We start from the raw sequence: 144,179 nt of genomic DNA on the forward strand, positions 1-144,179 counted from the left end.
TGGAGAGGGCAACTAGGCCTTTGCTATAGAATGTTTGTCCTGCCAGGAAAAGTATGACAGATAGCACCAGGACAAACACATACAGCAGGGGCTCACGATTGATAGACTTAGAAGAAAACAAACCAAAGCATCGATTTGTTTACCTGGCTATGATAGAACTTACTCCATTTAACTACGTTAAACACCAGGCATTTCAGTATCACAGATGATTATTTACCAAAATGTTTATTTCACAATCAGGAGTGAAAAGTGAAGGGCATCTGTGTAATGGGAGCAAGTGGAAGATTAAATTAACACCAAATAAAGATGTAAAGCCAATAACAACATATGCCTCTTCCTTCACCCCCCACTTTTTTCTCCCCTCAGTCAGGATGGATAAGTTTGAAATATCATTTGAGGATAAAAGAGATAGTCAGGGCTGCCTCTCATTGCACATGTTATGATAGTCATGATTCTTTTCAACTACACCAGAATAATATAACAATGGTCATTATGTAATTTGTGAATCATAAGGGACAATTTGTTCTGTAAGTATCAAAATCATGAACCCATTTTATAAAATGAAAATTTATGAAGTAGTTACACCTAACAGAAAGAGATTATCTTCCAACTTAATTGGTCTTTTGTTGTTTGCAGCTTGTATATGTTTGAAATGTTTTGACCAGGTTTGAAAAAGCAGGTGATTACGAAAGCTTTAGGAATCACAATGTGATGAAAGCGGCTATTTTTATATTTTCAGGTCTTTCAATTGACCGTTGTCATTGTTCCAATTTCGGCAAATAACCCAGGAACTTAACAAATTTTCATGTCAGTCACCAACTGGCCATCAAACATATAAACAGAAACCAGCTGATCCGTTTTTACAAGTGCTGACCAACCCCTGTTGATAGTGGATATTATGAAATGCTAATTCATAAGTCATATACATCACAAAGCACTTGTTTGCATATTAATAAGGCACTTGGCTATGCACCTTCACGAGTTAGTGTAAAGATGTTGAAAATCCAATCAGAAAATCTGTGCAAATGATGCCTGCTGCCATCATGTTGCATTTGTGGTTCCCAGAATTTCAGTTAATCACACTTTTAAACTCAAATACCGGAGTTTGAACACATAGTTCCTAAATCACAATATGAAAATATAACATTGTCACTATCACAACAAAAGAGAATTGTGACGGACCTCAATTCTGGTAAATAGGTCTGTGAATGGTGCTACAAGCAGCCATGCACAGCTTGAGCATAACTGCACCTGTGTAGTGCAAATAGCCTATAAAGAAAGAACATTTGCGAGATGGATGCTCATCTGTTGCTAAAAGTCTGAAGTGTATATTAGTATTATAGATTTTAATTTGAAGTGATGTCAGTCTTTTCTTCCCTGCATTGTGGTGCAAGAACCTGCCATCTGCTTATAGTAATGAGTCTGACAATCCAAGTAAATGTGATTTGCTGCTTCTTTTGCTAACATAATGACCAGGGTATTGATCTTAATAGTGGAACATTTGCTGTCATTATACTTTAAAAGAAAGATCGGGCATGGTGGAAAAGATTTGATCACTGAACAGGAGTTCGCAGATGGGACTTTGACAGGCTGTCTTCAAGAGCTGCTTCCTGACTTTGAAGAGATTTTCCTGGATTTTATTTACCTGAAATCTGACAGTCATTTCCAGGATAAGTTCTGCTTTCCATGGTAGAGCTTGTGTTGGCAAGAAATTATTTTATACATGCAGAGCAGTGATAATGTCTGTTTAAAATATAAACCTGCTGCAGTTAAAAATCAGGATAAAATGAAAATTTAACCTGGCAATGTGTATCTCTGGTATTTGAAAAATAAACATTTAGCCAAATGCAAAATGTAATGTATATGAACATTTTACACAATTGGATGAAAGTTCAAATAAGTTTTTTTTAAAAACTCAGCTGAAGAACAACTTTTGGCAAAGCTAATCAAAATGTTGGGTCAATCCTGCAAGTGAAGCAAATCTGCAAGCAAATTTATAAAAATATAAGGTTATGGGGGAGACTTTTAGACAGGCAATGAGCACACAGTGCCCACAGCACCTGTCCAATGTTGGCAATTGAGAGGGACACATTACTTTGAGGTTGGGACCACATTAAAATCTTTCAGTGAGCTATCAGCAGCAGCCTCACCACTTTGTTTAGGACAATACAGCAAGTAAATGACGTTAGGAGAGTGTGGTGATTGTCCTTTTAGGGGAAACACAGCAGAAGAGGCTCACCGAATTGAGGGACCAATTGGGACTGAGAGTGGATAATCACCCCAGGAGGTGGAGTCCTGGCTTAGGCAGAAGGCAGTCTGAAGACATGTAGAAGACATGTGGGGACTGAGACAGCTGGTGGGCTGCTGCAGGGCAGTTGGAGGGCAGCCAATCTCTGTACACTTTTTCCTTGTTAATAAGTACTCTGAGAGTTCCTGATGAAGTCTGTGAGTGTGCATCATTACAGAGAGCAAGAAGATTCTGCCTCCTCATGCTCTTCCTCCTCAGCTACTTGCTTTTCCTGATATATATTGTTCTAAATCTTGATGTGCAGGGGCTAATTTCAAAGTTTGCAAATAATACAAAAGTTGGAAGTATTGTAAACTGTGAAGAGGACAAGAGGACATTGTAAATAGAACTCTCAGTGACATAGACAGGTTGGTGGAGGGGCAGATAGATGGCAGATGAAGTTCAATGTGGAGAGTGTGAGATGATGCATTTTGGTAGGAAGAACATAGAGACAATATAAAATAAGGGATAAATTCTTAAAGGGCTGCTGGAGCAGAAGGGACATAGATGTACATGTGTATTGATCATTGAAGGTGGCAGGACAAGTGGAGAGAGCAGTTAATAAAGTGTAGAGTATTCTGGGCTTTATTAACATGTGGAGATGTGGAGATGCTGGTGTTGGACAGGGGTGGGCACAGTAAAAAGTCTCACAACACCAGGTTAAAGTCCAACAGGTTTATTTGTTAGCACGAGCTTTCGGAGCGCTGCTCCTTCATCACCCTTCATAACCCTTTATTAATAAGGACATAGAGTACAAGAGCAAGGAGGTTATACTGAACTTATACAAGACACTAGTTAGGCCACAGCTGGAGTATTGTGTACAGTTCTGGGTGCCACATTATTGGAGGGATGTGAATGCACTGGCGAGAGTGCAGAAGAGGTTTACAAGAATGGTTCCAGGAATGATAACTTAAGTTATGAGGATAGATTGGAGAGGTTGGGACCGTTCTCCTTGGAGAGAAGAGTGCTGAGAGGAGAATTGATAGAGATGTTCAAAATCATGAGGGGACTGGACTGAGTAGATAGAGAGAAACTGTTCCAGATCATGAAAGGATCAAGAACAAGAAGGCACAGATTTAAAGTGATTTTCTAAAAAAGCAAATGTGATGTGAGAAAAATAATTTCCACACAACGTGTGGTTCGGATCTGGAGTGCACTCCAATTGAAGCATTGAAGAGGGCATTAGATAATTGTTTGAACAAAAGCAATGGCTGGAGTTTTCTGGCTGTTCACACTGGTGGGTACCTTTGGTCCCACCGACAGTGCACCCCTCTGCTGGCTTCCCCGAAGCATGAGGTGCAGTCAATGGGAAATCCCATTGACAGCGACGGAACCAGAAAATGCTATCGCCGGTGAATGGCATGCCACCTCCTGCTGCGAGGAACACGCCATGGAGAGACCAAAAAATCTCCCCAATGTGCAGAGGTATGGGGAAATAGCAGGGGAATGGCATCAAGTCATGATGTTCATTTGGAGAGCTGGTGCAGACACAATGGGCCAAATGGCCTTTTTCTGTGCTGTAACAATTCTGTGACCCTGTAATAGGTAGTGATGAGGGCTGCTCCCTCATAATGGCAGCATGCAACTTCCCAGCATAAATCTTCAGACATGCTCAGCCAAGCACTGCACAGCTCCTCCAGAGGGGCACAGTCACAACACTGCCATTTCAGCATGCCAATTATCTGCTCTATTACATTTCATATTGTGGCATGGTTTTCACTATATGCATGCTGTGCATGTGTGTATGGGTTATGAACAGGAGTTATGAGACACATCATCCATAGACACCCTGTGTTGCCCAGTAGTCACCATTTGGTTTGTCATGGTGATTAAAGTACAGAGAGCTGCTACTGAATAACTGCATTGTGACTATTTCCAGGATACCGCGCCAGTGCTTGTGGTCACATTCCAGCTGCACATTGAGATGGTGCAATGGTTTGATTTTGATTTGATTATGTATCACATGTATTAATATACAGTGAAAAGCAGCATACCGTTCATAGCGAAGGAAACGAGAGAGGGCAGAATGTAGTATTACAGTCATAGCTAGGGTGTAGAGAAAGGTCAACTTAATGCAAGGTAGGTCCATTCAAAAGTCTAAAGGCAGCAGGGAAGAAGTTGTTCTTGAGTCATTTGGTACATGACCTCAGACTTTTGTATCTTTTTCCCAACAGAAGAATGTCCGGGGTGTGTGGGGTCCTTAATTATGCTGGCTGCTTTACTGAGGCAGCAGGAAGTGTAGACAGAGTCAATGGATTGGAGGCTGGTTTATGTGATGGACTGGACTTCGTTCATGACCTTTTGTCATTTCTTTGAATTGCCTTCAATCCAAGCAGATGACAATGTTGACATGCAGCACCCAAAAACCAAAATGCCTCTAACCAATGGCACCCTGCATCACGAGGAGACCTGCAAATCTTGCAAACCCTCATGCTCGCTCAACCTGCTTCCCACTGGCACAAGAGAATGAAACAAAGTTATCTCCCTTTATATAGAGAACCTCAGTGATTAAGCTGTGAAATCCTGCTCATAACTCCAGCACCACCCTGGAGGAAGTCAGCCACATAAAAGTTCAAAATCACAGCCACCTTCACAACACTGAAAATGCAATTCTTGTCCTGCTCTGCAGTTGGACTTGTGGTTGCAGCAGTTGCCAGATTTCAGTGAAGACCTCTCGAGCAAAGTATGGCATGTCAAACATCAATCATGACTGGTGTTCAAGTTGGAGAATTTGTCCCTTTTTTATTTCATTCATGGGATGTGGGCGTCACTTGCTGGGCCAACATTTATTGCCCATCCCTGAGAGGGTGTAGAGTCACATGTAGGCCAGACCAGGTAAGGACGACAGATTTCTTTCCCTAAAGGACATTAATGAACCAGATGGGTTTTTCCGACAATCAACAATGGCCATAATTAGACTTTTTTGAATTCCAGATTTTTCTTGAATTCACATTTCACCATCTGCCATGGTGGGATTCAAACCCAGGTCCACAGAACATTACCCTGAGTCTCTGGATTACTAGTGATTGACAATAACAAACAGCCCCTGAAAGCCCTGGACAGATTTAGGGCAGTATTTTCCCATCCCGCCCACCATGTGAATCATAGCAGGTGGGGGGTGGCTGGGGGCGGGGGGGGGGGGGGGGGGGGTGGGGGCGGGGGGTGGCTGGGAACCAAGCAAAGGTCTGTTGATCTTGGTGGGATTTTCTTGTCTTGGGGTGAGTGTGGCCAGAAAATCCCACTTATGGACTTTTGCCGAGAGCCCTTCTCCTTCTTTTCCTCCCTCTTCCAGCAGTATATTCTACTCTATGTAACCTGTGCTAATTTTCCTAGTCTTGCTTGATTTCAAGAAGGCCTGCAAGTACATTCATGTATTGGAACAACTAGACTTGAAATCAGCCAAATATACTTTAGTACCTGTAATGCCACCTCCCTGTAGACTTCTGATACTGGAAATAGTCAGGAAAGCACTAAAAATATGTAGAATTGTAGCAATAAACAGAAGAGATCAATGAGAGACTAACCTGTAAGTAGCTTTCAATCCCTTAAAATGAGGCTAATGGGGGATCCTTCATATTTCAAAATGTATGTTCAGCTATGGGAAGGCATTGACTAGACTGTGGAGGTCGAAAATGGCAGCACTAACATCAGAATGGAGCTGGGAATTCTACAGCAAGTAACTCATCTCCTGACTCCCCATAGCCTGTCCACCCGGGGAAGGGGGCGGGGGGGGCGGTCAGCGGGAGATCAGGGCTGGCTGGGAGGAAGGTTTGGGAGATTGAGGCAGACCGGGGTGAATGGGGAGAAGTGGCCTGCAGAGGTCCAGAGGCCAACAGTTGGGGGGGTTTGGGGGTTGTGGGGGGGGGGGGGGGGGGTCGGACGGGCAGCAATGGGGATTCATTGGCCAACAATCAGGCTGGTCAGCGATCGGGAGGCCGGCAGTGTGGGACCTGTGCGCATGCGCTGATCTCGGCGCTGATATATCGGTGCTGACATATCAACGCATGCGCAGTGGCCAACTCAGTGCTCTGCTGCCGGCCTCTTGGGCAGTAATAGGCCCCGCCCCCTGATGTTCAGAGGGAATCTCACTAGGGCACTCTGCAGTACTCAGAGTGTCAGAGATTCAATCTGTAAATCCCACTAAAAATATTGGCCTGAATCCCTGTAACCCCACATATTTACCCTGCTAATTTCCCTAACCTATACATCTTTCGACATTAAGGGGCAATTTAGCATGGCCACTCCACCTAACCTGCATACCTTTGGAATGTGGGAGGAAACTGGAGCACCTGGAGGAAACCCACGCAGACACAGGGAGAACATGCAAATTCACACAGTCACCCAATCGAACCCGTGTCCCTGGCTCTGTGAGGCAGCAATGCTAACTATCATGCTGCCCATGATCCCTCTGTGATCTTTGTAATTGTCAGTCCAGATTATGTGCTCAAACCTTTGGATTGGGGCTTGAACTCCTGACCTTCTGAGGTGAGAGTGCTGCTACTAAGCCAAAGCTGATACCTTAGGAGGCCTAAGTCTGAGCCTCTGTCAATATGACTCTTCAGCCTGAAAGCAGGTAATGAACCTATTATGATCTCTATCAGAGAGTGCTTAACTGAGATTGTCAAATTAGTGTCTAGGAAATCATGGGAATGGACCCAATCTTTTATTTGAATAAAGTTGCAACTGCGCTTAGAAAGGTAATAGGTAATAGAAATGATCACTTATTTTATTCCAGATAATGGTCATGATCCTTCCCCAGTGCGGATTTGAAAATAGCATCTTTGATAGATATTCGAGCCAAATTCTACATGGTTATGTCATTTACATGTAATTTTAATTGCTTTGCACCACATTCAAAACCTTTTCTGTCAAAACAATAATAAAACTTATGTAATGATTCCCCATATCTTCGAGCAATGCCCCGATTTTAATTTAACCTGCCTCTGGGAATGGGGTGGGTTCAGCTGGAACTTTGACTTACATCAGGCCTTATTTTATCTGGTCTCGGGAATCAAAAGAGTAATTGTCTGTAAATCCGACATGTCAGGAAGATTGGGTGCAAATCAGAGTTAAATTGAAACAGAAAAATGCACTGAAGCTCTGTATTTCTTTGTTAGCCTATTAACCATTACATTATTGATCAATTTATTGTGATAATTTTCTGTCAGTTAAAGCCAAGTTTAAAATGATTAAAAAGGGAGAGAAGTGTAATGAGTTATATAGTTGGAAAGTTCACAGTCTAAAGTTGTCGAACTCAGTGTTGAGTCCAGAAGGTTGTAACATGCCTAATTGGGAGATGAGGTGTTCTTCCAATTTATGTTAGGCATCACTGCTGGATTGCAGCAGGCTGAAGATGAACACGTAGGCATGAGAGCAAAAGGCTGAATTGAAATTGCAAGTGACTGGAAGGTCAGGGTCATGCTTGCAGATGGAGCAAATGTGTTCTGCAAAGAGGTCACCCAGTTTAGTCTCACCAATGTAGAGGAGGCGACATTGGGAGCAGTGAAGACAGTAGGCCAAATTGAAGGAGGTGCAAGTGAAATGCTGTTTCACCTGAGAGTAGTGATTGGGGCCTTGGACAGTGAGGAGGGAGGAGGTAAAAAGGCAGGTGTTGCATCTTCTGCCATTGCAGGGGAAGGTGCCGTGGGAAGGGAATGAAGATTTGGGGGTGATGAAGGAATAGACCAGGGTGTCACAGAGGGAATGGTCCCTGTGGAATGCTGACAGGGGGGTGAGGGGAAGATTGAATGTGGATTGAATTTGTTGGGCCTCTGGGCCAGGAGATGACTACTCTCCACTGCAAAATAAATGGGGCAGTGGCCTTGCCTACACTGCCTCTGCTGGTGCAATGGACAGTGTAGCCACTCCCGATGGCTTTAACACCCTGGGCAGGTATAGAAGGGGAGATTTCTGCAGGGCGGGAGAGTCAAGGAGCGGAAGTTTTGACAAGAGGAAGGATCATCGAGAGTGTGGGTTAGTGAGCAAGGCAGCCCCAAGCCCAGAGGGTCAGCAGCCAAAAGATGGGTTGGAGACCAGGAGAGGCCAAAATTCTGGAGATTGATGAGAGGGTGGGTCAGAGAATGACAGGAGCTGTAAATCCGAGCATCGGCAGCAAGAGGGTGCGTTAGGAAAGCAGAGAGACCGCAAGCCCAATGATCAATGTGGGGGTGAGTGAGGGAGCAGCAGGGGCTGCAAACCAGAAGGTTGGCAAGACGAAGGGCCTTCAGCAAGCAGGTGGGTCAGTAAGTGGGATTGACAGCAAACAGTAGGCACCGGAAATAGAAAGTTACCATATTTATTTTATATGTTTAAGTTTATTTCATTTTAAAAGTTATTTCATTTGCCAATATAGGAATTTAGCAATGTAAACTATTTTAACTTTGAGGGCATAATGTTTTTTTTTGATGAGGAATGTCTGACAGAACCTAATTAGAGCTTTACGTTGGTGTTAATGGGAAAATACGATTCATTTAAAGTCATTTCATTTGAAGTTACAATTCCCAGGAAGGCAACCACAACCTTATGTTTGACAATTTGAATTTCTATTTATCGCTAAATCGAGCATCACGGTCACATAGCTTCGCTGTGGCTTGAGAACATTTAAAAGAAAATGCCTTGTCTAAAATAATTGTCAAACAAAAGTGCAAAATCTAGTGAGCAAAACAATGGGAAGTAAAGTGGTTGAGCAGCAACTGCAGCAGTAGAACAGTAGGGCAGTTCAAAGAATCCAGGTTTTGGTGATTTTTCTAGCAGTAAATCAAGTTTGATTCTCTTTAAAGGATGTGTTCTGTCAGCTCCTAGTCAGATCCCTTCTTCACAGGGGCAACACAGCCATCATTGCCAAGTGGCCACGTGACATACATCAGTCAATCAGGAGTCAATGTTAATGGTGGATGTGGTAGAATTTATGGTCCTCCTAGCTAAAAGAGGAAATGTGGAAGTTGGAAGCAACAGTGGGGTTCTAATGGGTCTGGGGTGGTGGGGGGGAGGGAAATATAAGGAAAGTTGGAAGCAAGTTATAAGCAAGTTGGAAATATAGGGCAAAGAGAATTAAATGTTAAGATTGATACTCCATTAGTTTCAAAGTGGCGAGGCTAAGCAAGCTGAAGACAGGTCAATCTGCACAGAATTTCAGCACAAGTATTACTAACAGGGAGAACTTTGGACGTACGACTGACAAATTTTTAAATTTCTGATGAGGCTCTGAGGAAGTAAATTAGGAATTCTTGCAAAGTAAAATGCATTGTTAGTTCCTGAGCAGCTGGAGCAAACCATAGAGAGATTAACACTTCTTTATTTGACCATTACACAGCTTTAGGTAGTGCACAAAGACAAAAGGGGGAAAAAATGCTGTGACAAATTCAGGAATCAATTTAACACTAATAATTGAAGGATGCGCGGATAGCCTGCTATGTTTGCTGTGTGGTGAAAGGTATGTACTCCAGCTCCCCTGGAGTGTGATCTGGTTTGTTTTGCTGACTAAATGGTTAAAGAGATGTCTACTTACAGCTGTCAAAAGGTGTAGGAAATGGCAGGCAGGCCATTCCGCCTGACCTGTTTCTGACCTCTCCCACTCAAAGGTCAGAGTGTGGCCGTTACAAGAAGTGGAACCTGCCAGACATGGTGGTGAAGAGAGATTCTAATTTAGCCACATTCTGGAGCACTGAGGTCAACGACTTGATATACCATAACAATGAGGGAAAAAAAGACCTCATTCCAAAGGCCTTTTGGGCATTTCAGTGTCTATTGTTTTTCAGAATACAACAAGATTGTTTTCAATCTTTTCTTTCAACAGGAGTGTAAAATCTATAACTTTCCTATCATACATTTTTCACAAGATAATTATGTAAATCAATTTTTCTTCGAAATATGTCAAATATAATTGAGCAAATAATTGTCATTCAGCTGTGGCACCATTTAATTTTTTTGTATTTAAATATTTAGTAAAAAGTATTGGTCTAAGATTTGTGCAGTGATTCCTAAGTATGAGATGAAGGACGTAATTATATCAACCCCTGGATGGTGGGCTGGGGCAGGTGGTGGAGGGTGGGCAGTAAAATACTGGGGAACTGGGACAAAGCAGCTACCTACGCAGTTTTGGAATCACAGAATCCCTACATCGCAGAAGGAGGCCACTTGGTCCATTGAGCCTGTACTAACAACAATCTCACCCAGGTCCTATCCCCGTAATCCCGCGTATTTACCCTGCTAGTCTCCCTGGCACTAAGGGGCAATTTAGCATGGCCAATCAACTTAACTTTGGAGAGTGGGAGGAAACCGGAGCATCCGAAGGAAACCCATGCAGACAGGGGGAGAATGTGCAGACAGTCACCCGAGGCTGAAATTGAACTCAAGTCCCTGGCACTGTGAGGCAGCAGTGCTAACCACTGTGCCACCATGCCACCCTTTTCCCACTGCGGTGGCAGTTTCACAGTGATTGGATGCAAAGTGGAATCGCTGCCATCCCCAAGCAAATGGGCAGCCACCATAGAAACATTGGAGCATAGGAATTAGGAGCAGAAGTAGACAAATTCAGCCCTTTGAGCCTGCTCTGCCATTCAATCAGATCATGGCTGATCTCTCCCTGGTCACAAATCCACCCCACCCCCAACCCCTCCCCCCTCCCCCTCCACCTGCTCCCCATATCCCTTTATCGCTTTTTTAAAAATTAGAAATGTATCCATCTCCTTCTTGAAAGCTTGCAATGATTCAGAGTCCACCGTGCTATGGGACAGCGAATTCCACAAATTTGCCAATTTGTATGTTTAAGGACCACTGCATTGCCAGGCCACCAGCTTCATAGAGGCATCCTCCCTGTGGTACCTGCAGTGCTGTCAGAACTGGAGGCCAAAAGATTGGAGCATAGGCAGGGAAGGCATCCTCCGTGGTCCACTTAGTCTCCCCCCCCGCCCCCCCCCCGCCACCCGCCACCCCCACAATGATCCCCACTGGAGAGATTTCCCCTTTGAGCCTTGGCACACTGAATTTTTTATTTTAAATTAACATATACCGGGATGTGCCCTGAAGTTATCTCTTTTGGTAGCATTGCAGAGGATTGAGAGCTGTCCTCTGATTGGGCTGGCAACACCATGAGCTTTCCCACTTTCCTTAATTGGAGGACTTTCCTAGCCTGCAGGTGGCCAATTAGAAGACCACCTTCAGCAAGATGGCCCCTGCTGCCGAGGCTCACCTTTTGCCTCAATGTTGCCTCCCAATGGTGCTGTAAAATTGAGCTTGGAGCATCAAATGCCATTTACAATCCAATTTAGAAAGTTGGGATGCATCTAAGGAGCTACCCATTCCTTAAGCTAATACGAAAGAGAGCCTAAACTAACATTGTCTATCAGTGGTTAACTAACAAACAATCCTTCCTTTCCACTAACAAGAATTTGTTAATCAAACAAAATGGTAGCCTCAAGTCTGTGAATGTAGGGTTCCAGGATACATGAGGGAGCAGCCCAGGAAAATGTACACCTCGACAATTCCCTCAGGCTTGTCAAGAAAAAACGGCCTTGGCGTTGAAAGTGGATAATTACCCAGTTATATCCTGTGCACAAAAAAACAGGTTGAATCCATTCTGGCCAATTACCACTCCATCTGTCTGCCCTCAATCATCAAAAAAGTGATGGAAGTGTCATTGACAGAGCTATCAATTACCACTTATTCATCAATAACCTGTTCACTGATACTCAGATTGGGTTCCACCAGGACCACTTCACTCCAAACTTGTCAGATGCACTGCAAGAACTCACCAAGGTTCCTTCAACAGCCAAACCCATCTAGAAGGACAAGGGCAGCAGACACATTGGAACATCACCACTGGCAGGTTCCCCTCCAGTCATACACCATGTTGAATTGGAAATACATCCCTGTTCCTTCATTGTCACTGGGTCAAAATCCTCTAACGGTGTTGTGCATGTACCTGCACCACATGGACTGCAGCAGTTTCAGAAGGCAGCTCACCACCACCTTCTCAAGGGCAACCAGGGATGAACAATAAATTCCGGCGAGCCAGCGATGGCCACATCCCATGAATACATTTTTAAAAGTCATACCTGGAACAAAGCTAGATGGTTGTGGTTGTTGGAGGTCAATCAGCTCAGCCCCAGAATATTGCAAGAGGAGTAACTCAGGCAGTGTCCCCAGCCCACCCATCTTCAGCTGATTTCCTCCATCATAAAGTTGTGAGGATGCCAGCTGATGATTGCACAATGTTCAGTTCCATTCACAGCTCCTCAGATAATGAAGCAGTTCATGATCTGAGGAGCAATACCTGTAAAACATATGGCCTTAGGTTGCAAATAAGTGGCAAGTAACATTCATGCACATAAATGCTGGCCAAGGACTATTTCCCATCAAACAGAATGTAAACACTTACCCTTGACATTAAACAGATTTACTATCACCGAATTCCCCACCAACAATATCCTGGGGTTACCACTGACCAGAAATTTAACAAGACCATCCATATAAATACAGTGACTATAAGAGCAGGTCAAATGCTGAGAATTCATCTCCTGACTCCCCAAAGCCTGTCCACTGTCCCCAAATCACAAGTCAGGACTGCGATGAAATACTCTCCACTTGCCTGGATGAGTGCAGTTTGATCAACAATAAGAAGCTCAACACCATCCACCACAAAGCAACCACTTTCATTGACACCTCCTCTATCATCTTAAACATTCACTCACTCCACCACCAACACACATAGGCTGCAGTATGCAACATCTACAGGATGCACTGTCACACTTCGTCAAGCTTCCATCACCAGTACATTCCAAACCTACGACATCTACTGCCTGGAAGGACAAAGGGCAGCAGATGCATGGGAACATCACCCCACCTCTATATTCCCTTCCAAGCCGTACACCATCCTGACTTGGAAATACAATGTCCTTTCTTTATCACAGGGTCAAAATTCCAGAACTTCCTTCCTAACAGCGCTGTGGAAGTTCCTGTAGCACACAAAGGGCAGTATTTTTATCTTCTGGTCACTAAGGTGAATGGGAGTCAGTATGATTATAAAACAGAGAAAGCATAACACAGTGTTGATGTATCACACTGTCCCAAAATTCTACCATTGTTATTATCATTAAGAATTGATACAAGTGAAAATCCAACAAGAAATGCCCTGACTTACTTGAAAATATGTATTTCCCTCTCTAATTCTATGACGGCACATTCTGGACTGCTCTCAGTTCACAGGTTTCCTCGTCACAGAGGTGGTGTCCGTTTAGGGTCAATATTGCCATGGGCCATGATTAGCTGTGTTGTTGTTTTACAACATGTCCTCTATTGCATTACACTAAAATGAGGGAAGTTTTCATTAGTTAGTGAAGTGCAGACAAGGTGATCGATGGTCTTTGAAGGTGACCATCTGCCCTGAACTGTGGAGGTGCTAAACTGTAGAAACAGACACAGTCTCGGTAATCCCAGATGAACTTTGTAAAGGGGCCTCAAGACAAAGGTTTCCTGTGAGGAGAGAGGAAAATAGTCCAGAGGTAAAACTTTAATGTATGATGGATGAGGCTGTGAAGAAGGTCACAGAGTGATGAATAGGAGGAGATTGATCAAGAAAGGCAGTAAGCGAGGAGTTGTTTGAATCCTTGTATCAATAAAACCCGTTTCACTTTAAACCTCACTGATAATTAAGCACTTAACTAATAAGCTATAACTAGAACATTATAATCTAAAGTGAATTAATTTCAGATTCCTATTCCTTTCCTTGTTGATAAAAACAGGAGGTTTTTGTTATTTCTGAAGAAGGTTTTTATAAAATTTCAGATGTAATCTTTTCCTTTAGCTTTCCTTAAATGCAATAAATCTGCGGATAAAAATATCTGTCAGTATGCCATTCTTAAAAAAAAGTCAAATTACTTGAAAAGTATAGCTGGTTTTTCAAAGCGGCCACTGCCATTTACTAATGAAATAAGCACGTTACTTTCGGTAGGTTGCAGAATCTGCATTTGTAAAGAGATAAAATGGGTTCGTACTGCTCTTTTAGTGAACATTTTGAACACTTGTATTTCATCACAGAATGGCACAATCAGGTTAAAATAACCAAGGCTGCCCATGCCCTTTCTAAATTATGTTTGGTCACATCATCCATACTTCACCATCAGCTTTCACATTTCCTACTGAGAAGTCTTTTTTGTCTCAACTGGCAAGAGTCCAGAATAGGGTAATGGAAGACAGACCTTTGTGAAGGCAGAAGAGATGACAATAAGATCACAGAATTGACCTTTGACCTAGACACGATTCTTTCAGGTTACTGTTGTGGGCTTCTCTTTCTTCTTCACCAGCTTGAACTGTAGCCCGGGCCTATTATCTGTGTTTCCTTTGTTCAGGAAGTGGTCACAGCAATCTGGAAAAAAATGCTGATGTTACACAAAACAAGTTGGTTGGGAATAGCTCAGACTAGGGCAGGGTTTATCAAGCAGCGCAGAAGAAATAATAGTCTTTTCATCCCACTGACAACTGGCTGTGTTTGTGTGTTCGTAAAATCAATGTGTGGCTATTGTCTGTTGTTCCTTAATAGAAAAACTCTTCCTGAAATATCTGATACACTCACGTTAAGCAGTATTGCTTTGTGATAACAATGCACAGCCCAAAGGTTAATGGTTGTCTGCTCATTCTGTGCTCTTGAAAGAAATACCTGCATACTTGTTACAAACTGTGCAGGCAAAAAGCCTTCAACTTAAATGCATTTTATGCCGCTATTGTTATTATTATTAATCATCCTGATAAAGAGGTGTGCAGACGTAAGACTTATTCATTTAGGAAACATTACCTGTGTCTAAATCACTTTAAACTGTTAAGGTTTGTGGAACTTTAATAAAACCTGACATAATAAATGTGCGATGTACCATCATAGAAACAAAATGCAAAATGCTATGTTCAAGTAACTGTTTCCATAACTATGAATCATTTTCTGATTCTGTTTAACCCTCTGTGCACAATTTATTTTTTTCCTCATTCAAGTACTGTTTATTCTTGTACAATATAGGTTAACCAGAATGTCACAAGGGCTTCAAGGGTTAGATTATAAGGAGAAACTATATAAACTTCCTGGATTACAGAAAGTTAAGGAGTGATTTGATTCAGAGCTTTTTGTTTCGGATTTTGATTAGATTGATAGGGTAAGAATTTTTTTTCTCTCTTTCTACTGGGGTGGCACTCCTGAATAAGGGCATGAAACCTTAAAATCTGACCCAGTCAATTCAGGAGAGAAATTCAGTAAAGTACGATAGCTGCCCCACAAAGAGAAACAATGGATGCAAGCTCAATTGATTATTTTAATCCTGAGTTTGGTAAATTTCTGCTAGTTAGGATATAAAAGGAAGTACATAATAGCACATTTGGTGAAACAGACTCAAAAGGCAATAAATGGTCCCTTTCTATTCTTATTTGCCTAAATAATGATCCAAATACATTGCAATATTTTTGGTATTAATCCCGATGATAAATAAATCAAAATATTTAACCTCATATCTTTGTGCACTTGGATGAATTAGCCATTACTTGGGAAGTAAATTAAAAGAATGCTCATAAACGGCCTGTTTAGAGTTTTGATTATCAGTATTCTTGTATCAGCTGTTTGCACCTATGTCTGAGGGCATTCTCCTGTTAATGTATATCTTTTAGCAAAGAGATTGTCAATGGGTGGCATGATGGCACAGTGGTTAGCACTGCTGCCTCACAGCGCCAGGAGCCCGGGTTCAATTCCAGCCTCAGGTTATTGTCTGTGAGGAGTTTGCATTTCCTGCCTGTGTCAGCGTTGGTTTCCTCGGATGCTCCGGTTCCCTCCACAGTCCAAAGATGTGTGGGTTAGGCTGATTGACCATGCTAAATTGCTCCTAGTGTCAGAGGATTAGCAGGGTAAATGTGCGGAGTTTTGGGGAAAGGGCCTGCGTGGGATTGTGGTCGGTACGGACTCAATGGGCCGAATGGTCTCCTTCTGTACTGTAGGGATTCTATGAATTGCAGTTGGGTTGCACTTATCTTAAAAGATTGGGGAATTAAAAATCATTTGCACTCAAAGACATGAGTGGCTAACTTAATGCGAAAAGGAAAATCGATTATTTTTTTTCAATTTCACCAAAAATAAAATTTCATTTTCTTCTGTACACTTTTGACAATGCAGATACGATCTTAATTTAATGAATATTATCATTGTGTCTTTTTAATTTATCTGAGTTGTTGGAATATTTAACATGTATTCGTGATGTCTTTTTTCCACTAACTTCCACAAAAGACACTCCACTACCCTGATGGTGAACCACTGGAGTTATGCGAATGATACAGAAGCATGCATTCATCTTGTCTAAATCCATGATGTATGGAGATATGATAATCCGAGAATTGTAACTGGTATGTATTTCTGCTGTCGCGATGATGCAGAAAATACATGGAATTATGCATGAAATATTGACCTCTAAATAAGAACTGTGAGTTGTTTAAAATGGACACACAAGCCCAACGATGGCTGAAGGCGTACAGCCAATCCCTGAATGAATTGCTAGGGGGCTAGTCCAGAGACAATGAAGCTCCACCCTGTTTCCAGATAAAGATACTTCTAATGCATCCAGATACTAATTGCCATCTCTGGACACAATGGGACATAATGGGAGTAACCTACAAGGAATGCTGTGTGTGCATGTGTGCGTGTGTGTTTGTGTCTGTGTGTCCATCCGCCTGTCCGTGCTGGGATGTTGGAATATACATGGCAACAAAGAAGACACCAGCAGCAGCAGCAACTTGCAAAAGCCATTTATTTGTAGACATACATCTATCTCTCTCCGATAATGGAAATGAGTCAAATTAGCAAACACCACAGTTTCAAAGTGGATCTGAAAGCTTCTCCGCCAAACTGCAGAACAGTGGAATCTCAAAACTGACTATTTGTATGCAGAAATTAGTGTTACTGGAACCTTGAATTGCAATAGCCACAACACTTAATCATTTACTCTTCCTGGACAAGTCAAAGACTGTTTATTTAGACTCCATTCTCACTTCTAGTCTATATGAATTTATGCATGGGTTTTTAACATTTTCTTGCCTTTCGTAGCTAATAAACTCACTCGATTTTTAACTCGAGGAAGCCTGGTTAACTTTCCTCCTTTTAAAACAGAAATCTTGGGAGTGGGAAAAGGTATCCATGAATGGAGGGATCCTTTTCCTTTCGATTAATCTTGTTGCGACCAGCAGAGAGGGTTGAATAAAGAAAGGGAGCCAGTTCATCCCTCCTCACCCTGAGCATAACAATTTAGGGATATGCCAGCCGGATGATAACAAATTGAGGGATCTCGCCCAGGTTAACAAATTTGGGGAACCTCATGTAGGTGCACATCTTCATAACGAGCGTTGAAGTTCCAGTTGCCTAGGTATTACACACAAATCCATCTCCAAGAGGTAAACCTACAAGCCGTACAAGCAGATTGATGTAATTCCACCACTTACATCACTGGATTCTACTTTGAGAGCAATCAACCAATATGTTCAAATTGTGTTCAAAATTGAGCTGGTTTCAGCTTAAACTCATTCTCAAAATCATAAATGTAAAATCTTTCACAAACCAGCACTGGATGATTAATAATACGAAAGCTATGAACCCTGACAACGTTCTGGTTGTAATACTGAAGACTTGTGCTCAAGAACTAGTCTTGCCCCTAGCTAAGTTATTCGAGTACAGCTACACAACTGGAACCTAGCTGGGAGGAAACCGGAACACCCGGAGGAACCCCATGCAGACACGTGGAGAATGTGCAGACAGTGACCCGAGGCTGGAATCAAACTCGGGTCCCTGGTGCTGTGAGGCAGCAGTGCTAACCGACTGTGCCACCTAAAGTAAGTATTTTACAAAAACTGGCATCTGAATGGATACTCTTGGACAGTTGGTCCAAGATGAAGGAGTCCAGGATACCTGCTCACTGCCTCCTCCTCCTGCTTTCTTCATCCTCCCCTCCTCCAGCTGAAGTTGCAAAGCTGCTCTCTGATGATGCTGATGTGATGGAAGACACAGTAGACCATCACAAACTTTCAGGTGTGTTCTGTAGGTATCTCTGGTCATCCACCATCCCACATAATTACTTGCCCTTCCAAGCTCACCACCAGTGACCGCACAAGATTTTATCCACAAACTTTCTTCTCTCTCTTTGTAGATGCTGTCTGACCTGCTGTGTAATTCCAATTTCCTTGAATTTTATTTCACTAGCGATCCTGCAGCGTTATTCTCATGATCCGCCGAGCAGCTTCCGGGAAACCAAAGTCTTTGGGTTCCGGGGGGAGTATGGTTGCAAAGCTGAAACTTTTCCTTTTGTATATGGTTTGGATGTCGGTCCTAAAAATGGAAATGTAATTGCAGCAATGGAGGCCTGTAAGGAAAGACCACCAGAGGTGGGAACCTAGGTGGCTGAAGGCACAGCTACCAGTGGTGCAACAAAGGACACAAGAAATGCAAATGAGGATTGAGTCAGATGAGTGAGAAGTCAGGGAGGGTGTTGTAGAGCTGGAAAGGATAGCAGAGATAGAGCAAGGCAAGGCCATAGGGCAATCTAATGCAACTGATAAGAATTTTAAATTTGATACATTGGGGGTCATATAGTGAGGACTAGTGTGATGGAGCTAAATGCCTTTGTGTGGGACCTGTGGGATATAGACAGAAGAGTTTAGAATTAGCTGATGTGTATGGAGGATAAGAAGCCAGGCAGAATTAGTCTTTTAAAAACATATAAGGGTGTTAGTGGCAGATGGGCTGACATAGGAGTGAAGGTGATGGGTGAAGACTATGGGGGTGGTATTGAACAAAACCAAAAAATGGGCACGGAGATCATTGTATATTACTAACCAGCATCTGTTCATTGTTTTGTGAGCAGTACGTTACATTAAATTCATGCTTCCTAGATCTATACTTGATTGCTGTGTGCTGGACTGTTCCTTGGCTGTGCCCATCAGCGAGGTGGCCTGACGTAAGTGGTTAGAGCCACTTAGAGACAGACTGCAGCACTGAAAGCGAAACCTCATTATGTCTGAACAGAATGGTGGGAAATATTAAAGAAGCGGTTTGTGCTGTTGAACTTTGAGGAATAGATGAACATGTGAGAGAAGGTGCAACAGGATTTTCAAATGTTGGACTGGAATTCTTGGTGATAGAAATAGAGATTTCCTGTATTCGCAAGGAGCAGGACGTCCACCATAAAGAAACTCAGGAGGTGTGGACCTAAATTCTAGAAGCATGGCTCCAAGAACTTGGATGCAGTACAAGAAGAAGTTTAATCATCGGGCAAATGTTGTCAAGATGAGTGAGTTCAAATGACATCTTCTACAAACTATACCATTAGCCACCATTAAGAAGATCTATCAGAATACCCTTGTCTGGAAACAACCTGTTTCGGCACAAATTTTTAAATAACCATTCAAGCATTAGGCAAGTAAAGAAAAACTCCAAAACTGCATGCAATTGTACCATCTGCTATGATCATTGATCAAACAATTAACCTTTAACTAGTTCATAATCCCTTTAAATAGCACTGTTGCTGGGGTGGATTTTGTAAATTCTTTTACTGGACACCGGCCTCATTGGCTAAGCAATTTTATTGCCCATTCCTAATTGGCCTGAGAAGGTGATGGTGAGCCACCTTCTTAAACTATTGCAGTCCATTTGGTGTAGGTATTTCCAAAGTGCTGTGAGGTAGGATTTTGACCCAGGAACAGTAAAGGAATGGTGGCATATTTCCAAGTCAGATGGTGTTTGACTCGAAGGGAAACTTGCAGGTGGTGGTGTTCTGATGTACCTGCTGCCCTTATCTTTCTAGGTGTTAGAGGTCACAAGATTTGGAGGTGCTGGTGAAAGTGTATTGGTGAGTTGCAGTAGTGCATCGTGTAGACAGTACACACTGCTGCCATTGTGCATTGCTGGTGGAAGGAGTGGATGTTGGATGGGTTGCCAATCAAGCAGGTTGCTTTTTCCTGGATGGTGTCGAGCTGCACTCATCGGGCAAGTGGAGAGTATTCCACTACAATCCTTACTTGGTTTTTGTAAATGATGCGCTGGCGAGTCAGCAGGTGGGTTACTCTCTGCAGAATTCCCAGCCTCTGATCTGCTATTTGTAGCCATATATTTATATGGCTAGTGCAGTTCAGTTCCTGATCAGTGGTAACCCCAAGATGCTGATAGTCAAAGGGGACGGTTGTATTCTGTCTTGATGGGTCATTGCCTGGCACTTCTGCAGAGCAAATGTTCCTTGCGTCTTATCAGCCTGTGGTGATTGTCACTTTAAGATCACACTGTCTGAGTAAGGGTCACATGCTTTGAACAATCAATCAACACCTAGCATGTGGAATCTCTCTGGGGCAGAGTTTTCTGAATCAAAAGTAGTGCAGAATGGGCTAGCTTCCAGCATGTAGCCAATGAAGAAACCTTGCAAATTATGTTGTTTGTTCAACTTAAGAAAACTCCAGGAGTACATCTTTACATCTTGTGATGAGGATACAAAATCGTGGTGCTATCTCTAGCCCTATACCTGTAAGTATCATGTCTTAAGCAAGGACTAAAATTTGTACTCACCGGAATTAGTCTCTTTGGGCAAACAGACCCATTCAACTACTCCAAGAAGGAATAGAGTCAATACATTGTGCACCACCGGTTTTATTTCCAAACAAACAAAATAGGGGAGCAGGCAAAATGCAAACCAATTCTCCTGAACGTCTGTGTAAGTCAGCTCGACAGGGGATCATTTTCTGGCCTTGCCGTGCCTGGCGCAAATTGTGCTAATTTGGGAAAATTGCATGCGGACCTAAAAACAGATTTTGCGCCTGGATCCAAACGGTTTGCAATCATCCTGGTCCCTTGCTACTGGCTCAAATCAGGTTTCACCCAGAAAGGATGTGAGGTCAATTAGCATATTTAAAGCAGTATTTAAATATGTTTAAGCCTGATCAACGCCAGATTCTCCCAGCGCCCAGGATCTTCTGACCCTTGGGCGAAGACCAGGCATGATGGCCACGACGGGGGGCTCGGAGGCCATTGAAACCCCCAGGTGGTCAGGGACATGGCTGGGCGGTACCCATCTGGCAGCACCCCATCTGCTGTGTGGGAAAGCCCTTCCAGAGTGGCAATTGGCCTGGTGATCACCACTCTAAGGATGTTACAGGCCAAATTCATTTTTAAAACATTGCAAAACATCATTCTGGTGACCTTTTATATTTAACTTGAAAACAAGGTTAAATAAGTAGTTCTTTTCATCTCCCACCCTGGCCAAAGTGATGTTGAATTTGTTTAGTTTAAAGGCAAACAAGTGAATACATTGATTTGAGGTTCATCTCCAGCATTGAAAGTTCCTTGACATGAAGTGGAGTATAATGTCAAGCCCTTTTTCTTGAACAATCCCATTGAGTGGAAGTGAACTTATCACTAACATTGGTGAGGAATCTATGCAGTGGAGGTACTATTGATCTAAATATTTAGACCTCTCTAAGGAGCACAAACTTCTCTACCCACCAATTCTGACTTTGTACCATTTTGACAGAAATTGTATCCAATTTGTGCCAGTGTGAAAAGTAAAAAATCTGCAGTCTCAGAAGTGAAAACAATAGACCTCACATCCTTTAAATTCACTGGAAGGCTCCTTCAAAATTGTTGAAGATAACCCTGCCGAAGCCAACCAGTTCATTAATCAGCACTACTCCTGATACTTACTCCTCTGATTTAAGGTGGTCTTACAGATGTTTTTCCCCTTGCATTGACAATATGGACTGTAAAAGAAAGAGCAATATGAGCTGGAAGGCCCACATTTAATTTGACTGTTTTACTGCACCCTACTCGAGTGGCATTTGGGACAAATCAGATTTTTGCCTTTTGGGCACTTCTGGCTGCTAAACTATAAACTAGTAAAAATGCACAGTTCCGTGTATGAGTTGGCATTAGAAATGACAAGTTAATTGTAACTGTTAAATTGTACAAAGCACTAAAAGTTTCATAAGTTTCAGCCAAATAGGCACTTATACATAAGTCTGACCAGGCCAAGAGCTCATCATACTGATGAAATGAAGTTCGATCTTAGGAAATTCAGTGTGCTCATCCATTTCTCATTTATGGAAGTGCAATATTTATGATGTACTGAGGCCACTGCCAGACTGAAAAACTTATCCTTGCATGTCACAGCTGGACTTACTGGCCCAGATGTTCATCTACATCATCCCACCATGACTGCCCTCTCCATCTGAGCTGTCTCCCAGTCAAATCGAGTTGCAGATCGCAGCTGTTCTCACATTTGATGCTAATGATGGTTTGTCTATCATTGCCGACGATTATAGTCTGTGATTACAGCTATTGTTACCAAACCCATGACTGTCTCTTACTAAATATTAAACCTGCCCATTGCTTTAACTATATGATATATTGTATTGCTCGACTTCCATCTGAATATTCAGTGGGCCAAAACTCATGTTAGTTATCCAGCATGATTTCGGTATTGACAAATTAACATGATCAAGATGTAACTTTCGGATAGAGGATGAATTGAAGGCTTAAGCATTGAGAGAGGCTCTTTTTAAAGTCCTCTTCACAACTTAATTAAGTCTTTGGCATCATAATATTTTAATACTTTGTACATGGATGTTTTAGTTAACACATCATTCAGTGTTAATAAATGACACTCTGGAGGTTCCATAACACTGCTGCTTTCGAGAGTTCAGGCCTTCATTTATTATCAATTTCCAAGGAATATCAGGTATTATCAACTTAATCTATTGTGAAGTCTGATCAAAAAGTTAGAACATAGAACATAGAACAGTATAGCACAGAACAGGCCCTTCGGCCCACGATGTTGTGCCGAGCTTTATCTGAAACCAAGATCAAGCTATCCCACTCCCTATCATCCTGGTGTGCTCCATGTGCCTATCCAATAACCGCTTAAATGTTCCTAAAGTGTCTGACTCCACTATCACTGCAGGCAGTCCATTCCCTACCCCAACCACTCTCTGCGTAAAGAACCTACCTCTGATATCCTTCCTGTATCTCCCACCACGAACCCTATAGTTATGCCCCCTTGTAATAGCTCCATCCACCCGAGGAAATAGTCTTTGAACGTTCACTCTATCTATCCCCTTCATCATTTTATAAACCTCCATTAAGTCTCCCCTCAGCCTCCTCCGCTCCAGAGAGAACAGCCCTAGCTCCCTCAACCTTTCCTCATAAGACCTACCCTCCAAACCAGGCAGCATCCTGGTAAATCTCCTCTGCACTCTTTCCAGCGCTTCCACATCCTTCTTATAGTGAGGTGACCAGAACTGCACATTATTATTCAAAAAGTTTTTAAAGCACATTACCCTTCACTACCCTTTTTCTTCAAATATCATTGTAAAAACTTTTGTTAGTCTTAATATGTCCCACAAGTTTCTTTTTGCTTTTCCTTATTTGGAGCTCTTACTGTCTTTTCTTCCTTTCCTTGCTGTTCTTTGTATTTTTCCCAGTCTCCTGGATTCACATTTCTTTGCACTAGTTTTGTATACTCATTCTTTTTATGTTTCATGTCATCTTTCGCCTCTTTTGTTGACCAAGCCTGTTTTATTAGATAAGGCTCTTGCTCCTATAGAGTATATACTTGTGGTGGCATAGCCCCTTTAATGGGTGAGTCTTCGGAGACCATGCGACTGGACTGGAACCAATGGTTCTGATTTGCACGCTCATGCTCCAATCAGGAGTGAGGATATACATCCCCAGGACTGGAAGTCTTCAGTTGGAGTCAGGACATTGGTGGGTGTCTCAAGCAATGCATTTTTTAGTTTGTTACCAGCCACATAGAGTCCACCTTGAGTTACTACACTAGCAACGAGATCAAACCACATCAGTCTTTGAAGGCCTGTAGTGAAGAGTCAGAGGGGGAGGAGAATGATCACTCAAGTTCAAAGGAAAAAAGATACAGACTTCCTTTTAACTATGCCACTATTCAGGAAGATAGAGCCGTTCAGCCCTGAAGTCGAGAGTTTGAGGCAGTATATTGAGATGTTTGCAGCAAACAAAATAGCAGCCAAGGCGAAGCAGAAGGTGATGCTGCTCACAGTGTGAGGCCCAGAGATTTACAACCTTGATGAGAAGTTTGATGTCACCCAAAGCTCCAGACACAAAAACCTTTGAACAGTTAGTCAATTTAGTTAAGGAACACTATAACCACCGACTTCCCGTTACCAAGGTACAAATTCCACTCTGCTGTTAGAAAGCCAGGAGAGATGGTCTTCAGCTTTGTGGCCAGGCTTTGATGGCTGGCAGAGCACGAGTTTGGGCCTTCATTGGGAGACATGTTGAGTGATCATTTGGTTTTTGGGATCAACAACCTCAACATCCAAAAGAAACTGCTTGCTGAAACCAAGATTTCATGAGAGATGGCAAAAGCAACTATGTGCGCTGAGCAAGGCATATGTGAGCTGCAAGGCATGTGGATTGAGGTGAATCAGCTGTGACGGGAAATAGCTCCTGCTAGGAACAGCACCAGTGAGGGCACAGCAGGTCCCGAGAAGAGTAATTTAGCACCAGGTTCTGAGATGTGTTTTCAGCATGGGTGTGACCACCCCCAAGAGATGCCAGTGCAAGAATTTTATCTGCTTCAGATGCAGAAAGGCCTGCAAGCTAGGTATACAACGAAGCAGGTTGCATAGAATACTCCAGCAAAAATGAAATGATTCACTGCTGTGAATAATGGGGCAGCACGATGGCTAGCACTACTGCCTCCCACGCCAGGGACCCGGATTCGATCCCCGGCTTAGGTCACTGTCTGTACGGAGTCTGCACGTTCTCCCTGTCTACGTAGGTTTCCTCCCACAGTCTGAAAGACGTGCTAGTTAGGTGCATTGACCTGAACAAGCGCCGGAGTGTGACGACTAGGGGAATTTCACAGTAACTTCATTGCAGTGTTAATATAAGCCTTGTGACTAATAAGTAAACTTTAAAAACTTTTACTTTATTTTTAAGCTGGCAAAGGAACCAAAGGAGGGATCCGAGGCTTACACATTGAATCAGGTCCAACTTAGCAAGATATCCCCCATTGCAATTGTTTTAATGGTTAACGGCCACCCCCTGAAAATGGAGGTCAAAATGGGTGCTGCAGCCATTGTCATAGGAAAAAAACAGATACAGACATCTCTACAAGGGACTGCAAACCTCAAGTCTTCGCCATTCTGGGGCCACTTTGGTGATACACACTGGAGAGATACTTAAACTGTAGGAACAAGTCAGTCCAATTACCCATCATGGTGATTGAATGACAGAGGTCCAGTCTCATGGGATGGAACTGGTTAAAACAAATAAAACTGAACTGGCTGGAAGTATTTAACTTCCAGGATGTGGGATTCAAAGAGCTCCTATGTATATATTAGAAGGTATTCCAGAGAAAATTGGGTCGGATAAAATGGGTTATAGCTAAACCCTGAGGCTACACCTATGTTTTTCTGAGCTCAGTAACAGTTTTAACAACACCGGGTTAAAGTCCAACAGGTTTATTTGCTACCAAATAAACCTGTTGGACTTTAACCTGATGTTGTTAAAACTCTTACTGTGTTCACCCCAGTCCAACGCCGGCATCTCCACATCATTTCTGAGCTCACCCAGTGCCCTACATGTTACACCAGACTAGGGCACACAGTGGCACAATGGTTAGCACTGCTATCTCACAGTACCAGGGTTCGATTTCTGGCTTGGGTCACTGTCTGTGCGGAGTCTGCACATTCACCCCGTGTCATCATGGGTTTCCTCCAGGTGTTCTGGTTTCCTCTCACAGTCCAAAAGATGTGCTGGTTAAGTGCATTGGCCATGTTAAATTCTTCCTCTGTATACAGGCATGGACATTGTCCCCACTATTTTAAGTGTCTCTCCAGTATATGTCACCAAAGTAGCCCCAGAATGGCAAAGACTTGAGGTTTGCAGTCCCTTGTGGAAATGCCTGTACCCAAACAGACGCTGGAGTGTGGCGACTAAGGGATTTTCACAGTAACTTCATGTAAGCCTACATGTGACACTAATAAATTAACTTTAAAAAATAATTAAATTTAACATTCAACTTTAAAAACTTTAAACTTTAGAACTAAAAAGTTTGGAAGATCTGGGCATCCTCAAGCCCATTTCTGAATGGGCCACACTCATTGTCCCTGATTGTTACCCCATTCCAAGGATAGAGGACCTCAATGCTAAGTTAACAGGGTGCCTCAAATGCACTAAGCTAGACCTAAATCCTGATTATCAAGAACTGGAACTGGAAGAGGACTCCAGAAAGTTAATTAAAATAAATCCCCACAAGAGGTTGCATCAGTACACCTGACTGTCATTTGGTGTCTCACCAGCCTGTGTAATTTTTCAGTGCACTTTAGAGAGCCTGTGACAAGGAATCCCTAAAGTGATGGTATACTTGGATGATGTCTTGATTACGGTACATCTCTTGAAGGACATGGTGTAAACCAGGAAGAGATCCTTAAGAGGCTTAAAGAAGCTGGCATACATTTGAAATGTGAGAAATGTATCTGTCAAACCGATGACATTACGTTCCTCAGTTTCAAAGTGGATGCAAAGCGGTTGCATTCCCTCGAAGACAAGGTGAGAGCTATTAAGGGAGTGTTTGTGCTTAGGAATGTGACAGAACTGAAATCTTTGCCAGGAATGGTCAATTACTCTGGAAGGTTCCTTCTGGATGTACCAACAATTCTGGTCCCCCTACATCAGTTATTTTAAAAACCATCAGCGTTGGAAGTGGAGAGGGGGGGGTGGGTGCGCAGAGGCTGAGAAAAAAAGCTTTTGTCCAAGTCAAACAGGCTTCACAATTGTCAACATTGCTTGTTCACTTCGACCCGAGCAAGCCATTATATTTCATGCTTTAGTATTTAAACATTGATTGGGTCAAAATACGCTAACCGATCCTTCTACCCTGGTGCTGTCTTTGTTTGCCTTTGAAAACAATGGGAGTGCACCGATGAAAGTGGAGCAATGTGCAGTTAGATGCTACTTTTTCTTTTGTAATTAATCATATTTTGGTCAACAGGAGCATATTGGACAATATGCTAGAAATTGAATTATTAACTATGATCTAATGTTGCCTGATTTAACATAACTTTCCATTGGCCATTAAGTGCATACTTTGTATTTACTTACCATACTAAAAAAACGACTTGCATCTATCTATGTAACACCTTTCATGACCACAGGATGTTCCAAAGTGATTTACAATCAATGAAGTGCCAGGGATCCGGGTTGATTTCCGGCTTGGGTCACTGTGTGGAGTTTGCACATTCTCCCCATGTCTGTGTGGGTTTCCTCCAGGTGCTCCGGTTTCTTCCCACAGTCCAAAGGACGTGCTGGTTAGATGCATTGGCCATGCTAAATTCTCCCTCAGTGTACCACAACAGGCGCAGGAGTGTGGCGATGAGGAGATTTTCACAGTAACGTCATTGCAGTATTAATGCAAGCCTACTTGTGACACAAATAAATAAACTTTAAACTAACTCTGTTAATTTAAGAAGCTTGGAAGCCCATTTACACAGTCATGCTCCTAAAAAGAATATAACAGCCAGATACACTGGCCAGAATTCTCTGGCCATTCATGCCTGCTGCCACTGCTAGAGAGGTCGGGGAATTTGGCGCTCAGCAAAATCTCCATTCACTGCAGCGGGACAGGAAAATCCCTTTGGTGTAAACGGCCAGAGAATCCCACCCATGATTTATTAATGATGATGATTGAAGTAAATATAGCTATGATATTGGGGTAAGCTCACCTCTTTTCTGAATTAGTGCCATGGAATCTTTTATTTCCACCTCAGTTTAACATCTTATCCCAAAGAGAGCAACTCCAACAGGGCTGCATTCCATTAGGATTGCATTTGAGGTTGAGGCAAAATTTTGCACTCAAGTGGTTGAGTGACACCTTCAAACTCAGGAGTGAGAGCTCTACTTTTGAACCATGGCCGACACCAATGGTGAATATCACCTGTTTCAAGACAATTTGCTTTAATTATGTGCGATTGCAAATACTTTATTGTATAACTACAGCATGTTTCAGCTTTAACAGAGCTGCTAATATTAAAATAGACATCCGATGATCAATTTAATTCAGGAAACTAAGAAAGTACTCAAGTGCTACACATCCCTACTGTGTGACAAGCAGGCAGACAAACAGATGCACTGGCAGTGGCAAAGTCATTAATAAAAAGCAACGTTGGTTTCTTTAGCACTGTGGTGAAGCTGGAGCATCTGTCACCTCTCACCTGCAACTGTTCATCATCAGCATATCCTACCCACCTGTAATGACAGGATAAAATGCAATGGGTATGAACCCAACAATAGAAGATAATTAATGTGCTAGGTTAATCATGTGTCTCTGCCATCCTTCCTAGAGATTACCTGTCTTTGCCTGGGGGAAGCCGCTATCCGCTGTTAAATTGTCTGTTTGCAGACAAAGTAAAGCTTCCATTTGCTAGTTACTGTGCTTCCTCTGCTGCTTCCTAAAACTTGCAATAACTCTGAAGAAATGAAAAGAGTGAAAGTTAAAAATCTGGAATAAAAATAGAAAATAGTGGAAACTCACAACAGGTCAGTCGGCATTGGTGAAAACTGATAGCTAAATGGTTTTTTTGGGACTCTCTATTGTTACTGTGATGGTTGTGTTACATCCCATACATTACATCTTGCCACAAAACCAAATTCTGTTTAATATACTATTATCAAAGAATCCCTACAGTGCAGAAGGAGGCCATTTGGCCCATCAAGTCTGCGCCGACTACAGTTCCACCCAGACCCTATCCCCGTAATCCCTTGTATTTACCCTGTTAGTCCTCCTGACACTAAAGGGAAATTTACCATGGCCAGTCCACCTAACCTGCACATCTTTGGACATTAGGGAGGAAACCAGAGCACCCGGAGGAAACCCATATAGACATGGGGAGAATGTACAAACTCCACACAGACAGTGAGCCGAGGCCAGATTTGAACCCAGGTCCCTGGCATTGTGAGGCAGCAGTGCTAACCACTGTGCCACCATGCCATCCCTTAATATTGTAGTAGCATGCCCCTTTTGGGAGCAAAACTTTGGGGGTCGTATGACCCAATCAGCCAATTGGGCTGAAGCATGTGAATCCTGGGGCTGAGCGCGGACTTTCGCAGTCAGTCTGAGACTGAAGTGGAAGTAATCAGTAGCACATGACTTGCACTCTCTACAAGCAGGGCCAGCCCGGTGCTAGCAGAGTCAAGATTCCAGCTCCAGTGCACAGCATGGAGAGTAATTCTGAAGGAGGACCAAATGTATATATGTTGAATAATATTAAGGTGGACAAAGTAGTCCCTATCTCAATAACCGTAATGGTCAATGGTCGTCCACTCAACATAGAGGTAGGCACCAGGAGTCTCCGAAACAGTAGTGGGAGAGCAAATTTATGGATAACTACAGGGAGGGGTCCAACACTTGAGATCAAAAAATACTGCAGTCAAGCTGGCTATGCACTTGGGTGAGGCAATATGAATCTCGGGAACAACAACAACCCCTGTAAGTTACAGACAACTAACCTTAGCTATAGTTATGGGTTGAGATTGATGGGTTGAGATTGACTTCAGGAAATGAAACTGAATTGGCCAGAAATGTTTAAAATGAATGAAGGGGCGTACATGAAGTCCTCAGAAGATACCAGGAAGATATGTCAGGAAGAATTGGGCAAAATTCGAAGCTTGAAAGACAAAATTCATGTGGATCCGGAAGCTACACCAAAATTCTACAGAGCCAGAGCTGTGCTTTATTCGTTGCATGAGGAGGTGGAGACTGAACTTAACGGATCATCCCCGGGGGGGAGGAGAGGGGGGTGTGACGGATCATCCCCGGGGGGAGGAGGAGAGGGGGGTGTGACGGATCATCCCCGGGGGGAGGAGGAGAGGGGGGTGTGACGGATCATCCCGGGGGGGAGGAGAGGGGGCGTGACGGATCATTCACTGATACACTACCAGCCACAGCCATCTCTCCCGCTCTCTCACACTTGCAGGGAAGAGTAACCTGTGGCTGATAGTGAACCAGTGATGGTGCCAGGAGGGATCGGCCACAGACAGGCAGCGGAAACCCCCCGACCAGAGGATGAAATGTCACACCCCCTTCTACACCCCCGCCCCCCCCCGCCCCCCCCCCCAGGGAATGATCCGTCACACCCCCTCTTTCTCCTCCCCCCCCCCCCCCGCCCCCCCCCCCCCCCCCCCCCCACCCCAGGGAATGATAAGTCACACCCCCTCCCAGCCCAGCCCACCCCACCCTCCCTCCCCCTCCTCCCCCCCAGGGAATGATAAGTCACACCCACCACCCCCCTCCCAGCCCATCTCCACCCTCCCCCCCCCACCCCCCCACCCCCCACCGACCAAAGGATGAACGGCAGAGAGGCTCTGACCGCTCTCTGCTTTTTGTTTTGTGCCCGGGCGCGTTCTGTCAGATTCTTCCCATGTGCAGTTCGGCGCTCCGACAGATGCAAATGCGCTAGGCCCCGCCCACTAGACCCGCGCCGAAAAAAGGCGTATGGGGGCTCTGGAGCGCGGCTGCTGGGCGCGGGTCTGATTTATGGCCGCACCCGCCACTTAGTCCCGATTTGGTAAAATCGGCCCCATGGACACATATATCAAATGTGGTGTTTGCTACCAAATAAACCTGTTGGACTTTAACCTGGTGTTGTTAGACTCCTTACATATATCAAATGCAGATGCCTTGAGCCATCTCCCATTGCTGGAAAGTATGCTGCCCCAGCAGTGCCATAAGAAATTATTTCAGCCTTGAATTTTCTCAATGCATTACCTGTGTCTGTGCAGCAGATCAAATATTGGACTCCTAGAGATCTGATATTATCCATAATAAAACACATGATTCTTCATGGCTGATGTTATGGTAGATTACCAAAACAGCTAAAACTCTTTCAAACAACGAAGGATGAACTGAGCTGTGAAAATGGCGTCCTTCTGTGGGGAGTGAGGGTGGTCGTCCCATGGAAGCAGGAAGTTATCATTTGAGGAATTGTATAGCTCCTACCGAACTACGTCCGGTGGCCTGGAATAGATGCAGACATAGAGAGCATAGTTAAGCAGTGTGATCAATGCAAGCTGCAACACCCATCTGAAGCCCCGGAGCACCTTTGGAAATGGCCAGGTCAGCCATGGGTGAGATTTCACATGGATCTTTATCGGCCCATTTATGGATACAATGTTTCTACTTATAGTGTATGCGTGCTCAAAATGGCTGGATATTTATGCAATGATGTCCATAACTTCTTTTGCAACAGTGGAAAAGTTAAGGTAAAGTTTTACCTTCCATTGATTGCTGGAGGTCTTGGTTTCAGACAATGGAACAGCATTCACTCATGAGGAATTCCAACATTTTATATTATCAAATAGCATTAAACATATACCTACCAGACATTACCACCCCTCCTCAAATGGACTCACTGAACATGCTGTACAAACCTTTAAGGTAGCCGTGAAAAAACATCAGCATCATTGCAGACAAAATTAGCATGTTTTCTCATTAACTATAGGAGAACACCACATGAGGTGATGGGGAGGCATTGGCCTAGTGGTATTATTGCTAGGCTATTAATCCAGAAACTCAGCTAATGTTCTGGGGACCCAGGTTCAAATCCTGCCACGGCAGATGGTAGAATTTGAATTCAATTTTTTAAAAATCTGGAAATAAGAATTTACTGATGACCGTGAAACCATTGGCAATTGTCAGGAAAAGCCATCTGGTTCACTAAGGCCCTTTAGGGAAGGAAATCTGCCGGCCTTACCAGGTCTGGCCTACATGTGACTCCAGAGCCACAGTAATGCGGTTGACTGTCAACTGCCTCTGAAATGACCTAGCAAACCATTTAGTTCAAAGGCAACTAAGGATGGGCAATAAATGCCGGCCAGCCAGCGATGCCCATGACCAACAATGAATAATGAAAATCAAGACCACCAGAGTAACACCTGCCAAATTGCTGATGAGTAGGCGTATGAGTACCAGGTTGGGGCTGGTGTTTCCCAATTTGGCGGGGAGGGTGGAGGCAAAGCAAAGTGTTCAAAAGAAGAATCAAGAAGAATTGAGAGGACATTCAAAGTGGATGATAATGTCAAAAATTTGGGACTGCTCGGAGTTGGGTCCCTGGGGATGTTGTGGCCTGAATGGGCAGGGTATCCTATGAGGTGAAAGTTCATGATAAAATCCTGAAAAAGTATTTAGATCACTTGTGAAGAAGGGAGTCACGTAGTGAACCAGTTGGGCAATCTACTCCAATTATACCTGTCAGTAATGGTGATGTGAGTGAAAGAAGTACAGAAACAAAGTCAACTTGAGGAAGGGCCAAGTAGTGTTACACGGATATACTGTTACAAGTTGAGAGTCCAATTTCTGAAAGACAAACTGAAGCTACCTCTGCTCAGAGACACCACCTGCTAAACTACATCATTCTCAGAGGAAGAGAAAATCCCCTGACAGACTGAGTTTATGATGGACAGTATTAAAGAACTTGCTTATTGTTGTTTTATTGTAAATAATTTAACTTTTGTTTGCCTATGATAAGAGACTTAAGGGGGGAGGGATGTAGTAGTGAGCCTCTTAGGGCTGAGGGTGGCATGGTGACACAGTGGTTAGCACTGTGTGGTGAACCATCGTTGGTTCCCACTAGATAGTACTGAGCCAGGGTCTGGCCAGCACTACAAGTATGTATATATGTTGCTGTTGGGGTTAGGGATGGGTTGTTCTACTTGTTGCTGTTGAGGTTAGGGTTGGGCTGTTACACCTTGTATTATAGTTATTGTGGTACATCCCAGTCGGGCTCCGCCTCCTGGGAGAGGTATAAAGGTCACTGCTCTGTCTGGGACCCCTCAGTCTGGGATCGTGTATATAATTAGTAGCTTCGTTGTAACAGCAAATAAAAGCCTTTATTTCCTGAGCATCTCAAGCCTCGTGTGTGATAACGCGCATCAATTTTATTTGCTGTTAAGTAAACTCTCGTCGAAAGAAAACAAAACGATACAGAGAGTATGGAGCAGATATTGAAACCTGAACGTCTTACACTGGATCCACGTGCGGCGGGCGCCTCTAACACCTTTGACCACTGGTTGAAATGTTTTGAGGACTACCTGGCAGCCTCCGCAGCGGTCACCACAGATGATGACAGACTCCGGGTCCTCCATGCGAGGGTAAGCGACACCGTATACCTCGTGATCCGTGCGGCCACCGACTACACAAAGGCCCTCGAGCTTCTTAAGAAGCGTCACATTAAACCGCCAAACTAAATGCATGCTCGATACCTCTTAGCCACTCGACGACGGCAGCCCGGCGAAACGACGGAAGAATACGCGAACGAGCTCCTACAGCTAGCCAGGGGCTGTAACTGCAAAGCAGTGTCGGCAGATCAGAATATGAACGACCTCGCTCGAGATGCGTTTGTGGCGGGAATCGGATCATCTTACATCCGACTCAGACTACTGGAGAAAGGTAATCTTGACCTCACTAAGTCGATAGAACTAGCGGATACGTTGGAGACGGCCTCCAAAAGCCCAGTATTGTATCCTGAAGACCACGTGGAGACAACATGGCAGGAGCAGTCGCTGATCCCTCCTCGTCCCTCGAGTTCGAAAAGCTGCGTGATGGCGTGCCCACACTCGGGCCTGACGACGGCAGCAGCTCCAGGCGGCCCGCGGTGTTACTTCTGTGGGGGAGCGAAGCATACTCGGCAACGGTGTCCCGCTAAAGCTGTGTTGTGCTCCGCCTGCGGTAAGAAGGGGCACTGTTCGAAAGTATGCCAATCTAAACCTGCTTCTAGGAACAGCAGTGTGGCCTGCGATTCCTCGGAGCCCGGTTCTTCGTCGTCGGCATAGTCGAGGGTTTCGTCCACGTGCGAGGCCAGGACGACGCCATTACGGTCGACGGAGTCGGAGATGCGTGACCACCAGGGGTCGCTGAGTTTGGCGCCATCACCCACGTGCGACCTATGGGAGCGGCCATGTTGGTCGGCACCGACCGCGAACGACCAGCAGGGGTCATCCTTGTCAATCTCAGCTGCCTGCAGTGGCGCTCATGAACCAACGGTGGCGTCGATCATCCTGGACCAGGCCAAGCCTCATAGACTTGACAAGTCTATGATGGACATTCAAGTAAACGACCACTTGATTTATTGTCTGTTTGACAGCGGGAGCACTGAGAGTTTTATCCACCCAGACGCTGTGAAGCGGTGTGGACTCCGGATTCAACCTGTCAAACAGACAATTTCTATGGCCTCAAGGTCCCGGTCTGTCACCGTGCTAGGGAGTTGCGTGGTAACTTTAACGGTGCAAGGCACGGTTTACGAACGTTTCAAGTTCCTGGTGTTGCCGCACCTTTGCGCGCCAATACTTCTCGGACTAAACTTCATGGTCCACTTGAGGAGTGTAACCCTACAGTACGGTGGGCCACTCCCTCCGCTTTCAGTGGGAGAACGGCAGCCTCCAAATTGCCCAACGCCTGTAGCCTCTCGACGCTGAAGATTACCACACCCTCCCTGTTCCAGAATCTTGTGCCAGGCTGCAAGCCCATTGCGACTAAGAGTAGGCGTTACAGCGCTGAGGATCGGATCTTCATTCAATCTGAGGTTCAGCGGCTCCTCAAGGAAAGAATCATACAACCTAGCGCTAGTCCGTGGAGAGCGCAGGTCGTGGTGGTCAAGAGTGGGAACAAACCCCGGATGGTCATTGACTATAGTCAGACCATTAATAGATACACGCAGCTGGATGCGTATCCCCTCCCGCGCATATCTGACATGGTCAATCAGATTGCGCAGTACCGGGTGTTCTCCACCATAGACCTCAAGTCTGCCTACCACCAACTCCCTATTCGCCCAGAGGACCAACAATACACGGCTTTTGAGGCGGATGGTCGCTTGTATCACTTTCTCAGGGTTCCCTTTGGTGTCACCAATGGGGTCTCGGTCTTCCAGTGTGCTATGGACTGAATGGTGGACCAGAACGGGCTATGGGCTACCTTCCCGTACCTGCATAACGTCACCATCTGCGGCCTTGACCAGCAGGACCACGACACAAATCTCCTGAATTTCCTACGCACTGCATCTCGCCTGAATCTGACCTACAACAGGGAGAAGTGTGTATTTCGTACGCGCCGTTTAGCCATCCTCGGATACGTGGTGGAAAACGGGGTCATTGGCCCTGATCCAGACCGTATGCGTCGCCTCTTTGAACTTCCCCTGCCCACTAGTGCAAAAGCACTGAGAGGATGTTTAGGCTTCTTCTCTTATTATGCACAGTGGGTTCCCAATTACGCGGACAAAGCCCGTCCGCTCATCAAGTCCACTTCTTTTCCCCTAACACCAGAGGCTCGACTGGCCTTTGATAAACTAAAAGCCGACATCGCGAAAGCTACGATGCACGCTGTTGATGAGTCCATCCCCTTTCAGGTGGAGAGTGATGCATCTGATTTCGCCCTGGCCGCCACACTTAACCAGGCGGGCAGGCCTGTCGCCTTTTTTTCCCGCACCCTCCATGGCCCCGAAATTCGGCATTCAGTGGTGGAAAAGGAGGCCCAGGCCATTGTGGAGGTCGTCAGGCATTGGCGCCATTACTTGGCGGGAAAACGGTTCACCCTGATCACGGACCAGCGGTCCGTGGCGTTCATGTTCAATAACACGCTGTGGGGCAAGATCAAGAACGACAAGATCTTGCGGTGGAGAATTGAACTCTCCACCTATAATTATGACATCATGTATCGTCCAGGGAAACTCAATGAGCCCTCGGATGCCCTCTCGCGTGGAACATGCGCCAGTATACAAGAGGACCGTTTGCAGGCTCTCCATAATGACCTATGCCATCCTGGGGTCACTCGGCTCGACTACTTTGTAAAAGCCCGCAATCTGCCCTACTCGGTGGAGGATGTCAGGTCCATAACAAGAAGCTGTCGGGTATGCGCGGAATGCAAACCGCACTTTTACCGACCTGACCGGGCACAATTAGTCAAGGCCACTCGTCCCTTCGAAAGACTGAGTGTCGACTTTAAGGGCCCCCTTCCCTCAACAGATCGGAATGTGTACTTCCTCAACATCATTGATGAGTACTCGAGATTCCCTTTTGTTATTCCCTGCTCTGATACATCCGCTGCCACGGTTATCAGGGCATTCCGTGATCTTTTCACCCTGTTCGGGTACCCCAGCTACATTCACAGCGACAGGGGCTCGTCGTTCATGAGCGATGACTTGAGGCAATACCTGCTCTCATACGGGATTGCCTCTAGTAGAACCACGAGCTACAACCCTCGGGGTAACGGACAGGTGAAACGTGAGAATGCTACAGTCTGGAAGGCTGCCTTACTGGCGTTGAAGTCAAAAAGCCTTCCAGTCTCCCGTTGGCAAGAGGTTCTCCCTGATGCGCTCCATTCCATACGCTCACTCCTGTGTACGGCAACCAACGCTACTCCCCATGAGAGGCTGTTTTCATTCCCTCGGAGGTCTTCCACTGGGACCTCATTACCGTCTTGGTTGATATACTCAGGACCTGTCCTCCTGCGGCGACATGTTAGGGCCCGCAAGTCCGACCCGTTGGTCGAACAGGTCCATCTCCTCCACGCCAACCCTCAGTATGCCTATGTGGCATACCCTGACGGGCGAGAGGACACGGTCTTGATCCGAGACCTGGCGCCAGCAGGGGACGTAGAAACCCCTGTCGCTCCCATACCCCCTGTGAGAAACCCCCTAACAATTGTTTCCCCTCCGGACACGGCGCGGGCAGCATCGGGACCATTACTTAACCCTTTTACTCCCGTGTACAGCTTGCCTGAGTCCAGGGGATGGTCGCCACTTCAGGGCGTGTCGGAACTCAACGGATTGCCATCACCTCGGGGTCAACTGGCCCGTGAGACTGTGGAGGAACAGTTGGACATCGCCTTGGGGAGAACGCCACCGCGAGTGCCTACTCCGGTGTCATCGCCGGTATTGAGGAGGTCACAACGACGGTGCGGTCCCCCTGACCGTCTGAACTTATAGACTGATGACACATTATTCTGTTTTTTGTACCCCGCCGACCTTTGTCTTCAAAGGAGGGGTGAATGTGGTGAACCATCGTTGGTTCCCACTAGATAGTACTGAGCCAGGGTCTGGCCAGCATTACAAGTATGTATATATGTTGCTGTTGGGGTTAGGGATGGGTTGTTCTACTTGTTGCTGTTGGGGTTAGGGTTGGGCTGTTACACCTTGTATTATAGTTATTGTGGTACATCCCAGTCGGGCTCCGCCTCCTGGGAGAGGTATAAAGGTCACTGCTCTGTCTGGGACCCCTCAGTCTGGGATCGTGTATATAATTAGTAGCTTCGTTGTAACAGCAAATAAAAGCCTTTATTTCCTGAGCATCTCAAGCCTCGTGTGTGATAACGCGCATCACACTGCTGCCTCACAGCGCCAGGGATTCGGGTTTGATTCCTGGCTTGGGTCACTGTCTGTGCAGAGTTTGTATGTTCTTCCCGTGTCTGCGTGGGTTTCCTCCAGGTGCTCTGGTTTCCTCCCACAGTCTGAAAGATGTGTTGGTTAGCTGCATTGGCCATTCTAATTTTTTCCTCAATGTACCCGAACAGGCACTGGAGTGTGTCGACCAGGGGATTTTCATAGTAACTTCATTGTAGTGTTAATGTAAGCCTACTTGTGACTAATAAATAAACTTTAGGGTTCAAGGCTATGAATGGCTGTGACCCAATTGGGCCGAAGCATACGAATCCTGGGGCTGAGCCCAGACTTTCCCAGTCAGTCTGAATCTAAAGTTATCGATAGCACATTTCTTGCACTCTGTACATAATTTATTCATGACAACCCATTAGTTTAGTTACTAAACTTGGTTGTCATATGGGGGAAGGGGGGGTGAGGGTGGCACGGTGGCACAGTGGTTGGCACTGTTGCCTCACAGCTTGGGTCACTATCTGTGTGGAGTCTGCACATTCTCCCTGTGCCTGCGTGGGTTTCCTCAGGGTGCCCGGGTTTCCTGCCGCAGTCCAAAAGACATGCTGGCTAGGTGCATTGGCTATGCTAAGTTCTCCCTCAGTGTATCGGAACAGTACTAGGCGACTAGGGGATTTTCACAGTAACTTCATTGCAATGTTAACGTAACCTACTTGTGACACTAATACATAAACTTAAATTTCCAGATTCATAAATTTCATTTGATATCATTTTGTTTTTGATTCAATATTTAACAGAATAATGTAAGTGTTTATATTTTACTTTATTCTGTGGTAACACAGATATTCCAACTAACAGTTGCATTTGAAAGCTGACGTTTGGTTATGCCGTAGTGCATTGCTAAACAAGGTAAAGTACTTTTAATAACTTCACCTCTGCTTGTAAGTCCATCCCTGAAAGGATGCAACAGGTTCTTTATATTTGTAATTGTAGGTCTTTTATTATAAACATTAAAATTATTTAATATTGTTCACACTTCAGAAATACTTTTGCTGAAATAAAATATATAGCAGAGCTACCTTTAATATGCAACATTATCTTATTTACCTCTTCAATACAATATGACTATCACTATATTAATTATAGAAGATGGTTTTCTTGTATTTATTGATATTGCACACATTGGGGTTGAGTATAGAAATTGCCATTTAGTCTTGAACAAATGCCACGAGTGGAGAATCACAGTTTTATTATTTATCAGGGAAATTTGTTTAACGATAATTCCAAGTAAAATATGAAATTTGAGTGCTTCTATATTTTCATTGTAAGAGCAAAGATATATGCCATTGTATTTTAATAGAAAGGCTAACATCTATTTAATAAAGGCAAAATACCGCAGATGCTGAAATCTGAAACAAAATCAGAAAATGCTGGAAAACCTCAGCAGGTCTGACAGCGTCTGTGGAGAGAGAATAGAGCCAACATTTCGAGTCTGGACAACCATTTGCACGTACTCCCTGTATCTGCATGGGTATCTCCGGGTGCTCTGGTTACCTCCCATAGTCCAAAAGATGTGCTGGTTAGGTGCATTGGCCATGCTAAATTCTCCCTCAGTGTACCCGAACAGGCGCCGGAGTATAGCGACTGGGGATTTTCACAGTAACTTCATTGCAATGTTAATGTAAGCCTATTTGTGACACCAATAAATAAATAAACTTTAAACTATTCTCTCTCCGCAGATGCTGTCAGACCTGCTGAGATTTTCCAGCATTTTCTGTTTTTGTATCTATTTTAATTCGGTTAGTCATGTAGGACAATATCCCTACCACTGTGTCAGTTTTTAAAAACCGAATGGTCAAATATGTTGTCCAAGATAAATACATATAGACACACTGACTGCAATATGCTGCAAGACAGTTTACAAAATAGCACACTTGGAAACATGTTCCATGACTGCAACTTAGTGAGATTAACATCAAACTAAGCTAAATCCCAATTTTTATAATGGAATGGAAAGACTTTTAAAATTATTTTTATCAGGGCTTGAGAGGTTGTTCAGCAGAAATTGTGAATCAGTGTGCCTTTGAAAACTCAGTTACACCTCATTCAACAATATTTAACTGTTTCAATAGTTTTACAGTGATAATAACATGTAAAAGGGTGAAATTCATGTCAAATCATTGATTTTACGCTGATTAAACTGCAACAGCGCAGCCTGTGAAGGAGCAGGGTATTCCTGACAGAAACGTCTGGATTTCCACATTGAACTGAACTCGTGGAGAGGCCAATGTTTTATATCAGTTTTATACAGTAATTCATTGTCATCACAACACCAAATTCTGGGGCAATAAAATTTCTAGGAAACTTCAGCGCAAGTTGCCACTGGTAATACTCACTGTGATGAGTGTTCTCCTTGGCATGAATTGCAGGTTACTAGTTTCCCAGAATTCTATGACACAGTGTTAGAATGTTAAACAGCAGCAAATAATGTTGTAGCAAGAGGGAATGTATGTTTTGTCCCTTATGACTTTATTGCACAAGTTACCTTTAGCCCCTGACAGTTACAAAGTAAATGCCAGAACGTACTGTCAAGTATTGCTAAAGGACTGCTAGAGTTCTCAAGGGAGCAACTTTAGGCAGAGGCAAAAATGTAAGGAAAACCCCAAGCGAAAAAGCACTGGTTGTGACTTTGTAACAAAAGCATGAGTGGGTACAGGGTCAGAATTTCCAATACTGCACAGTGTACATAACAAATATTAGCTTAAACACAGCAAATAACATAAATGAGAAACAGCTAATTGCTCTGATTTATTATGCTGCCAAGTTGTAACTATCTTGAATTATCTGAGCAGTTGCCAGCTCATTCACATTGGAAATTTGCAAGTGCAATATTAACAGTTTTCCAATGTCATCTGGAAGTGACAAACATTCCTTGCCATTCACCCATTATCAGTACATTTCTCCTCTGCAGTTTCCGTAGAAGATGGTTTCTCTTCCCACATCACTTTGAAGGATTGCATGGCTCTATAGATCACTAATGAGAGCGTTAGGCAGCAGTTTGAAATAAAAGTCTAGTTTTTAGTTTATTTATTAGTATCATAAGTAGCTTATATTCACACTGCAATGAAATTACTCTAAAAATCCCCTAGACGCCACACTCTGGCACCTGTTCGGTTACACTAAGGTAGAATTTAGCATGATCAATGCACTAACCAGCACGTTTTTCAGACTGTGGGAGGAAACCGGATCATGCAGAGGAAACCCACACAGACATGGGGAGAACGTGCAGACTCCGCACAAACAGTGACCCAAGCCAGGAATCGAACCTGGATCCCTGGCGCTGTGAGGCAGCAGTGCGACTGTGCCACCCAAGGTGTGTGGTTAAATGATTTACGATCCACCCCTGTTCATTTAGTGATTTTTACATTAAAATAAATTAAGGTATTTAGTAATTTGGGTCACTGTGATTACATTTAGCCTGCTGGTTTACATGAACTGTGTACTTACTAAGAACTTTAGCGTATTAAGTATATTCTTTAACTTGTGTTATCCTCACAAATCTGTATATATTTATAAAGGTATAGCTGGGATCAAGGGAGAACAACGCCACGCCGTCGTCGCCATTTTAAGTCGGATCGCGTAAACATTGTTGTGTGTGTTGTGTTTTGACTTAAATTTTTCGTGTGTTTACCCTCGTAATCATGGCTCCAAAGCGTACATCTGATGCAAGTGATGGTGATGCATCGAAGAAAAGGAAAACGATCACGATTGAAACGAAAGTGGAAATGATAAAGCGATCGGAGAGAGGTGAAACGCCAACAAACATTGGAAAAGCGTTAGGCTACAGTCGGTCAACGATCGGGACAATTATAAAGGACAAGGGGAGAGTAATGGAGCATGTAAAAGGTTCTGTCCCGATGAAAGCGACAATTATCACTAAGCAATGCAGTGGTTTAATTATCGAAATGGAAAGGCTATTGGTAATTTGGTTAGAGGATCAAAATCAGCGTAATATTCCTATTAGCCTTGGCTTAGTACAAGAAAAGGCTCGAAGCCTTTTCAGTGATTTAAAAGCTGCACGTGCAGCAAGTGAAGATGCTTGTGATGAAGAATTTGTTGCGAGTAGGGGTTGGTTCAAGCGTTTCAGAGGGAGGGTAAATTTACACAATGTTAAAGCGTAAGGTGAAGCAGCGAGTGCCGATGTAAGTGCTGCGAGAGAGTTTCCTGAAACATTGAAAAAAAATATTGAGGAGGGAGGTTATGTGGCCTGAGCAAATATTTAATGTAGATGAGACTGGCTTATTTCGGAAAAAAATGCCTGAAAGGACATACATTTCAAAAGAGGAAAAAACTGCTCCAGGGCCTAAGGCATCCAAGGACAGGCTAACGTTATTGCTTGGTGGTAACGCATCCGGGGATTGCAAGCTTAAGCCTATGCTTGTGTATCGCTCCCTAAATCCGAGGGCACTTAGCTGAATCATCAAGACATCTTTTCCCATTATTTGGAAGTCAAACATAAAGGCTTGGGTAACAAAAGCTCTCTTCGAAGATTGGTTCCTGAACTATTTTGTTCCTGCTGCTGAATGTTATTGCTTGGCCAAGAAGATTCCTTTCAAAATTCTCCTTGTGCTTGACAACGCCCCCGGACATCGAAGCACTTTAATGACCTTCACCTCAATGTAAAGGTCGTCTTTTTACCACCCAACACCACATCACTACTTCAGCCAATGGATCAGGGGGTCATAGCCTCCTTTAAGGCTTACTATTTACGCCGGACCTTCTCACAAGCAGTCAGAGCTACCCAAGATGATGCAATGACCCTAAAGGAGTTCTGGAGGAATTACAACATCTACGATGGCATCAAAAACATTGCAGATTCTTGGGAGGAAGTGAAGACAACCAACATGAAAGGAGTGTGGAACAAATTGTGCCCCCAATTCGCACATGGTTTTAAGGGGTTTACAGCCGAAGCCAGGCAAGCTGTGGTTGATATTGGTAATAATCAACTGCAGTTAGACATCAATGAAGACGATGTCTTAGAGTTGCTTCAATCCCATGCCGAAGAACTGACCAATGAGGACCTTATGGAGCTGGAGCAGCAGATGATAGCATTTGAGGAAGAAGGCCGGGACCTAGAAACCCCAGAACCCAAGAAGTTTTGATGAAGGAGTTAGCTGAAGCCTTTCATCTCATTGAAGCAGGGATGGCAAAGTTAGAGGAGCAAGATCCTAATGCAGAGAGGTTCACCAAAGTTTACCGGATAGTTACCAACGGCCTCAGCTGCTACAAGGCCATTTATAATGAGAAAAAGAAAAGCTCTGTTCAAGCCTCCCTTGCTGTTTACTTTAAGAAATTACTTTAATGTTTTTTATACCTACACACACACACACAAATATATATATATAAATAATCCAAGTTTTGTGTCATTTCCATTTTTTATTATTACTGTATTATTAAGATGTTTTAGGTAAAATATATACTAAGACAAACATTTGACTAATTGACGCTAGATGTGAACCGTACGTAACTGTTCCGACTTACTTACAGACAGACTTAAAAACGGAACTCGTTCGTAACCCGGGGACTGCCTGTATTGTGAAATTCCCCTAGTCGCCACAGTCCGGCGCCTGTTCGGGTCAATGCACCTAACCAGCATGTCTTTCAAACTGTGGCAGGAAACCGGAGCACCCAGAGGAAACCCATGTAGACACGGGGAGAACATGAAAACTCCACATAGACAGTGACCCAAGCCAGGAATCGAACCTGGGTCCCTGGCACTGTGAGGCATCAGTGCTAACCACTGTGCCACAGTGCCGTCCAATCCTGTGACTCTTCATTCAACAAAAAGTAAAAGTGGGGGGGGGGGGCTATTCTCCCAAACAAATTCTAAGTGTCAAATTTGCGTAAAACTGGAGTAAATCAGTGGCACTTTCAAAATGAATCTCCCATGCTCTGTGCACTGCTGAGTGCCTCAGCGTGAATCACCCTGAAAAATCAGTGGGCATGGCCTATTCCCACTGGAAAGGCCAGCAGCGTAACCTTGAGTGGGCCATTGCTCTGATCTGTCAGCGCCAAGATCAGCACATGCACAGTGGCCCCGCACTGCCGGCCCTCCAATCACTGGCCAGCCCTGTGACTCCCGCATCGCTTTCCCCCTTGGGCATTGTCGGGGGCCCTGGCTGGCACTGCCAAGATGGCCATTCCCAGGAGGCACACCCAGGCACCCGACCTTCTGGGGCATCGATTGCCCCCTTTCACTTCAGCGGGTTCAGGCCGCCAGCTCCTCGCAAGTGGGGAGCCACAATAAACCCCGTTAGAGTGAAGCACTGCTGGTGGGGAGGTGGGAGGGGGGTTGGGGAAGAAGAGACTAGTGGGCCTGGAGATTTCAGCCCTAGGCCCACTAATAATATTTAAAACAGATTTATATGTGCATTTAAATAAATTATGCAGCTCCATGCCAGAAATCGGCGCAGAGCTGATGGCACTGGAAATCCGGCAGCTGGAGAGGTCGTGGCACCAAGTGGGGAGCCCGCAAAACGGCCTCTGCTTGATCTCCCGGCCCGCTGTACTACAAAAGCAGTGCCGCAGGCTAGGAGAATTGCCCCCTGAATTGAACTCCGGGATCGGACTATCCAGTAGTAAAACCAGCTAGAATGGTAACACAGCACAAAACAAAAATGGTCAGGGAAGCAGGAGCACTTGTTACAAATGTGTGCAAAACCATCATGTTGACAATGAAATCCTAGCAAGACCAAGAACGCCTCAACTCAACATGTTCTGGTGGGTAAGAGCTAAACTTGGATACAATTGGGAGCATAGAAACAAAGGAGCAGGAGTAGGGAATTCAGCCTCTTGAGCCTGCTTCACCCTTTAATTAGATCATGGCCAACCATTTACCTCAATGTCAGCTTTCTGACTTAAGAAATGTCTCATCTCAGTCCTAAATGGCCAACTTCTTATTCTGAGGCTGTGTTCTCTGAATCTAGACAACACCGCTCCCTTCATTTCTACCCCCCCCCCCTCCATCCCAGCCCAAATCAGAAGAAACATCCTTTCTGCATCTACTCTGTAAGAATTTTGTACACTTCAATGATATTGCCTCTCATTCTTCTAAGCTCTGGAGAATTCAAGCCCAATCTCCACAATCTTTCCTTAGAGGACAATCTTGCCATCTGCAGGATTAGTCTGGTGAACTTTTGTTGCACACCTCTATGGCCAGTATTTCCTTCCTTAGGTAAGGAGACCAAAACTGCACACAATACTCCAGGTACAGTTTCACCAAAGCTCTATACAACTACAGCAAGACTTCCCTATTCCTATACTCAAATCTCCTTACTATAAATGTTAAAATGCCATTTTCCTTCCTCCATAGTTAATTGCACCACCATGTTAGCTTCCAGTGGCTTATGAACAGTAACACTTAGATCTATTTGGAAATCAACATTTTCCAATCTCTCCCCATTTTTCCTACAAAAGGGGATAATTTCACATTCTTCCCCTTTACATGCCATGTTTTTGCCCACTCAGTCCATCTAAATTTCCTTGAATCCTCTTTGCATTCTCCTCATAACTCACATTCCCACCAACTTTTGTCTCATCAGTGATCCTGGAAATATTACATTTGATCCCATCATCCAAATCATTGATATCAATTGTGAATAGCTGAGGCCTAAGCGCTGAACCTTGCAGGAGCCCACTAGTCTCAGCCTGTCATCCTGAGAATCGTCCGTTTATCCTTACTTTTTATTTTCTATCTGTTAACCAATCCTCAATCCATGCCAGCATATTTCCCCCAATCCTGTAAACCTCCTGTGTGGCTCCTTGTCAAAAGACTTCTGAAAATCCAAATACACTGCATCCACTGGATCTCCCTTATCTCTTCTGCTCATAACACCTTCTAAAAACCCTAACAGCTTTGTCAAATATTGGCTGTGATTTTCAGGCTCCATCGTGGGGCAGCCCAGCCCAGCCAATAGTCCATTGACTTTCGGCTGAACCAGATGATGACAGGTGAGGCCATAAAATCCTGCCCATGATTTCCCTTTCATGAATCGTTGGTGTGGACAGCAATTGATGAGCACCAAATATAAAACTTGTGCAACACATTTGTTCAAGAGGGAAAATTTGAAGGGGTGTATGTGTGAATGCAGAATAGACTCTTCCTACAAATATGATTTTATTATTTGCAGTGAAGAACTGTTAAGCAGGCTGCTCAAGTCAATGATTAATTAACCCTTCAAGCAGCTAACAGTCACTTAGTCAGTATACATTTTCAAAAGTTTATCATTCTAACTGTGATGGTTGTGGTACACCACTAAGTAGATGCGGCTACAATCTCTGTATATCACAAGATAGGAAAAAATATGAGGTATCACATGATAGGTAGTCTGGAGTGTGCAGTCATCCAAGCAAAATGTTATCCAGCGCTCTTCAATGTTGTACGTGTGCTACTTAATCTTCATGAATAAAAAGCTCACATTTGAGTTTACCAATCTTATTTCAGTGGTTAATGAGCTTGTGTTCAGTAGTAAGAAAAGGAAACACAACAGTGATGAAAAACAAATTTGCTGAATGTGGAGAATGGATTGCCAAAGTGTGATAAAAGCTCATTGTTCTATGGCTGAGAGATTCGAGATGTTGTGTGAAAGGACAGATAGATAAGGTGGTTTGCAAGGCATACGGAATACTTGCCTTTATTAGCTGAGGCATAGAATATAAGATCAGGGAGGTTACGATGAGCTGTATAAAACGCTCGTTAGACCACAGCTAGAATACTGTGTGCAGTTCTGGTTGCCACACTATAAGAAGAATGTGATTGCATTAGAAAGGGTGCAAAGAAGATTCACCAGGATGTTGCCAATGCTGAAGCGTTTTAGCTGTAAAGAGAGGCTGGGGTTGTTTTCCTTGATGTGGAGATGCCGGCGTTGGACTGCGGTGAACACAGTAAGAGTTTTAACAACACCCTGGTGTTGTTAAAACTCTTACGTTGTTTTCCTTAGAGCAGAGAAGGCTGAAGGGGGGACATGATCAAGGTGTACAAAATTATGAGGGGCATAGATAGGGTAGATAGGAAGAAACTTTTCCCCTTTGTAGAGGGATCAGAAACCAGACAGCATAGATTTAAGGTAAGGAGCAAAAGGTTTAGAGGGGATTTGAGGAAAATCTTTTTCACTAGAGGGTGGTGGGAATCTGGAACTCACTGCCTGAGAGTATGGTAGAGGCAGGAGCCCTTACAATATTTAAGATGCATTTAGATGAGCACTTTAAAATGCCATAGCATTCAAGGCTGCAGACAGAGTGCTTGGAAAATGGGATTAGAATAGATAGGTGCTCGATGGCTGGTGCAGACATAATGAGCCAAAGGGCCTCTTTTCATGCTATAAAACTCTATGGGTGGAATTTTCCTGGTTCGCCCCACCCATCGATGCACGAGAGCTGAGAAATCAGGATCATGCCTGATTTCTTGGCTCACGCGATCCTTTCCGGGCCGGATCTCCGTGAGGCAGCCTCTCACCCATTTCCAAAAGATAACCAAATTGACTAAAGGTTGGAATAATTTTTGTGTATCTGGAAGAGTTCTGGCACATAAAAGTTAGGACTAGTGCTCTGTCAAAATGCTATATATTGAGGACCGCCGACTATCCTTATAGCTTACTATGAACAAGTGAGCTATCTTACTTGCATCCTACCTAGCACACCTAAATTTCTTTGGTTATTCTTCCTCCAATGTGTCTGGACAGCCGAACAGTAGGTTTGCAGCATGGATAGCACAGACAATGCCTTCTGTATATGTCTTCCATTTCAATATGCCATGACTGTTCAGGTGATATTTTGAATTATTTTTACATGGGATGATGTAGAAGATATGCTGCAAAAACAGGCCATTGGATACAATTAGTCCATGTGGCATTTGTGTGTCCCTCGAGCCTCCTCCCATCTTTGTCACCAAAATCTATCATCACAACCCTCTATTCCCTCTGTCCACATATGCTTGTTTAGCTTCCCCTCAATGCATCTATACTCTTCAACCACTCCAGGAATAATGAGTTCCACTACCCCAACTCTTTGAACAAAGAATTTTCTTCTGAATTCCTGCAAGTTTTGGCAACCAACTTATATTGATGACATCTAATTAGGCTGATCCCAGAGACCATGGTCGGAATTCTCTGACTCCGCCTGAGGTTGGGATTCTCCTGTCCCACTGCAGTGAATGAAGTTCTGGCTGAGTGCCAAATTCTCCGCTCTCGCTGGCAGTGGTGTCAGAGCGAAAGAGACCAGAGAATTCCAGCCCGTTTTTGTTTTGCTGCAGGCAGTATTCTGGCAGAGAGGATTGCCTAATCATTATAAAACCTACTTGATGTTGTAGCTATGGAGTGCTGCACAAATTTGTAATTAATTCTCCTTAACGAAGCATTAACATGTATAAAGTTCATACATGGGGATACTCTGCTTCTCCTGTGTTATCATAGGCACATAATACCAACATGCAAGTTAGGAGTGGGACTAGGCCACTCCGCCTTTTGAACTTGCTCAGTCATTCAACAAGATCATGGCTAATCGAATTGTAAACTCAACCCAACTTTTCTGCCTACCCCCGATTACCTTTCACCCTTTTATAATCAAGATTCTATCAAGCACTGCCTTAAAAATATTCAAAGATTCTGCTTCCACCACCTTTTTGAGGAAGAGAATTCCAGAGTCTCATGACCTTCTGAGAGAAAAAAATTCACATTTCTGTCTTAAATGAATGACACCTTATTTTTAAACAGCGACTCCCTATTTCTAGATTCTTCCACAAGAAGAAACATCCTCTCCATATCCATCCTGTCAAGACCCCTTAGGATCATAAAGGTTTTGATCAAGTCCCTTCTAATTCTTCTAAATTCCAGAGGATACAAACCTACCCTGTCTAACCTTTCCTTATAAGACAACCTGGTCACTCCTGCATGAGTCTTGGAAGCCTTCACTAAACTGCTTCTAATGTATTTATATATTTCTTCAAATAAGGAGACCAAATGGGTGGCATGGTAGCACAGTGGTTCGAATCTTGGCTTGGGTCACTGTCTGTGTGGGGTTTGCACATTCTCCCCGTGTCTACATGGGTTTCCTCCGGGTGCTCCGGTTTCCTTCCACATTCTGAAAGACGTGCTGGTTAGGTGTATTGACCCGAACAGGCGCCGGACTGTGGCAACTAGGGGAATTTCACAGTAACTCCATTGCAGTGTTAATGTAAACCTTACTTGTGACTAATAAATAAATTTAAAAATAAACAAATACTGTGCACAATACTCCAGGTGTGGTCTCACCAATGTCCTGTACAACCGAAGAATAACCTCCCTACTTTTTAAATCAATTCCCCTCACAATGAGCAATAATATTCTATTAACTTTCCTAATGACTTTCTGTACCTGCTTACTAGTCTTTTGTGATTCATGCACAAGGACACACAGGTCCCTCAGAATCTCAGAGCTCTGCAATCTCTCACCATTTAATAAGTTTCCTTTTGATTCTTCCTGCCAAAATGGAGTATTTTCCCACATTGTACTTCAGTGAGTGGCCAGATCTTTGCCCACTCACTTAACCTGTCTATATCCATTCGTAGCCTCCTTGCGTCTACTTCACAATTTACTTTCCTACCTATCTTTTTGTGTTATCAACAAATTGCACAACCGTACCTTAAGTCCCTTCGCCCAAGTCATTTATATAAATTGTAAAAGGTTGAGGCCCAGCACTTATCCCTGAGGCACACCACTTGTCACATCTTGCCAACCAGAAACAGACCCATTTATGCCAACTCTCTTTCCAGTTAGCCAACCATCTCAGCAATCCAAATACTCTGTTGGAGAACCAAGTGCAGGCTTGCTAGGATGCCCTGCAAGCCTCTTTGAGCAATTGGGTCTGTAGGCACTATGGGAACTGTCCGGGTTTATATATTATCAAGCTGAGCTTGCATGGACTCAACCTTACAGGGTAGCAAACTGCTCAGCAATGAGCTCAATCTGAATTTCGACTGCAGCACCCTTCTGGTATTGCACTTCAGTCATCAGACACTGCAAGCCTACAAGTAAAATAATGGAGCTGGGTCCACTTCCATGCTGGAAAGACAGGCTGCAAACTCTGCAAAGACACATGCAAAGTTGCGCCCAATGCTTCCAGTCTCCTTCACATTATGCATTGGCCTGACAACATATCAGGCATTTCATTGTGCATACCCACCAGCACTTTTCTCTAGCTCCATCAAGCTACTCATCTGGATCATCTGTCCATGGATTATCCCTGTCTACTGCCTTGACCACAGGAACTTTTGCCCAGTGCCTCACTGCTTGAACATCCCCCTTTTGTGCTATCCTTTAAATTACATGCAGTAATTGAGCTGGTGGCTCTGAATGTTAAATCAAGTGACTGGTGTTTCTTCATCATTGGTGTCTTGTTGCTTTTCCACCTGCTGTTCTTGGGTATCTGAAAGGAGAAAATCACAAAGGTAGGGTTGTGTGAGAGAAGATAGGATGAAAGCAAGAGGCAAACTCTTATTCCATCTGTAGCATGCAAATCAGAAGAGATTGTGGGATGATCTATGGTCCCACTGGCAGCACAACCCCTCCCAGTGGCTTTGCGCCAGCGTGAAGTGACATCAATGGAAAATCTCATTGACAGAGGCAGAATCCGAGAAACTCCCCACCAGTGAACAGTGTGCCACCTCCCGTCACCGAGAAACATGCAGCTGGGAAGTCGGAGAAATCCCCCCTTTGTGTCTGGAGCATTAGGCGATGTTAAACTTCTGATTGAACTATAAGCCTGTGGACCACAAACTGAGCAGAATAACCTTCCACTTTTCCATAGTTATGTCATTTACTACAAAAAAGTAACATTGAAACATAGAAAATAGGTGCAGGAGTAGGCCATTCAGCCCTTTGGGCCTGCACCACCATTCAGTCCTGTTTTCTCCTGCTTTCTCTCCATACCCCTTGATCCCTTTAGCTGCAAGGGCCACATCCAGCTCCCTCTTGAACATATCTAATGAACTGGCCCCAACAACTTTCTGTGGTAGGGAATTCCACAGGTTCACAACTCTGAGTGAAAAAGTTCTTCCTCATCTCAGTCCTGAATGGCTTATGCCTTATTCTTAGGCTGTGACCCCTGGTTTTTGTCTTCCCCACCATCAGGAACATTCTTCCCACATCTAGCCTGTCCAGTCCCATCAGGAGTTTTATATTTCTATGAGATCCCCTCTCATTCTAAGTTCCAGTGAGTACAAGTCTAGTCGATCCAGTCTTTCTTCATATGTCAGTCCTACCATTCCAGGGATCAGTCTGGTGAATCTTCCACTTGACTCCCTAAACTTCGCTGGGCTTTCAATACACTGGCCCCCAGTTTCCTACTTTGAGGTCAAATTGTTCTAATTTCCTGTTCCAAGGCATTTTAACACTGTGCCTTGTTTCTTCTTATTTTCAACACTCCAGTCTCTTCCCTCTCTACCTGTACACTGTTATCCCCAAGAACCTGAAACGTTTATCTTTGTCGCCTGTGTAATAAATTGAGGGCAACTCAATGAGGCTTAAGAACAAAAGGCTTTATTGCCAATAAACAAATAACCATATCTACAAAAAGGGTCAGACAGAATAAATATGTGGCCATACTCCCTGGCTCCAACTGATGATCCTCCTGCAACATTATTCTAAGTTGAGAGGGTAATACCAGGGTCCTTAGAATCAAAATCCTTTAAAGAATAAACCAGGAAATCTAGACATTACAACGTATCATGCCAGAGCATGAAATTCTGTTTGGTGGTCAGGAATTTCCAAGCTATTAGAGGACATGATTTTGAGCTGCATTGCCTGTGCAATTCATTGTGAAGAGCAGAAGGAACCTTTGATCATATCATCATTTCCATCCAGATGCTGGGAACATCTTGGAATAGAACTGTTCAAGTTTAAGGGAAGAGAGTCTTCATGGGTGTTGAATATTACTCCAGATGAATTGAGCTTCAACGTCTTCATGGAACAACCTCAGAAGCAATCATCAGTTCACTAAATTTTTGCCACACATGGCATTCCAGATCTTGTCATTTCAGACAATGGCTTGCAGTTTGTAAGTGATGGTTTATGAAATTTACAGAAGATCATGGGTTTGTCCACACTTATTCTTCCAGGTACCCAGAAGCAAATGGTGACACTGAGTGAGGAATAAGAACAGTCTAAGCTTTGTTGTAAAAAGAATGATGCTGTCCGCTACGACTCTCGCCAACTTCTACAATGCACCATAGAAAGCATTCTTTCTGGTTATATCATAGCTTGGTATGGCTCCTGCACTGTCCAAGATTGCAAGAAACTACAAAGGGTCGTGAATGATGCCCAATCCATCACACAAACCAGCCTCCCATCCATTGACTCTGTCTACACTTCCCGCTGCCTCGGCAAAGCAGCCGGCATAATCAAGGACCCCATGCACTCCAGACATTCTCTCTTCCACCTTCTTCCATCAGGAAAAAAATACAAAAGTCTGAGATCATGTACCAACCGACTCAAGAGCAGCTTCTTCCCTGCTGCCATCAGACTTTCGAATGGACCTATCTTGCATTAAGTTGATCTTTCTCTACACCCTAGCTATGACTGTAACACCACATCCTACACTCATAGAATCATAGAATGCTTACAGTGCAGAAGGAGCCCATTCGGCCAATCGAGACTGCACTGACAACAATCCTACCAAGGCCCTATCCCCATAACCCCACATATTTACCCCACTAATCCCTCTAACCTACGCATCCCGGGACACGAAAGGGCAATTTAACATGGCCAATCAACCTAACCCGCACATCTTTGGACTGTGGAAGGAAACTGGAGCACCCTGAGGAAACCCATGCAGACACGGGAGAATGTGCAAACTCCACACAGACAGTGACCCAAGCCGGGAATCGAACCCAGGTCCCTGGAGCTGTGAGGCAGCAGTGCTAACCACTGTGCCACCGTGCCACCCTACATTCTCTCCTTTCTTCCCTATGTATGATATGCTTTGTCTGTATAGCATGCAAAAAACAATAATTTTCACTGTATAGTAGTAATACATGTAACAATAATAAATTAAATCAAATCAAATCCGTGTGTTGAGCTATTACTCCACACCAATACAGAATGGACTAGCTCCTTCAGGATTACTGATAGGAAGAAGATTATGCAGTTAACTTCCTGTTCTTCTATATACACTCATACTATGCCCAAAAACCTTTGACACCAGAGAGTAAGGGACAAAGAGTGTGAGTATTGTGCAAATCAGACAAAGGATTATAATCAATGCCATTGAGCGTATGAGTTCCCAGAACTCCGAACAGGTCAATCCATCTGGATTAGACCCAGGATAGAGAAGGCAAAGTAGTGGGAAAGATATGGGGCGGGATTGTATGCCCTTACTCACCCCAAAACCGTAAAATTCTGCCCAAGGTCAACAGACCTTTCCAAGTTCTGCCCCTCACCTGCTCAGACTCCCGTGGTGGGCAGGGCCGTAAAATTCCAGCAATGAAGTCTGAGATCTTAACCAGTTGAAACAGACGGTGGGATTTTCCGGCCCTGCCAGTGGTGGGCATCATTGCAGGTACAATGGGAAAACTTGGTGAGCACCCAAAAGGCAACAAACTTATTTTCAGAATAATGCACATTGTTAAAGGAACTGGAAGGCTGTAATCTAGAATGTAAAGATTCTGGCAATGTCATAAATGTCAGGAGTACAGCCTGAAGTACTTTCTGGACATCACTAGAATCTCCAAACCATGTCTGCCATCTATAATGTGCATGCTACCTACATTTTCAAAATAATAACCCGCAATGTATTACTTCTAGATCAGTAATTATTAGATGTGTTGTTTCGAAGCAAAATAATGTTGCTGCTTCTTGAGTCTGAGGAACAGACAGAACTCAACACGAAGAAAATAACATGAGAATTTAAATTCAAAAACAGTGGCTTAAGTGTTTCTGTAGATTACAGGAAATGTTTATTGTTAAGAACTGGAACATGTTACAACAGGGAAGTTAGTATTCAGAGTTAAACCTGCGGTTATGGTGTACATGATTAATTAACTGAAGTAAATGAACAAAAGTGTGGAGTTGAGTCCAAATTTTCAGCCAGGAACCTTTTGGTATATTCTAGCTCGTATGCTATCTCCCTGACTCCCCGGGTCAAAGTAGATACAAACGCATAATGAAAATGTCGCTATTTTGCTTTAAATTAGTACTTCAATTGCTATTTAAATATACCTTAATTAGCAACAGTCTGCAAGAGATATTACCTGGGGGAATAACTGTCTGTTTTTTTTCTCTCTTATTGTGAAATTTTAGTATAATTTAAAAAGAATGACTGATTGATCCTGGCCCTCACCTGAAACCTCATGTTGCCGACTGCATATCCTGCAGCAAGTAGATATTGTTAGTCTGTGCTGCCATTTCTATTAAGCTGCCTGAACAGGTGGTGATAGATGAGGGAGCTGACAGGCAGCCCCCTCCATTGAAGATGGAATATTCAGTTACATGTGATTCTACCGGCTGGTCATGATCTGAATTACTGCAATTGTGTCTAAGGTGACCCCTGACTCAAGCAGCAATCTTTTTTACAAACCATGACATTTCTTTAAAAAGAAAAATTAAATTGCTATTCCTGTCTTTAAAATTCACCTGTGTGTTTTCCACAGAATAATTTGTCTGTCATTGTGAACGGTTACAAAAGGAGATACCCAAGATTCATTTTATGAATTTTTCTGCTTGCAAAGTACAGCGGTATCATTTTTTTGGCAATATTTGGCAAATAATTTCCACATTGTGACCTCCTGTGCTGATTAGTGAAGGTCATTGTGTACCTGTCGCCATACTGACGCCACCAAAAATTCACATTCACTTCAGGAAGTGGATCGTGTTCTCTCTTTCTTTCCATTTTTCCCTTGTGTGCTTTTCAATAGTAAATGACAGCCAGCCCAGTGTGTCTGGAATGTGCAACAGTGAATAAAAGAGGAGCAATCTGTTTAAAAATTGCAAGCACATCGTGATATTGCAGACCAGAAAGATCTTGTTAGAAACAATTCAGATCCTACAGCTTGCGTCATTATAACTCTGATGCAAGCAATCAACTCCCTGTGTGCTTGCAATGATTATTAGAAATTAAAATCGGACCAATTTGTTCAGAAGAGTAGTTCAAAATATATTTTACTTCTACTACTCGTGTTTAACAGACGATGTGATTATTGGTGCCAATGGCATCAAAATGCACTTTATATTTTGTTTGATCGCATTAAGCATGAACATAATTGTGTTAAACAGGCTCAATTTCTTCAGATTAATTATCTTAATGGTTCAGAAAATCTAAATATATATTCTAGAATGCAATTAAGCATAAGCGATCTTATTAAAAAAGTATCGATTCCGTGTCGTCATGTTTTAAAAGATTAAATAAGGTTAAAAAATCTGATTTAAGCTTTCAAACAAGACACTGATTGCCAAGACTGTTCTATCTTCAGAATAAAACACTTGGATTTCGAAGATTCCTACCTTGCAACTCCCTTGACATTTTTCTTCTCCTTCCTGATGATGTGGAGGGTTGTCTAGCTGGATACACTATCTACAAGAGAATAATGTCCTCCCTTCAACTTCAACTGAGAGAAATGGTCAAGCACTACTATCTAAGAGTAATTATTCTTGAGTCAATTAATTAGAACCAGATAAATATCTCAGACCTGGTTAATAAATACAATCGGGAAGCTAATCTAACCATTGGTGTGATCACTAAATCAGAACTCAGAACGAGAGGCTGGGAGTTTTCCTGGTGATAAAGAGCCACATTTATCAGGACTAGATTTGTTGCCAAATCCAAAAGTGCAGGTGGAGGAGGTGAGGGGGAGAGCACAACTTAAATCAAAACATTTGGAGAAGGTTTATATTGAAAATAAGATGGAGGCCAACATAAGGTACTAATTAGGAAGCAGCATGACTTCACTATTCAAACAGATGATAACAAAATTATTTTAACCAGTTTGCTGTTTGTTTAAACTACAATCACAACATACAATTAACAAAATGTTCCCCACACCCAAGACATTACAACCCCGTTTCCATATTCAAGAAGATTCTTCCAGCACCTCACAAAAACTTGGATAAATGAGAAGGAAAACTTAACACTTAATAGATAAACTTATGCTCCAACCTCAATCAACTATTTTCAGCTCAAACATGTTGGGCACAATTCTCCCAAAACATTTGTGTGTGTGTGTGCTCTCCGGCGGGAAATGTGGTGCGATTCCTGCTGGGTGGGTCAGCTGGACCACAATCGCAATCCACCCACACTTAGACATTCTTTTGGAGGTTGATATGATTTGCATCGCTAAAGAGATGTGCGGAACCTAAAGAAGACAGCAAGGCCATTTTAAAGATGTAATTTTTAAAGGGCGCCTTGATCTCAGGAAGTAACACAATCCAAATAAAGTGACAGGACTGTCTCCCACCCTCCACGGGCATCGCAGTCCTCCACAGACAAGGGTAACACCCCCAACCCTTGACTGCAGAGTAGCAACTTTCCCCCCACCACTAAATGTTCAGGTCACCATCCGCTATACACACACACCATGCAGCCATCAGGGTGACTCGACCCTGTAACCTCACAGATCTTTGAAATTGCCATGCTGAGCTATATAGTTCAAAGCTTTTAAATGCTACAGAGAGAAGACTAGCCATGTGATCCGATCTGAACCCCTCTAGCCCAGCCTGAGCCCTCCCAACCCCTAGCTCCCTTAAAGGACCCTCCCTTTGCACCCTGACTGCAGATGGTTTGCCCATGAGAACCCTGGTGGTGAGTGTTGAGCGATTCCTCATCTTTATTCCTGTGAGGTCTTATTCCCTGTTTGAAGTAGTGGAATAGGATTTTTTTCTGTCCAGTATGACATTAATGCCAGGCAGAATAAGAAGGCCCAATCAAATATTGCCAGTCAGACCTGATTAATCTAGATGCATTAGGAAAGCACAATTTAAGGAGAATAAAAATAATCGGATTAATTGTGTCATTTTTAATCGACTAATTATGTTGCAACATTTAACAATAATGATAATCAATGCTAAGTTAATCAAATTGCCTGGCAACATTAGCCTATTACAATAACCTGGTAAATAATTAATTAACCTGATCTGACCATCTCAATAGGACTGGATTTTCCACATCTTTAACTGGGGCACATTCTTCAGTACATGGGTATTATTTTTATCACTAACATCACTCTTTCCTTTTGATTCACAATAGCTTGGTTTTATTCTCCTGCTGTATTTTTGATTGGAAAGAAAGGTTCCTATTTGGATCTTCGTCACCAGAGTGGCAATTTTCCCTGCTGGAATGTGGGGAGGGCATTCCATATCTTCTCTTGGTACTGTCAGGTCTCACTTGCAGTTGCTTCCCTCTCTCCTTTAACACTCAGCACCCGGTGCAGCTCCAGCTGTAGTATCCAGTTTATTTTAAACAGTAACACACTGCTCTCACCCACGGAGTGTACTATAGCTGGCTGGACTTCAACAATGCAGAATTCTTTCACTAGATCAGTATTAACCATTAAACATCACTAAAACATCACTAGTTAGAGATTAATTTCATTGTATGAACTCCTACCAAGTGAAAGTGTTAGTTAATTGTAAGATTAAAGCAATTAAAATTAATGGGATGTTACTTGTTTTATTATGGGTGCTATTAATTCTTTAAGGGAAATTGGGTGAGGTGTGCAATGAGCAGTAGGTCCAAATCTGCCACTTTTATGCCCCTCTTGAAGGTGAAAATGAACTCAAAGAATTAAAGAGTTGATTTTTATTTTAAAAATGCGACCTGCACCAATTTCCTGCCTACCTTTGACCTGTCTCAGTGGTGGGTTCCTGGAATGTGCTGCCAGAGGACATGGTAGAAGCAGGCACATTAACAACATTTAAGAGGCATCTGGATGGGTACATGAATAGAGAGATATGGGCCAAATAAGGCCAGAAGGTTTTTTTTTAAGTTTAGTTGAGGCATCGTGATCAGCACAGGCTTGGAGGGCCGAAGGGCCTGTTCCTGTGCTGTACTTTTCTTTGTTCTTTTGTCTCCCATTTACAGTGGTGGGCAGGTCAGGAGGTCTTGTGGCACACTGGTAGCACCCCTACTGATGGAGCAAAGCTCTGGGTTCAAACCCAATGCTAGGATGGTTGGCCATGGAGGACTGTTCATAATAGTTCGATAATCGGCTTGGGAATCCTTCCACCACTTCCCCCAAAGGGGAAAAGACAGAATTTGAAGATATGCAAAAAGAAAAACTGGGTAGGTAAAACATCAGGCATCCTACCTACCTTTGGTCTAATTAATGACCAATTAAAGGTCTCAATCTGTCTCCGCTGCTATAACATGTGCGGCAGAGGGAAGCAGAAGCAAGATGTGCAGTCCAGCAGCTTTCATTTTGTGTGCTGTTGTCAGGCAGGAACCCAACCTTTAAGTGGGTTCACTGTGTCCATCAGAAGTCCCAACCTTCAGATTGTGCTCCACCTTTAAACCTCCCCCATCATCTCTAAAACATGCCTACCCCCTTTTCTCACGGTAGGCCCATATAAAATCCTTGGACTTATCTAAAATAATGGGGTTGAGAAACATATCAGCCATGATTGAATGGTGGAGAAGACTCGACGGGCCAAATGGCCTAATTCTGCTCCTATATCTTATGGTCGCAAAGTCCAGGATTTATAACACTTCTCCGGGAATTGCTTGTAGTTCCAGCAGTGGCCAGTACTTGATCCTGGCACTGCTGAAACTACAAAGCTGTCAGTCAGTCAGCTTGGTTGGAGCTCTCTCGGGTGGGACCTTTGCCCGGATGCGAGTCCCATTCTGACTCAATTAAGGCTGTCCCTCCAGTGGGTGGGTAGATGGACTGACAATGAACATTTGGGTCAGCCTCACCCCTCTGCCTCTAAAAATCCATCCCACTGAAACATGGGTTAAAGGGGGTACAAATTCATCATGTGCACTAGTGCATCAGCTGCCTTATGCAATTTAGATCTGGGCAGGACATATAATCAGCAGCCAATATACAAATTAGGACCAGGAGTAGGCCACTTGGTGCTTTGAGCCTGCTCCTCCATTCCATAAGATCATGGTTGATCTGATTGTAACGCGACTCCATATTTCTATCCACTCCCAATAACCTTTCACCCCCTTGCTGATAACGATAAGGGCTGCAGTCTTACCTGCCGTCCACGACACGCTCCCGCTGCAGTGAGATCAGAGAATTTGGCAGCCAGCCAAATCTCCGAGTGAATGGGTGGTAAGATTCCAGTCAAGATATACGACATCACCATTTTGAACTGCCACCTTTGCTGAACTTCGACCAGGAATGGGCGGGTTGGCATACGAGGAAAGGTTGGAGAGGTTTCATTAGTATCTACTAGAGTTTAGGAGAGCAAGAGGTGACTTGATCAAAATCTTTAAGATCATAAGGAGTCTTGACAGGGTGGATGCGAGGAGGGTGTTTCTCCGTGTCTGAGAATCTAGAAGTAGGGGTGACTGTTTAAAAATAAGGGGTCACTCATTTATGACCAAGATGAGAGTTTTTTTCTTTCCGAGGGTCGTGAGTCTCTGGAACTCTTTTCCTGAAAAGGCAGTGGATGCAGAATCTTTAAATATTTTTTAAGGCAGAGCCAGATAGATTCATGATTAACATGGGGTGAAAGGTTATCAGTAGATGGGAATGTGGCATTGAAGTTAAAAGCAGATCAGCCATGATCTAATTGAATGGTGGAGCAAGCTCGAGGGGCTGAGTGGCCTACTCCTGCTTCCAATTTGTACATTCATATGTTTCAATGATCTCAAGAAACATTTTTGATTGGCTTACGGTTTTTAATAATGTCTTATAACTTACAAAGCACCAGGCTCATTATTGCAAATACTCAACTATAAAAATGTAGATGAGTTTAAAAGCTTGAGTTGGATTTTAGTGAAAAGTTTACTTCTGAACTCAAATTAAAATATATAATATAATATTATAAAATATATTCACGATCCTTAGACTTGCCGCATCTAAAGTTAGGCTAAGAACCCATTCCACTTATTATCATGAGATATAAAATAGCCTCATTCAGCCAATTCAAATGATGAGTGAGAGTTCACAGAACAGCTACTCTGTCTTCACCTCAGCAGCTCAATGAGAGATAAGGAAGTTAGGTCACAGGAAATATACTTGAGAAGTCAGTTAAGGTCAAAGGGTCACTCCTCAGGATAAGTATTTCTCATTGTCACAATGATACTGCACACTTTTGATTCTGCAGTACTGCAACCCATTAAAAAAGATTAGTTTCTACTTTAAAGATTTTATTCTAGGGGTTGGGGCTTTGGGAATGTGTTAAATAGTCTCCTTATATACCAATGATATTGAAATCAGAGGTCTTCTCTATGTGGATTTAATTTGAAAACAGTGCATCTCAGGCTTCATGTTGTGTTAGAAAATGCAAACATATTATAGGCAGAGTCTCTCAAAACTGGTAGCCTCAGAACTAAAGGCATGCCAAATTTCAAATCTTGGTTGGTTTTTGGAAAAGCATTCGGAACCTCTTAATTCAATGAATAGAGGACACATGAAAAACAAAGCTTCGAATAGAATCCCTACCGTGCAGAAAGAGGCCATTCGGCCTGTTGAGTCTGCACCAACAACAATGCCACGTGGGCCCCATCCCCATAACCTCACATATTCACCCCACTAACCCTTCTAACCTACGCATCCCGGGACACTAAGGGATGATTTAGTATGGTTAATGCACCTAACCTGCACATCTTTGGACTGTGGGAGGAAACCGGAGCACCCAGAGAAAACCCACGCAGACATGGTTTGTCTCTGGAGCTGTGAGGCAGCAGTGCTAACCACTGTGCCACCGTGCCACCCGTGATATGATATGATATGAATCCAAAGCACTATAGGATATTGACCATGTCTCTGCTGATATTAACTCACCTCACGCATTGGATTTCATAACTTTTTCATGTCTCCATCACTTGCCGATATCAGTGCACCCTGTTTAATATGAGAAAAGATCAATCAAATGGAAATGATGTTAAAAACAGTTGTAACTGAGATATATTTCAGCAACTCCCCGAACTTTTCTCAGCTGGGTCAGGTGGGGTCAAGGATGGCTAAGCCACTCAAAATGTCATGTGCGCAACGCAGATAACAACTCAGCAAGCCACTGCACCGATACAGCAACATCTGAAGAAACCAATAGGTTGTCTCACTCGTTTAAAATTCTTTTATGGCCTGCTTGATTTTTAGTCATCACTGGTTTTCAGCGAGCTGGATTTGAGATAGTGTACCTGTATCGGGCTGTGAAGCAGAGTCGGCTGGATCTGCACAAAATGTCTGCTGAGAGGGCAGACCCTTATTTATGTGACTTTCTGTTATTCAGAGTAACAATAGGGATGCTGCACCTTGTCTCAGCACAGTTGAATTGAACAAATCAGCCAGTCTTCCTGTTCCTGACTGCCAGCCCATTAATAGCCATGCCACAAATATGTACATAGATTTGTGGATGTCTAGTGAAGACATGGGAAAGCTAGACTGTGATGCCTTCCACAGTGGAACAGCCTGCCAACACTCACTCTCAAAGGTTACAAGTGAGGTATTGGAAAGTGACCATTACAGTAGAACCATGCTCCAGCAAAAAATGAATGAGCTGAGAAGGATGACTGCCCTGGTGTTGTTAGTCTGTGGAATTCTCTTCCCCAGAGGACATTGGAGTCAGGCCATTGAATATTTTTAAGGCTGAGTTAGATACATTCTTGATTGACAAGGGAGTTAATGGTTGTAGGAGGTAGACAGGAGAATAAAGGCTAAAATCAGATCAGTCTTGTCTTATCAAATGGCAGAGCAGGTTAGAGGGGCTGAATGGCCTACTCCTGTTCCAAATGGTCGTACATATATATGAACCTGATGTATGAAAGAAAGATTGATATTAGTGATTAAAAAGTAGTCAAATAAAATTCTTCAGCATTATTATCAGAACTCCAAAGGGTGGCACGGTGGTTAGCACAGCTGCCTCACAGCGCCAGGGACCCGGGTTCAATTCCAGCCTGAGATGATTGTCTGTGTAAAGTTTTGCATTCTCCTCCGGGCACCCCAGTTTCCTGCCACACTCCAAAGATGTGCGTATTAGGTGGATTGGCCATGCTAAATTGTCCCTTAGTGTCAGGGAGAATAGCAGGGTAAATATGTGGGGTTACGGGGATAGCACCTGAGTGGGATTGTTGTCATTGCAGGCTTAATGGGCCAAATGGCCTCCTCCTGTGCTGTAAGGATTCTATGATCTGACCAACAAATGAAACATCACAGAAAGGCCATAATTTTAGCACGTACATGGCTGACTGCACTAACTTGTGGAGATACAACAGGTAACTTTGACTTTGGACAGTAATATATTCAAGTACAGAGTGGAAAAAAAATTAGTTCAATTTTCCCTCTGCATTTCACATGCTTAATTTTTTTCAGTGGAAAGATGGGAAAGGAAACTATCTCTACAAAAACGGGAGAATGGCAAACAAAAAGGTAATGGGGCAAATGATAATATGGGAAGGGTAGGCAGAGCTGCAACTGGAGCCATTCTTGTGGCCAAGATTTGCACTCCCCCCGCCCCCCCCCCCCCCCCCCCCCCCAGCCCCAATTAGAACTGGGTAAAATGGTGGATTCCTCCAGGATACTAGCTCTCTCATTCAGTCCGGAATAAAACCAATATTCCACCACCCCTACCCCCTCAATCTGCAACTGTTATAAGTTCTGTGGGAAAGTAACCTGCGATCATATCACCCCTATAATTATTTAATTATAGCCTGGTTAAAGTGAAATCATGCAGAGAAAGTGTATCGAAAGTGTGAACAGGTGTCTGTATCTGAGTGATGAAATGCAGACAGTTTGCAATCAGCAATTTTTGATTTTCATTAGTTTGCTTTGATGCTTAGACTATACCCACTCTAATATTTCATTTTCTTCATATAACACAATGATTGTTTGAAAGCCTTTGGACTCAAGTTATTTATTTAGTGACCTCCCTTCTCTTGACTGGCATTCAGTCATTTCCTTCGGTTGTTTTTGTTCAGATTTTCACCCGTTTTAACCATATACTTTTGGAAAAGCAAAAGCATCATCTATTTTCAGTAATGTAATGAAATATATAATGTGGTGCTCCCACATTGACAGGGCAATAATATTCATAAATATGGTTAAATCAGCCTTACCTAAATAAACTATTAAAAACAAATTATTTTCCATTAATTCTGGGGCAAGAGACATCACTGGCAAAGTTGGCATTTATTGCCCTTTCCCAATATCCCTTGACAAGATGATGATGAACCTTCTTGTTCTTGAGCTGCAGCAGTTCATGGTGTGTCACTCCCACAGTGCTTTTAGGTAGGGAGGTTCAGCATTTTGAATCAGTGACCATGAAGAGAGAGAAATACGTGCCCACGTTGGGATCATGGCTTGGAAGGGAAAATAGAGGGATGGCATTCCTGAGCCGATGCTGCTCTTATCCTTTTGGATGATGGGTTTGAGAGATCATTTTGAAGAAATCTTAATGAGTTACTTCAGCACATCCTATTGATAGGACACATTGGAACCATTGTATGTTGGTGCTGGAGCGAGTGTATATATGTATATATTCAGTTTCCTTTTGAAATTAACTATTGAATCTGCATCCACCATCCTTCCAGGAAAAGCTTTGAGATCATAACAACTTGCTGCATTAAAAACAAAATCCCCTTTTCTCTTCTCAGGTTTCTGCCAATTGTCTTAAATCACTGTTCTCTGGTTACTGTTCCTTCCATCAGTGGAAACAGTTTGTCCCCATCTAATCTATGAAAATTCTTCATTATGTTGATGTGGAGATGCCGGTGTTGGACTGGGGTGGGCAGAAGTCTCACAACACCAGGTTTATTTGGAATCACGAGCTTTCGGAGCGTTCCTTCATCAGGCGATTATGTTGAACACCTCTATTATATCTCTCTATAACTTCTATGCTTTAAGGAGAATAACCCCAGATTCTCTGTTCTCTCCACGTGACTGAAGTCCCTTATCACTATTAACATTCCAGTAGATCCCTTCTGCATCATCACCAAGGTCTTAACATCCTCCCAAAAGTGTGGTGCCCAGAAATGGACACAATGTTTTAGCCACAGTGATTTATAAAGGGTTAACATGGAATTAAATTGGATAGCTTCTTTAACAGACTGACCATCACTCTGCCATTTATCTCACTGTTTTATACCAGTGGAAACACATTTGTAGAGAGAAGATAAATAGGCATTGAATTAATGGATATTTTATGCCCTGAATTTAGCAGCTGCACATTTTCCATGCTAACCTCACCTGAATCTAAAGTATTTTGCCTTCAGGACGTCTGTGAGAATATTTGAGATCTCACTGCACTGTAAGTCTTAGCTGTTCACGTGAATAATTATAGCTGGTCTTCAATCATTTGCAACTGCATTATTTGACCTGTTGTTCTAGTTCACAACCATGTGGTGTATTTGCAGAATTCTTTGCATGAATGCAGACCAAGCATACTAAGGCATTGATTTGGCACATATAACTAACTTTTGTTGCCATTAATGATTATCTAAATACATAGCAGCAGCCTTCATATTTGACAAACTATATTTATTTATGCTCATCGGCATTTTTCACATTTATACTTTTTCAGAGGTCTGAGGGATCATTCATTCACTGAATGTGCTGCTATGTGGCCGCATGCTTCAGCAAGGGACCCAACTCCATGTATGGTGAGCACCATTTAAAACTAAGATTAAAACAAAAACCTTTGGATATTTGAAATCTGAAATAAAAAAGTAAACTCAAAATACTCAGTAGATCTGGTAGCATCTGTAGAGAAAGAAACATAGTCAACACGATGTGAAATGTTGGCTGGGATTTTCCGGGAACAGAGTGGTTCTGACTTTGGCATCATATGGGGGACCTGAAACCTGGAGGTGAGCAGAGGGACCACAGCAACAATCTTCTCGGCAGTGGACAATGAAGATTCTGCCGCCACTCGGCCTATCGTGCAATTGAGGGTTGACTCTCAATGTTGCTTGTCCAATCAGAGGCCTGGCAGCTCTGCAGTCTCATTGCTGAGACTGGCTGCTAAGACTGTATGGAGAAGGGTCATGTAGGCAGGTCCCAGCAATTGAGAGGAAAATCATCCAAGGGCATCACTGGGACAGCGGGCGCAGCCTTTGTAACCAGGGGCCCCCTCCTTGGGCCATGGAGCCCCCAGATGCAATACGTTCTCTCCTAAGGAAATTTGGCATGTTAGCTACAACTCTCACCAACTTTTACAGATGCACCATAGAAAGTATTCTTTCTGGTTGTATCACAGCTTGGTATAGCTCCTGCCCTGCCCAAGACCACAAGAAACTACAAAAAGTCGTGAATGTAGCCCAATCCATCACGCAAACCAGCCTCCCATCCATTGACTCTGTCTACACTTCCCGCTGTCTTGGAAAAGCAGCCAGCATATTTAAGGACCCCACGCACCCCGGACATTCTCTCTTCCACCTTCTTCCATCAGGGAAACGATACTAAACTCTGAGGTCAGGTACCAACCGACTCAAGAATATCTTCTTCCCTGTTGCCATCAGACTTTTGAATGGACCTACCTTGCATTAAGTTGCTGTTTCTCTACACCCTACCTATAACTGTAACACTACATTCTGCACTCTCTCATTTCCTTCTCTAGGAACTGTATGCTTTGTCTGTATAGCACGCAAGAAACAATACTTTTCACTGTATACTACTACATGTGATAATAATAAATCAAATCAAATCCTCACAAGAAGGCTGCCTGCATCAGCTGGCAACCTCCACATGTGAGCTGAAGGAGGAGACATGAATGCCTCCAGCAGCCAGAAAGATGGCCCTTTATTAAACTTTTTGAGTAGTTTAATTGGCCACCCTCCTTTGGTCATCATGCAGTTGAGTTGTTGTCCTTCCCAGCACCAGTAAAATTATCCAGTGGCAGGAATACATCAGGGAGCCCTCCTATTATGACTGTCCAGCCTTTTACTGGCCTCTCACCTCCTATCCCACCACCTGGGGCTGGTAAAATCCTAATCCTTAACTCTCCACAGATACTGCCAGACTTGCTGCATATTTCTAACATTTTCTGTTTTTTGAAACACTTACAGCTAGTCTGCACCCCTTGAAGATGATGTGCCTCCTGTCTATATTAGAGGTTGAAAGTGGCTGAACAATAGTTGAACATCTTCAGGAAGGACTCACAAGTGACTGAGATGAAATGTTCCTTACCCCCAAGAGGCCTTTCAGACCAGTTCTTAAAACCTTCGGCAGGCAGGAGGCCATGGCAACTCAATAAAATATCTGGAATTAAAAGTCTAATGATGACCATGAAACCATTGTTGATTGTTGTAAAAATCCATCTGGTTCACGAACGTCCTTAAGGGAAGGAAACCTGCCGTCCTTACCTGGTCTGGCCTACATGTGACTCCAGACCCAAAGCAATGTGGTTGACATTTAAATACCCTCTGAAATGGCCCAGCAAGCCATTCAGTTGTATTCAACTGCTACAAATGGAACAAAATGGAATGAAACAGGATGGACCACCCGGCATCAACTTAGGCACCGGGAATGACAACAACAAACCCAGCCCTGTCGATCCTGAAAATGATATTTTACTTTTCTGCTCTACCAGAGTCACTATGTTACTCAATATTGAACTTGATTTATGAATTTAATTTCATAAATTAATGTCGTCAGTGACGACATTTCAAAAGTACTTCACTGCTGTAAAATGTTTTAGGATGTCTAGAGATCATGAAAACTGTGATAGAAATAGAAGTCTTTTGTGTTTAGGTTCACACGTCAAATAATGTGGGATGAGGGAATATGAGTATTAGGGAGAGAGGTACAAAACACCTAACATGACATCTGGACAAAGGAAGCAGCTGATCTCTAAATCACCATAAGTGTTTGCTAGCTGATTAGATCAGGCATCAGCCTTAGGTTTCTTAATGGAAAGTTTAGGTAAAAAGGAGGTGCATTGATAATGTCCCTGCTTCCAGGCCAGAAGCTCTGGGTTCAAGTTCCAATTCAGGACTTCATGGCGACAGAAAATGGGTTCATAATGTGGCCAGATAGGTTGACTATCAACATGTAATCCTTCCTGATAGTAAGTGTGAGAGTTTCCTGTCAGATGTACTACAGAAGACAATGGAAAACCGCGACAGTATTTGGTCAAGCATAGTCATGGACCAATGAAAGTCTGTGGTCATCAAATCCCCCGTCTGGCATGGTATCTTAAGCAGGAAGTTTAACAAACAGGGCCATTATTTTCAGTGTTCAGCATGAGTTAGTATCTGGAAAAAGAGAAAACCTTACCACAAATTAAAAAGTTATAAGAAAACAAATAATATAGACTGAGATATAGCAAAGCAGGTCGTGTGACTGGACTGCAGTACCTGGGAGTTTGTGAACAGTGAGGCTCTCCAGAATAAACACATCTGGAGTAGATGTCTCTCACTTGAATCTTTCCAACTCATTGATCTGAAGTATGAGCTGGAGACACAAACAAGGCAGAGCAGTACCTAGACAGTTTGTTTCAGGCTTTGGTCACATCTCGGGGAGAAGTCCAGGATCAGGCTGGGGTCTGTGGGACTTTAATGCATGGAGTAAGAGGAACTCAGGTGGGAAAAAGAATGAGGATTCACAAAAACTGATCCTATTCGTCAGTCCAATGTACTCGTTGTCTGGGAGAATAAGGATACAGGTAACAGCCAGAGCACAAACCATAGTACATTGGAGCAGAAGGAATAGGAGGAGGAAGGCTTAATGTGGTAGCTGTAGGTGATTTGATAATCTGGAGGACAGACAGAGTATGTTGCCTACCTGGTGCCAAAGTGAGTTGTCTTGGAAGGATTATTGAGAGGGAGAGAAAGGGTCCTGTCATTGTGATCCATTGGAATGAGGATTCAAGAGATCCTGTTTGGAGAAGACTAGGAACCAGGAGCGAAATTAAAGAACAGAATTTCCTGGATTATTGCTCGAACCTTGTGCAGACTGACAGGTGGGCACTTGGCTGAAGGAGTGCGAAAGAGTGGTTTCATTGTTTGGGACACTGGCATTAGTGTTGGGGTAGGAAGGAACTGTACCACTGGGGTGGACTCCACCTGCACTAGGCTGGGACCAGGGCCCTAGCCAAAAGGATATATTGGACAGTCACAGCTGTTGTGTTTCCTTCTGTCCTTCAAACACAAGCTCACCAAGCACTTGAGTAAGACAGTAAACTATGAGTTCTTTTTCAAAGATTACAGTGGTACATATACATTGCTGGAGAGCTGTTACTAGTAGATCTTGCTGTTCAACTAGCACATTCCAATGACTTACAGATTATGGACATATCCACTTAAAGGTGGAGTACAACATTCCCCTTTTTTATAAAATTAAGATTACACACTTGTAGTAAATAAACATATAATAGTAAGGATATCATAACACTATTTACATTACAGCAAATGCTTGTGCATTGTGAGTTCACAACTTTTATGAGTTTACAAGTTTCTGAAGCATAAAGGTAGTTCGTTATTACAACCTGATCTGGTCACAGTGAAATGTCTTTAACTGTTATCAAAGTGATCTTGATTTGAATGTGTGCTGCTTTCTTGCGCAACAACATTGCACTGGATTCGTGAAGGGCAAGTCGTGCCTCACAAATTTGATTGAATTTTTTGAGGAGGTAACTAAGTGTGTTGATGAAGGTAGGGCAGTTGATGTCATATACATGGATTTTAGTAAGGCGTTTGATAAGGTCCCCCATGGTCGGCTTATGATGAAAGTGAGGAGGTGTGGGATAGAGGGAAAGTTGGCCGATTGGATAGGTAACTGGCTGTCTGATCGAAGACAGAGGGTGGTGGTGGATGGAAAATTTTCGGATTGGAGGCAGGTTGCTAGCGGAGTGCCGCAGGGATCAGTACTTGGTCCTCTGCTCTTTGTGATTTTTATTAATGACTTAGAGGAGGGGGCTGAAGGGTGGATCAGTAAATTTGCTGATGACACCAAGATTGGTGGAGTAGTGGATGAGGTGGAGGGCTGCTGTAGGCTGCAAAGAGACATAGATAGGATGCAAAGCTGGGCTGAAAAATGGCAAATGGAGTTTAACCCTGATAAATGTGAGGTGATTCATTTTGGTAGGACTAATTTAAATGTGGATTACAGGGTCAAAGGTAGGGTTCTGAAGACTGTGGAGGAACAGAGAGATCTTGGGGTTCATATCCACAGATCTCTAAAGGTTGCCACTCAAGTGGATAGAGCTGTGAAGAAGGCCTATAGTGTATTAGCTTTTATTAACAGGGGGTTGGAGTTTAAGAGCCGTGGGGTTATGCTGCAACTGTACAGGACCTTGGTGAGACCACATTTGGAATATTGTGTGCAGTTCTGGTCACCTCACTATAAGAAGGATGTGGAAGCGCTGGAAAGAGTGCAGAGGAGATTTACCAGGATGCTGGTTTGGAGGGTAGGTCTCATGAGGAAAGGTTGAGGGAGCTAGGGCTGTTCTCTCTGGAGCAGAGGAGGCTGAGGGGAGACTTAATAGAGGTTTATAAAATGATGAAGGGGATAGATAGAGTGAACGTTCAAAGACTATTTCCTCGGGTGGATGGAGCTATTACAAGGGGGCATAACTATAGGGTTCGTGGTGGGAGATACAGGAAGGATATCAGAGGTAGGTTCTTTACGCAGAGAGTGGTTGGGGTGTGGAATGGACTGCCTGCAGTGATAGTGGAGTCAGACACTTTAGGAACATTTAAGCGGTTATTGGATAGGCACATGGAGCACACCAGGATGATAGGGAGTGGGATAGCTTGATCTTGGTTTCAGAGAAAGCTTGGCACAACATCTTGGGCCGAAGGGCCTGTTCTGTGCTGTACTGTTCTATGTTCTATGTTCTATGACTGTCTTAATCATGACATTTCACAATGATTTGTTCAGATCTCGATGTGGAGATGCCAGGGTTGGACTGGGTGGGCACAGTAAGAAGTCTCACAACACCAGATTAAAGCCCAACAGGTTTATTTAGTAGCACGAGCTTTCGGAGCACTGCTCCTTCATCAGATGTTCAGATCTCAGCTTTGAACATGTTGGGGGTGATTCTCCCAGCTCGAGCAGCGCAGCAGGCCGGGAGACATCAGCAGACCCAAAAACCTCTTAACTTTATGTGGCCTACCGTTACATCTAAGAGCACCCCCAGGATGCATGTCATGGTTGGAATTCTCCAAAAAAATTCTAAGTGTCAAATTTGTATAAAAACTGGAGTAATTCACATTGGTTTTTTCAGTGGGAGTTCAGAGAAGAATCTCCTGATCCCCTGGGGGACCCACAATAGCCTCCCCTTCACTCCAGCGAGGTGGGGCCGCCATATCCCCAAAAGTGGGGATCTACTGTAAACGCCGCTGGAGTGAAACTCTCCTGGCGGGGTGGGGAGAGGCTTCAGCCCCGGGCCCGCAAATTGCATTTAAAATATATTTAAATTTCTATATGTATTATGCAGCTCCATGCCTATTTTTGGGCAAGTGCAAGGGCGGGATGATCATCTATGCAGCTTTTAACGTACTTGAGTACGGTCTAAATGGATCAAAGTTTTGTTTTTCCCCACTTCTGTGGCACACCCCAACATCGCTCACAGCCCTCTCAGCCGGCTCCCCTATCAGCTCCATGGCAACTTCTTCAAAGGGGGTCAGGATGCACAGTTCGGTGGTTCCACCATCCATCTTCTCCCATTCTCTGCGGTTATGCGCCATCTTCTCTTTGAGAGCTTGATGGCTGGCAGGTCCAGGGTGGGGGACGGGGAATGGGTGGCGTAGCTCAGCACTGTGCGTTGCCAGGCAGAGGTTGTGACGGGGTTGCCAGAGGAATTTGAGGAGTGCTAGATGGCCGCGGGTTGTCAGGGAGAGGGTTGAGGTGGACATTCCAGGTGTGATGGGCAGGATTGATGCCAGGATGAGACGGATGGACACTTACACGTATAGCTGAATGAGGTCGTTCATTTTCTTCCAGCGTTGGCCTCCGGTCCTGCGTGACAGTTCATGGGCACTGACTACTGCGACCACCCTGTCTCATGCTGCATTGGAGTCCTTGCTCCTGGGTTGTCTCCCTTCCCAGGGGTATAGTAAGGCCTGCCTTTCCATCACGGCATCCAGCATCTGCCCAAGATTTCCCTCCGTAAACCGGGGGGGCTGGTCTCCGTGGTGCTACGTTCCTGGTGTGAGTGACTAAGAGTGCAGCAGAAGCAGCTGCCCCTTGTAAAGGACGCACAGCATGTGGCTATTTCAGGTGAATCACACACCTGGAGACTCCATAATGGCATGATTCACATGGCAGCTCCTTCAGAGCTCCAAGTGTCAGTGAATTGCCATGTGGAGCATGCCTGAAAGACCGGCACAGATTACTCCATTAATTCTTGCCGTTTTGAAACTTAGAAATTTTTTGTGAGAATTCTTCCCCACATTTTTCTGCCTCTCCAGCGAGGCATTAACTTGGAGTACATTCTAGTCCCATTTTGCACCATAGTTCAGGCTTCTTCCTGCTAACACTGCCTTCCACAAACGTTTCTTGCACCTGCTCCAGCCAGAATAAAACTTTAATCTGGCTTTAGGTAATGCAGACTCTGCATTAGCTTTCAGTTGTGCAAACGTCTCATACACTTGAGCCCCTTACTGAGGCTTGCAAGGACTCAACAGCATGTTTTGTGCTGGCTGCAGGCAGTAATCATTCAAATTAGCAGACAGCTTGAAGCTGGCACACTGCCTGCGTGGAAATCAGCTGGTGCAGGGTAATCACAACCCTCAATCTCATTTTCAGGGACTATCGAGGTTTCTCCCCTCACTTTTACAGTACTTTCATTAGCACAGAGGAAACAGCAGAAAATTATAAAGATAATAGACATAAGGTACTCCTCGCAACAATAACTTTATTTATTAGTGTCAAAAGTAGGCTTACATTAACACCGCAATGAAGTTACTGTGAAAATCCCCTAATCGCCACACTCCGGCGCCTGTTCGGCTGCACTGAGGGAGAATTTAGCATGACCAATGCACCTAACCAGCACATCTTATAAACTGGAAGGAAACCAGACCAATCGGAGGAAATGCACGCAGAAACAGGGAGAACGTGCAGACTTTGCACACACAGTGACCCAAGCCGGGAATTGAACATGGGTCCCTGGTGCTGTGAGGCAGCAGTGCGAACAACTGTGCTGCTCCAATAACCCAGATTTAAGCATACAATCACCTCATTTTTTCCTTGAATTAATTATCAGGTCTGCAATTTCCAATGCAAATGGAGAGAGATGCGTGTACACTTTTCAACAGAAAAGTGTTTCCTTGGTGAAATGCACAGCAGCAGGGTCATGTGACTCTCCCGGCGTACTCTCCTTAAAGGCGCCAGCAACTTACTACACATGGCAACTCTTGTTGAATTTCCGTGCTTGAGGATTGTTATTGTTCTTTTATCAGAATGTGATTCATTTATGTATTCCATTAATTAAATATTGCTGCAGCATGATTTTGTGAAAGGTTTTGAATTGTTTCTGCTTTAAATCTTATTTTTAAATTGTCAGAGCATTGGGGAAATTTTTCAAAATACATTCACAATACCAGTGAAAGGTATTGATCCCCATGTTGGCAGTGCTTTCCACTGAGTCTCTTCGATGTGTTGGAACTGGAGCATGGAACAATGTCTCAGGGACGTGCACTCGACATGGAGGTAATGTGCCATTAAAGAAGTAAAGACAGCTCAAATTGTGCAGAGCATTCTGCAGTTGTTTGTAGTGATTAGGAAAGCTGTCCTTGCTCACTAATTGATTACAGTAGTAATTTAATATATCTTATTGCTCATTAATTATTGAAACATGTGGCACCAGATTTTGATTAACCTTGCAACATCTTTAATTCTTTAACAACCATCTGATGTGATAGTGATAAATTTTGCTGGTTTACGTTCCCGGTATACCTAAGAACTATTCCATTTTTTAAGGAAACCCTATGAAATATCTTTTAAGATGTAAAGTTTATTTATTAGTGTCACAAGAAGGCTTACATTAACACTGCAATGAAGTTACTGTGAAAATCCCCTAGTCGCCACACTCCGTCACCTGTTCAGCTACACTGAAGGAGAATTTAGCATGGCCAATACACCTAACCAGCACATCTTTCGAACTGTAGGAGGAAACCGGAGCACCCAAAGGAAACCCACGCAGACACTGCAGAACATGCAGACTCCGCACAGATAGTGACCGGAGCCGGGATTGAACCTGGGTCCCTGGTGCTGTGAGGCAGCAGTGCTACACACTGTGCCACCATAGGCGGGGTTTACAAATCTACTTCTCTGAGGTTTCAAAAAAAATGGAACACTGTAATCGGCAGAGAACTGGAAAAGTTCTGCACGTCAGAAATGATAAATAACTGGGTTTTGATGATAATGTGTACTAAAATTATATTAGCTAATATAAAACCATTAAGTGCATTTCTGAAATTAAATTAAAAATTTAGATTCAAAATATTTCGGAGAATTCTTTTTGCTGTCAACGCAATCTCTACATCTCTGGAATGAGAAAAAAGTAATGAGTCCCATTGCAGGTGCCGTGATAACCCTGGAGCTATTGCATGCAGTTTGTCAGATGCTGCTCATGTGAAATCAGCTGCAAGATGAAATTCTTTCAGGTTCACTCATCAAGTAACCCGCGTGTGTCAGGAGTCGGGTCAACTTCCCTCTTAACCCTTTCATAGACCTTACAGATTTCTGCCAGAATCTTCAGGGAGAATTGTCACATATGGGTCTGCAATGCAAGGAGCATGTAAACTCCATAAAATGTATGTACAGTAGATACACAGATAGCCCTGAAGGTCACAAGGCTAAGTAAGTTCTGTCAGTTACACTGCTAAGTGATACAGACTCCAACAAAGGGGCCTCTGGTGAATATAGGCTAGCAAGCAACACGCGTTCGTTCCAAATGACTGTTTGAGGCAAAATATGCTATCTTTCAGACACTGGAGGATACATGCAAAATTGGGCTACTGTTCAAATATTTTGGAAGGTTTGTGACCTGAGGAATTTGTCAAATATATAATTGACCATTGTCGCCATGTGCTCTGTAAATATTGTTCATAGAAATGTTATAGAAGCTGATTGACATTAGGGTGCTGTTATCTCACATCTAATCTGGAGCAAATCCATCTTCCTTTATGTAACATTAGTGAGCTCACTGCTTTCTGAGGGAATAGTGATCTGTGATTATACTTACCACTATTCATTTGTTCAATTTGGCGGCACGGCAGCACAGTGGTTAGCACTGCTGCCTCACAGCAACAGGGACCCTGATTCAATTCCAGCCTCAGGTCACTGTCTGTCTCCCCGTGTCTGCATGGATTTTCTCCGTGTTCTCCAGTTTCCTCCCTCACTCCAAAGATGTGCGAGTTAGGTAGGCTGACCATGCTAAATTGATCCTTAGTGTCAGGGGGATTAACAGGGTAAATACGTGAGGGATAGGACTTAGGTGGGATTGTTGTCGCTGCAAACTTGATGGGCCAAATGGCTTCCTTCTGCATTGTAGGGATTCTATGATTCTAATTTTGTCTTTTTTCCTTCCTCGTTTGGTGAAGGTGCTGCCTCATGCTGCAGTCAGCTTCCATAGGTGCTAGCTTCCTTCACCACCTCACCCTGGAGACTATTTCTGATGTATCAGACAGTCAGTATTCTGAAGGTATTGCAACACTTTGTATTTTCCACTGGGGGCCAGTCTAAAATAATCATATAATTGGTTACTTTTTTCTCAATCTAAGATGGATAATTTCTGGGGTTAGCCAAAGAATGTTCCCATACATGCCTCCAAAGCATGGGCATCTAGCTGATGCAGTACTTCCACCACCCCTCCCTCCCTCTCCTCCTGCAGCAGAATATCCCGTGGAAGTTGTGAGGAGAGGTGAAGTTTTGTGGTGCAGTGCATAGTGTCCTTACCTCTGAGCCAGAAACTCTGGGTTTGAGTCCCAGACAGGACTTGATGGCCAAGGAAGGTTCATTCATAACGCGGTCAAACAGGCTAAGAGTGTCAACCTACAAATCCTTCCAAACACGCCAATGGCTGGCAATTAGGTAAAAGAATATGCTTGAAATACAGGTCAACAAATATGTGAAATAAAAGGATGGGTTTAATGTTTTAGTCGGGACCCTTTATCAAAAACTAGTCATTTAGATAAAAAGTCTCAGTGAAACAGTAACCTTTCTTTATCTTTTGAAATCTAACCGAACATATCGCTATTATTTTTATTTCAGATTTTAAATGTCTGGCATATTTGTCTTCTTATCAAATTTATTTTCATACCTGTATGAGAAATAAATGAATGAGCCTGTACTTTTGTTGGGAACCTGGTCTCCATTGTTGGCTTACATTTGCTAAAATATTCTTCTATGGGACAACAATTTTCCAAAAAAAAGCTATTTCCTTTCATTCTTTTTATTATAGCTCCCCATTTTTCATTAGCTTTTCATACCGTCTATATTTATTGACTTCCTCTAACTCAACGTAGAGACAGACACAAATCCAGATCGATTAATAAATGATGTTTGCGTACAAAACTGTTACATTATTGGCCAATCAGTACCTCAAAATGTGTGCACACTCTAACAGCTTCAGTGAACACTCCAGATTCCCTTCCCTGACGCCATCCATTGCACAATACTGTGCAAAGGCGTGTGCTGCATAATTAATAACTAGAATATAGGATACAACTGCAGACAGAACAAGTCATTTTTAACAGTAATGTGTCACTGAAGTGAAAAATGTTAACCATGTCATAAGCACCTGTACAGAGAAGAGAAATTCTCCTTCATAACTCACCCCTGGTTACCCACGGTTATGGTTACCCATAAATCCTTAACAGATGAACCGAGACACATTGTCCATAAATTATTCATACTGTATCAAAGGACTTTTTCCACAGAATAAATCGAGCTTTAGACTGTAACAATTTAAGGTAAATATATGTTAGCATAGCATAATATTTTGGCATTGACAAACTCATTGTAAATAATAACTGCATTTCTTTCAGTTTAACCCAATATTAATTATTAACTTTTATCAAAGACCGTGATCCCAAGCAAAGTTTTCCTTGAAGAAAACGCTCAGCAATGCTACAATCCTACTGGAAAAGCGGGTGTCTCTATGTTACTGTATTGTTTTGGTAACAGAAAGAATGTCCATAATGTTGTTCTGCCAATTCCAGGGCGTAACTAACATCCAATGATGATACTGCAACGATGCTCTCCACAATGAAATATCACACTTCCCAGGGACCAGTTGATGATAATATATCAACAGATTGCCTTCATCCCAGAGGCTCCAGCCTGGACTACCATAATGAAAGTCTTTTCTCCTTGCAAACGGCAGCAGGTCCATATGAAAGACCAGAAGAAAATCTTGGTCCACTTTGTAGCCATTTGAAGATCATAACCAGTGTAATGATTCTAACTTTTCACTAATGTCATTTACCCAGAAATTTGCTTGTCCAACATGACCATCATGTATGTGCTATGAGACATTTTACACTGATGCCATTAGAGATGTTTTTAATATTGAAACAAGGTTTGAAATATATCAATGGAGCACAAGAGAGGGAGTAGTACTTTGCATCTGACCATGATTTTACTTGTGCATTAAGGTCACCACACTTTTGGCAATCGGCATCTAAGAATAGTTTTAGTGGACACTTTATATTCCTTCAGAAACAATCGGGCAGGTATTGGAAATAAAAAACAGGAAATGCAGGTCTGGCAACACGTGTGGAGATAGAAAGAAAGTTAATATTTTAGACCATAACCTTGTATCAGAACTGGAAAAGGTTAAAAATGTAATAACTTATAAGTAGGTGAAATGGGGAAGGGTGGAAAAGAACAAAAGGGAAGGTCTGTGATAGGGTGGGAAGATAGGAGACATTGGGTGGGATTTCCTCACCTTGCTCACCCCGAAATCAGAAAATCCTGCCCGAGGTCAATGGACCTTTCCATGGTCTGCCCTCACCCGCTCCAATTCCCACGACGGGTGAGATGGTAAAATTAGCCCCATTAACACCAGCAGCATTTGACCTTGTCCGCGGCTGGGACTCTCCAGACCCGCTGCAGTGAATGGAGTTTTGGCTGAGCACCAAATTCTCCATTCTCGCTGGCAGTGGTATCGGGTCAACAAGATCAGAGAATCTCACCCATAATGACAAAAGGGATGGTGGAGCAGAGCCAAAGGGAGTGGTTATGGGAGAAGTAAAGAACCATTATTTAATGGGTCCAATCCCGCAAAACAATGAACGTCTGTCATCCACAAACTGAAATGAGGAAAACAAGATTCAGGCCGACACATGCAAGGGAAACAAAATAGGGGAGAACAGAGATTATGGTTTGAAATTGTTGAGCTCAAAGTTTAATTAAAAGATGAGGTGCTGTCTCTCGAGCTTGCATTGGGCTTCACTTGAAAGCCAAGGATAGAGGTGTCAGCATGGGAACAAGATGGAGAATGAAAATGTCAGGCCATTGGAAGCTCGTGGCCATGTTCGTGGACTGAATGGAGTTGTTCATAGAATAGTCACTCAGTGTCAAGGGGAATGTGAGCTTGTTCATTTTGACAGTTTTTAAAAAGTTTTAAGAGTCTGTTATTTTTTTCAAGTAGATTTCAAGTTTATTTTTATAAATTTATTGGCTAGTAAGAGGATGATGATCATTTACATGGATATAGAAGTAATGTCTGTTCATTTTATAAGGCTAATGATTGCTGTTTATAACGGATATTGTGTGTGGGTTGGGCGGGGGCGGGGGGGGGGGCGTTATGGAGTGAAGGGGGATAGGATTTGGGGGCCCCACACTCATCTCCAAAACTGAGATGGGTCTTTTAACCTCAGCAGCAACCTGTTTCCATCGCTGCCTTTGGTAGCAGGCCTGGCTCTGTGCCAATCCCGCAACCCTACGATGAAAATAGTGTTGGTGGGCATGTCTCCAGCCAGGTAAGCAATGGGAACATGATGCCAGGAAGTCTCCCGACTCCCAATTCCCACCTCAAGGATAAAAATCCAGACCATTAACTCTGTTTTTCCATTCACAGATGCTGCCTGACCTGCTGAGTATTTCTTGCATTTTCAGCTTTTAATTCTGTTTTCCAGCATTTGCAGTGTTTTGCTTTTGAATTTCCATCCTGTTTTTCAAAGCAAAGTAATAGAAAGTATGACATGGCTGTACAAGATGAAAACAATGGACGGGATTTCCTGGCCACACTCCCCACAAATCCGGAAAATCCTGCCTGAAGTCAACGGACTTTTGCATGGTCCGCCCCATGCCAACTACGATTCCGGTGGGGGCAGGATGGGAAAACTGCCCCCACTATGAGTGACTTTCCAATTCATTGATTCAGATTTGAGATTGGTTGTTAAATCTCACAACTTTAATAGCACAGTCTTGTGCTAACTTTGCTTCTGGAGAATAGTCCAGTTGTACAGTTCCTCATGGGTCATTTATTGAAAACAAGCCAGTTCTTCATATAGGCTCATTCATGATACCCATGCTCATTTAATGGGACTATTGAGGCAGTGTTTGCAAAGTATCAAAACATTCACTTCATATACATTTCCAACTATTTATTAGTCCTGTATGCTGTTTCATTGAAAAATAAATATCTTTTATTACAACTATGGTATTCCCCTAGATCATTAAAAAAGATTGAGCATATGATTATCATAGTGCTGTCTACCTTCCAAAAACTAGTTTAAAACTTTATCAATCTACACTAAGGTAAATTAAAAATGGCACAGATCTTACTTTTATTGCCTTCAATACCCAGTCTCTGTAGGCCTATCTATCTAAGTATATGTGTTTACTGCAAGAACTATGACAAACTTCATTACTGCTCAAGAATAGAATAACATTACTGAGCCAGAGTAATGCGAGAATGAGGATTTATTGGGGGGATGACTTCACCTACTGTGATATGGAAAACATATTTTGCTTTGAATACTAATGACCAATAGGTGTACATTTATCATACAGCTATTGTCTTAATTAAATTGAGTTGATTTGATTGCTTATAAATCAAATTACAGAAAGCCATTGCTGCCATAAAAAATAGATTGTGCCTACATATGTAATGTCATGTGAGTCTGTTCCTTTCGGGGAAATGAGTTTTTGCACCACAGCAATAAATAACAATAAACTAAGTACAGAATATAAAGACAAACACATCAGCGATAAAGAAAATAGCTATTTACATTCAAATACTCAGGATATGTAGACTTCTAGATTTTCAGCTCTCTAACACAATAACAGCTTTTAAAATTTGATGAATTGTTTCTCATCCTTTTCTCACTTGTATGCCACTCATCACTGTCCTTCTTCCTTCAGGTAGGAGCACAGAACATTTCAGACTACAAGTTCTCCACTTCCCTCAGAACCTGAGGGAATTGGAGAATTTCTTCCCCAACACTGCATCCCAATGAAAGGTCATCAAAGTGAAATATTCACTGTTTCTCTCTCACACAGATGCTGCCCAACCTGCTGAGTACTTTGTAGCATTTTTTGCTTTTGTTTTGGATTGCCAGCTTCTTCAGTATTTTGCATTTGTCATTTCTCACAATTGAGGCCTTGTTACTCCTTGAGCAGTCAGCAAAACATAGGGTGAGATTTTCCGGCCACGCTCGCTCTAAGGCTGGAAAATCCTGCCCAAGGTCAACATGATGCATGGTCCTGTCCTGCCCGCTACGATTCTTGTGGAGGGCTGTTCAAGGCAGAGGCCAAATGTGACTAAGTGAGTTTGTCTTTTTCTTCTTCCTCAAATGGACACTGAAAACTCTGTGATCACACCATTATAATCATTCCTCAGTCAGTCACAACCAACATGCAACAAACACGCTGCTGGAAAGGGCCTGCCTGCCCAGCTGGCCCTGGCACAGGAATAAATCTTTCAACACCCTGTAAAGACACCTCAAGATGGAGACACCCTCTCATTCTCCTCAACATTCACCTCCCTCAATCGTTCTGCCAAGACTACAGAGCAGATGGCAGTCTGATTGCGTTGGCAGCTTGGAGAGTTAGCCCACCATCCTTAATTGGACAGTGGGCTCAGCGATAGCCTCTTCAGTGGTTCTGATGTGGCATTCACCTCTTGCTAGTAAAATTCCAACCAAGCATTGACTTCCTTAACCAGCACATTGCATATTTTACACCCCCCTCCCCCCCACCCCACTCCACCCCTCCCACCTCCCATAGCTTCCCCAGCGGTGGAGAGAGAACAACAGGAAAACCCATTGATAGTGGCAGGGCTGGAAAATCCCGCCACAAGCCAATGGCAGCCACCTTCGCTGCCATAAAACATCCCACGGTAGGATGGGGGGTGGTGGGGGGACATGAAAAGTCCCACTCTGTGTTCTTAAAATTGTGGAAGCAATGTTGATATCAAAAATATGGCTATAATCATTTTTATTTTGCCATCATTTTATATAAATAAAAACGGTTGGTTAAGAATTATATAAAAAAACTTAAAATGTGGAAAACTGAATGTTTTTTCACACTATTCCACTTCTGTCCCAAAAACAGATGATTTAACCATCCAGCATACTATCAAAAAGAGCATTTCATAGATTTCCACTGTGCAGAGGGAGACCAGTCGGCCCATCAAATCTGTACCAACAACAATTCCACCCTATCCCCCATAACCCTACATATTTATCCTGTTAATCCCCCTGACACTAAGGGACAATTTAGTATAGCCAATCCACCTAACCTGCACATCTTTGGATTGTGCAAGGAAACCCACGCAGACACTGGGAGAACATGCAAACTCCACACACAGTCCCCCGAGGCTGGAATTGAACCAGGTCCCTGGTGCTGTGAGGCAGCAGTGCTAACCACTGTGCCATCGTGCCACCCCTTTGTATATTGATGTTTTCAGGCTATCCGACCATAAAGAACAGGACAGTCCAGTCTGATTCTGTTCTCACTTGACACTCGAACATACACAATTCACAGCAGAAGTCACTAGATAGAAATCAGGAGTAGAAACCCAGGTTAATTTTGATGTGTTGTTCTTAATGTTAGTGCTTGTTACAATGTTCCAATACCTCTGGCCGGAGACCAGTGGAACATTCAAGGGAATGGCAAAATACGGTGAAATTTCAGTCTTCAGCTGTAACTTTGCTAGTAGAGTGACAGAACTTTCAGAAAATATGGTGCATATGGCTGATCATTGCCAAATGCACCGCTTCTAGAAACATTGAAACTCGAAGCAGGAGTAGGCCATTCCACCCTTCAAGCCTAGTCCCCCATTCATTTTGATCATGGCTGGTCATCAAATTCAATATCCTGATAGAGCTATATCTAATTTCTTCTTGAAATCAAACATTTTGGCCTCAACAACTTTCTGCAGCAATGAATTCCACAGATTCACCACTCTGGGTGAAGAAATTTCTCCTCACCTCAGTCCTAAAAGGTTTACTTAAAGGTTACCCCTTCTCCTCAAACCATGACCTTATCCTCAGCATTGAGATCATTCTTTCTGAATCTACCTTGTCTAACCCTGTTAGAATTTTATAAGTTTCTATGAGATCCCCTCTTACTCTTCTAAACTCAAGTGAATATAATCCTAACCGACTTAGTCTCTCCTCATATGACAGACCTGCCATCCCAGGAATCAGCCTGGTAAACCTTCACTGTATTCCCCCTGTAGCAAGGACATCCTTCCTCAGATAAGGACACCAAAACTGCACACAATACTCCAGGTGTGGTCTCACCAACACCCTATACAATTGCAGTAAAACATCCTAGGATCTCTGGGACTTCTACAGATATCTCACTGTAGCCACAGCAAGAGCACCCAGAGAAAACCCATGCAGACACGGGGAGCATGTGCAAACTCCACACAGACAGTGACCTGAGGCCGGAATTGAACCTGGGTTGCTGGCACCATGAGGCAGCAATGCTAACCACTGTGCCAACGTGCCAACTGATATCAAGAAGTCCTCTACATGGAGATCAATCAACGTGCAGAATAGATTTTCGGATACAGTGGGGGCAAAATCTGTAGAATCAATTGAGAAACAATTGGATACCGCAATGGGGTGGGCGAATGTGGGAAAATTAAAATATCTCCGAATGGATGAATTCAGAGGGTCCAAATGGTCCTGCTCATCTGTAATTAACTTGTAATCTTGTGATTCCTTATTTTCAATAAATACAACTTTTCACAAGTTTGTGGTCCTTCACATAAGAGATCAAATGGATTACATAGGAACAGATCAAAATTTGAAACTTAACCCCATTAGCCCTATATTTAAAAAATAATTCAGAATCTGTTACCATTGCCAGCAGTCTCAAGTGCTTCAGCCTTGAGACTCACTGTTAACGTAATGTCTACATTGTTTCACAAATTATCACTAGATGACATAAAATACTAAAACAGAGTTGGATAATCATTTTCAAACCCTGATAAGAATCAGGGAGAGACCCGTGAAGTGAATTAAATACCCGAGGAAAGTTTGCCTTGAATACTGAACACAGGAATAGGAAAGACAGCCAATTTTTTGGGCAGAGTTTTCAGACAAGACAGACCACACCACAGGTACAATTCGTGCTTGACTGAAATATCCACGGTGCATTATCCATCATTTTTTACACCATTAATATAGATGTCAAAATAATTACAGGTAGCAAAACCTTCAAATTCTGATAAGCGCAGGGATTCTCTGGCCTTCCCGAAGCATTTTACTAGGCGGTGGGAGGTGGCGCGTCATTGGCCGGTCATGGGATCTTCTGGTCCCACTGTTATCAATGGGATTTCCCATTGATCCCACATTATGCCGCCAGGAAACAAGCAGTGGTGGGGGGGGAGCCTCATCAGTGAAACCAAATCATGTTGGCATGAAGATCACACCCCTCGTATCACTGCATGGGAGTTTTTGTTAATGGAATGCAGCCTTGAGAAAATTGTATCCATCCTGCGTATCTGTCAACACGAAGAAAAATAATTTTGACAATATATGAAGCCCAGATTTTAATTTAACCAATCCAGCGAAAGTGGGTTCAGTTTGGGGCAAGTGTCCGATTTAAACCCTGCCCAATTTCAGACTCCATGAGCGGGAATTTACGACCTCAGTCATCCCAAAACCGTAAAATCCCGCCCGAGGTCAACGGACCTTTCCATGGTCCGCTCCTCGCCAGCTCTGATTCCCGTGGTAAAGTTTATTTATCAATCACAAGTAGGCTTACATTAACACTGCAATGAAATTACTGTGAAAAACCCCTAGCCGCCACACTCCGGCACATTGAGGGTGAATTTTGCATGACCAATGAACCTAACCAGCACACCTTTTGGACTGTGGGAGGAATCCGGAGCACCCGGAAGAAACCCACGCAGACACGGAGAGAATGTGCAGATTCCGCGCAGACAGTGACCCAAGCCAGGAATCAAACCCAGGTCCCTGGAGTTGTGAGGCAGCAGTGCCACCGTGCCATGGTGGGTGGGATGGTAAAATTCCGGCGTATGTGAGTAATTTTAACCTTCGTTGTCGGGCAAGAGACAAGTGAATTGACAATCTCAACAAATTTTCTTCTCCAGTGACATCAAAGCCCAGTGACAAAAGTTAAAATTACCCCCACTCACCTCCATGGAGCATAAAATCAGGTGTGCGAACTGATGGGCGGCACGGTGGCACAGTGGTTAGCACTGCTGCCTCACAGGGCCAGGGACCGGGTTCAATTCCTGGCTTGGGTCACTGTCTGCGTGGAGTTTGCACATTCTCCCTGTGTCTGCATGGGTTTCCTCCGGGTGCTCCGGTTTCCTCACACAGTCCAAAAACTGTGCTGGTTAGGTGCATTGACCCGAACAGGCGCCGGAATGTGGCGACTCGGGGAATTTCACAGTAACTTCATTGCAGTGTTAATGTAAGCCTTACTTGTGACTAATAAATAAACTTATAAACTTAAACTATTTTTGCTAGGCAAGTTAGGTTAAAATTGTGGCTTTTGTTTCTATTAGTTACTTTAGCATTATTAATTCTTTGCATCACATTTGTCCCTTAGATGAACTTTGTGATTTCATGCTGGCAGATGCAGAAGTAAAAGAGACAGGGGTTAAATACACCAAGTGCTCATTTCCATTGCATTGGCTCAAGTATTCTAGATAGGTGATATTGAGTCTACACATGGGCACTAGGCCAGTTTACTTATTCCTTGGAAGTATGAGGAAAGCTAGTTGCTTTCTGTTACCTACCTAAGTATCCATGATTTATGTTTAACCTTGACAGTAAATATAGGATGACTAAATGATCATTAAAGGATAACAATCCAATCCTCATCCAATATCCCAGCACATATATTTCCTGCGAAAGACACTACAAAAAGATTCAGAGCTGGAAACCTGGAAATGCTTCCCTCCCAAATTGCGAGCCCCTGAGGCAAATTATAGCAGTCCCAGCACACCCGCAGTGCAAGGTGCCATGCCAGAAGCAGGTGTACCTAAAAATGAGGTGTCAACCTGGTGACAATACTACACAGGGCTACTTGCATGCCAAACAGCATCAGCAGCAAGTAATAGATAAAACTAAGCAATCCCTCAATGATTGGACCAGATCCAAGTTCTGCAAAACCGCCACATCGAGTCAAGAATGGTGGACAATTAAATAACTAACCAGAGGAGGAGACTCCACAAATAGTTCCATCCTCAATGATGGAGTAGCCCAGCATCAGTACAAAATCAAGGCTGAAGCATTTGCAACCATCTTCAGTCAGAATTGGATGATCCATCTCGGTATTCTAAGGTCCCCATCATCACAGATGTTAGTCTTCAGCCAATTCTTCAGCTCCACGTGACATTTAAAAATGCCTGAAGCCATTGAAACTGCAAAGACTATGGGCCTTGACAACATTATGACAGCAGTATTGAAAACTTGTGGTCCAGAACTAGCTGCAGTCCTAGCCCTGCTGCTACAGTATAGCTACAACAGTTGCATCTACCCAGCAATGTGGACAATTGCACAGGCCATTCCTGTCCACAAGTCCAACCAGACCAGTTCCCACCCCATCAGTCCACTCTCAACCATCAGCAAAGTGATGGAAAGTGTCGTTGACAATGCTATCAAGCAGCAATTACAAAGCAATGATCAGCTCACTGCTGCTCGGTTTGCATCCCACCAGGGCAACTCAGCTCCAGCCCTCATTACAGACTTGGAGCTGAACTCAGGAAATGAGATGAAAGTGACTGTCCTTGACATCAAGGCAGCATTTGACCGAATGTAGCATCTAGGAGCCCAAGCATAACGGATGTCAAAAGGAATGAGGTGGAAATCTAGTTGAAGTCATAGCTGGCGCAGTGGAGGTCACTGAATCATAGAATCCTTAGGGTGCAGAAAAAGGACATTCAGCCCATCAAGTCTGCATTGACTCTCTGAAAGAGCATTGAACCCAGGCCCTCCCCTCTGCCCTATCTCCGTAACCCCACACATTTATCATGGTTAATCCAACTGACCTACATCTTTGGACGCTAAGGGGTAATTTACTGTTACCAATTCACCTAACCTGCACACCTTTGGAGTGTGGGAGGAAACCGGAGCACCCAGGAGGAAACCCACGCAGACACGGGGAGAATGTGCAAACTCCACACAGTCACCCAATCGAACATGGGTCCCTGGTGCCGTGAGGCAGCAGTGTTAACCACTGTGCCACTTATAACTATCTTGCCACTGTGGCCACTCATTCAATCAATCCAACCCAAGGATATTGCTGCCGTAGTTCCTCAGGGTAGTGTCCTCGGCTCAAACATCTTCACTGGTTTCATCAATGACCTTCCTGATGCGCTATCAATCAGGCGAAAGACTACTTGTGTGCAATACAACTGTAGGCTTTTATTCATAACAGAATCAGGAGCACATCCCAACAGATAACCAACCTGGACTAAACAAGGGGGAGGAGACAGCTACCTTTATACTAGGTGACGAGGGGAGGAACCGAACCGGCAAGGGATGTGTCCAGGCATGACAAACACACAACGGTGGTCCATATAGGACAAAGGCACAACTGAAGTCCACCACACTTCCCACCCTCATAAGGTCAGAAATAGGGATGCTTGCTGATGATTAAACAATGTTTATTACCATTTATGACTAGTAGCAAATAACTCACACTGCACAAGTGCCAGGAAAGGATCAGTTTCAACAAGATAAAACCTTCTCTTAACATTCAATAGAATCATAGAACCATAGAATCCCTACAGTGCAGAAAGAGGCCTTCTGGTCCATCTGCACCATCTCTCCAGAAGAGCATCTTATCCAAGTCCACTCCTTGCCCTATTCCCGTAACTTCACACAGATTTTACAATGTTAATCCACCAAATCTACACAATTTTTGGACACTAAAGGGCAATTTACTGTGGTCAATCCACCTAACCTGCACTTCTTTGTGGGAGGAAGCTGGAGCAGCCAGAGGAAACCTATGCAGACACAGGAAGAATGTGCAAACTCCACACAGATAGTCACCCAAGGCCGAAATTGAACCCTAGGTCCTGGTGCTGTGAGGCAGCACTGTGCCACTGTGCCACTGTGCCACCAAGTGCCATCGCTGAATCCCCCACTATTATATCCTGGGGGTTACCACCAACCAGAAACTTAACTGGACAAGCTATATAAATAATATGGCTGCAAGTGCAAGTCAGAGGCTGAGAATTTTCTCCAAAACCTGTCCACCATCTAGAAGTTAAGAATGTGATAAAACACTTGCACTTACCTGGATGAGTCCATCTCCAACAACACTCAAGAAGCTTGACACCACCCAGAACAAAGTAGCCCACTTGATTGGCTCCCCATCCATTACTTCCAACATCCAATCCCTCCATTGCACAGTGACTGCAATATACACAAATCTTCAAGATGCTCTGCAGCAACTCGACAAAACTCCTTTGACAGCACGTTCCAAACCTCTACCACCTGAAAGGACAAGGGCAGCAGATGCAGGGGGACACCACCCCCATCTACCATCTTGACTTGGAACTTTATTCCCATTCCTTCATGTTCACGACGGCACAATCCTGAAACATCCCCCTTAACAGGACCTTCGATGTACCTACACCACATAGACTGCAGCAGTTGCAGAAGGCAGCTTACCATCACCTTTTCAAGTGCAGCTAGAGATGGGCAACAATTGCTGGCCCAGTGAGCACCATCCACATGCTGTGAAAGAAAAATATGCTCTGAGGAAGGGGTGGGGACATTACCTGGTATGAATGACTGTAATTTAGAGACTACAAGAATATTGGAGAATTTGATATTAACCACTACTCCAGCACATTATGCTGAATTCGATAGCAGAGTCTGCCTCATGTTTTAATTTACTTAAGGTAGTTATTCTTGCCAGTTATTAATGTAAGTGTGATGTGCCTGTTGAGCTCTGCTATTTAAGCACAGTCGAACAAATTTGGCTTTTACCAGACATTAATTCCTCCCATACCAAAGAGAACTTAATAGTTTAGGCAGATTTACAAAGCGTGCACACATTTTGTTTGATATAAAAACAGAAAGTGTTGGAAAGACTCAGCAGGTTTGGAAGCATTTGTGGTGAGGGAATCAAAGTTAAAGTTTCAAGTCCAATATGAGTCTTCTTTTGAACTGAGGCAAAGTGGAAATATGATTGGTTTTCTGCAGTTGAAAGCGGGGAGGGAACAATCAGAAAAGCTTGGGATAGATTACAGTATGTCACTGTGGGGTGTTTGAGACAGTAAGGAAAGAGATGAAAAAACAGATGTTACATGTTTTAAAATTCATTTTACATGAGTGTTGCTGGCTGGGCCAGCATTTAACTGCCCTCCTTTTTCAGAAGGCATTTGAAAGTCAACCACATTGCTGTGGCTCTGGGGTCACATGTAGGCCAACAAGCTAAGGACAGCAGATTGCCTCCCCTAAGGGACCAGTCGACAATTCTCCGGCTACTCACGCCCTGCCGCTGCTGCCAGCTAGGTTAGGGAATCCGGCCAAATGGTTAGACTTTTAATTCCAGATTTTCTTGAATTCAAATTTCATCATCTGCTGTGATGGGATTTGAAACCAGATCTCCAGATCCTTCTCTGAGGTCTCTGGATTACTAGTCCAGTGAAAATACCACTGCAGCCCTTATGGGTTGTGTGGGAATTGCATGGGAAGGTGCTTTGAGAAGGGGATGAACTATTGGGGATGATAGAGGAGGGGATCAGAGTCTCATGAAGGGAAGAGTGTCAATATTGGTGCCAGTACCCACCCCAGATAAATAGACAGCATTAGCAGCAGGAAGAGCAAGTCAGCTGTTGTCAGATTGGGAACCTGGCTGCTATTGAATTTGAAAAGAATATTATCCAATACATTTTTTAAAAGGGAGGTTTTTTTCTTTACAGGATATGGGTGTCATTGGCTAGGCCAGCTTTTATTGCTAATTACCTCCAAGTTTATGCAAATATCTAGGATACCTAAGTGGAGTAAAATAAATTATCTTGTTCTGTTTGTGGCAAATCTTGAGACGATATTGTGGCAAAGGTAATAATTGCCAAGAGAACCAGAGACAAGGTGGGGAGAATCTTTTTATTCAGCAAGTTATTATCAACCAGCTTGCAAAACCCAAAATGTCTATTGTTAGATGTGAGTCTGTGATTGGGCAGCAGTTGCTGTATAATCCTGAGTCTGCTAAAAGCTACACTAACAACCAACTTAAGGCAATCAATTGAACTTACAACATGACTCATTTATGTTTGGTAGAAGTGACATACATTCTTACATAGGGACCCATTCTCTGCAAACAAAGGAAATATGTTCAAGTCTTGCACCTGTTTTAGAATTACCTAGAAATTTGGAAAGTCTCTCGTTCCCCATTATTTTCTGCATTACGCTGCTTTGGCCAATCAGAGTTGACTTGCCAACCAATCTAACTCTTCTTCCGTAGTATAATTGATGTGATTGTTTGAAATTTGGCATTTTTTGTATTTGTCTTCTGGAGTACAGGACAAAATACTTCGACAACATCGCTCTCTTTGCAACAATACCCAAGTTATTATTATTCCATAATAATTTTCAAAAGGAAATTTCATAAATAACTGAAGGGAAAAAGTTGCAAGAATATGGGGAAAGACGGGAAAATTTCAGATCTGATTTAATTGAAAATTGTAGAAATAACAAATTGTGCACAGTTCCAGGGAACCTATGATATTTATTAGAGCTGATATCCTTTAGAAATGTCCCAATGAAACTTTAAAGGTAACTCATATAAGTATTCCAGTGTTTCATGGGATTTGCTTTCGACATTTGGCAATATTATACAGAACATAAGAAATAGGAGCAGGAGTACTGCATTCAGCCCTTTGAGCCTGCCCCACTATACAATACAATCATGGATGAACCTTAACTCCATTTTCCCACACTATTGCCATTTACTTTAATTTCCTTAATTTTCAAATATATATTGATCTCTCTCAATTATACTCAACAACTGACCATCCAAAGGCTCCTGGGGAAGAGAATTAAAAGATTCATGACATTTTCAGTGAAAAAATGTCTCCTCAGTTTGAAATGGCTCTGATGTAGGGGGGGTGCGAATTGGGCTAATAAACACATAACCATAGATTTAGGAACACTAACATGACGCTAACTTTAGAATGAATTATCTTGGACTATGGGAACGTAAGCCAGCCAGGGCTGTTGTCATAGAAGACAGCTCTGCATAATTAACAAATATTTCTCATTTAAAACATGTATTTTGAATTTACAAGATGGATGTGTTTTGCTTTTGGTTACATTTTGCGAAACTTCAGTCAGTGACAAAATACAGGGAGAGGGAAGGAACAATAGTTCCACTGAAAGCAGTAATGCTATCAGCAATGGTCGGGAACAAGATGGCTACCAATGCTAACCTTGTCAATAGGGTCATACAACTCCGAGAGATAAACAGGTGAGGAGCAGACATGAAGAATTTCTCAGGGTCGGACGAGAGTCACGTGGGTTCAATTCGGTGGGAATCATTTCACTGTCCAGCGTCCCATTTTGCTGGGCAACAGAAGGGAAGTAATGTCCGTATTTTAATAACAAATGAAATCCCATTAGGCCATGATGTGTACTGTTAGTGGCTGGAGTTAATGACAGGATGATTATTGACTGATTTGTATTAATGTTTACTGGATAGAGCCCACCGGAAAGGTAGACAATATGATTTTGGGAATGTATAATTGCTTTCATAGGGGCATTGTTCTTCAGGCTGATATCCGGCTGCCCACATTCTATATCTTGAGTGCAGGGATTCCTCATATCATTCTCCCATTCGATCATTTGGTTAAATAAAATCACATCTTCAACATCAGTACTCTGTATTTTGAGACTTTGTATTAGCTTTTGTAGCTATACATAGCCTTGAGAGGAAGCCCCTGTATACAGGCTTATTCCTTGTTCTAAGACTGTGACTTTGAGTTCTGGACTCCTCAGCCATAGGAAACACCCTCCCAACATCTATGCTATCAAGTCCCTTAAGAACCTGATGTTTCAATGAGGTCCCTCTCTTTTTAAATTCCAAGGAACAGAGGCCTAATCTAATGAATCTCTCTTTGTAACACAATCCTCTTATCCTGCGAATCAGTCTAGTGAACCTTTGTTGCACCTCCTCCCAAGCAATGATATCCTTCCTTTGGTAAGGAGACCAAACAGTACATCATACTCCATGTGTGGTCTCACCAAGGCCCCCATTGATGCTAGCTCAGGTGACCAGCCACTTGCTCAAAGAGGTAGGCTTTAAGGAACATGTTAAAGAAGTAGAGTGGCTTAGAAAAGGAATTCCAGAAATTTGGGCCTGGTTGGCACAGTCATCTTATTTACATAATCATATTTATATAAGATAATCATGTCTTATCCATTATTGCACTGTCTGATTCTTTAAGAAGTATAAAGAGACACTACAGAGATTGGTCACTGTTAAAACTGTTATAACCAATTACTTTTCCAGAAGTGTAGTTCCCTTATGCATTAACTGTAGTTTCAATTACATGAGACAAACCAAAAATGACATGTAGATGATTACAGATTTGAAATATAAACACCTACCCATTTGAATTTAATTGAACTTATTAAGAGCCTACCGGTACCTCAGAGACAAAATGGAATATTCCCTTTCACCATTGCTGTCTGCGTCTGCAATGTTGACTATCACTAATACACACCAGCGTGCGCTATATTCTTCAGACTGTAGAGATAAATATGTTATTGTCAGAGAATGTGTTGTAGTGCCCAATACAGCACTGACCTAGTTTAAATGTCAAGCTCTTGCGTTATAACTCTTGCTGCAATAAAGTAAATAATTGAATCCTTCTGTACGATGACAAGAGGTCGAGCAATAAATTATGAACATAATCGTTATGAAAATATTTCACAATAAAACTGACTTGAAGGGGGTTAGACACAGTGTCAGGCAACATTTTATCACACTCATCAATTACTCTTCATGAGAACAGAATTTGAAGTTAATTCTTACATATTAAGCAAGCAACATTATCTGATATTTGTTTTATCGAAAACTAGTTCAAGTTTTAAATTGGCTGTTTTGAGGAAATATGCTTCAGTTGAACTGAATAAAAACTTAATAAAATTTGAAACCCAACTCAGGCAAATAAGCAGTCTTTCTATAGGCCGGGGTTCTTTATAATCTTCCAAAGTCTGCAATAATATTTCTGCACTGAAATCCAAACTGCAGTTGGATTACATTATTTTTTCACTCCATGAATACAGTACTATTTCTATCATACAGCATTAGGAAAGAGGTTTATATTCAAAGCTCTCTGTTAACGTTACAGCCAATTTCAGTTGAGCCCTGTGTTTTGGGTGGCGGTGGGGGGAGGGTGGGTGGGAGGGGATGGACTAATAGGGGTGAATTTTAACTTGTGGGAGTGTGTGAGCTTAAGATTTGCTGGGAGTTTAAAAATGTGGAAACTGACAGTGCATCGGGAAACTATCTCCAACTCATTGACCTCCACTTTCAACTGCAGCATGTTAGGTTGCGTATGAGCCATTCCCTCGGGAGAGGCAGGTTGTCAATTTGGATATATTAACTGCTCATTTACAGTGATATTAACGGGACTACTGGAATTTAAATGTGGGTGCACAGGTTTCCCAGAACTTGTGAGTGAAAGCAAGACAAGAACACAGAGGCAATGGAGAAGACTGAAGACATGGTGGGAAATTTGTCAAGAAGTACTGCCTGGTTGTTTGAAAGGCTCTATTCACATTATTTGTGCTGAGAGGTTATTTTCACAAGCTTGGAGCTTTGTCTGACAATCTCCACTCTGGAACTGTGCTCCATCAGATCAGCTTGGATGCTGTTTTGCTTTAGAGCTTAGATTAAGGCAAAAATGACAACCAACAGCAGCAATGCCAGGAGCAGCAGGAAGAACACTATGTGTCCAGCAGCAGGGGACACATATGAAATGCAGGAGCAACAACAGCCTGCTCTTCACACAACTGCTACTCCTCACAAGAGAAGGAATCAGCACAGAGGTGCAGCTTGCAAGAAGCCTTGTCAATAACAGAATGTACAAGGTGAGGTTAAACTCCCTGGGCATGTCAGAACATAAGTGTCTGAGGAGGCTCAGGGTGTGGCATCAGTTGATGGCAGATGTTTGCAGCGAACTGGAATAAGACCTGTTGCCAAGTGGACATATAGGCCAATCTTTACCAATGGCTGTCAAAGTCACAATCTTCCTCAATTTCTCTGTCTTTGGATCCTTCCAAGGCTCTCACAGTTGCCAGTCCACAAATGGGTGGCATGGTGGCACAGTGGTTAGCACTGCTGCCTCACAGTGCCAGGGAACTGGGTTCGATTCCTGGCTTGGGTCACTGTTTGTGCAGAGTCTGCATGGATTTCCCTCGGGTGCTCCAGTTTCCTCCCACAGTCCAAAAGACTTGCTGGTTAGGTGCATTGGCCATGTCAAATTTCTCCCTCAGTGTACCTGAACAGTCACCTGAGTGTGACGACTAGGGTATTTTCACAGTAACTTCATTGCAGTGTTAATGTAAGCCTACTTCTGACAAACCAAGCATTTTCAGATCATCTAGGTGTTTTAATCGACTGCATGGCCTTGCACTGCATCCATGCACTGCTAAGATCAAACACAGAACGATGTTTGTGTAGGTACGTGCAAGAGTTCCACTCAGCTGCCGTCAGGTTTTTGCCCTACAGTAGCCCACCCTCCCTGAGCAGCTCCAATTGAAGCAGACTTAAAGCTGGGCTGCTTGGAAACTGGGATATCCTCTTAAAACATCACAGATGGCACCCATACGAAACTTCACCAATGAGGCCCTGGAGTGAGGCAGGAAAACTATGATAAACAAATATGTCATTCAGCAAGCCATCAACATGCCAACAATACACCTCGGATACTTTCAGCATACACTGGCCAGAACTTTCAGAATGTGGCGTCCTGTTTGCTACACACCATGCAGAGTCTAACCACTTCCAACTGACATCCAGCAACTATACTGGCCAGAATTTTACACAGAGCTCATGGCCCCATTTCTTCTGGATGATTGGCAACTCGCAGCCAGCAGGACTTTCATCCCTGGGGTCCTTGATCCTGGGGAAAGGCACAGGACCAAGATTAAGTGCTCGATGTAACAGACCTTCCTGAAGGAAAAGGGGGGAGCATGTGGCTGAAACCCCCATCACATGCAGAAGATTCCACCCACAGAGATGATATGTGCACCTATTGGTTAGCTGGTGTGTTGGAGTGGATTTGAGAAGACAAATACACATATTAGGAGGTAAGAAAACGGTCCACTATGCGCACCTTTCCTGCAATCTTCCATTAAACTGCTTTTGATATTCAATCCAAGAATGGGCAACCACACTCCTGTTACTCAGTTTCTCCACCGCCTCCAATGATGCCACCTTGGTTTCACTTCCCATCATCTGTCAGGGCACTTAAAGCACCAACATCACCTCCAGGGAGGGTGGGATTGGGGGATTGCGGGAGTGGGGGGTGCGGGATCACAAAAACAAGAAGCAACATTGGTGTGTGTGCACTCCATGCTGTCACTTCCTTGAATTTTGCACCCAATTCCTGAATCTATCAAATTCAGATTTGGAATTAAACATGAGTTGAAATTGTCTCATGCAGGTTGCCATCAGACTTACTCAATCTACTTGACATGGAAACCCAATATAAAAGCTTGAATTTTCAAAATATGCCCGAGATCCCACCGAGCACCTTAGTCTTATTTTCTGAGCACCTATGGTTTCTTGGGTTGACCTATGACTTTCTTTCCTGCACCTGTCCTTGAGTTCCTCACAAGTGTAAGTCAGCCATTGTTGGCCATAATCTAACCTTGAACACATGGGATGAGTAAATTGCTCTGGTACCAGGAAGTGCCTGAATATGTTGACATTGTGGCTGCTCCCTGGGTACCAAGTACCCACCCATGGGAACTGTTGGCAACAGTTGCAACCAGTTGGATGGACATTGTTGGAATGGAGGCCTTTTCTGTTACTGAAGGCCTCGGGCTGGATCTGTGGGTACCTTGATGGCCACTTTCATGCAGTTTACCACCCTAGGCCTGGGGGAATCCAGTGATAGCTTTGAATGCTCTGGGTCTCTTGGATTGAGTGTCCAGATCATTGCAATAATGAATGACCCTCTTAAAGAGAGCATCAGTCACAAGCTTGATGCAATGATGTACTGCAGAGTGTCAGATCCCACTCATATCTTACTGGGTCCCTGCAAAAAACCGCTTTGTTATACATGCAGGGGCTCTCATGCTCTTGGACTTGGACCTTGGACTTCCCATAAAATTCAAACAAGCCTCTAAAAATAGCATTCTGTTGGCACGTGAACTTTGTCAGTTACCTGTTTGTCAGTTCAAGGCACTCTTGCAAAATCCAGAGCTGACATTTTAACGTTGGAGTTTTGTTCCGATGCTTCCCAACTTGATACTATGCCCACGTCAGCCTCTGAGCCCGTCTTCAAAAAGGTCTGGAAAATTCCAGCCAATATGTTAACGATGTGACTGGGTTAAAGCATCACTAACAGCATTTACTTCTGGGTTCGCAGTGTGCCACAGGAAGCCCTTTCCCATTGTGTGTGAGCACTATAAAATCAAGCCCACAGTGTTCAAAACCTATTTAAACCTGCTTCCTCCGAGCAGCAGGTTTAAATATTATTTAGCAGAACCCTCGAAACTGCACACCCAATTCGTCTCCTCAATCAGGTACCAATGTGCTTTTAATTCAAAGGTCTGCCAGTTTGTTCCAGAGCTTCCTGAATCCTGGAGCTGGCTGACAGAGCAACACCTAACATTCTGACAAGCCTCCTGACTGTACAACTTAATTGTACTCTCTGAGGCGAGGTAGTTGGGAGATCAAAAAGCACAATACTGCAGATGCTAGAAAAATGAAGGTAAAACAGAAAATGTTGGAAATACTCAGCAGGTTAGAGAGCATCCACAAAGAGAGAAACAGAGGTATGTTTCAGGTCTGTGACCTTTTATCAGAACTGGGAAAAGTTAAGAGATGTTTCAAGCAAGGGGTGGATGGGGCAAGGATAAAAGGAAGGTCTGTGGTGGGGTGGAAAAAAGGAGAGATTGAATCACAGAAGAGGGCCAAGGAGAATGCTGACAGGTCAAGGAAAGAAACAAGAGTCGGGCGACCTGGGAGTTGCAGGGAATCAGAATTTCCACCCAAGGAATTTAATTTTATATACTTCCATTTCTCGAATTTTACTGTACTACAAATTAGAATTCCAAAACACAATTTTGCTGGTTCTGACCGAAGACGTATAAATTTTAAGAGATTCAAAGATACTTTATGATTTAATTAGTGTTCGGTTGCCATTAATGCTTACAACAAGTGGCCCTTGTGTTTGTATCAGAATAATCCAAGCCTAAGTTTAAGTTTAAATGTATTTATTATTGTCACAAGTAGGTTTACATTAACACTGCAATGAAGTTGCTGTGAAAATCCTCTAGTCACCACACTCCAGCGCCAGTTCAGGTACACTGAGGGAGAATTTAGCATTGCCAATGCACCTAACCAGCCCATCTTTTGGACTGTGGGAAGAAACCGGAGCACCCGGAGGAAACCCACGCAGACACAAGGAGAACGTGCAGACTCCACACTGAAAGTAACCCAAGACGGGAATCAAACCCGGGTCCATGGCACTGTGAGGCAACAGTGCCAACCACTGTGCCACCATGCCGCCTAATTCTAATTGCCTGCTATCTACCCATTGTCAAGTATCTTCTATTTCAAATACATATCCACTTCTTGACCAGTTATGTGTTTGCAGAATGCAACAGCAAAACACTGTAATATCTTGCCAAGCATAATCAGGGATTAGGAAGTCCATGGTTACCAGCACTCTCTCAGGGCATGGTACCTGAAGAAGCACATTAGGAATGTCATGGAATAAAATATAAGTGCTGGATGGAGTACAGCACGGAAGGCCCAGGCAGTGATGTGAGAACACCAGGCAGGGGAAGTGGAATACTGCATAGCTTCGAGGACTGGCTATAAAAGAACAGAGGGTGTGGGTAGGGGTATACAGAATATGGAAATTAAACCATTGGGCTTTGAGCAAGCATATAGCTGTTTAAAGGTTTAGCAAACTGTTAAGGCAGCTGTTCAGGAATTTTTTTTATTCATTCATGGGACGTGGGCATCGCTGGCTGGCCAGCATTTACTGCCCATCCCTAGCTATCCTTGGAGGGCAGTTGAGAGTCAACCACATTGCTGTGGCTCTGGAGTCACATGTAGGCCAGACCATGTAGGACAGCAGATTTCTTTCCCTAAAGGACATTAGTGAACCAGATGGGTTTTTCCAACAATCGACAATGGTTTCATGGTCATCAGTAGATTCTTAATTCCAGATATTTTTTATTGAATTCAAATGCCACCAACTGCCGTGGCAGGATTCAAACCTGGGTTCCCAGAACATTAGCTGAGTTCCTGGATTAATAGTCTAACGATAATACCACGAGGCCATTGCCTCCCCTTTTGTTCTTCCACTGGATCTGCTTTCCAATCAGAAGCCTGTTTGTGGAAAGATTTTAGTTCCACTACCTTACTCCATCAGTTAAAATGTGTCTTTAAAGGACCATTTTTGTTTTTAAATACGAGAATGAGCCATTATTCCCTATTTACTGTTTCCATCTATACCCGTCTAAACTACATTAGACTGAAGAAAAATGGACAGCTTTAACTGAATTCTGTGAATCTTAATCCATGATAATGACATGAAAATTGACACTGAAACATTCCAAGAGCTGTAATTGATCAGTATAATGGGGAAAGAGTAATATAGTCTGGGAGTCTGCTACATTATTGCAGTTTTTCACTTTAGAACCTAGGAATTCAGAAAAACTGGATTGCCAGGTTCCTGATACAGTTAGGCCTCAAAATACAAATGTTCAAGTATGTTAAAGCCTAGGCACAGAATTAGGCTGGTATGTACATTGGTGGTCAACATCCAATTCCACTATAGGTCTCAACATTTATGAGGCAAAGTCTTGTGCATCAGCTAACCTCATTGAACACAACAAAATTATGTGAATTAAAAATTAGTTCTGGCTATTGGCAACAATTTTTGTTGCAGCTTTGCAGCCTTTGTTTAGCTGAACACTTTGATAAGAGTAGTGCTAGCTACTGATGAGGATAAAGCTCGGTTGTTATATTTGCTTCCTGATGGGAGCTTTTGTTTTGATGAATGCGATTTAAAAAAAATTTGTTCATAGGATATGGGTGTCGTTGGCTAGACCAGTATTTATTGCTGTTGAGAAGGTGGTGGTGAGTTGACTTCTTGAACAGCTGCCGTCCACGTAGTGTAGGAATGCCCATGTAGGAATACCCACAGTGCTGTCCAATAAAAATTGCTCAGCCACAGGTGTGTCCAAAGCAACACCACTTCAATTACCTGCACTAATGTTTGTAGAAAAGTGCTTCATGTACATGCACACATTTCAGGCAAGATCTACTTCACAAATTTCTTTCACCATTCAGTAACAAAGGAAGCAAACAACTCATAAACATCAAAAAATATTCTCACACTCTGCTTGCCTTCCTATCATTACACCAACAAACACATAAAGTTAAACTATACATGTGATTATACCTTGCAAATAAGGATACTAAGATCACATTCCTAACAACCGTTACTAATTGTTGTAATATACCTTTGAGGGATAGCAACATGACATCACTGGAAGGGAAATACGTCCTGTGATCCTGTGGTAGTTTCACTTATGCTTTGAGCAAAGCATACATTCAGCTCTGATTGCTTCAAGCTTCAGACCTATGTATAACTTTTTTCATGTGCCTAACAATGAATATGACTAGTAATAATTGAACCCACAACGTGTTTATTAAATCCCTTATGAGTGATTGGTGATTGGCTTGTTATAATAACAGTATGGTGATCAGTGGCAGTAAGACAGCTGGCAGCAAGATTAAGTACAGGTACAACATGGTGAACAGACTTAGATCATGCTATATGGCATGAGACAACATGTGGCATTTAAATCAGACTGCAATGGCATCATAGAATCAGAGAATGTTCAAAATGCAGCGTAGTGATTGCAAAGAAAAGCTTTGAAGACACAGCTGAGATAGTGCTCAAGTGAAGAGCTAGTTAGGAGACGGATCCCTCATGGTGAGATTGTAGTGCATGGCCTGTTAGTTCCGTGAGTGGGACAGCATATTGAGAGGACCAGAACTTGGTTAGCTCGGTCAGTAACGGCAAGTGACCAGGATGTGGGATGAATCAATAACGAACAAATGAGAGTCAACCAAGAGAAAAAATGAAGCAAAAGAACCATCATAAAAATCTGGCCAAAGAAGGTTGCAATTATAATGAATGGCTTCATGAGTTGCTGTACAATAGAATGGATAAGCAAAGGTACCATTACTCGATGGTGCATTCCCACCACAACTTGTCTTTGTGTGCGGAGCTTCTGAAAAGCACTCAAAAGCGACTAGTGATATTCATCCCTGTAACTTTAGACGAGGGAAGGTCAAAAAGATCTTGTGAGAATGTCCACGAAATTCTCCAGTTGGAATTGGGCTGCAGCTGACCTACTATCCAAATGTTTAAACAGTGCGCAGAGCCATGGGCTCTTGATTCAGGTGTGTGTGTGAACCAGACAAGTAAGCCATATAGATTTGCCTAGTAATCGGGAATGAAGGTCTACACCGGTTGAATATACCAGGATTAAAAGAAGAGCAAAATGATGCTCAAAATGTAGGACTACATTAGAAGAATCAGGTTAAACTTCTGTCTTCATTGATGAGAGTTCATGTCATTTTCACAACACTTCATCCACTTCATCAGCAGAAGTGGAGAAAATGGTGCGTTCTGTGATTTTTCAAATACAGAGCTAGCAGACAGATTTATAGGGGGGGAAATTTCCAATCCCGTCTGCCACAGGAATCATAGAGGGTGGGAATCAACCATTGACCTCGGGCGGGATTTTCCAATTTTGGGGCGAATGCAGCTGGAAAATCCCACCCATAAAGTTGGTAATCCCGTTCACTTCCATAGAAACATTCCAGAAAGCTCTGCTATCAATACCAAAATGTATGACATCAAAGAGCTGCGCAAGGATAGACAAAGGACAAAGCAATCACTGCAAGTCGATAAAGCTTACAGGTCCCAAGTACAACCCAATTATTGACACACTTGCTAGAACAGCCAAACCTAGCCAGCCATGTGAAAGGTGTGGCTTTCTGCATGCACCAAAAGAGTGCCCAATTTTTCATGAATTCTTCAAGGCATGTGGAAGAAAGGGCCTTTGGCAGCAGCAGTGTGCTAGAGCAAAGACTGATGCAGCTACAAAGAGCCATACACAGATCCAAACAGACCAAGCACAATGGTTACATCCAAACAACAAGAATTCCCATCCAGCATCCCGGCGAAAACATAAACTTGAGGTTACTGACAAACCAGAAAGTGATGATGACGCACAATGAGACAAGAAGCAGTGAACAAATGTTTCACACTGTCAATCTAATGGAAAACATAGATGCCATCACACCATCCAGTGTTTTGAATTATCTGCCCTAAGAAAGTTGATCACGATTCTTTATTGGCCAAGATTGACACAAGGACAAGGGCCAAAATATTACCCCTGCTAAAAGACATCTATCCAAAGTCAGGGAAGAACATGCCAAAACCTACTGCTGTGAAACTTTCAGTACAGAACGGTTCACTAATTCCATATGCAGAATTCTGGAGTACAAGTACAATCTATCACCCTAAGTGTCATAAATGTTCTATATCATGGAAACTAAAGGTCCAGTGTCAGCATGTCGTGACCTCACATTAGTAACAATGCATGGAATCAGTCAGACATCAGAAGGCAGATCAACCTCAGAAACTATTCCTATCACCTCAGTTCATGATCTAACATTGAAATATCCAGAATGTTTTGACAAAATTGGCAGCTTCAAGGAAGCTTGCAGGAGAATGCAAGTACATTGATTGATGCATCAGATGCACTGGGCATCTCCCAGGGCATAATCTTTAAAGGCAGGCAAGTTATCATACCAGAATCTTTTCAACTGATATTCTACAACTATTTCACCACTCACACGAGCATAGAATGGATAGAAAGAATCAGAAGAGAGACAGTCGATTGACTGGGTGTAAACAATGACATTGAAGTCTTCATCAAGAAATGGGAATCATGTCAGGAACATATTCCAAGTCATTGATTTCACACGAAGCCCCGATTGATCCTTGATCCAAAATTGCATCTGACTTCTTTTATATCAATGGTGCTGACTTCATCATTGTCGACTACCTTAGCAAGTATCCCATTATTTGACAATTTCATAATACATCAAGCACAACTGTCACAGACATGCTAAGTGCCATTTTTTGTTTATTTGGTGTGCCCAGAGAGATATGGGTAATAGTCCATAATTTACTTGGACGCCATTTCAGATTTGTGTGAGAAGTGGAATATCGATCACACTGCTTCTTCTCCTCATTTCCCTAGATCTAACAGCCCAGCTGAACAAAAAAAATTGCATGATGAAATCCCTAATTCTCAAATGTAGACAGACCAAGCAAGATCTACACATTGTAATGTGATATCTGTGAGCGATGCCTTTAAGTGCAACTATTCCAGCACTGGTAGAGCCCATGTCTGGCAAAGCAGTGCATACAAATTTACCCTATTCTTGGCCATTATACGCTCTCAGAAACTAGAGAGCAACTTTTGAAATTATGACCAACATATGTACTAAACACGCAGACACAGAATTGTCAAGTTTACAGTTGGGACAACACATTTGCATCCAGAATCCCACAGAAGGCAATTGGCAACCAGCTGAGGTGACAAGGTTTTGTTCAGAATCAAGGTTCTATGAAGTCATTACACACAAAAGTGCAATGGTGAGGCATAACTGAGGATAAATCAGATCCATTCCAACTTCTCAACAGCACAGTCATATTACTTCTAGGACAAGGTTCCAAATACAAGCAGGAACAACATCAAAGAACGACAATTTCACAGATCACTGTGACCAATCAAATAAGCCTCAAGACAAGGTTATCATCACAAGATGTGTGTGGACCAGCAGATTACCCTTACAGTTTAGAGACTCATAGCTTCTATGCCTTTATGTAATAGTAACTAAGCATAAACATGTATTGTAAATAGTTATACATCTTCAGAAGGGGGAAAGCATATTTAAAAAGAAAGGGGGAATATGGTAAAATGCCTTAAAGGGATAGCAGCATGACATCACCAGAAGGGAAATGTGTCCCATGATCCAGTTTTAGTTTCACTTTTGCTCTGAGCGAACAAACACAATCACAGTTCTGAAATCTTCAAGCTTTACACATATGTATAACAGCTCTCATACGCCTAGTGTTAATAAATGAAGCACAATATATACGTAATCCCATATGAGAGATTGATGATGATGTCATCACAATAACATGACACCATTGAGTTACAAAAATGTAGTTAGTCACATATCTGGATTCCCAATTAGCCACAAGAAAACAATAGCCAATGGACAATATTGGATTGACAGAACATAAGTTTTTGAAATGATTTTAGTCTGCTATTTGCTGCTGTTTTCCTTCCATTCAGCATACAGTTGGGGCATAGCTACATAAGGAGAATTCAAAAATCAGCAACTGTGGATGCTGGAAATCGGAAATAAAAACAGAAAATGTTCAAAATACTTAGAAGGCCAGCATTTTTTGTTTCCATTTTACATAAGCAGTTAAAGCAAAGTTTTCTATGTTCGTCCCATCCCTGCAGCTCTGCAATCCCCCGAGGAGTTATCCCTCTAATCTTCAGTCTGCCTCTCAATGACAACCTCGTTAGACATAATGCCAGCTTCCATATGCACACTAAAGACACCCAGCACAATTTCACCACTACTTTTCTTGATTCCTCTTCTGTCTCTTTACAATCAGGCAGCCTGTCCAACTCCAAACCGTCCAAAGATGTGTAGGTTAGGTGGATTGGCCATGGTAAATGCAGGGTTACAGGGTTACAGGGGGTGAGCCAGGGTCAGATGATCTTTCGGAAATTTGGTGCAGAATTGATGGGCTGAATGGCCTTTGTCTTCACTGTAGGGATAGTATGGATCCAGTTTCGATATAATCAAAATGCCCCCAATTAAGCATGGGAATCGGGCCCATTATGTATTGGGAAAGATGAGATACCAGCCAGGAGGCAATGTCCATGGCAGAGTTAATAAACATCATGATGAGGATTTCATCACAGCAGTCAAACTGAGGAAGAGGGTGTTGGACAAGCAGATGAGAGTAGGCAGCCTTTGTGCTACAACTGAGTGTGGGGCTGGAAGCTCTCCTCAAGATCAACATTGTGTAGTTTGGTGGAACCTGGGAGAATAAGCCAACCAATATCATCACAATAACATGACACCATTGAGTTACAAAAATGTAGTTAGTCACATATCTGGATTCCCAATTAGCCACAAGAAAACAACAGCCAATGGACAATATTGGATTGACAGAACATCAGTGCTCACTTGTCTTCCCCTCAATGCTAATAAGCAAACTGCATGGAACTTGCTGGAATGCTCTGTCAAACTGCCTGCAGCTGATCTGCCCTAACGAAAGGCAGCTCCATAAAAAACTCCAGAATGGACAGGCAGGCAGTACAGGACAATGTGCGCATGACCAGCCCCCCCGATTTTCTGAGGGCGACTTGGGGAGACTGCTGGATGCAGTTGAGGCGAGGCGGGCCACCCTCTTCCTCCCAGCAGGATGCGGACCCATGGGGGCTAGTGGCCTTGGGAGGCAGTTGCCGCCTCGGTCAGTGCCAGGGCACTAGCCCCCCGAACTGACCTCATCCGTGCAGCGAGGGTGATGAGTGCTGCATCCCATTCAGCATGCTCCCCCATATCTCCCCCAGATCCTCCTATTCCCAGCACCCTGCATGCTTCCAGCTTCTGACCCCCAAGCACCTCCTTCCTTTCCCCCCAATGAGCCTCACTGTGTTTGCCCTCTAAGGGTCACCACCTGATTCTCTCCATGAGTAACGCCACCATTTATTTCATGGTTCCTTCTGTCTCCACAGAGGAAGACCGAGCACAACACTCGTGAGAGGGCGAAGACAGGGGGTGGTGAGCCAGACCTCTGGGTCCTCACCCCGTCCGAGGAGCGGGCGCTGGAGCTCACCAGAGAAGGGGAGACGCGGGCTGTCAGCGACAGCATGGTCGGTCTGCCGTCCAGACGTGAGCCCCTGTCATTCCTACACTTACTTTGAGGCAACTTCTTGGGGGCATGAGTTTCGGTTGCAAGGGGCAAGGTGTAAAGGAGATGTATGAGGCATTTTATTTGCATTGAGAGGATAGTGGGTGCCTGGAACACGCTGCCCAGGGAGGTCGTGGAAGCGGAAACTATAGGGACATTTAAGGGGCATCTCGACAGCTATCTGAATGGGATGGGAACAGAGGCATATGGGGGCAACCAAATCAGATGGGCAGCCTAGTCGCTACAGGGTTGGATGTCCGAAGGGCCTGCTCCTGTGATGTAATTGCCTGGGTTCAGTGTTCTATGTTCAAGGGAGCCATGTGATTCATGCGTTTGGCATCCCGGATTCCTCTCCCTCCCTTGCACTTAACCTTGTGTCCTGTGTTTCAGGGACAGATCCTGACACCCCAGGGCCTTCTGGACCGCAGGCCCCGGCTACAGCTCCCATCCATCATGAGAACGATAGCTCGGACGAGTCCCCGGAGGATATGGGTGAAGGGACCTCCGAGGGTGGCACCGTTTATCTGTCAGCTTCTACCTCACAAATCATCATCGCAGAAACAGACACGTCAGTGGGTCCAGTTAGTGTTGAGGCTTCTGGGTCACAATCTGGTAAGCACGACACATCTGCTGATGTACATCGGGTGGAGGAGGAAACGTCCGAGGCCTCTGGCATGCGGGGGCTTGCTGGAGGTGAGGACACAGCTGGCTCCAGGCTACATGCTGGGCCTCTGAGATCACTTCTCCCTCAGCTGCTGGAGATGCAGCAACAGAGCCAGGGAATACAGGAGGGGCTGACGGCCACACTGGATCAACTGCGAGGCTGCTGGGAGGAGCTCCAAAGCTTTCAGGCGGACCAGCTATTGCTTGTCATGCGTGCTTCCAATGCCAACACTGCAAGAGTGGCGTCTGCAGTGGAAAGCCTGGGGCAGGGGATCCTCACCATGGGTGGCAGGCTCCAAGCAATGGCCGAGTCACAGCAGGCCACAGCGGAGGGACTGGGCAGGCTTCTTGAGATTCTGCGGGCCATGGCTGAGAGGCTTGAGAGCTTGCAGGAGACCCAGAGGGACAGCACTGAGGCAATGGCAGCAACCCTTGAGAAGGTGGCCCAGTCACAGAGGGCCACGGCTGAGGGCTTGCAGAGCATGGCCCAGTCTCACAGGGCACTTGCTGCGGCCATTGAGAGATGGCCCACGACTCAAGTGGCCATCGCGGAGGGTTCGACCACCATGGGTAGGACGCAGGTGGTCCTCCAGGACTGGCAGTGCCAGGTGACACCGGAGCTTCTGGAGCTCACTGCAGAAGCACCAGTGTCCCATGGAGTGACCCAGGGGCCAAAAGGGACCCCAAGGGAGGAGAAACGCCGGGGCCTTCCAGCCAGGAGACTGTAGCTATGGCAACACCTTCCGACTCCCCCCTTCCTGATACTGGGGCATCTCAGGGGCAGCGGGATGAAGTGGGTGTCATGAAAACATCCCAGACACCTGGAAGCCGGCCAGGGCCCTCAAGGTCCAGGCCCTCCAGAGGACGCCCACCACGCGCATCACAGGCCACGGGGCAAGGTCGGCAGCTGGCCCCCTCCACCTCCGATGTACATTCTGGGGAGTCACTGAGGCGTAGAGCGAGGTAGCGTAAGGTTAGGAAGTTGTAGTTGCACTGAGATGGCACGGGTGAAGGGCTGCACTAGTTAGAAAGGACTGAAGGCACCTTAGTGTTTTCTTTTCACGAGTTTCTGTGTTTCACCAGCTTATCTGAATGCCTTTATTGAAAATAAATGTTTTTTCTCCACAACCACCTGCGAATAGGTTGTTTCGAATAGGATTTCTGCCCCATTGACGATCACCCGATGGATGCCTCATGGTGATGTCAGTTGGGGTGGCCCCTCAATGCGGTGTCACTGAGAAAAGGAAGCCATTGGTCTCTCATACCCCACAAGCGATGATTTCCTGTCCCCCAACCCACCCGCCCCAGGGCCCTGTATGGGGGTTTCAGGTCCCTTAACCACTAGACAGGCGTGGGCCCAGGTGCTCGCGTGCATGTGGATCTCAGGCAGCAGTCAGACTGGTTTACACCAGGGCATCATCAGAATGGTGCTTAGCGAGTCGTCATCACCCACCTGCCTGGAAAAAATATCGTGAGCACAGAGTACCCAGGCCTACCGCTCTGGTGTGACAATGTGCAGGATAAATGGGAGGCACTTTTCGGGGGAGGGAGGTCGGGATGGAACCCACAATCACCATCCCCTAGCGACTGGTTAACAGAGCCTCCCTAGCCACCCTTGCATGCCTCAGCTGCGATGCCAGCCCTGCACCACCTGGCAGGTGTTCCAAGGTGCTCTCATCCTCCTCTTCCTCCTCCTCCTGCTGGTCATCCTCCCAGTGACACTGGCTGGTCATCCTCTCCAGTGATGGCCGGCTGGTCATTCTCCACGTCCTCTTCCTCCTTCAAGAGGTCACCTCGCTGCAGAGCCAGATTGTGCATGGCACAGCACACCACCACTATGCGGGAGGAGATCAGGGGGCTGTACTGGTGGGCCCCTCCACATCGGTCCAGGCACTGGAATCGCATCTTGAGGAGCCCAATGCACCTCTCTACTGTCGCGCGGGTGGTTACATGGGCCTCATTATATTGGGTCTCTGCCTCAGTCACAGGCCTCCGCACAGGTGTCATCAGCCATGTCCGAAGCAGGTAACCCATATCACCCAGGAGCCACCCCTGCAGCCTGGGCTCCTCCTCAAATGCTTGCAGGATGTCCGACCTCCTTATAATGAAGCTGTCATGCACGCTGCCTGGGTGTCTGGCGCAGACGTGCATGATGGTCATATTGTGGTCACACACGATTTGTACATTCAGTAAGTGGAACCCCTTCCTATTAACGAATTGTCATGGATTCTGGAGGGGGCCCTGAGGGTGACATGGGTGCAGTCGACTGCCCCCCGCACATTCGGCATCCTCGCAATTGCAGCGAACCCCGCAGTCCGGGCTTCCTGACGGGCATGGCCCAGGTTGAATTTGATGTACTGCCCAGCCCAGGCATACAGGGCTTCAGTGACCTGCTTAATACAGGTGTGGACTGAAGACTGGGAGATGCCACAGACATCTCTGATTGGGCTCCGGAAGGCGCCAGTCACATAGAAGTTCAGAGCAGCCGTCAATCTGACAGCCACTGAGAGTGGGTGCCCCCCCCCCCCCGCCCCGCCCCTAGGCGCCAGGTCCTGCAACAGGTTGCACAGGTGTCGCACGGTATCCTTTCGGAGTCGGAGACGTCGGCGGCACACGGTGTCCGACATCTCCTCGAAGGACACTCATGCACGGAACTGCCGGGGTCTCTGCTCCCTCCTTCTCTGAAGCCCCCCCTCTGGGTGAATGGTGGCCACCTCCTCCCTCCGGTCCTACAAGTGGTACGGCCCGGGCCTCCTGGGCCCACAGTTCTTCCTCCATGTCCTCCTCCTCAGCTCCAGCAGCAACCAGAAGAACAGCAAAATTGATTGGTTGCATTGCAAAAGCCATCTCATCACTCTGAAAGGCGGGGGTGGATTGGGGGGAGGTGGAGATGAACAAATGTTGGAGTCATGCAACGCTGCTTGCCCCTAGCACACCGACAATCACAGCCCCCCCATGCCCCCCAGCCACATGCTCCACATAGTCACAGTCCCCCCATGCCCCCCAATCCCCCCAGCCACACGCTCCACACAGTCACAGCCCCTGGTAACGTTGAGAGGCTGCAGCAGTGCTATCTGCAAGTGCTTTGTGCACATCCTTCAGCCTGAAGTGAGCTGCGGTGCTAGGACCCAGCAGCACTGCAGGACCCGAGGTTAGTGCTGAGACCTGGGTCCGTGCTGCCAGACAAACATCGGAGATCGTGCACAGCAACAGCCCCCCCTCCCCCCCCACCCACTCGCAGAGCCGCCACCGACCCGAGACAGCAAAATGGCCGCAACAACAGGGCACCCGTGAGTAGCGGAGAGCTTTCGGATGCCATCCTCGCCAACCCTCACTGAGGAAGTGCCCGATTCAGACTTTTATTCAGCAGGTCCCTAAAAGTGCAGTTCTGGATTGGTAAACACGGTGGTAAAGGGGGAAATGCTGATAGAGTTGGGTGGGCAGTTCATTAATTCATCATACAAATGCATTTAAATCGTCGTTGCGCCTGATTTGGGCGCGGAACGGATCACCGCCATTCGCGGGTCTCGGTAAAGTGGCAATCTGCGCAGACGCAGGTGCAGATCGCGATAAAGGCCTCACACTCGACTTTACCGCGATTTCGCGCCTGAAAACGGGAGCAAATTGTTGGTAAAATCGGGCCCAATGTATGCTGACTCATTGCTTTGCTGTCTGTTACTTATGTTGCCTATGCTGATGACTTGCATTAACTCCCAGTGCACAACCACCTTTATTTTAAAATCTTCACTATGTTCAAATTCCTTCATGGTCTTGCCCATCCCTATCTCTGCAAATGTTTCCAGTCATATAATCCTTTAAGAACTCTCAATTTCCCCAGCTCTGGCTTCTTCTTTTGCCAGACATTTGGATGCCGTGCCTTCAGCTATCCGGACCTGAAGCTCTGAAATTTCTTCCTTCAATCTCTCTACCTATCCACATCAGTCCAAAGATGTGTGGGTTAAGTTGAGTGTCCATGCTAAAGCGCCCCTTGCTGTCAAGGGTTTAGCAGTGTAAATACATGGGATTACAGGGATAGGGCCTGGGTAGGATCGTTGTCGATGCAGGCTCAATGGGCCAAATGGCCTCCTTCTGCACTGTAGAGATTCTATGATTCTCTGATCTCTTTTCTCCTTAAAACCTACCTCTTCATCCAAAATTTTAGACACCCACCCTAATGTCTCATTCTCTGCTTCGTGTCAAATATTGTCTGACCTCACTTGTGTGAATTACCTTGAGAAATATTTTTACACGAAAGGTGCTATATAAATACAAGTTGTTCCTGTTGCTGTAATGAACCAATTGGGTTTTTAACAACAATCCAATAGCTTATGGTCACTTTTAACAATACCAATTTTTCATTTCCAGATTTTTAAAACAAAATTGAAATTCTCAGTTTAATCTCTCACTCAGGCTGATGGATTACTAGCCCATTATTATAACAACAATATCACCAAACCCAAAGATAAAATGAAGCAATCAAAGATAGAGAAAAAGAAGGAATCAACAAAGAAAAAGAAAAATGAAGAAGAGGGACATCCAGAAGAGAAGGTGAAGAATGAGAGCAAGTGATGTTAACAAGCAATTGGCAAAACAAAAGTAGTGGAACAGAAAGAGAGAGGAGTGAAGTGGGGGGAAAGTGAAGGTAGAAAAATAAAAGTCCAAAAATGTGTTGAGAGAGTTTTAAAAATAGAAGAGATAGAGAAAGGAAACATGAACAATAAACAAGAGGAGAGAGGGATGAATAGACAAAGAGAAATGAAGGTCAAAAAAAAGGAACATAGTTTAGATTGAGAGCGGAATAGAAGTCTGAAATCAGTATAAGAAATGTGAAGAAAACTCGGTAATAGTTGAAGAAACCAAAGAGGAGTTAAAGTGATAAAGGAGAGAGGAGAAAAGGAATGAAGAGGAAGAGCAGGAATGTTGAGAAAATTGCAGATGTTTTTATAGACTTATCAGTGCCACTGAACGATATGAAGCCTTGTCCAAAACGTTTGGAAACCAGCACTCTACATAATTTACAATAAATGGGTTAAAAAAATGAAATGCTGGCATTTTCTTTAGGATCAAGGTATTACTACTATTCCTTACATACTGGCTTTTTATGTTATTATTTGACAATTGTATGATAAATTAAGAACTCACCTAAAAACAATTTTATGTAGCCATATTCTATTAATGAAAAATTGACATGGTTTTCAAAAATGTTGAGATGATTAATTTTGGTGGGTTCTTTTTCATTGACACAGATGCACCAGCTGAAATCCCAAAGGCAGCATGTAACCCCATGAAAAATGAATAGAAAATCGCCATAAGGATGCTCACCGTTTACTAGGCATAGGAAAGTTTTAGCATTGACTAAAGAGAAACCTACACTTCTCTGCCCCTCTACCTCACTTTCCTTCTTTAAGACACTCCTTAAAACCTTTGGCCAAGCTTTGGTCATCTGACCTAATATCTCCTTTGGTGTCACATTTTATTTTATAATGTTCCCAAGGTGCATTTTGGGACATTTTATTGTGCTATTACATTAAAAATGAAATAAGCTGTGTTGAGAGTTCAAAAGTCACATGTTTCAAAGGTTTTGGAAAGATAAATCTGTAATTTACTAAGAAAGCAGGAAAGAAGAAATTGTGACGTTTATACAGCAACATCAGAATGCCCCAAACTCTTAACAGTCAATAAAGACTTAAACTGTCATCACTTTTATAATGGAGAGAAGTGCAGTAATCAACTCGTGCACATAAAGGTCCCACAAACCGCAATAAGAAAAATGACCAGATAACGAAGTAGATTTTGGTCATCACTGTGGCCATTTTTCAGGCAGAAAGCAGGACAACACTGACAAATTTTGTCAGATAAGACTCTGAACTTCAAGAGTGCCTAAAAATATCCAACACCAGATTTGTCTTGGATGACCTACAGATGGCTATACCAGCTGCCTTAAGCAAACTTTAGGTCCCTTACATATGCAACTGAAGGGTCTACTGGTACTTTAGGTTGCTTCTGAAAAATTGGCCTGCAAGCTGCTGGCATCAAAATGGTAAGTAATTTATTTAATGCATTGGTGTGCAATCAGATCAGGCAAGAATATCCCACCTTACTCCACAGCACTCTAATGGGGGTAGCCTATCCTCGATTACAGCCCTACCCAGAACACACCGGAAGGTCACTGACAGCAAAGCAAGTAACTTGAAATTCAGCTCTTTAAAATAAGCCTTTGAAGGCATGGCAGGTAATGGCCACTCACTGAAATTATTGCATTATAGATCTAAAAATAGGCTTTAGCCAATTTCCTGCCCAATCCAACTTGATATTAATTCAAGGATAAACATTGTCCAGGATATCTGGAGACATTCCCTGCCCTTCTTTAAATAGCGCTATGGCTATTTATATTGACCTAAGAGGACAGATAAGGCCTTATTTTAACATCTTATCCAAAACTGCTCTCCCTCAGTTCTGCACTGGGAGTATCAGTCTAAATAGCTTGTTTAAACTTTGGAATAGAGTTTAACCCACAACCATGTGATGTAAAGGGAAGATTACTACCAGTATGGCAAAGCTAATGCTAATCAATTATTTGCCAATAATCTCTGCAATTATTCTCTACTGATATTTTACCAACACAATAGGATTTTTAGAAATCTTAATTATGGTGCAAATGAAAATAATTTGACTATGTCAGAATCTTTTTTCTACACCATTGCCACTTAATTTAATTGCATCCAAAATTTACAAGGTGCCACTTTGAAAGAAATATTTTAAAAATGGACATTAGTCGAATTTTTTTCCCTGTCATCATCCTTTTATAAATGGGAAAAGGTGAACAGTGAAATAAAAAGCAGCTGGTTTTAATTTCTTTCTAAAAAAAAAGAGGGTCAGCAGCACTTTGAGACTGTTAGTTGCTGTGATGAAGCACTGCTGCCTCATCAGAGAGAATGTTTGCTTACTATTTCACAAGTCCTGATACCCTGGAGGTGCAGAGAGAAAATAAGCACATCAGTTGTCATTATGACAGGATAAAAATGGAGCCATCATATTTCAATAACACAATGCACTGAACAGCCCATAGAGTGATGAATTATATACTCTCTGTTTCACACTAGACTATAAGTTAATATTATCTCCCCAGGATAATTATAGCCAAGTTCAATTACTGTCCCAAAATTACAGTGTGGGCCGCACTATGGGTTTTTGACACAGCATTTTACACATTTATCTTTTCACCTAACATGCTAAATCTGCATTGTGGTGGTGATTAATCGTCCCAGGGCTTTCCAACTCATACCATTATTCTTTCATGGATTGGACAGTCCCAGGAGTCCCCTTGAGCATAATGTAAGCAGGTCTATTACACAGTGTTTTTCAACCAATTTGTGTCTTTGTCTCCTTGTTTCTGTTTTATTCCGTCATGAGTTTCTGAACAGATAGTACCAGTAACTAAAATCAGATAGATAGGTTAACAGCTGCTGGTCAATCAGTATTATAAGCAGCTTTGGGTCGGTTGGCGTGCTGGGGCTGGTTTGGAGTGAAGAATGAGCTAAAGTCAGCCAGTTTTACAATGCGATGATGAGAACTGAAGAGCAGCTCCTTTTGGGGAGGGCGGATAATTGATTGTGAGGATTAATACACCCATCTCCCCACAAAGTTAGTGGGAGACATTTTTTGTCACAGGCACAGTGCTGTTGAGCTTAGGTACATTAGCATTCCACTGCTCAAGGGAGAGCTGACAAGGTTTTCTTTAAGGATTAAGAAAGGAGAGACTGTACTAAATTAATTATTTCAAACACAAAATGTATTAAATGCAAGAAGCCACAATTGCGCAGTATGTCAATTGAATATGTGTCCTGCTCCTGTGTCATTTTTCCACAGTGCTCCAACAGATTTTGATATTTTGCCATCTATACCTCATCTGAGACAGGTTGAAAAACTAAAAATTAAGTACAATGTTAAATTATTGGGGTGAGGGAGTGTAAACTTCAAACGATTGAAAATGTATGAGTTAATGGCTGTCATAAAATATCATGAAATGCCATATAAACCTGTTAAATTTTCATCACTTAACAATGAAATCAGTAACTTCTTGCCATGTTATGTGACCAATTAGCTATAGTTGTGCATTCACTGAACTGTTGACCACATGTTCAAAGACTCTGGTCAGAATTCTCTGATGTCATACACGCTGCCACCGCTGCCAGAGAGAACGGAGAATTTGGAGCTCAGCCAAATCTCCATTCACAACAGCGAGACTGGAGAGTTCCAACCGCAGACAAGGTCGGAGTATCCCGGCTACTGATTGTTTTTTTTCCCCCCAGAGTTGGGAGAATGCCTGCAAATGAAATATGTTGTAAAATAAGCCACAAAGTTAAAGGAGATAAGAACATATGAACTAGGAGCAGGAGGAGGCCATCTGGCCCCTCGAGCCTGATCCGCCCGCCATTCAATAAGATCATGGCTGGTCTTTTCGTGGACTCAGCTCCACTTACCCGCCCACTCACCATAGCCCTTAATTCCTTTACTGTTCAAAAATGTATCTATCCTTGCCTTAAAAGCATTCAATGAGGTAGCCTCAACTGCTTCACTAAGCAGGGAATTCCACAGATTCACAACCCTTTGGGTGAAAAAGCTTCTCCTCAACTCAGTCCTAAATCTGCTCCCCCTTATTTTGAGGCCATGCCCCCTAGTTCTAGTTTCACCTGCCAGTGGAAACAACTTCCCTGCTTCTATCTTATCTATTCCCTTCATAATCTTATATGTTTCTATAGGATCTCCCCTCATTCTTCTGAATTCCAATGAGCATAGCCCCAGTGTACTCAATCTCTCCTCATAAGCCAAACCTCCCAACTCCAGAATCAACCTAGTGAATCTCCTCTGCACCCCCTCCAGTGCCAGTATATCCTTTCCCAAGTAAGGAGACTAAAACTGTACACAGTACTCCAGGTGTGGCCTCACCAGCACCTTATACAGCTGCAAGATAACCTCGCTGTTTTTAAACTCTATTCCTCTCGCAATGAAGGACAAAATTCCATTTGCCTTCTTAATTACCTGCTGCACCTGCAAACCAACTACTTGTGACTCTTGCACAAGGACACCCAGATCCCTCTGCACAGCAGCATGCTGAAATTTTTTACCATTTAAATAATAGTCAATTTTGCTGTTATTCCTACCAAAATAGATGACCTCACATTTACCAACATTGTACTCCATCTGCCAGACCCTTGCCCACTCATTTAGACTATCTATATCCCTTTGCAGACTTTCAGCGTCCTCTGCACACTTTGCTCTGCCACTCATCTTAGTGTCATCTGCGAATTTTGACACACTACACTTGGTCCCCAACTCCAAATCATCTATGTAAATCTTAAACAATTGCAGTCTCAACACTGATCCCTGAGGCACACCACTAGCCACTGATTGCCAACCAGAAAAACACCCATTAACCCCCACTCTCTGCTTTCTGTTAGTTAACCAATCCTCTATCTGTGCTAATACATTACCCGTATTGTATTACGGGTGCACCTTTATCTTATGCAGCAGTCTTTGGTGCGGCAAAGAGATCATTGGTTAATCAAAGTATAAACTTCGTTCACCACATATGTATTGTAATGCCGAAAATCATTTTTTGCTTGTATGGAAAGTCTTCATTTGTGACTGTCTGTTTTGAATGATAGTCAAGTGCAACTCTACATCTAACCACCTGCTGTGAGTGTGTAGCTCATCTTTTGTAAAAGCAAAACACTGCAGATACTGCAAATCTGAAATAAAAATAGAAAGCCTGGAAATGCTCAGCAGATCTGACAGTATCTTTGAAGAAAGAAACAGGGTCAAGGCATTAACCATTTCTCCCTCCACAGATGCTGCCACAGATGCTGGCTATTTCTAGCATTTTCTGTTTTTATAACTTGTGCTTTCATCTTTATAGACCAGTGATCTATCTGATGGCTGTTTCCAACATTATGTTTCTGACAAACATGTTAAATTATTAGTCTGGACTTGTTCAACTTTCTTTTGTCTTGTTCTCTGTTTCATCAGGATATCAAAGAAAAACCTTGGATTGGGAAATCCCAGGAATCCCCTGAAGTGATGATTTTCAAGCTGTTAGAGTCTGTTTCTTTAATACAGTGTCATCTCTTTAATAAAGTTACGAACAGACTGTACCGCTAACTAATATATCATATTTTTCAGTTGTTTTAAATGGACTTTGCTCATAAAGGATATACAAAAGGGAGCCCTGTCCTCCAAACACATCTCATTACTCTTTTAGCTTCTATTGCACCAATCTCAGGCATCCTGCACTGAATATGAACTGTGAGTCTTTACGTAACTAGACTCATTTGTAGTAATGATTATTCCACACATCTTCATTATATTTGATCAAAAATTATTAATATTACATATAGTGGATTATTTTCTGTGTCATTATTATGGATTAAGCCATCATTAACAAAAACACTAAGCCATCAACCATCATTAACAAGACATTAAATAATTGAACTACCAAAAAGAAAAGGTTCTGCAACATGAAAACTATTTTAATAGACTCTGAATAGAACTAATTAATTTTCCCAAATGACTTAAAAAATCAAAAGTAGGAAAATGCAATTCTGCTTGAATGTAAGCTGAATTTGATCCATGTATGCCTACTCATCCTCTACAAAAATGAATCTGGTATAGCATGACCTTTACGACTCACATATTTTTCAGATCATTTCAGATGGGCATGCAATAACTTCCAGGGCACATACTCTGAATTTGATGCTATTTTTGTTCCTTTGTGAAGCAAATTCCTCTACTGCCATATTGGATTTTATTCAGTTTAACTGATGACCTCAAGGTCTGACTTCACATTGACCTGGTGTGTATACCTATTGTTCAGCAAAACAATTGACCTAAAATTTGTGTTCTTCTTCTTCCATTATATGTTAGCTTTGCCATTAATCATTGCTATCATCCTGTTTGCCAAGTGCTTTTCTCAATAATTAACAGTTTCATAAAATTATTTTGTTGGCAAGTTCCATATATTTGCAACTGTTCCACTAGTTAGAAATAATTGAAAAGGATATTGTCATTCATAAGTAAAATTAAAACCAAAATTTTACTTTGAGAATGAGATACAACAAATGGCCGTCTACTTTGTCATATTAAAACAGCAAATCCAATTCCATCCTTATGAAACATATGTTAAGAGGCCATACACTTTCAATAATTGTTCAAGGTTTAGGCAGCAACTAACTAGATATTACATTTGTTTAAAACTCAATCATACAAAATGAAGACTTGATTTTAAAATTTTAATAAAGATAACTTGTGTATCATTAAATCTTCAAATGCTAATCGGCACTTTCATTCTCCAGCTGTAGATAATGTCATGCTTGCTGGAGGCTCTTTATTTTGCAATAAAACATTTACATTCTAATGATTTTATTAAAACTATAGTAGCTGTCAGCAGCCTGACGATTCCTGGCAAATTGTATCAGTTATCAGCTCATATTGCCTTTATCAAAACCACCCAGTGGCGAACTGGGCCTGCCACAATGAGATGTCTATTGCTTGAAGAGTCAGTATTTAATCATTTTTTTCAGTATTGTTCTGCTTACAGTGCATAAATAAGTGCCTCAAATAACCCAGAGTGCCACTGACAATGAAACAAAGTATCTGTCCTATTTATCTTTTCACATTCTTTGGTCCCCCTTTGCTGCAGGCACTGTTTATATTCAGTAACCTATCATCATTCAACAGCTCTGTATTTCTCGATGATGAGCATTAGGCCTCTCAGGTAGTCATTTTCAAATGAAAGGCTGCACGGCCAGTGATAATGTTGGCTCGGGGAAGTGACAAAATAAAATTGCCAAACTAGTGGTGCAAGCAATGAAAGTTGAACTGTAAAACAACCTTGACCTCTTCTGATGAGAAAAAAGTATAAGCTGGCTTTTACCATTAACCCATCTTTCTTGATAGACACTTTCTGCAGGGCAGTCAGATCAGTCTTCTTGTTTTTCATTGTCTGCAGTTATTTCCTTGCTCTTTGTTCTTTCAGATCTAATTCTTTGTTCGGTGCTTATTATTAGCCAAACATTTGCTGGAGGGGAAAGGAATATGCCTACTGTGAAAGGGATTTTTAACTCATGTTTTTTTTTGCTTTTAACTCCATGCTACAGTATGAAACGTTCAAAACTGCCTTCTGCTAATGCTTTGTCCTTTAGAAGGTGCACATGATTTATGAATTGATTACAAATGAAGGTTTAACAATTTGGTGCAGTTAATTAATCTGTGTTTAAAACTTAATTGGGGGAGTTGGTGGACCCATCTGCAGCACCCAGATGCAGTGTTAAATGTGGCTGAAAAAATGTTTCCATCATTTTGCATTCTGTCTCTCTTTGAACATTGGGACCAATGCTAGTATTAATAGAAAGAAAGCAGTATATAAATTATAAAAACAAAGTCCCACATTAAAGTAGACATTTTAATGAACTGCTCACAGTAGAGGCTGTCTCAATTTGGTTTATTTGACAGAAGAAGTGGAGATTTATTGCTGTTGGACAATATGTAATTCTCCTTACATGGGAACTGGACTAATTTGGCTCCACAGTTTGCGAATTAACAGAGATTGTCTTCAAACTGTTCAACATAAGAGCACTCTGTTCAGTATTCCTTTTATTGCATCCCTTTGCACCATCCCTGAGGAACGGCTTTATTTAATCCATCTGGAGCCCCAGTAACCAAGTCCCTGCTCTTTGCGACCCTGGCGATTTATGCTTCATATTTCATGCTGTGGTTGGTCTTTAACCACTTACATTTTTCCCCTTTGGTCACATTTTTTGAGAAAATATTTGACAAGTGGACTGTTTATCATGCAGGCCTAAACACTGTTATGGGGGTAATTCAATCTGCCAGCCTAACCACAGATAGATCATTGGCTGCTGAGAGACTGGGGGTTGTGCCACTCATAATTTTTCCACTGATACAAGTCTTTTATAGAATATGACATACATCTTTAGGCACTAAATCATCCCTGTATAATTCATCTGTCAGGCATCGGAGCTAAAGGAAATAAATACTACTGTGGAGTCATATTGATAAGCTTTATATTCCACTGCGACTGTTCCAGTCCTGAGTATTTCCAAAATCAGTTTATTGGAGGAAATTTACATTCACAACATCAGTCTTGCAATCATTTTTCCCTTCATTCATTACATTACCCATGCTGTGTTCATATGCCGCTTATCAGATTTCATGTTTTATGTATTCTTCGACTCGACACAATAGCAATGATAAAATGAAGGCAAATTTCTTCCATTAGTGACAGCCAGCTATTTGAGTTAAATTAAGTTGTACCCTGATATTCTGAAATACAAGGTGCAAATAACCTACTTTGAATAATCACTGCAAATATGCCTCTGTCCATTTAAATTATATCTCCTTTATGATAGTGACTAAACCTTTGATATGATAATATTTAATACCCTTGCAAGCTCAAAAGGATTGAAAACAGCAATTATAACAGAGTGACTTTGTGTCTATACTTCTTTTTAAAAATATCTTATTAAAAACTAATGATTTTGTCATAACCATTCAGTATTGTTAAAGAATTTGCTAATGAAGCATTGGCATTGTAACGTTAAAGAGAAGAACTAAAACAAATGTCACAATCACTGTCGAAGGAAGCATTCACACAAAAGGTTATGGAGCATATCATGCTACTCATATTAATTGTATCAGGCACATGTTAAACAAATTCCTCTTTTTGTATCTTTGCCAAACGTATGTGGTGCACCATGTTTTCTTTAGGTCTTCTTCAAGTTTACACCATAAGATTGCACCCAGCTTAAAACACACTGATCTGAAGTGAATGCACTCTTGCAACCCACACACTGCCTCCTGCCCTAAGTCAATGTGCACACTAGACAGTATTAAATTACCAACCTGACACGCGTGCTGTGCTTCTTCTTTCAAGCAGAATCTGCCAGGAAATTGACATTAGTTCATTTACCCCAGCCTGATTTGAGTCTGACTGACCTATAGTTTGACTTTAATGAGTCGGTGCAAAAATGTACTCCAAATTAAGATGAGTCCAAAACATAATTTCAATCACTGCTTTCCAAGGAAGCAACTGCAAGTACACAACAAATGTGAAGTTTCTGCTGTTACTTAGCCAAGGTTTCAGGTCTCACCTAAAGCTAGAAACAATCTGTTAGTTTTCACTAAAGGTTGGAATTCTCCAACCTCGCCAATGGCTGGGATTCTCTGGTCCCGCTGCTGTGAATGGAGATTTGGCTGAGCGCCAATTTCTCCCTTCTCGTTGGCAGTGGTGTGTGTGGCGGGGGGGGGGGGGGGGGGGGGGGGGGGCCTCGGGGATGACATCAGGGAATTCCAGCCACAGTTTTTTTCTGCAAAACAAATTCATTCAACAGAAAGTAAGGCCAAGAAATACTTCTGAAATACTGAAATGCCACTGTTTTAATATAATGAGAGTGTGCAAAGTATTTAAACTTAAAGAAGTTTCAGTTCAGAAAAAACCTTCAACAGTTTCTTCCTTCCCCAGTTATGATTCCCTAAACAATCATGGCTGGAATTCTCTGACCTTGCCTGCAACTGGGATTCTCTGTTCCTGCTGCTGTGAATGGAGCTTTGGCTGAATGCCAAATTCTCACTGGCAGTGGTAACGGGGCATGTGAGACCGGAAAATTCTGGCCAGTGTTTATTTTCTACCTTTGCAATTGTGCTCATAATCTTCTTTGCCTCTAACTCTCTCAGTGTAGTTCCTGACAATAGTCTCAAAATTGTCGGCCAATCACTGTGATTCACAGGACTGAATATTACAGTTCCATCATGATGCAATTGGGGCTGGAAAATGCAGTGAGTCGTTCACAAGTTAATTGACTTCGGCAGGACTGGAAATTCCCGTCAGCGGGCAAATCCGGAAAATTCCAACCAGAGTGACTAACCTCAGATCACCCACTTCAAATGTAACTATTATTTTTTTTAAATCTGGCTTGTAATGGTAAAGAGGAAGAAACTAAAAAAAAATTGATTTCTTGAAATATAGTAACTTCTATAACTTACCATAATTAATACATTATACTGACCCTGTTAAGAACTTTAGGACATTTTACTTATGTAATAAATGCATTTTATATTAAGTCTTTAAGTATAAACCCTATTGATTACAACACCTGGTGAGAGGCAGCACGGTAGCACAGTGGTTAGTACTGCTGCTTCACAGCTCCAGGGACCTGGGTTCAATTCCCAGCTTGGGTCACTGTCTGTGTGGAGTTTGCACATTCTCCTTGTGTCTGTGTGGGTTTCCTCCGGGTGCTCCGGTTTCCTCCCACAGTCCAAAGATGTGCAGGTTAGGTTGATTGGCCATGCTAAAAATTGCCCTTAGTGTCCTGAGACGCGTAGGTTAGAGGGATTAGTGGGTAAATATATGGGGGTAGGGCCTAGGTGGGATTGTGGTCGGTGCAGACTCGATGGGCTGAATGGCCTCTTTCTGTACTGTAGGGTTTCTATGATTTCTATGACCTTTAATTGATTTATGAGACATCTCTAGGCATCATATTTGATTGCTTTTTTTCAACCAAATTCTTTTTTCATCTTTTCAACACAATGCCAGTAGTCACAGCATATATCCCAGTTTTACTGATCCCATCACCTCTAATTTAGGGTGGCACGGTGGCACAGTGGTTAGCACCGCTGCCTCACAGCACCAGGGACCCGGGTTCAATTCCGGCCTCGGGTAACTGTCTATATGGAGTTTGCACTTTCTCCCCATGTCTGCATGGGTTTAATCTGGGTGCTCCAGTTTCCTCCCACAGTCCAAAGTAAAAGTAAAGTAAAGTTTATTTATTAGTCACAAGAAAGGCTTACATTAACACTGTAATGAAGCCCAGGTCGGAGGTGACGATCACGAGGGGTCACGGGCTCAAGGTGAGAGGGGCGAGGTATAACTCAGATATCAGAGGGACTTTTTTACACAGAGAGTGGCGGGGGCCTGGAATGTGCTGCCAAGTAGAGTGGTGGAGGCAGACACGCTGGCATCGTTTAAGACTTACCTGGATAGTCACATGAGCAGTCAGGGAATGGAGGGATACAAACGAATGGTCTCGTTGGACCCATGAGCGGCACAGGCTTGGAGGGCCGAAGGGCCTGTTTCCTGTGCCGTACTGTTCTTTGTACAGTGAAATTCCCCTAGTCACCACAGTCCAGGTCAATGCACCTAAACAGCATGTCTTTCAGAATATGGGAGGAAACCAGAGCACCCGGAGAAAACCCCCCAGATACGGGAAGAATGTGCAGACTCCACACAGACAGTGACCCAAGCCGGGAATCGAACCCGGGTCTCTGATGCTGTAAAGCAGCAGTGCTAACCACTGTGCTACCATGCCACCCCGGGTGTATGGATTAGGTTGATTGGCCATACTAAATTGACCCTAGTGTCAGAGGGATTAGCAGGGTAAATGTGTGGGGTTACGGGAATAGGGCCTGGATGGGATGTGGTTGGTACAGACTCGATGGGCTGACTAGCCTCCTTCTGTACTGTCGGGATTCTATGATTCTATTCTATGATTCCATTGTGTCAACTTCAAGTAAACATTAATAGAATAAATAACATTTAAATTTATAGTATTTTATTTCACAGACCTTACAAAGCAATCACAAAATGACAGAATGATATTGTATGGGAGAATTTATAACACTCAGCCATGTTAATTCAGAGCAAACATTGCTGAAGATGAGTCTAAATTCATATAAAAATAAACAATTGTCAGCGGTCAGCATGGTTTGCTTTGAACAATTCTGCTATATCTAAGGATTTTCATGTTGCTGTTTTCCATTTAGTCAGTCTTCAATTGTCCAAAAATTGTATATTTTATAATTAATCATATTAAAGCCATTTTGACTTATAGTGACAAAAACTGTTTTTTCGTGCAATAAATTCTGGAACTTAACATCAGCAATCATGTTTGTATATGTCATTACTGTGCATTGCTTCTCATTGCCAAACTGGATCTTGAGGATGGCTTCCTGAAAGATCATGGTCGGAATTCTCTTCTGTTGGATGCCCTACAACCACTGCCAGCGAGAATGGAGAATTTGGTGCTCAGTCAAATCTCCATTCACTACAGCGGGACTGGAGAATCCCAGCCGTGGGGTAAGGTCAGTGAATTCTGGCCTTAGCGCAGAATTTTAAATGGTACCATGCAGCACACTATAAATTTAAAAAATATAGCTGGTGAAATACAGTAATTGTACTGTTAAATATGACAGAGTGTAAAACTTTACTAATATTCATGAAGCAGTCAGTACCAGTACTTCCCTTGAAATAAAACAACAATCAACTGTTTAACCAGATATTGTCCCAGTGTGGGTTTAACAGTAAAAAAATCAAGCTGTATCTATTTCCTTGTTTGTTATTCTCTGATACTTAGTTAATTTTCCCTTCAATACGATTAATCAATCTTGTTAAAGTTCTCGTGAAGAGAGTAATTTTCCTTCTCTGGCTACATGGTGGGAGCTTTCTGTGTATTATCATTCAGTAAAGTGGCAAGGAGGCCTCACATCTGTCTTTGTTAAATGCTTGCTACAGACCTGGCCTCCCATTATGGGTTCTCACAAGCAGTGAATCATTGCTGGCTACTTGTACTGAAACCATTTATTTTCTTTCCATGTAATTTCTTTATCATTATGCTTATTATCAAAGAACTTGAGATTAATATTTGGTTCCTTCTCCATTTCTGGTGGATTTGAATTTGTTTTGAAAAGACTCACGTTACCACAGGGAATGGCTTTAGCTGCGGCACTTTCCCATCTCCCTGCTTAAAAAGCAAATACTAATTCTAGTGTTTGAGGTATTTTAGCCACCCCCTCCCCCCACGCCCCCTCCCAGGCATCTGATACAACTGCCCTTTTGATGTTAATATTTATAAATAATGTTTAGCATTTTTCTGACATCAGTTTCTCATTTACTGAGGCAATATCAGCTAACAATACAAGGCTCAGCAGTACAGAAAGAAATAATCCCTTGTGACCTCGAGGTCAGGCGGCATTTCAAAAAAGATGAAATGAAATGAGCTGTGGCTTAGCTCTTCAATTTAATCACACAAGATAAGAATTGCTAAAACCATTTAAGAACTTAATTTTGTTGAGGATTCATTCCCAAGTGAAGTATACAATGAAAAAAAAATGAAGGACAAATTTACTGTTTATATAAAAAAGGGAACTTCCTAGCTGAGCTTCTGAAGGTGCCAGTAACAGGGTAATGTGAAGATGGTTTATCTTAAGCGGTGGTGAGCGACCATGTAGCACTGGCGATTCGGGACAGAATTCTGGTGAAAACAACATTTTATTCTTTTGTACTGCTCAGGAAAGAACACCACTCAGGAAAGCTCGATTAAACTTGTGGATTTGTCAAGTTCGCAGTTTACAGGGACTGCTTTAGTGATCACAAACAGAGCACATTAATTTTAATTGCTACAAGTTGACTAGTGATAGAATTGTTAATTTAGTTATATAAAGTTGGTATTTACTTTTTTAAATATCAATTCTTTCTCTTAAAACTAATTAAATCTAAAGCAAATTGTTCGTGATTCAGTCAATGTAAATTACTTTCTGACTTACTCTGCTGGTGAAGTTCATCTTTTTCAGCCAATTAAATAAATATTTTGTCCACGTTGCCTGTCACATGAGTTTAGTTGTCAGTTGGGCCTTGATTTTCAGGGGTGGCTTTACCACCGTTGGCCAAGATTTTAACCACACCAATGCCAAGAATGTAGACAGAAGCTGCAAGTGTTGAACCACTGTAACAGAATTAAGACCACCAATGAAATTGTTGCAAAGCCTAGATTATGCTTTTATTTAATCTTATTTTCAAACCCAACAAAATATTTCAACCTATTTATTTCTATTTCCTGCAGCTTGTAAAGATCTGACTGTTCCAATGAGAGATAGGTCATTGGTACTCTATTCATCTGTGCAAGGATATCCTACTCAGTTACCCGATCCCTACAAATGGATAGTACAACTGCATGATTTTTCCGCAGACTGCTGATTGCACTCTACCTGCATAAAGATGGTTAAACGCTTGTGTGGAATTTGTTAATCATGACCCATCCTTCTCCTCACATGTGTGTATCTTGAACTATCCCTGCAATGACTGACCATTGCCTGTTATTCCCATTATTACAACAGTAGTACAGTGGTTAGCACTGCTGCCTCACAGCACCAGAGACCTGGGTTTGATTCCAGACTTGGGTTACTGTGAGGAATCTGCACGTTCTCCCCATGTCTGCATGGGTTTCTTCCGGGTGCTCCGGTTTCCTCCCACAGTCTGAAAGACATGCTGGTTAGGTGCATTGGCCATGCTAAAATTCTCCCTCAGTGTATCCAAACGGGTGCCGGAGTGTCGCGACTAGGGGACTTTCACAGTAATTTCATTGCAATGTCAATGTAAGCGTACTTGTGACACTAATAAATTTTTAAAAATAAGCAATAGGAACCACCTTACCAAATGGCATGTTGAGGTGAAGCATGAAGTGTGAAAACTGATCTTAATGCTGAAAATCTGAAATAAAAACACAAGATGATAAAAATACTGAGGAGGTCTGGCAACATCTGTGGAGGGAGAAACAAAATCAGGTAATGGGCAACGACCTAAAACATAGAGCTGAATAAAACAATCCTGCTCCAAGAGTAGGTTCTGCACCAAGAAGTTGGGAGCCTTCTGACTTCCAGGCCCACTGTGGTCTCCTGCCCAAAAATATGCTAATTGCCACCAATTAGTAGCAATGGCAGGTTACAGACTGTCATCCCACCGAATGTGTGCTTGAGGGTAGGATGTCCAGTCTCGGAGACCATAGGTGATGACCTAGAATAAGGTCACGGCCATCTTGTTAAAGGGCCCTCTGGAATGGGACAGTGTTAGGTGACCCATCAGATGCTCATTTAAGAGAAGCTGTGTATTGTGAAGATTTCTAAGTTTTGCAATTAGTCCAGGTAAATCTATTCTAATGTGAGGTTAAGTGAGCCAACCATCTCAATATTCATACATGGCCAAACTTTCAGAAATCAGCAAGTCTCACACCTTTAGATGTTGAGTTGTACATTACTGACATATTTCCATGCAGAAACGTTGGAGCCTGGGGAGAAATGCTCCAAAAGGGGCGAAGCTGCCCCCAGAATCAGGGAGGCCACCCCTGCGTGCACCTGAGGATAGATGCGATCATCCAATTCTGAATGCTGGGAAGAGGAAGAAGCCCAGGCGGACTCGTGCTCGTGGCTAACAAGACCAACAATATTGATACTGTGAAGAGGACATGGTCCCAGTGCCACAAAAGGTCCAATGACCTCAAGAGGGCAGCAAGGTGAATATGGTATCAATATGAGCAATATTGGTCCAGCTGGATACAGGTCTCGCAAGCTGTGCTAAACCATTGTGCATTCCAAGCAATGACCTAGTTAAGTTGTAGGTGGTTGGCAGAATCACCCAAGATGTCAGAGCACAGGCTTCAGTCTGGCACATGCTGATTTGATGCGATTGAGACATGACGGGGGGGATTTTCCGGCCGTTCACCCGGCGGGATTTTCTGGTCCCGCTGCAGTGAATGGAGATTTGGCTGAGTGCCAAATTCTCCGACCTGACTTGCAACGGCAATGGGGCATGAACATCCGGAAAATTCCAGCCAACATGTGATAGTTTAGAATTGTTGATTAAATCTCTCTGCCAAATCGTTTCAGGAGAAGCGAGCCCACAGACATGAAAGTGAATCTGTATGGGCAGGGATATAACCAGCAAGGAAGTCCTGATTCCTTTTGAGGAGCAATTTCTGGCCCTGCTGGAACCTGACGTGTGCAATATAGGCAGAGGTGAGATTGGAAGAAGGCCTGGTTCTGGTGAGATTATCAGACTGGTTATTAAAAGTGATGGCTAGTGTTGGTTTAAAGGAGGTTAGGAAATATGCGATACGTTTGGTGAATAGAGTTCACAGATTGGAACCTTAACAAGCTTCATGATCAGAAGATTCACATCATCGTGCAAGGTTTCATGTGCCTGTGGGGTTTATTCATGCATGTTAAGCTGTGTAAAGGTGAATGTGAATTGTATGATGTGTCAAATTATCTGATACCCAGTTACCCCCTTACTGTTCGCTCTCTGTTACAGGCGAAGCCTCTGGAGTGCAAAATGCAGCAACCTTCCTCACATCCTCCCTCTGCCCCCAGCACCATCACAAATACTGGCACTTTGACAGGGTTCAGCACATCAGACAGAAGTCATGCACACATTGGTGAGGGCACTTCACATTCACACGTGCAGCTGTTGGATAGTGTGGTGGAGCAGGCCTCAGGCAGTCGGAGGAATGAATGGAGTGTTCTAGCAACTGATTCTGAGTCGGATGACAAGCCTCTGGAGTTATCTGTTAGGAAGCAGATGCTGGATATTCAGCGCAAAGTCTGTGAAGATTTGATGGGTTTACCAGAAGGGTTGCATGTTCTGGGCCAGGCTGTGGAGGTGTCCATGAGGGCTGTGATCATCCACACTTCCAAGCAGCAAGCTTCATCCAGAGACAGACTGGTGACAGTGCTGGATGGACAAACCGAACGCACTGCAGATGTAATCACTGGGCTGCACTCCGCCCTGTACCCATTGCCCTGGCTCGGAGCTCACTGGCTTAGACCCAGAGCAACAGGGGAACTGGGAGTTTGGTCATGCACCCAGCTCCAGGTTTGCAGGACCTACCAGTTCTAGAGGCAGGGGCTAGGCAGCAGCTGCCTTGATTTGGAAGTTCCTCTCAAGGCACTCCTGATGGGAATGGCACTTTCTCCATTCATCAGACATTGACACAGGCCTCGACTTAGGACTCGCATGCGCCTTAGTGAGAATCTCTTGAACTGGCCGGCCAATCAAGGCCACAGCTACACAGAGGACACCCACCAGAGTCAGCCAGGGCAAGGAAGGTAGCAAATCAACAAAGAAAATTACAGCACAGGAACAGGCCCTTCGGCCCTCCAAGCCTGCACCGACCATACTGCCCGACTTAACTAAAACCTCCTACTCTTCCGGGAACCATATCCCTCTATTCCCATCTCATTCATGTACTTGTCAAGACGCCCCTTAAAAGTCACTACTGTATCCGCTTCCACTACCTCCCCCAGCAATGAGTTCCAGGCACCCACCACTCTCTGTGCAAATAATCTGCCTCGTACATCTCCTTTAAACCTTGCCCCTTGCACCTTAAACCTATGCCCCCTAGTAATTGACTCTTCCACGCTGGGAAAAAGCTTCTGACTATCCACTCTGTCCATACCTCTCGTAATCTTGTAGACTTCTATCAGGTCTCCCCTCAACCTCCATTGTTCCAGTGAGAACAAACCAAGTTTCTCCAACCTCTCCTCATAGCTAATGCCCTCCGTACCAGACAACATCCTGGTAAATCTTTTCTGTACCCTCTCCAAAGCCTCCACATCCTTCTGGTAGTATGGCGGCCAGAATTGAACACTATATTCCAAGTGCGGCCTAACTAAGGTTCTATAAAGCTGCAACATGACTTACCAATTTTTAAACTCAATACCCCGGCCAATGAAGGCAAGCATGCTGTATGCCTTCTTGACTACCTTCTCCACCTGCATTGCCACTTTCAGTGACCTGTGTACCTGTACACCCAGATCCCTTTGCCTATCAATATTTTTAAGGGTCTGCCATTTACTGTATATTTCCTATCTGTATTAGACCTTCCAAAATGCATTACCTCACATTTGTCCGGATTAAACTCCATCTGCCATCTCTCCGCCCAAGTCTCCAACTGATCTATATCCTGCTGTATCCTCTGATGGTCCTCATCGCTATCCGCAAATCCACCAACCTTTGTGTCGTCCGCAAACTTACTCATCAATCCAGTTACATTTTCCTCCAAATCATTCATATATGTTACAAACAGCAAAGGTCCCAGCACTGATCCCTGAGGAACACCACTTGTCACAGCCCTCCATTCAGAAACGCACCCTTCCACTGCTACCCGATACCATCAGACAAGCCCTTCTAGTGAGGGGGGAATCACTGTGCTGGAGCACTCATAAACAGATGGTAAATATCCACAATAGTCATGAATAAGGGAACACAGGTTGCATTTTTCTTTAATTACAATTGTATGCCTTGAAGGCTTGTGAATAAATACAAAACTCACATTCCCTCATACTTATGTTTTCACCGACAGCTGTGGCTATGTCCGAAGGCTGAGGTAGGAAAGCCAAGGTTGAGGGATGGCAGGGGAATTATGTAAACACGTAGGTTGATGGAGAAGGTTTGGATGTAAATGCTTCAGGACTCTGTTTTTGCAACTGGGAAATGGGCGGGGGGGGGGCGGATAATATTTAATTGAACACAATATTCCTTTGAAAGCCTGAGTCATCATATATACTGAGTCTCCCTCAGTTGTAGGTAGCTGAATTGCTGCCTGAGTATCCTTGGGGCAGCAAAAGGTCCTCTGCATAACGATGAGAGTTTTGAGGCTCTGCCTGACCATTGGGGCCTAGAGCTGCTCCATCCCCTTCCTGAGAACCCATAGCATCCACCATAGAACTACAGAATCATAGACTCCCTACAGTGCAGAGAAGCCCATTTGTCTCATCGAGTCTGCATCGACTCTCTGAAAGAGCATCTTACCCAAGCCCATCCCCCTACTCTATCCCCATAACCCTGTGCATTTACAATAGCTAATTCACCTAACCTATACATCTTTAGATATTAAGGGCCAATTTAGCATGACCAGTCTACCTAACTTGCACATCTTTGGACTGTGGGATGAAACCGGAGCATCCAGAGGAAACCTGCACAGATACAGGGAGAATGTTCAAACTTCACACAGACAGTTACCCAAGGCCAGAATCGAACCCAGGTCCCTGCTGTGAAGCAGCAGTGCTAACTACTGTGGCACCGTACCACCCAGCGTGAACATCCCTGTGATCCTTATTAAGGAAGGTGGTGGCATAGTAGTATTGTCACTGGACTAGCAATCCAGAGACCCAGGGTACCCAGATTTGAATCCCGCCTCAGCAGATGGTGGAATTTGAATTCAATAAAAATCTGGAACTCAAAGTCTAATGGTGACCATTAAGCCACTGTTGATGTCATAAAAACTCATCAGGTTCACTGATGTCCTTTAATCTGCCATGCTTGCTAGGTCTGGCCTACATGTGACTCCAGACCCACAGCAATGTGGTTGATTCTTAAATGTCCACTGCAAGTGAGGCAGTCAGGACAATTAGGGATGGGCAACAGATGCCCGCAGTGACACCCACATCCCATGAATGAATAAATGAAAAACATCCTCTCACATTTTTCCTCCACCTCCTCATAATCCTCCTCTCCTTCTCATTTGAGGTTGTGTCTCCAACAGAAACCACAATCCCCATCAGTCTCTGAAAGTTTTCACCTCTCACTCCTGGGATATGGACAGGAGAATATTCAATGAATAATCAAAAGAGCCCTTTGAATGAGAGGCGGGTGCTCCGGTTTCCTCCCACAGTCCAAAGATGTGCGGGTGAGGTTGATTGACCAGGTTAAAAATTGCCCCTTAGATTCCTGGGATGCGTAGGTTAGAGGGATTAGCGGGTAAATATGTGGGGGTAGAGCCTGGGTGGGATTGTGGTCGGTGCAGACTCGATGGGCCGAATGGCCTCCTTCTGCACTGTAGGCTTTCTATGATTCTATGATTTCTATGAGTATCCATCTAGTGAGAAAATATCCAAAATGAAACTCTGCACATTGCAATGATCAGTTCTTCCAGTCAATGGAGCTCAAGTCCCAAAGCTGAGACAGTGCCCTCAGACACAGTTTAAAAATCCATCCAGAAAAAGTTTGCCCTTAAAAGCGATTCCCCACCTCATGTAAATCTCACCCTGAAGACGTATTATCGCCCGTTGTGAGATAGGTAATTCATTGGCTCCTTTGGGGTAAAATTGCCATTTAAATGATGTGAGTGGGTAAAATAAAACATGGATGAGTTCCCAACCTTTGACCCACCTGGGTGTGGTATTTTCATAGCCAGTGAAGATGACGGCCGGAATTCTCTGGCCATTCCCGCCAGCATCGCACTCCCGCCTGCGGGTTTCCTGCTGGCATGGGGTGACATAAATGGGATTTCCCATTGACAGCGGCAGGACTAGCGGATCTAGCCACTAGCAAGCAATATGACACCTCCCGCCGGCAGGGAACACGCGGCTGGGAGGCCGGAGAGTCTCGCCCAAGATCTTGAACAGTGCCCAATATCATCATGTCCCATAACACACCCAAAGAGCAAATTAAACTAAATTAAATAAACTGAGGGGCAAAGCAAGGTGGGACCTGCCTGAAACAAAAAACAAAAGCATCTTAAAATATCAAACCAATGGTAGTTAAAGTGATTAATAACACACTGCAGTCCTTACAGTGCCCAATGGATATGGAAGACCTCGATGGTGCCCATGGCCACTGCATGCTCCCTTTTCAGGGACACCCAGCCACGAATATAGCTGCAGTAGACGGGCATACATATGATCAGACGATCCCCTCGGTCACCCACTGCCTAGACCTGTTAAAGGCCACCAATGCTGCCAAACCTTGGCATTTTTTGCATTTATAATGGCATGTATCAGATTAGCTGAGGGACTGAGGGAGTAGGCTGCCAGGCTAACAGATACTCTGGCTACTAACATTAGTGAAAAATGATTCATATATTTGGTGTATAAACTCCCCACTCCCAGCAGTCCATTATTTCCCATTGAGCATTCCAATTATATGTTCCTAATAGATTGATCAATATTAATCATATATATTAAAACAATTAAGAATTAAAATGATTAACTATTAAATAAGATTATTATGCAGACAACTGAGAAAGGCAGTTTTGAATTTGATTTTATTCATGGTACTTTTCTATAGAAAGCATTCTTTCTGGTTGTATCACAACTTGGTATGGCTCCTGCTCTGTCCAAGACTACAAAAAAACTACAAAGGGTCATGAACAATGCCCAGCCCATCATGCAAACCAGCCTCCCATCCATTGACTCTGTCTGCACTTCCTGCTGCCTTGGGAAAGCAGCCAGCATAATCAAGGACCCCACGCATCTCTTCCTCCATCGGGAAAGATATACAAAAGTCTCAGATCACGTACTAACTGACTCGAGAACAGCTTCTTCCCTACTGCATTAGACTTTTGTATATTAAGCTGATCTTTCTCTATACCTTAGCTATCACTGTAACACTACATTCTGCACCCTCTCCTTTCCTTCTCTATGAACGGTATGCTTTGTCTGTATAGCGTGCAAGAAACAATACTTTTCACTGTATTCGAATACAGGTGACAATAATAAGTCAAATCAAATACATCAGGTATGCTTCAACTATTAAAAATTCAGGGAAGCAAGAGGGCTATTTTTAAACTTTTCCTGAAGTCCCAGATGAAATTCGTATATATTAAAGTCCCGGATGAGATTTCGGGGCAGCACGGTAGCACAGTGGTTAGCACTGCTGCTTCACAGCTCCAGGGACCTGGGTTCGAATGCTGGCTCGGGGCGCTGTCTGTGTGGAGTTTGCACATTCTCCCTGTGTCTGCGTGGGTTTTCTCCGGGTGCTCCGGTTTCCTCCCACAGGCCAAAGATGTGCGGGCTAGGTTGATTGGCCATTCTAAATTGCCCCTTAGTGTCCCGGGATGCATAGGTTAGAGGGGTTAGTGGGTGGATATGTGGATAGGGCCTGGGTGGGATTGTGGTTGGTGCAGACTCGATGGGCCGAATGGCCTCTTTCTGCACTGTAGGATTCTATGATCTAAATGGATTCTCATTTTCATTTTTCACTCAGGTAGATTCCCACCTGCCCAGATATTGAAAATAACATTCAGTCCTATTGCATAAATAAAGATTTATATGGCCAGGTTTAAGGGCGAAACACTCACTGCCATCCAGAATGACTGATTGTGGCTTCATTAAAATAAAGCTGTATTGATGTGCAATCCAATAATTAGTTGTGACTGTACAGAGATTTAGACACTCTCTTTATGCTGATTGATTTGAAGCCAACAGTGAATAATATTTTAAACTTGTTCATTGGTGTAGTTGTGATGAGTTTTATTAGTTCATAACTGGCAAGTTGGCAGGATGGAGAGAGTGTTCTATCTCATTCTACTCATGCTTTCTTAGCCATAATCTTTTGTAAATTGATCAAATATCACTGATAATCTACTATCCCACCCCAAAAAAGTCTTCTAACATTTTGATATAGGAGTTACATTTTATTATATCCATAGAACTATACAGATTGTTACCTTTGTATAAAGTGTACCATACTTCGCATGAAATTTTTTTCAAAATTAATTTACGGGATGTGGGCATCAGTGGCCAAGCCAGCATTTATTGCCATCCCTACTTGCCCTTCAGAAGGATGTGGTGACCTGCCTTATTGAGATGCTGCAGTCCCTGAGGTGTAGGTACACCCACAGTGCTGTTTGGGAGATAATTCCAGAATTTTGACCCAATTACCCTATGAGGACAGATTGAGTAGACTAGGCCATTATTCTCTGGGGTTTTGAGGAATATATGCTATTCATTGGAACTGACAAAAAAAAGTCTATGGTATTCAAATATTTTGGATTAAATACAAATAAAATCAGTAAACTTTATTATTTACTGGTGGTAAAATTCAAATAGATTACTGATTCCTATTGTAGTGGACTCCACATAGAGGAAATCAGAGAGTGAAAGAAAGACTGCATTGGAATTTTTCACAACCATCAAATGTCTCAAATGCTTTACAGCCAATTAAATTGTAAGGTGGGAAATTCATCATATCCAATTTTGGACCGTCAACACAACACTGGAACTGCAACATGTGTCCCAACTGGATACCCAAGGTTGAACCAAAGTTGGGCCTTGAGCCTAATTTAAATAACTTGGATGACAATGCATTTAAAATCTATGCTCATCCTGGTCACTGAATGGATGTGGACAGGTCTATTGGACATTGTTCTAGGTGTTGTCGTGCTTCATTAAATGTCAGAAAGTGTGCAAGCTTATACAAGGTGAAAGCACAGGAGGCTGTAACCTGACACTGTTTGAGCTTGAACTGACAGAACACAAAATTTCTTGTATGTATTACTGTAACTTAAACACCAGCACCTTCAGCTGAAACGCCATACCAACTACTGAGTTAACTATTTATGCTATTTCTCAATATGTCTTTCAAAAATCCTTAAATGCAATAGTAGACCAAACCTCAAACTTGGTCTTCTCATAGGTCCAATATCTTGACCCAACCTGAACCTAAATGTTACCACCCAAAGAGTTGTCACAGGAATATATGCAAACACCAGTTGCCATTTTACATTCTAAAAAGCATTGATTGATGTAAGACAGGACTTCCACCTCTCATTCAGGAGGAAGTTTGTTTTGGAGAGCTACCAGAAAATCAGATTGGCTGGCAGCTCTTCAATTCCTCCAGGAACAGCATTGCAGTGGCCAGAAGAGGCATTGCAGGCAGCTGCCTGGGAAATAACTATCAGGGACCAGAGAAAAGTTTAAAGTTTATTTATTCGTGTAACAAGTAGGCTGACATTAACACTGCAATGAAGTTACTGTGAAAATCCCGTAGTCACACTCTGGTGCCTGTTCGGGTATACTGAGGGAGAATTTAGCATGGCCAATGCACCTAACCAGCACGTCTTTCGGACTGTGGGAGGAAACCGGAGCACCCGAAGAAAACCCACGCAGACATGGGGAGAATGTGCAGACTCTGCACAGACAGTGATTCAAGCCAGGAATTGAACCAGGTCCCTGGCGCTGTGAGGTAACAGTGCTAACTACTGTGCCACCCCATGTTAGAGGTTCGGGTTGAGAGGCTAGGGAAGGCCTGGTTGGGGAGGGGCAGGGAGGGCAGAGATTGGGGTTTCAGGGGATTGGCCAGAGGAGGCGAGGTCTGGAGGTCACTGGATTTAAGGGGAGGGTGCCCACAGCCCCCAAACTTACCTTTCCATCCTGAGATCCAACTCGCTTCATTTCCCTTCTGAGCTGTCGTCCACCCATGAGCCTAAAATTGAGGCTGGATGGGAAGCCTTTAAGTGGACATTAGGGGATTAGCACTGCTGTCTCACAGCGCTAGAGAGCCTGGCTTGGGTCACTGTCTGTATGGAGTCTGCACATTCTCCCCGTGTCTGTGTATATTTCTTCTGGGTGCTCCGACTTCCTCCCACAGTCCGAAAGACGTGCTGGTTAGGCAAATTGGCCAGGCTAAATTCTCCCTCAGTGTACCCGAACAGGCACTGGAGTGTAACGACTGGGGGATTTTCACAGTAGGCAGTGTAGTAAGCCTACTTGTGATATTGATTAATAAACTTTAATAAAAGTTAATAAAATACTTGTGTGTAAAAATTATCCAACTTCGGCATACAATGGAACATTCTAGTCCCTGAGACTTATTTCCCGGCAGCTTCCTGAAATGCCTCTTCTGGCCACTGCAGTGCTGTTCCTGGAGGAACTGAAGAGCTGCCAGCCAATCTGATCGACAAGACAAACTTCCTCCTGGGTGAGGGGTGGAAGTTCTGCCTCACACCATTCAATCCTCTTTAGAATGTAAAATGAGAACTGGGTGCCAGGCGTTGGTAGATATGTGTTCTGTGACAACTCTTTGGGTGGTAACATTCAGGCTCATGTTGGGTCAAGATATTGGACCTATAAGAAGACCAAGTTTGAGGTTTGGTCTACTATTGCATTTAAGGATTTTTGAAAGACCTACATGTGGAAATAGCATAAATAGTTGACTCAATAGTTGGTATAGAGTTTCAGCTGAAGGTGCTGGTGTTTTAGTTACAGTTATACATACATGGAATTTTGTGTTCTGTCAAATTGACATTTTTTCTCCTCCACAATTCAAGCTCAAGCAGTGTCAGGCTAAAGCCTCCTGTGCTTTCACCTTGTATAAGCTTGCACACTTTCTGACATTTAATGAAGGACGACAACACCTAGAACAATGTCCAATAGACCTGTCCACATCCACTCAGTGACCAGGATGAGCATAGATCTTAAATGCATTGTTGATAGCTCATCCAAGTTATTTAAATTAGGCTCAAGGCCCAACTTTGGTTCAACCTTGGGTATCTAGTTGGGACACACGTTGCAGTTCCAGTGTTGTGTTGACGGTCCAAAATTGGATATGATGAATTTCCCACCTTACAATTTAATTGGCTGTAAAGCATTTGAGACATTTGGCGGTTGTGAAAAATTCCAATGCAGTCTTTCTTTCACCCTCTGATTTCCTCTATGTGGAGTCCACTACAATAGGAATAAGTAACCTATTTGAATTTTACCACCAGTTTACCACCTATTTGAATTTTACCACCAGTTTACCACCTATTTGAATTTTACCACCTCCCCCATCAATTCAGTGAAGATGGAGCCAGTATACGCCAGCAACATGCAGATCTTGTATGTGTGAGCTTGCCTAGCCAATCACTAACTCTCTCTTCTTTCCATTCCAGGTGCCAGAAAGAAAAGGGGAAGTGCTTTCCAAGAAGAAGAAGACTGAGCCCCAGACCTCCTCTGAAGAGGGAGACATATCCTCAGAGGAAGAACAGTCATTGCATTCACCCATTCCATCCACCAGTGCAGATGCACACACTTCGGTGAAACCTAGTTCTGGAGTGAGCTTGAGTTCACAACCTGGTGATCACTTCACTGTAAGAAGTCTCATAACATCAGGTTAAAGTCCAACAGGTTTATTTGGTAGCACAAGCTTTCGGAGTGTCGCTCCACCTGAAGAAGGAACGACACTCCGAAAGCTTGTGCTACCAAATAACCCTATTGGACTTTAATCTGGTGTTGTGAGACTTTTAACTGTGCTTACCCCAGTCCAACGCCGGCATCTCCACACGATCACTTCACCGACAGGTGTCCAGCAGTGGTGAGGCAAGAGGGTGCACCTGCCCAGAGCAGGAAACTCGAAGCAGGCCGGGGCCCTCAAGGCCTCATGCCATCAGAGGATGCCTGCTGAAATCATCTCAAACAACAGGGTATAATGGTCAGGAGGCAGCCTCCACCTCAGTTGTGGATATTGGGGCTGTGACTAGACATAGCAATTGGGTAAGAAAAATTAAGTTTTGAATATACACTGGTAGCACAAGTGTTCACCCATTATTCTGAATTTCCATCTCTGTAAATATACGTTGCATTCATCTTTATCCATGTCTCATTTTTCATTTGATTTTCAATGTGATTCTATGTCCCACAGTTTGGTTTAAGGGTCCAAACTTCAGCCCCCGAATGAACTCCCACCTGAACCTTTAGTTGCATTAATTCTCATGCAATCTCACTGCAGAGAGTAGCCTTTATTTCCACATCAATGACATCAGGAAATACGCACCATATGTGACAATGATGGTTGGCCCATACACCTGTCAGCCTTAAATCTCAGGCAGACATTATTTGGGCTCTGGAGAATTGATCATCATGCTGCTATCGCACTATCATGTATGGATGGCAGCAAGTCATGACTAACATTATAATCATTTCTCAAATGTGTAGTTTGCAATGGTATTTACAGTATGAAAGTGAGTTAATGAAAGAGGTATCAAACTGCGAATTCCATACCTTCCTGCAGGTAGATCTCATCTCTGTGTTTAAGGGTGAATGTCACTCCATGCTTTGTTCCCACTCTCCCTATGCATAGAATCATAGAATCTCTGCAGAAGGAGGCCATTCAGCCTATCAAGCCTGCACTGACAACAATCCCACCCAGGCCCTATCCCTACTAGTCCCCCAACACTAAGGGGCAATTTAGCATGGCCAATCAATCTAACCTGCACATCTTTGGACTGTGGGAAGAAACCGGAGAACACAGAAGAAACCCACGCAGACTTGGGAAGAATATGCAAACTCCACACAGACAGTGACCCGAGGCCAGAATCGAACCTGGGTCCTTGGCGCTGTGATGCAGCAGTACTAACCACTGTGCCACCGTGCCCCATGATGCTGAACTAAGGCAGTAAGGAGCAATCGGGAACATTACAAATGTCTGAAAGAGGAGTATGTGTGTGTGATGTCGGAGGTGTCTACTCGATGAAGCCTTACCTGTGATGATCTTTTGATGCTCCTGGACAGCTCAGTGTGATCCTTGTGTAAAACCACAGGACAGAACTCAATCTGGAATTCATTGCATGACAGTTCCCTAATTGACCTGGGGTATTTAGAAAAGATTAGCCTTTCTGAGTTTGACCATGGTAAAGAATGTTATGCTCTGAAAGCAATGCCTTTATGCAATTCCTCAGTTTTCAACTAGGTATATGAAGGGAAGAAGTTGTCATTGATGGTTTTGTCAATACAGACTGGGCCATGTTTCTCCCTAATGCAAAGGTCATCCAGGACCGAAACTTGGCAGGTTTCGATGATTGCAGGGTCCTGAGTGGTTGCAGTGAATCAAACCATTGTCCTGGCGATGCTTTCTCTGTGAGGACAATGCAAACAAATCTACAGTTTTGGGTGCATGACGTAGAGGTAAAGGTCACTGCTGCCTGATGTGCGAAGGGTGATTGGGGATAAGTGGTATAAATTTAGTTATTAGTGTCACAAGTAGGCTTACATTAACACTGCGATGAAGTTACTGTGAAAATCCCCTAGTCGCCACACTCCGGCACCTGTTCAGGTACACTGAGGGAGAATTTAGCATGGCCAATGCACCTAACCAATGATTTTTTCGGACTGTGGGAAGAAACCGCAGCACCTGGAGGAAACCCATGCTGACACGGGGAGAACGTGCACAGACAATGACCCAAGCCGGGAATCGAAACCAGGCCCCTGGTGCTGTGAGGCAGCAGTGCTAACCACTGTGCCACTGTGAAAAGAGAAGGAGATAGAGCTGCGCCCATAAAGAGAAAACCCTTTACACCCATAGGTATGAGGTGATATGGCAGGCTGCTTCACAACAAATGATGAATCATCTAATTCTAAAATGAACCTATGAGGGTTAAATTTAATAGACCCTGAAATTGGGCACCTCGATCAAAATGTGTGATTTTTAAAAATAGGATGGATTGTGGGCGTCGCTGGCTCGGCCAACATTTATTGCCATCCCTGAGGACTTTTTTTTAAAGAGTCAACAATATTGCTGTGGATCTGGAGTCAAGTGTGGGCCAGGCCAATTAAGGGCGACCGATTTCATTCCCTAAAGGACATTAGTGAACCTGATGGGGTTTTACAACAATCAACAATGGTTTCATGGCTGTTATTAGATTTTTTATTCCAGGTTTTTATTGAATTCAAATTTAACATCTGACATGGTGGGATTTGAACCTGGGTCCCCAGAACACTACTGTGGGTCTCTGGATAAACAGTTGCTTTGGCAATAAAACCATTTTGTTCTTGAGCCTCATTGGGGTGGCACAGTGGTTAGCACTGCTGCCTCACAGCTCCAGGATCCCAGGTTCAATTCCAGCTTCAGGTCACTGTCTGTGTGGAGTTTGCATGTTCTCCCCGTATCTGTGTGGGTTTCCTCCGGGTGCTCCGGTTTCCTCCCACACTCCAAAGATCTGCGGGTTAGGTTGGTTGGCCACCCTAAATTGTGCCTTAGTGTTAGGGGGATTAGCAGGGCAAATATGTGGGGTTATGGGAATAGGGTCTAGATGGGATTGTGATCAGTGCAGGCTCGATCGGCTGAATGGCCTCCTTCTGCACTATAAGGATTCTATGATTCTGAGTTGCCCTCAATTTATTACATTCGTGATGAGAAGAACCTTTGCAAGTTCCTTGGGAATCGCAGTGCATAGCGAGAGGACAAAGTGACTTGCAGTTTGGCAATCCATTCATGAGCCAAATGATTTCACATGGATTAATAATGGCACTGGTGATAATACTGGTAATTCTGATTGTTGCATTGTGCTGAATAAGACAGTAGATGGGAGAGAAACAAAGTTAATGACCTGGACTTTCACTGAGATTTGTGAATCCTTTAAAAATGGCAGGTAGCTTCTGGGATTCCGGCCACCTGCTCCTATTTCTGACTCTTTTTGCTGGCACTGAATAAAGCTGTGGGTAGGCCACCCACACGCAGCATTTTTGTCCTTGCCAGCTCTATTGTGGGGGTGGGCAGTCCAACTTCCCAATTTTGTGAAGTTGTGCCCCTTTAGTCAGTAGATGTGGTTCACAGCCTCTCAGAGGAGATGTGAGCTGCAAAGGAACCCAAATGCCAAATGGGCAATTAAACAAAAAACAGCCACAAAATTCATTCTTAGGCTTTGAAATACAAAAAAGTACTCTTCTATTGGTTTCAGTAGTTAGAGGCTGTGTTGTAAGATACATGTGTCTCACTGCAGTGATTGATTACAGGTTCTGTTTTGCAAAGATAAGATGACCATCATATTCACCAATATTGTCTAAATTTTGAGACACATTTGAGTTCTTTCCACATTGGAAAAAGTGACTTGGTTGAAAGCTGAAGAAAACACTGTTTGGGAACTATTGTGTAATGACCTGAAATGATTTAAGTGCACAAAACTTTTTAAAGTTGAAACAAAATACCTTCAGTAGCCATAAGTTAGAGAAAAAAGAATGTTTCTTAATATGTATTTCAAAGACATCCTGAGGTCTGCCCATGGTGGATATTGGGTAAATGGCTATGGAGAATACATGGGGGACATGGAGGAAGCATGGGAGGTGTGATGGAGAATGGAGGAGGCATGGAATATCAGAAGAGGCATGCAGGCAAGTGAGGATGTCATGAGATTTGAGGGCCTGATTTGCAACAGAACAACTGAGCCAGAAATCCAGTAAACAGAGGAGGGTGTTTTAGGCTGCTGGCAGGCTCTGTTGCCACCTTGGCCCTTCCTCTGGAGGCCCAACTCCATCCCATCCTTGCCTCCTCAGAATGAAAATATTGCAGGAGGGGGCCTTTTAAAGGAGACAGGTCTGCCAAGCCGAATCGACCTTCTGACCTCTTCCGTGAATATTCAGCACAATGTTTCAGGTCAATGCTTAGCATGTATTTTGTCTGCTATGATCTAGGTGGTCAACATTAAAGAATAGTAAGAGCAAGGTATCATGCATGAGGGAGGGAGAAAGAGAGGGGGATGAGGGGGAGAAAGAGAGAATCTAAGATCAGGTTGACAAAAGTTAATGTGTTCAAGATTGAAGTAAGGGCTTGGGCTTAAAGTCCACCAATAAACTATTCCAGACAACAATAGGGACCTTGGGTTTTCAACTCTGATCACAGAATGGTTAAATTCGCTTATGTTATACTGAACATGAAAATATAATAATCCTTATTCTAATTCCTATATAAAGCAATTTACAATAAATGGACCAGTAAAAGAGAAAGAAAAAATAGCTTGCTCAGGAAAAATAGGATATCAGAATAAACATATTTCCTTTCTTCAGGTAGAATAAGGAGATGAATGCATGCCTGCATTCAACAAAGCTCTTATCAATAGTTATGTAAATTGCTTTACATCCTGAAGAAATGATAGTACATCTATAAATTGCTTTTTATGCTGAAGTAAAGAATAACGTGATTGCAACCGCTGAATAAGTTTGTAATACTCAAGTGAACAATACAACGATTTTGTTTTCATTAACCATGCCCTTCACCCCACCCAAAGAACAATACAGCACAGGAACAGGCCCTTCAGTCCACCAAGCCTGCACCGATCATGTTGTCCTATCTGGACCGACCACCTGTATCCCTCTATTCCCTGCCTGTTCATGTGTCTATCCAGATAAGTCTTAAATGTCACTAACGTGTCTGCCTCAGCCACCTCACTTGGCAGTGCATTCCAGGCCCCCATCACCCTCTGAGTAAAAAAAAACTTCACCTGCACATCTCTCCTGAACCTTTCCCCCCTTGCCTTGAACCTGTACCCCCTTGTAATTGTCATTTCTGCCCTGGGAAAAAGCTTCCAACTGTTTATCTTATCTATGCCCCACATAATTTTATAAACTTCTATCAGGTCACCCCTCAGCCCCCTTCTTTCCAGAGAGAACAATCCCAGTTTATTCAATCTCTCCTCATAGCTAATAACCTCCATGCCAGAAAACATTCTGGTAAACCTTTTCTGTACTCCCTCCAAAGCTTCCACATCCTTCTGGTAGTGTGGCAACCAGAATTGGACACAATATTCCAAATGTAGCCTAACCAATGTCTTATATAACTAACATAATTTGCCAACTTTTATGCTCGATACCCTGGCCAATGACCAGCTACATTTTCTTCCAAGTCTTTTATATATATTACAAACAACAGAGGTTGAAGCATTGATCACTGTGGAACACCACTAGTTACAGACCTCCATTCAGAAAAACACCCTTCCACTGCTACCCTCTGTCTTCTATGGCCAAGCCAGTTCTGAATCCATCTAGCTAGTTCACCCTTAATTTTGTGTGATTTAACCTCTTTCACCAGCCTGCCATAAGGGACCTTGTGAAATGCTTTGCTAAAGTCCATATAGACAACATCCACGGTCCTTCCCTCGTGAATAATTTTTGTCATGTCCTCAAAAAACTCAAGCAAATTAGTGAGACATGACCTCCCTCATACAAAGCCATGCTGTCTGTTGCTAATAAGACCATTCAGTTTCAAATGTGTAAGATCCTACCTCTATGAATCTTCTCCAACAATTTCACTATCACTGACATCAAGCTCACTGGCCGATAATTATCCAGGTTATCCTTGCTACCCTTCTTAAATAATGGGACAACATTGACTATCCTCCAAATCCATTGGGTCCTCACCTGTGGCCAACAAGGAAACAAAGATCGGGCGGCACGGTAGCACAGTGGCTAGCACTGCTGCTTCACAGCTCCAGGGTCCCGGGTTCGATTCCCGGCTCGGGTCACTGTCTGTGTGGAGTTTGCACATTCTCCTCGTGTCTGCGTGGGTTTCCTCCGGGTGCTCCGGTTTCCTCCCACAGTCCAAAGATGTGCGGGTTAGGTTGATTGGCCAGGTTAAAAAAATTGCCCCTTAGAGTCCTGGGATGCGTAGGTTAGAGGGATTAGTGGGTAAAATATGTGGGGGTGGGGCCTGGGTGGGATTGTGGTCAGTGCAGACTCGATGGGCCGAATGGCCTCCTTCTGCACTGTAGGATTTCTATGATTCTATGAAAGATTTCTGTTAGAGGCCCAGCAATTTCCTCTCTTGTCTTCCTCTGTAAAGTGGGAAAAATGCCATCTGGCCCTGGGGATTTGCCTACCTTAATGCTTTTTGATACACCTAACACTTCCTCCCTCATAATGAAACTTGCTCTAGAAGGTTTTCATACCTCTCTGAGACATCATCAATCAACATGTCCCCCTCCTTTGTGAATACTGTTGGAAAGTACTCATTAAAGATCTCATCCACTTCCTTTTAATTCTACACATAATTTCTCTCCTTTGTCCTTGAGTGGACCAAATCTTTCTCTAGCTACCCTCTTGTTCCTAATATATGTATGAAATGCCTTGAGATTCTCCTTAATCCTGCCTGCCAAGGAGATTTCATGACCTCTTTTTGCCCTCCTAACTCCCTGTTTGAGTTCTTTTCTACTTTCCCTGTATTCGTCAAGTGCTTCATCTGTTTTTAGTTGCCTAAACCTCAAGTATGCATCCTTTTTCTTTTTGACTAGACTCGCAATTTCCCTGGTCATCCACGGTTCCCAAATTCTGCCTTTCCTGTCCTTCCTTTTCACAGGCACATGCCTGTCCTGCATTCCGATCAACTGCTCCTTAAAAGACTCCCACATGTCAGCTGTGGATTTAGCCTCAAACAGCCTCTGAATCCTACCTAATCTGGTTGTCGTTAGCCTTCCCCCAACTTAGCACCTTAACCCTAGGACAACACTTGTCCTTTTCTGGGAGTACCTGAAAACTTACAGAATTGTGGTCACTGTTCGCCACATGTTCCCCCACTGCATCTTTGATGACCTGGCTGGGCTAATTCCCTCGTACCAGATACAGTATGGCCCCCTCTTTAGTCAGACTATCCACATATTGTTCCAAAAACCCTTCCTGGGCACACTTAACGAATTCCTCACCATCCGGACCCCGAGTCCTAAGGAATTTCCAGTCAATATGGGGAAAATTAAAGTCTCCCACTACAAAAACCTGTTATTTCCACATCTGTCCAGGATCTGCTTACATATCCGTTCTTTAACTTCCCGTGGGCTGTTGGGAGGCCTGTAGTACATCCCCATCATAGTGACTGCCCCCTTCCTGTTTCTGTGCTCGACCCACAGTTTCTCGTTACATGATTCTTCCAAGGTGTTTTCCCTCTGTACAGCTGTGATATGTTCCCTAACTAGTATTGCAACTCCCCTGCCTCTTTTGCCTTCCCTTCTGTCTCGCCTAAAACACCTATATCCCTGAACATTTAGTTGCCAGTCCTGTCCCTCTTTTAACCAAATCTCCATTACCACAACCACATCCAAGTTCCGTGCATGAATCAAGGCTTTATGTTAATCTGTCTTACCTGTTATACTCCTTGCAGTGGGCTTCAGGCCCACTGAATTCGACCTTCTCCAGCCTGCTCTTCCTCTTAGCTAGCCTGGCCTTGGTCCCATGCTCATCCCAAGTCTCTACACTCGCTGACCTACTGTTCTGATTCCCATTCTCCTGCCACACTAGTTTAAACCCACCTGAACCACACTTGCAAACCTCCCAGCCAGGATATTGGTGCCCCTCCAGTTCACGTGTAACCCATCCTTCTTGTACAGGCCCCATCTTCCCTGGAAGACATCCCTGTGATCCACAAATCTGAAGCCCTCCCTCCTGCACCAGTTCTTTAGCCATGTGTTCAGCTGCACTATCTCCCTGTTCCTAGACTAACTTGCAGGTGGCATGGGGAGTAATCCTGAGATTACTCCCCTAGAGGTCCTGCTTTATAATCTTCCACCTAACACCTTAAATTGTCTTGCAGGACCTTGCGAATCTTTCTATCTATGTCATTCATGCCAATGTGGACAATGATATCTGTCTGATTTTCCTCCCATTTTAGGATGCTTTGTACTCGATCAGAGACATCCAGGACCCTGCCACCAGGGAGGAAAACTACCATCCTGGAGTCCCTTTTGTGGCCACAGACGCATCCTGACTATTGAATCCCCTACCACTATTGATTTGCTACACTTTGTACCCCCCTCTGTGCAGCAGGGCTAGCCGTGGTGCCTTCGCTCTGGCCACTAATGTTGCTTTCCCCTGATGAACCTTCCTCCACCCTCACAATTCTAGCCTGTAACAACCACAAAATGTACCTGATGCTCAGCTGTGCCTGCAGACACATACATAAAATCCCGAGAATGCAGAAGGAGACCATTCGCCCCATTGAGTCTGCAGTGACACTCGGCCAGAGTATCTTACACAGGTATTCCCCACTGCCATATCTCCTTAACCCCACACATTCATCATGGTTAATCCAACTAACCGAAACATCTTGGGACATAAGGGGGAATTTAGCATGGACAATGCACCTAACCTGCACATCTTTCGGACTGTGGGAGGAAACCAGAGCACCTGGAGGAAACCCATGCAGACACAGGGAGAACATGCAAACTCTATACAGACAGTGACCCAAGGCCAGAATTGAACCTGGCTGCAGTGAGGCTGCAGTGCTAGCCACTGTGCCACCATGCTGCTCTTGAGGGCATAGTGGCACGGTGGCATGGGGAAATTATTTTCAAAAAACACATGCCTTGGAGTAAAACCCCATGACATTTAGGGAATTCTACACCTAGGCCATAAGTTGTCCCATATTGAATATCATGGCAATAGTTAGATTTTATCATTGATGCAGCATGGAAGGAAGCTTTTCTGTCCTCCATGCAAAGGTCCGTTGACCTTGGGTGTGACTTTCCGGCCTTGGGGTGAGCGCGGCTGGAAAATCCCATCCAAAGTATCAGTGAACTCCCTACATTGGTAGATGATGAATTGAGAGATTAGATTATATCATTATGAATATATTATATTCATAATTGAGAGATTCTAATATTGCATGGTCCAACCTGAAAGCGTCAGATGCATAAAAGTTCATAGCCATGGTCACAATCACAAGC

This window comes from Mustelus asterias, chromosome 2 (genome assembly GCF_964213995.1).
Source record: "Mustelus asterias chromosome 2, sMusAst1.hap1.1, whole genome shotgun sequence".
Taxonomy (NCBI): Eukaryota; Metazoa; Chordata; class Chondrichthyes; order Carcharhiniformes; family Triakidae; genus Mustelus; species Mustelus asterias.